Source organism: Lissotriton helveticus, chromosome 3_2 (genome assembly GCF_964261635.1).
Source record: "Lissotriton helveticus chromosome 3_2, aLisHel1.1, whole genome shotgun sequence".
NCBI lineage: Eukaryota > Metazoa > Chordata > Amphibia > Caudata > Salamandridae > Lissotriton > Lissotriton helveticus.
In genome coordinates this window covers 83,558,653-83,702,831 of record NC_136062.1, presented here as the reverse complement: position 1 = coordinate 83,702,831, position 144,179 = coordinate 83,558,653, and positions in this window count along the sequence as shown.

Sequence of the window (144,179 nt, the reverse complement as noted above, 5' to 3'; positions counted from 1 at the left end):
CTAAGCTTTACCGACTTTGGTCTCACAGTCCTCGTGAATGGTTTTGTTTTTGGGGTTCATGATCTTCATTGTGCGTTCCTCAAACCAAGTATTGGTCACCCCATTAGACAATCATATCTCTGCCCCAACCAATAAGGTGTGTTTAGGTTCACTGGAATATTGAGATGGTTCAAAACAGCCAATGAGTTTTAGCCAATAAGGTTAACTTGGGGAAATGATTTGGTATCCTCTCTTCTTAGTCCTTTCTTTTGACTTCGAGATTCTACCATGTGACACAAGAGAGGGTAAACACACATTACAACGCATTTTTTACAACGCACTGCCATTACAACGGAACTTTTACAACGCAAATACCATTACAACGCATTTATTTACAACGCATGTTTTTACAACGCAGGTACTTTTACAACGCATACCATTTCAACGTAAGTATTGGTAAGTATATAATTATATTTAAAATGTTATATGTTAGGTTTTTTTTAAAGGGGTATTTTTAGGGTTCAGGGTCAGTTTTAGGTTTTTGGGTAAAGGGGTATTTTTAGGGTTCAGGGTCAGTTTTGGGTTTTTGGGTAATGGGGTATTTTTAGGGTTCAGGGTCAGTTTTGGGTTTTTGGGTAAAGGGGTATTTTTAGGGTTCAGGGTCAGTTTTCAGTTTTTGGGTAAAGGGGTATTTTTAGGTTCAGGGTCAGTTTTCAGTTTTTGGGTAAAGGGGTATTTTTAGGGTTCAGGGTCAGTTTTCAGTTTTTTGGTAAAGGGTTATTTTTAGGGTTCAGGGTCAGTTTTCAGTTTTTTGGGTAAAGGGGTATTTTAGGGTTCAGGGTCAGTTTTAAGTTTTTGGGTAAAGGGGTATTTTTAGGGTTCAGGGTCAGTTTTCAGTTTTTGGGTAAAGGGGTATTTTTAGGGTTTAGGGTCAGTTTTCAGTTTTTGGGTAAAGGGGTATTTTTAGGGTTTAGGGTCAGTTTGGGTTTTTGAGTAAAGGGGTATTTTTAGGGTTCAGGGTCAGTTTTCAGTTTTTGGGTAAAGGGGTATTTTTAGGGTTCAGGGTCAGTTTTCAGTTTTGGGTAAAGGGGTATTTTTAGGGTTCAGGGTCAGTTTTCAGTTTTGGGTAAAGGGGTATTTTTAGGGTTTAGGGTCAGTTTTCAGTTTTTGGGTAAAGGGGTATTTTTAGGGTTTAGGGTCAGTTTTGGGTTTTTGGGTAAAGGGGTATTTTTAGGGTTCAGGGTCAGTTTTGGGTTTTTGGGTAAAGGGGTATTTTTAGGGTTCAGGGTCAGTTTTGGGTTTTTGGGTAAAGGGATACAGGGTAAAAATAAAATAAATTAAATTTAAATTAAATTAATTAAATGAAATTAAATTAAATTAAATTAAATTAAATACAATTACATTACATTATATTAATTTTAAATAATATACAATAAAAAAAATATATATATACTTACCAATACTTACGTTTGTAATGGTATGCGTTGTAAAGGTACCTGCGTTGTAAAAAATGCGTTGTAAATACATGCGTGGTAATAGTATTGGCGTTGTAAAAGTCCCGTTGTAACGGTATGCGTTGTAAAAACATGCGTTTTAACGTCATATATCCCAAGAGAGAACTTGTATAGAGAGGCGATTCACAGTATAACAGTTCAGCAAAAACGAATGCTATATTATTCACATTAAGTAATCCAAGGAGGGAACTACCCGGAATATTAAGCCAGTCTAGGAGATTTGGGGAGCTAGAATAAAGATAAATAAAAGAGTTAATGAGCATGATGCTGAGTTCTGGGACTTGGACCCAGGTGAAGATGAGAACCTGGTGGTATAAGAATCCAGATACCAACATATTTATGAGTGCATCCTATAATGTCAATGTCAATTTTGCAAAAAGATTAAATTAGACACAAAGAAATTCAGGATGATAAATGTGAGGTAAACACAGGGAAATGATGAACAGAGCGCAGATCTGGGTTGAATCCATTATTGTTCTTTAGCTCACTTTGCCATTCCAGTTCACCCCCAGTCACAGATCTGAGTTGAATCCAACATCATTCCTATGACCTTGGGTGGCGAAGTGAGCTCAAGAACGGAAATGGATTCAACCCAGATCTGTGACTGGGGGTGAATGTCTGAAAAGTTTCAGCGCTCCGTTAATCATCTCCTTGTGTTTTCTTTGTTCGCCCTAAGTTGGCAGGGTATGCCCAGACGTGGGTCCCTTGCTCACTTTGCCACTGGGTTCAAGCTAGCCTGGCTTATGAGAAGTGTTACCCGTAAACTGGTCACAGGATCCTTGTTTCCGGTGCAGGGATGACCTGGCTTGGAAGTTCGGGCTGGACTGTTCCCATGAGCCACAGGGTCAAGACTGATTTGTATATAGCTAGGTCTGAGCTGGGGTGGCGAAGTGAGCTAAAGAACGATGATGGATTAAACCCAGATCTTTGACTGGGGATGAGTGACCAAAAAGTTTCAGAACTCCCTCCATCATCTCCTTGTTTTTGATAAAGTGAGGTAGCAGGAGTCAATGGTAACCAAAGGGGTATTCTATGTGAGGCGACTAGACCGGATGAACTAGAGAGGTTAAGCGAAGAACTGGAAAAAATGTCATTAAAGACCTTGTAAGAAAACCTGTGGTGAAACAATACATAACATACGTATTAGGTTAGTTACTGCCACCTTGCATATACCAAAGATGCTTCTGCATCATTCCTTTAATACAATGAGCCATTCCAGAAAAGTGCTCTAATACCTTGAAACATACTCCATCCTCATTCAGGATTAACTCTTACTTCAAAATGGGGAGGTAACAAAGGGATCATTATACAACACTTCCTCAAAAATAGATAGATTTACTGACACTTGCCTGATTAAGTAAGGCTCATTTTGGGAATGGATAGCTGGGACCATTTCTCAACTGCTGTCTGATGGCAGGCTGATGTCAGTTTCAAATATATTTACGTAAGCTATAGAGCTGCTCTTGCTGTAGTGTGATAATGCGTCCAAAACATGATCCATATGTGCTTCATGTAAGGGATTCTTACAAATTGTCTTGAACAAGTGAATTTATTTTGCGGAATCTTACCTATGACTGTTAATCTCAAATGGTGGAATTAAAAATCATTGTCATTAAGAGCAGGGTCCTTACTTCAGAGGTTTCATACACTGTTTTCTGTGTAAAGTTGTACCTATCCTGCAGGAAATCTTTACCTTAGCTCTTAGAGACGCTACTGCTTTCATTGTATAGTTGCAAAAAGCACAGTTGATGGACAGAATGTAGAACAATGTCATACATTCATCCCAGTACAAGGATCTGGGCCTAAGTCCATCGTTTTTTTGCACTCCACACCACCCTGGGTTAGACACTGGCTATATGCAAATCAGCTCTGACCCTGTACCTCATGGGAACAGTCCAGTCCGAACTACCAAGCCATGTCTTTCCCAGACCGGAATCAAGCATCCAAGGACCGGTTTCTGGCTATCAGCCTTCATCAGCCTGGATAGCTTGACTCCAGTGGTGTGGAGAGCCTGGGACTCACGTCTGAGCATACCCAGCCCACTCGGGGTGAAAATTGCAAAAAACACAGTTGATGGACAGAATGTAGAACAATGTCATACATTTATCCCAGTACACGGATCTGGGCCTAAATCCATCGTTTTTTCACACTCCACACCACCCTGGGTTAGACACTGGCTATATGCAAATCAGCTCTGACCCTGTGCCTCATGGGAACAGTCCAGTCCGAACTACCAAGCCATGTCTTTCCCAGACCAGAATCAAGCATCCAAGGACCGGTTTCTGGCTATCAGCCTTCATCAGCCTGGATAGCTTGCCTCCAGTGGTGTGGTGAGCCTGGGACTCACGTCTGAGCATACCCAGTCCACTCGGGGTGAAAATTGCAAAAAACACAGTTGATGGACAGAATGTAGAACAATGTCATACATTCATCCCAGTACAAGGATCTGGGCCTAAATCCACCGTTTTTTTGCACTCCACACCACCCTGGGTTAGACACTGGCTATATGCAAATCAGCTCTGACCCTGTGCCTCATGGGAACAGTCCAGTCCGAACTACCAAGCCATGTCTTTCCCAGACCAGAATCAAGCATCCAAGTACCGGTTTCTGGCTATCAGCCTTCATCAGCCTGGATAGCTTGACTCCAGTGGTGTGGAGAGCCTGGGACTCACGTCTGAGCATACCCAGCCCACTCGGGGTGAAAATTGCAAAAAACACAGTTGATGGACAGAATGTAGAACAATGTCAAACATTCATCCCAGTACAAGGATCTGGGCCTAAATCCATTCATTTTTTTCATTGTATAGTTGTCAGTGCGGTGTTTTGACAAAATATCAAGTTATAAATGTCAAGATGCAGAAATACTGTGATACAAAAATATTGCGATGCAAAAATATCGCTGTCAAGAATATACATTTTTCAGGTAAGTAATGGCGTTTTTTAAGAATATCTTTATTGTTAATATCGTTTTCAAAAATATAGTTGTAAAAACTATTGTTTTTTAATTATCTTTATGTGTGTTAGTTCATATATTATTTTAAGTTGTATTATTGTTTGTTTAATTGTTAATATTTTCAAATATAGTTTGTAATTTTATGGGGTTCTAATTTTTTATTTAATTGTTAATAGTAATTTGTATTGTCATAGTGGATTACTAGGTTTGTCGGGATGTATATTAGGTATGGGCTGATGGGTTTGTAGGGGAATATGGTGGGAAGTTAGTTATGGTTACTTAATTAACAATCAATTATTTATTTATTATTAATTATTTAATTGATATGTTAATTTTTTAATACTTATAGTTTTTAAGTTGTATATAAAACAAACACTTAACAATGTAATTGTAATTATTTAATTGGTTATTAATTGTGTAACGTGTGTAATACTTGTCATTTTTAAGTTGTATATTATGTAAGGGCTGATGGGTTTGTAGGGGAATTTAATTAACTAATTATTAATTAACAATGAATTAACAATTTATTATTAATTATTTGATGATTAATTATGTACATTGAGTAATAATTACATTTTTAAAATTATATGTTAGGTGCGGGCTGCTGGAACTGTAAGGGTAAAGGGTGGGAGATTAATTAATAATTAATTATTGCATTAATAAATAATATTTAATTGAATAATAATTATATTAATTGTGTCACATTTATTTATTTTTGTTATATTTCAAGTGTATGCTGCTAGTTTCGTAGGGGTATAGTGTTGCAAATTAATCAAATAATAAATAAACAAGACTGGAGTCGGAATAGTAAATCTTACCTCTACGGAGTCCAATGCTTTCCCTACTGTTGTGTAGACTGGAGTGGGAATAGTAATTTAAGCCCTCTGGAGTCCAACACTTTCCCTGCTGTTGCACAGGCTGGAGTGGGAATAGTAATAAATGTAACCCCTCCGAAGTCCAACCCTTTCCCCCCTGTTGGACACTCTGGAGTGGGAATAATAAATGTAATCCTCCAAAGTCCAACACTTTCTTTACTGTTGCATTAACTGGAGTGGGAATAATAAAGTTTACCCATCTGAAGCCAAACGCTTTCCTTACTGTTGCATAGACTGGATTAGGAATAGTAAATCTTACCCCTCTGAAGTCCAACGCTACTGTTGAACAGATTGGAATGTGACTAGTATATCTATTACTCCCAGACTTTAATACTTTTTAAATTATTGTTTAACAATATATAATGTTAATATTTGTTTAATTTTATATTATTTGTTTATATATAAATAATTTTTGTATATTTTTTTAAATGTTGTCCGTAAATGTCTTTTTTTTGGTTTTTTATATTTCATCAATATGGTCATTTATTTAATGTTTTGCATTTGGTTTGTTAATATTTTTTATGTTTTACATATTTATATACAGAGTACATTTATATGTTTATATATATATATATATATATATATGGGTTTTATAGTAGTACAGTAAGAGAACACGACAATGTAATAAAATGCTAAATATATATTTTTTAATAATAGTTTTATATCATATATGTATAGATAAACATAGAAACATATCTATACTGATGTATGTATGTTTCTATAAGTATATATTTCTATATATGTTTAGTTAATTAACATTATATTAATGTTATATATTAAAATATTCCAAATTTACTATTTCAAACGGACCAATATATATATATATATATTTTTTAATGATATTAGTGTGAGAAGATATTTTTTCTTCAATATTTTTGGACTTACCATTATAATTGTAGGGAAACAATATTTTTGTAAATCAATATTTTTGTACATGACTTTGCTGTATCATGATACTGTGGTCCATATTATGTATGTGATCAGGTCAGTGCTGTTTTCCAACAAGCAAAATCAATTTTTGGTTGGGAAGACTCAAAGGTGATTTGGCACGTGCTGAATGGGCCAGTTATTTCTGCCCTCATGACTCTTACCATGCATTCAATTGTAATGGCCCCAGGTCCATTGTTAACAAAGATTGTCGGTGTGGCGCGGGCGCCTCTCTATTTGGAGCTTTAGGGGGTACTTTTGGACGGCCAAGAAATATAGAAACAACTTTCTTTTCTAAAAAAAGTAAAACTGACAGTTTAACGTTTGGACTTCCAGGGATTATGGAATGATCGGCCCAGCACAAGAATACAGTGTTATCCAGTGAAACACCTTATCCCCCAAGGTATTATTAGCAAATCACAAATTCGGTTGCAAGTGCACTACTACATTTATCAGTACATGTATTTACTATATGATTGAATGCTAACTTTTGTCATCATTAAATTTTAATTTCATTATTAATCAGCTAACACGTTGTGAATACCACTAAATCAACAAAGAAAAACCAACCAACAAATCAGTATTATGCACGCCTTATATTTCAGGAAGACTTGTATTTATTTAGCTGTATCTAAACTAGTATTATAATGTGGAAACGAAAAGTATATTTCATTTCATCATGTGCATATCTTTCTAATTAATGATCCCTAATATGCTGAAAATATCCCCTTTTGCTTTGGAATATTGCTAATTAAATTATTAATCCATGAGAACAAATAAAATTGCACAGTAAGACATTTCGAGCCACTGGCAATGAAGGTCACAAATGTGGTATAATAGATCTAGATCTAAAGTTAATGATTCACTGTGCGATTTCAATGTATCTAAAAAAATATCAACTACTCATTGTTTAAATGCGTGTAAAACAACATAAAAATATGATTGTTGAATATTCTTTCCTTTTTAATCTCTTAGTACATGGTTCTTTTGGAGACATATTTTTTTGTTTCTTTGAGCTCGTGATATGCCTTCTGTGGAAACAAATAAACAAGAGAATAATAAAATGAGGGGCCTATTTATGAGTGGGGTTGTGTTGTGCTTGCAATGTGATGCATTATTTGACGCAAGCCCAAACTGCAATTTATGAAGCCACCCAAGGCCACCTTGTAATGCAGTGCAAATTGCAGTGTTGCGTTACTCTGCGCCAGTGAGGCGTTCCATGGGTGTTGGGTGGATGACCCCACGCAACCTCCATGGATTTCGACGCATGCCTAGATTCACCAGAAGTGGTGGACCTGGAAAGCGGCCAAAATGCTACGCCTTCCCGGGCGAGGCGCAACGAGGAGAAATAAGTTTATATCTCCTCGTTACCTCCTCTTTCTATGTGTGCAGGACACACAGAAAGAGAAAAATGCTTCAGGGGATTATTTGTGTGCAGGAAATAACCCCTTCCTGTACAAAAACAATCCTCCTTACTACCTATGAGTTGACGCTAGGCAGGCAAAACGGTGCCAGCGCAGGGACTAAGGCAGGAATGCACCTTACTCCTTTAAATACTGTGTATTCCTGCACTTACCTTGTCACGCAGTGCAGCGAAGCAAGCTGATTTGCTGCCTTGCACTGCAAGACTTTGCTATAAATATGGCCCTGAGTCTCTTTAAGAATAATCCAAGTTAGGCATTTGTGAACATGAAATGCACATTTTTTTTTTATTATTTAAAGATCCAGCAGGGAATGCGGGAGAGGCCGCAAGGAGGAAAGCGATCCAGACGGAGGAGGTAGGAGACTAGGGGGCCCCAAATGTCACAAGGTCGGCCAGCCGCCAGTGTCAATTCCCTCAACTTGGACAGGAGCGTTTGGCAACGCACAGCATCATCAAGCCAAGCGCTAACCTTAGGCGGGGGTCTACGACCCAAATGCATGGAGACTTTGTGGCACATGAGGATGAGTAGCATGGCAATAAGGCGGCGAGAGGCGTCTGGGCAATGCTTCATGAAGCCCAAGAGGCAGACCATCGGATCCAGGGGTACAGAAGAGGAGGTAATCTCGGTGATGGTGGTGCACACCTCGTGCCAGTACACGGAGACTCCCGGGCACAGCCATGCTAGTTGAGAAAAGTCTGCCGCAGGAGCCGAGCAGCGTAAGCATCTGTCACTGGGACCGAGTCCCATTCTGTAAAGCTGGGCAGGGGAGCGATATAGTCTGAGTAAATATTCAAAACGAATAAGGAGCAGACAATAATAAGAAGACAAACGTTTGGTCTGCTTGCAGCAGTATAGCCAGTCCTCTGAGGAAAGATCAGTGCACAGATCCGTGCTCCAGGCAAGGCTGGCTCGATCAGCCGATACGGGGGACGCCGCCAGCGTGGTTACATAAAGTCTGGAGACCAGTCTGCGAGGGGATGTTGAAGTATAGACCAGGATGAAATGCACAGTTAATGTCTACTTAGAACCTTCTGTGACTGAGCTTGGTGACTCTATATCAGCCTTTTATCTTTTTGGGCATTTTAATGATGGCAGAAGTCTTCAGCCACATTATACCAGGGGTTTGAGGGGTTGGTATGAATGTGGGGAGTGTACTATGTTAACCTTTTGGTCCTCACACATTTAACAGTTTTGAGACAGACAGTGTACCACCAAGAAACCCAGAGGAACCCAGATATACGATTCTGGTAGGACAAAAGCAGAGCCAGTCAGCAACTAGACACTGACTCCACAAGAATTGCCTTGGTTTCCTGTTCTCTCCCCTTTCAAGTGCGCCCAAAGTGTTAAATGTGAACCTACCAGCCCTGTCAAGCAGGAGTTGTCATTCAACTAGGAATTGGAAACGCAGTGTCAAGAAGGAGGCCCACGGCCCCCTTCATATTCAAGGAGTCATCTCTACCCATTTAGATCAACCATTGTTTGCTCCAGAGAGACATTTCATACCTATTCAGATCTAATTAGTTTCACTTTGTTGGTTGGAAATGAATCAAGTTACTGGCTAGAAGAAGCTAGAGAGATAATGCAAATTAGCCTCGATCAACATCAGGAAGGGAAATGGTAATTTTCTAAACGTTACTTTTCCTCAATATGTATTACAATCTTAATTCACCTTTGAATCAATTTTAAATATCTAATACAAATATATTTTCAAGCTGGTCCCATTCCCAAGGTACAGTATTAGCAATCCGTACTCTGATTTAGAACATATGCTAGCTAGGCCTGACACAGTGAAAATAGCTTTTGGGTGCTAGTCACTATAAGTATATGTTACCATTACATATCTACATGTCCTATTTTTTCATACGATGCGCCCTGCCTTTTGGGCTATGAGGCCTGCATGGGAGTGACTCATTATTATTTAAAAGGTAGGTTTTGACATGTCAATAGGTTTTCTTTTGGAATGTCAAATTGCAGCTTTTACACTGCCGTACACAATCTACAGTGGTAGGCCTGAAGACATGTTCGCATTTCCATTGCAGTTGATGGCACAATAGGTGCTGTAGACACTAATCGCATTTAACCTCCAGGCATGGGGTACATTTTGCACTGTACACTGGGGACTTCTAGGAAAGTTATATTAATTAGGATTATGGCATGACAATGTTAAAAGGAGGAGCACAGGCCCTTCACTACTGGTAATCAGGGGTTAAACACACAGAGTTCTAAAGCCACTAACGTCCAGTCTGAGTGCCAGCATATAAACATTATGGTGATTGCATATATTGTGTGGTGCCTACATAGGACACATATGTAATCAATTATGGGGCCCTGTACTTTGTGGAGAGAGGAACACCATTGTAATGTGTGATAAGGATGATTTCTACTTGTGTTACATGTATATATATATATATATATTTGCAGGGTTCAAGTTCATTGTAGCTACAATGATTTCTCAAATCACATCATGCTATATGTGCATAGTTATGTATAGGCTGTACACTATGATCCATGTCTTTATACTGTTATACACATTTGAGAATGATGTTAGCAATCTGCACAGTCCCGAAGATCACTCGGCCTACATCAGACTTAATAAACAGTTGTCTATGAAGTATCTATACCTCACAGACCCCTTCAGAGTGCCACACAACCGTATGCTAACAAAAAGGGATGGGCAGAATATTCACATTTATGTACTGAATTGGTGGAAATGTGAGGTTCATGTGGGATCAGTAGGCTCTGTTTGCGGAGAGCAAGGCCTGACAATGGGCTGTGGGCAGTCTGGGCCATGGCCCAGCCTGGGTCAGAGTTACCTTGGCAGGAGAACTGATGCACAAGGTAATGTCCTTGTAGACCTGCTGATCCATGGATGTTCCCAGAAAGAGTTATCCGTACCACTAATAGCCCTGATAGCTGTTACATGGATAATATAAGGAATGGCTTATTTCTTATATTATCTCGTTGATACTTCTTTCCATGACCCACAGTGTCAATGTGTTCTGTCACTAATGACAGTCCCCTTACTCACATCGGTCTGTTGACACATTCCAATAGTGTTGCTTCCACTGTACAGGCCTATTGCACATCTGGGACATAAACATTGTTGATAGTGGGGTACTTCATAATTAGATTTTGAAAGTGGAACATCTGCTTTGTTACAATATTTCTTATCACACAACACATACAATGGTATGTTGAATGTCATCCCAGTTACAGTGCCACATATGACAAAAGACCCCACCCACCCCACCTGACATCACAGACCCCACCCACAACGCCTCTAACCTAGCACAGCTCCAGTTCGACACACATAGCGACAAATCCCACCCTCTGTCCCCCCCCACTCTCAGCCCCCACTCCCACACGCTAACTAACCATGCAGAGTTCTCCACATCTACTATCTTAACTCCCCCTCTCCACGACAGGACCATCTCTAACTCCAACCCCATCTCCCTCCCCACTCTCAGCCTTCACTACCCTTCAGGCTCCCCCATCACCACCATCATACACTCCACTTCCACCCCGCTCTCTCCGCCTGCCACGAATTCCCTCCTCCACGCCACCAACTTCCTCCGTTCTTCATTTACTCCCATCGCCCCCTTACCCTCTCTCCTCCCTAAAACCAACCCAAGCGACGACATCACGGAGCCCCGCATGAACACCAACCCTCCCCCCCACTCGCATGATAGGCCACAGGTCAGTCACTCACCCATAACCTCCACCCCCAGCACTAACACTTATCCCACGCTGGAAAACATTATGTCCTCCCTCCTACAACTCAAAGAAGAAATTCACACCATCAAAGAAGACATGCACACCATCAAAGAGCGACTCACAGCACCCCCTAGACTCACCTCACTTACCACCACTCCACCTCTCAACCTACTCTTCTCACGTCCTGACATCGCTCCTAAGCCACGTCCCTCACACAGGACTACGATCCAGACCCACAATCGCAACAACCGCACCAGCCACACTCACTGGACCGCGATCCCTTCCCACAATCGCAACAACCGCCCCCGTCGCACATGCAACCTTCTTTCGGATCTCGACTCTCTCTCCCTCCTCCGCTCCTACGACCCAGCTCCGATAAACCCCACAACCGCCTCGCACCTCCCCATTCCCACGATACACTCAAATCCCCGCAGACCCCCAAATCCAAACAACAGAATCTCCGTCCCGAATAACCTTAGAAAAGTCCCCCTCTCCCTAATACCCTCTTCCTCCCCGGACACACCACGTCTCAAATGCACCCTCCTAAACTGCAGATCGGCTTCTAGACACTCCTCCGCCATCGCCGACCTCATACTAACATTGGACCTTGACCTAATTATCCTGACTGAAACTTGGCTAACCGAATCTTCTACACCTATTATGGACATTCTGGTTCCCCCCAACTACCTCATCAGTAGGCTTGATAGGTCTGGCAAGATAGGGGGCGGAATCGCATGCATATACAGGAATAGCCTCTCTGTTCTGAAAGTCTCCGAGCCTTCCCTACCCTCTCCAACATCCTACGAATACATTTGCCTCGATATCATCAGTGATGGCAAACCAATATGTTCTCTTCATGGCATATACCACCCACCCAGAGACAACCTCATCTTCGTCCAACAAATCATGGACATGATTTCAATCAACGCTGGACGACAGCTCACCCAAATATACCTTGGTGACTTCAACCTCCATTGGAACGATCCCAATGATGCGGTGGTAAATAGTCTTAAAAGCTTCCTCAGCGCCCTGGACCTCACACAATTATGCAACAGCCCGACTCACGAGAAAGGTTCTATCCTCGACCTTATCATCGCCAAAGAGGACGCTACTCAACTTGAGTCTATCCAACCCTGTGACTGGTCAGACCATCATATTGTCACATTCCACATCAATGAAAAAGTCAAACTCAACTCGGCTCAAACCTCCAGACCTAAAGTCTGGAAAAGATACCTGAAAAAACTCAACCCATTCTCCATACCCCCGAACAGCCGAGACCTCCTACTCCCGCCTATGGGCGCAACAGATGTCCAATCCCTGACTGACCACTATCTCAACACCATGACCTCAATAATTAATGAGGCTGCTCCCATGCAGTTAAAAAGAGTCTCCGCTAAAATCTCCAATCCATGGTACGACGGGAGTCTCAATGAAGATAGACGAGCCATGCGAATGGCAGAGCGCACCTGGAGATCAGCTCCCTCTGCACTGCACCTGAAAACTCTGAAGAAAAAGAGAAACGCCTACTTCAGGAAAATAAAGCGCTCAAAAGCAAACTTCTTCAGCCTCCAGCTTGACCAAGCAAAAAACCGCCCAAGAAAACTGTTTGAATTAATCAGAACACAATCCAAGGAACAACCCCAACCGCTCAGTACCTTGCACGAAGCACCCGCCTGTGAAGACTTCGCCGCTTTCTTTACCCAAAAAACTGACAACATAAAGAATGATCTCCGCACTGACGCAAGACTCCACACCACACTCAACTGCATAACACCCACCGAACCTAAAAACAATGCAACATGGTCGACCTTTGAAACCTACTCAGAAGAAGAAATAGGCAAACTGCTCAGCACCTTGAAACCCTCCAATCACCTCACGGATCCCCTCCCTGCTAACGCTGTCAAAGATTTCACCACAGCGCCTTGAGACCCTCTGGGTGAGTAGTGCGCTTTATAAATACCTGAACTTGAACTTGAACCCCAATGCTCCTTCCACTCTGGACTAAAATTATCAACAGCTCGCTCCAAGAAGGAACCATCCCCGACTCCCTCAAAGTTGGACAAGTCACACCTTTGCTAAAGAAACCTACTGCCGACCCATCCGACCTAAACAACTACCGTCCCATTACCAATATTCCCACTCTCGCCAAATTATTGGAAAAATGCGCACAACTACAACTGACTAAACACATTGATCGGTTTGATCTCCTCAACCCCCATCAATCAGGCTTCCGAGCAGGACACAGCACTGAAACGGCTATGACTCACATAATTGACGACGCCTTGCAAATCCTAGATCAGGGTGATACCTGCCTCCTCATCCTTCTTGATCTCTCTTCAGCATTCGACACTGTTAAACATGAAAAGTTACTCGATCTTTTGAACACAAGAATGGGTCTTTCTGGGACTGTTCTCAAGTGGTTCACTTCCTTTTTACACAACAGGTCGCAGAAATTCAAGAGTAACAACCTGTTGTCCTCTCCAATACCTGTTTCGTTAGGCGTCCCCCAAGGATCCTCCCTATCACCAACTCTGTTCAACCTAGTTATGGAACCTCTCACCACCTTGCTACAAGCATCCAATGTACTTTTTCACATGTACGCAGATGACACTCAACTATATCTTAAAATACAATCCCCCAATGACATCTTACTCCTGAACTCAACGATCAGAAGCACCCAATCCTGGCTTGCTGACAATCACCTCAAACTCAATGCTCTGAAAACAGAATTCCTGCTGATCTCGCCTCCCGCGAAGATCTCTACCACTCAAACCTGGCTTAAACAGCTAACTGCACTCAATGTCCAACCCACCATAGTGGATTCAGCGAAATCCCTAGGTATAACTCTCGACTCCAATCTCAACATGCAGCATCATATCAGCAAGGCTACTAAGGGAGCGAACTTCCAAATCAATACCCTGAGGAAACTTAAACCCTTCCTACCAGCCAAAGACTTCCAAACTGCAGTACAAGCACTAGTAATCCCGCGAATTGAATACGGCAGCACCGCTCTTTGCGGTCTCCCGTTAACCACTACTGCACCCCTAAGAGCCTCTCTAAACGCTGCAGCGAGACTCATCACTGGATCAAAAAAATACTCGCATATCTCCCCTGACTTGAAATCACTGGACTGGTTGCCTTTTGAAGCCAGAATACATCTGAAAGTCGCCTGCATGACACACAAGGCTCTACACCTGGGCTCTCCCCGATACCTCACTCAGAAACTGTCAATTTCTGGCGGCTCTAGAAACACTAGAGGCACAAACAATCTTTTGTTAAAACCTCGAAGATTCCGGAAGGAAAAAACCTATAAACGCTCTTTTTCAGGAATGGCACCCAGGATTTGGAACTCACTCCCTCCTGAAACCAGGCTCATCTCCTCCACCGCACTTTTTAAGAAAGAAGTAAAAGCTATCTTTATGGCCAAATACACTTGACCTATTAGCGTGAATCTGTAAAGACTCTTCACCGATCTGTGTTATTCTGCTCGAACTCTATGACTATGTATTCCACCTGTATTATTGATGTTACTGACTATCTATGCACACATTTATCTGTAATATGTATATTATTGATGTACCTGTATTAATTTGCTCCCTCACGTACCTACCCTTCCCACTTATTATGTTTATTTTCACTCTCCTGTTGGTATTCACGGCTTTGTAAAGCGCTCTGATATCTGCAAAGATCTTGTTCGCGCTATATAAAACTTTCAAAATAAAAAATAAATAAATAAATGTGTCCTGTGATGGCAGTACGTTACCACACAAATATATTCTGATGTAGTATAATATCCCAATAAGTAGTCCACGTGTGCACACAACCCCCAGAGAGGTAACTCCCAGTGACACACATACCAGCCCTTCCTTTGTGACCGCAGTCTTAGGACATTGTGTATACTATGGTACTCGCCTTTATGGACAATATGCATCAGTGTAAGGGTGTCTGGACAGTCATTCACAGGTAGGTGTCTCTCCAAAAGTTCCAAATGGAGTGCTGTGTGTCATAATACCTCACATCACATTCCATGTAGGATGGCCCTGGCCTACATAATGCTAGTGGGCTGCCTCAGTCAGTTTAGGTCATGACCAGGGTTGAGGTTAGTCATCAAATGACAACAAACGTGTGTATCCATGCTTTAGTTGTGCTTAGCATTGACAAGGGGCACCTTTTGCCTACGCTTCTCTGCCCCTGTTAGACTGTTGCTGGGGTGGTACTCGGTCGCCCAGCATTCACTACTTCCTGAGGGACAAGCCCTCCGACAGCTACAAAGGCACTGCCAGTCTCCCGCTGCAAGGGACACCTTTTGTCTACACTTCTCTGCCTCTCACCTGTTGGGCTGTTGCTGGGATAGGACTCAGTCCCCCAGCATTCACCGCTTCCTGAGGTAGGAGCCCTACTGCAGCTACAAAGGCGGTGCCAGTCTCTTGCTGCGCGGGATGCCTTTTGTCTCTGCTTCTCTACCTCTCACCTGTTGGGCTGGTGCTGGGGTGGGACTTGGTCCCCCAGCATTCACTGCTTTCTGAGGGAGGCAGGAGTAGCCCTGCTTCAGCTACCAAGGTGCTGCCAGTCTCCCGCTGTGCAGGCCCGGGCCAAGGGCGGGTCCGTCCTCTGCCTGTCAATGCCAGGCAAAGGCGGGCGGTGCCACCCACCTTGGCCGTGGAGCCCGAACCAGAACCCGAACCCACCTTGCAAAATAGTGAACTACCGGTTTTCTCAGAAGAAGTGCATGTAGCCCAAGTAGAATGCCACAACAGATATGAGGTTCTTGCAGAGGAGGAAAATATAGAGAGATGGTGGAGGTCTTGCCGGTCCTGGTGATAATAGTAAAGATTATGTTTCCTTGTTACAGAGCCTAAAAGCCACTATTGAATCTCTGAGAGATGAGGTAGTCTCCTTGAGAAAGGTGGTTGCTGACTTAATGGGGAGGGTGGATAGTGATATGTCTACGCCACTAGGGACCCACCTAGAACTTCCAGCCAGTGTCCACAAAGCTACTACAATCAAATGCCCTGTGTCAGCTAGGAGGTATGATAATGGATTAGCTAATGCCAGCTCTTTCTCGACCACTTGTGCACCCACCCATTGTTCATTCCCAACTGTTCGAGAGGTTGTTATGAAAAGCATGCATATACTGACAAGCCAGTAGCTATCCGAGGTTTTGAACGCCCAAAATATAGAATCCAAAATATAGACAGGCCAGCATATCGACTCCAAAATATAGATAGGACAGAATATCGAATCACCAAAATATAGTCAGTCAGAACATCGAAATTGGGGTAAGAAAAATCTATTTCCATACTATCGAATTTAAAATATCGATTTCCATAATATAAATTTTTTTTGTGTTATGTATGGTAGTATATGTGTTAAAATTATGTATTATTTTTGTAATGTATGTTTAATTTTATTTAAAGTAATGAATGTTATGTAATTTAATTTTAGTATAATTTAAATCCGTAGCGGGTTGTGGTTTTATAGGGGAATAGGGTGGGAAGTAATTTAATTATAGTAAATTAAATATGAATTTGTATTTATATGTATTTATTTTATTTATTTATTTTATTTATTTTTGGCAATTTTTAAAGCGCTGCAATTACCCGTAGGTGTCTCGGCGCTAGCAGCTAAAAGATAACTAACCAGACAATAAACAGTGAAACAGTGAATAAAGTGATTGGTAATTAATTCATTGATAATTAATAATTAATTGGTAATTAATTTGTATTAACTGGTCATTAATTTTTAATAATTGAATAATTGATAATTATGTTAATTGTATTATTTATTATTTGGAGCGGGTTATGGCTTTATAGGATATAGGGTGGGAAGTAATTTAATTGTAATAAAGTATATATTTATTTTTATTTATATGTATTGATAATTAATTGCTTGTTAATTAATTATTAATTGGTAAAAAAATGTTAAGAATTGGTCATGCATTTTTATTAATTGGTAATTAATGTTTATTAATTGATTTATTGATAATTATGGTAATTGTATTTTTTATTATTTGGAGCGGGTTGTGGGTTTATATGAGAATATGGTGGAAAGTAATTTAATTGTAATAAAGTAAATATGTATTTTTATTTAAATGTATTGATAATTGATAATTAATTATTAATTGGTAATTAATTGGTATTAATTGGTAATTAATTGTTTTTAATTAGTAATTATTTTTTATTAATTTGTTATTGCTATTGATAGTTAATTTAATCTTATTTTAATAATAAATCATTACTTTCCTTACTGTTGCACTCTCCGGAGTGGGAATAGTAATTTTTACCCCTATGCTATCCAACGCCTTCCCTACTGTTGCACTCACTGGAGTGGGAAAAGTAATTTTTACCCCTACGCTATCCAACGCTTTCCCTACTGTTGCACTCACTGGAGTGGGAATAGTAATTGTTACCCTCCCGCTATCCAACGCTTTTCCTACTGTTGCTCCCACTAGAGTGGGAATAGTAATTTTTACCCCGACGCCATCCAACGCTTTCCCTACTGTTGCACTCACTGGAGTGGGAATCGTAATTTTTTCCCTCCCGCTATCCAACGCTTTCCCTACTGTTGCACTCTTTGGAGTGGGAATAGTAATTTTTGCCCCTACGCTATCCAACGTTTTCCCTACTGTTGCACTCACTGGAGTGGGAATAGTAAATTTTACCCCTACGCTATCCAAAGCTTTCCCTACTGTTACACTCACTGGAGTGGGAATAGTAATTTTTACCCTCTCACTATCCAACAAAATCTCGACTTTTTTTTACATTACATTTATTATTTTTACATTTTAAGCTTTTTAAAATTATTTTAAGTATGTTTTATTTTATTGTTTTTAATATTTAATTACTTTTATATTATTTTTAATATATTTAAAAAATTCGATATTTTAGTTAACTATATTTTGACAATCTATATTTTGGATTCGATATTTTAGTACTTACCTGTTTGTAGATAGGGATTCTATATTCTGTACTTCGATATTTTGGAGTCGATATATTGGGCATTCTATATTATGTCCCTCGATATTTAGTCACTGAACCATCCGAGGTATGACCCAAGGTCGGGGGGAGGACGGGGTGGCTGATAGATGTGAGGTTACATTAAATGAGAGGCGTCCCTTTATGCCTAGCTTTGGGCGATTAGTTGGAAAGGGGATGGTGAAGGATTGTGTCTATGCTCGAAATTACGATCAGGATAGAAAAGGGGCAATATACCTAGTAGAGGTTCCTAAACTTCCAAGGAGTAGATATGAGGATCCTGACTCACTCAACAAAAAGGTTATTTATTGGCTCAGGGAAATTCGGCATTGTTATTCCATCATAAGAGAGGACATTATGAATGCCGAAAGACTATCATGCCCAGGGATGCAAAAGATGTAGTCAAAGTTAGCTTCTTCTGCATGGCTGAAGTAGATGGACTAATGTCAATTGATTATCAAACTATCTCTATTGCCAATACAACCATTGCCAGCAAAATTACACCTCCTGTGGGGGCAGATATTGGGTTCAACGGGTTTTCCCTACAAAGGGGGGCTTTAAAAAACATTGGTGCAGTTGGAAATCAAGAATGACTACAGGTTAGATGTTTGCTGCCCCAGGAGGAAAATGTAATGTCCAATAGGTGAACTTTGATATAGCCTCAGTTGAGAGACTCCCCCCAGTCTGGGTTGGTCGCCAACACTGAGGTTGATTGGGAGTCACCTGTCGTGAACTTAAGGGGGAAGGGGTCTATAACCCCTCCCAAATTGAGCAACGGGGTGAAACTGCTGAGTAAGGGCCAGAATACACCCATATCGTAGCATCCTATTGACACCTAAGGGTCCTAATTTGGAACTTCGCAGGGATCGCTAATTTGCTAGCAGACCCTGATTGGGGTACTTTTGTGGATTCCCATGAAGTGATCCTATTCCAGGAAACTTGGAGTCTGAATTCTCCCCCTAGTTGTGGGTATTCTGTATATGGTTTAAATGCTACAAGGAAAAAGATGGGGAGACCCTCGGGTGGCCTAGTAATCCAGGTTAATACCGCTCTCTGGTCAAATGCCAAGTTGGACCCTGACGACTCCTATGATATCTTAACTATATCTGGCACTAGGATCTTTAATGTTTACAACAGAGTTGTACGGAGTTCTGAGGAAACCAAAACAATCCGTATCTTAGACCAGGCATCACCAGAATGCATTGGTAGTGTCCCTGTACTGGTTGCTGGAGATTTAAATTGCACATTCAAACCTTTAGCCCTCACCCCTACAGACTTAACTGAGGAGTGAGACAGCGCTTTGAAAATATCACAGTTAGATCTCCCTCCTGTCAGATCGCCTAAGAAAGGAGACCAGGTGTTAACCCTCACACTGCAGCACGATCTGAATGCCACAAGTGGTAGGACAAAGTCTGACCTAAATGGTGAACTAACATTCAATAGTCCTGGCTACAGCAGTAGAATTGACTATTGTCTGGCTGATCTTAGACTCTTGCCTTTAGTTTATGATATGTCGGTGGCTAAAAGACTAGATAGCGACCACAATGCCCTGATACTCTCCCTAATAAACCAGGGTGATAGTGAACCTGATAATAGGGGCATGGCTGACCTGGGTAAGCTGTCCGTCGTGGACAACTTGAGATCAATTTAATGGGACTGGGTGGAGGAAAATCCAGGGGTCCTGGAAGAAGCCAAAAACATAGTCTGTGCGGAGTCTAATCTCTCAAAAACAGATATAACTAAGAAACTGGGTATTCAGCATTACATACTTTATAATGAGATTAGAGATGTGTTTGTCCAACCGAGAAAAGAGCAGAAACCCACCCAAGAAAAAACCCAGAAAAGGTGAGATCCCGGGCCAGATTTCTACAACCAGGATTTCTAGGAAAGAAAAGGTCAAGCTTCTACAGGGATACAATCCAAAGTTCACTCTGACATGGTGGTATGTGGAGCTAGATATAGGCAAGCACTAGAGTCAGCCAAGAAGAGTTGGAATAGCTCTCCATAGGGCACTGTCCGTCAAAGACAATAAGACCTTTTGGAAAAAGCGGCCCACTGGTTGAATGGTCGAAAGATGACCCTAGAGGTTACAGTCCAGCCTGAAGAGTGGGTAACCCACATTGGATGCATCTATGTGCCAGGTATTATGGATGAAGAGGGGTTACTGAAATGAGAGGGGAAGCTATGTCTGGAATTACTGAAGACCTGGCGATTTCCCTTGAAGAAACCCAAGTAGCCATCCGTTCCTGTATTCCAGCAAGGGCACCTGGTCCAGATTGAATTCCTAATAGCCTGTATCAAGAGGATCCAAATGTCTGGGCTCCCTGTATTAATATGCTAACTAATGCCATCTTGTTCGGTATGCTTCTGTGTTGTTTCAGCTCCCTGGTCACCGCAGCCTTTTTGGATGATTGTTGTGGAGGGTGCCTTAAACACTGCTACCAGAGTCCTCACTTCCGGTTTGCTTCTTTGGCTGCCATAGTGCGTGGGGGGGCCTAGTCTTTTGTGGCATCATCATCTTCCAGTATTTAACCGTGACATGGCGCAGGAGTGCAGGAGACGCGCCGGCGGCGCGCCAAAGGCAAGCCCATCTGCGCCCGTCCATTCCTGGACATCGCCTCTCTCCAGGAATGCTGGCAGTGGTCCCTTAGCCCTTAGGATTGTGCAGTTATTCTAGGGCAGAACTATTGGCCCTCAATCCGATGGTCAAGGCTTGCAGTGCACCCCCACTGGGCCCTTTGGAAGGGCCCTTTGGCTGCCTTTGTTGCAGGTATGTTTCTCCTATGCCGTTGCTTTTGTTGTCTCTCCCTTCTCAGCCCAGGGCTCTGATGAGCATTCTCCATCTGAATGTCTGCTCACTAGCCAAGCATTATTTAGAAGTACATGACCAGGTCAGGGAGGAATCTCCTGATCTGCTTTTTTTAACTGAGACCTGGCTTAACGAAGACATGGTGGCTGAACTTATCTTGGCGCTGCCTCCAGGGTATTCCATTCTTACCGTTAATAGAGAATCCTGGGGGGGGCGGCATTGCAGCCATTTTTAAATCCTGCTACTCTTGTCTACTTGTTAAAGAAGAAATGGAGGGCTGTGAATGTGCACGCTTTAGTATCACCTTTAGCGCCCATCTGACTATCTCAGGGCTGTTAGTATATCACCCTCCGGGGCCCGCTAAGAAATTTAAGTCGGCCCTCATGGAAGCCACCTGCATGCTTGCTATGGGCACTGCTAATTTCAGCATCCTGGGTGACCTTAATCTACATTTTGATCTTATGCAAGATATGGAAATCTGTAGTCTGCTTGCTGATCTGGCAGCCTGCCAATTAAATCAATCGGTCCCCCGGCCCACCCATTTAACTGGCCATTTGCTGGACCCTAACTTTTCTAATATTCCTTTTGCGACGGTGGAGACACCTAAACCTGTAGCCTGGTCTGATCATTCCTTGGTATCCATGTCTTTTCCTGCCTTTGAGCCCCCTGATAAGGCTGCTCAGCTGCCCGTTTTTAGGCATCCTTGGCGTAAATTGAAACTGGAGGACTTTCATGTGCTCCTCGTTGCTAATTCACTGGAACCATACAATGATGCTGACGTGGGCTCTAGATCTTTTTTGTAATTGGATTGTCCAAGCATTGGACTCCCTCATTCTAGTCAGATGGTCTAAAGGCCATATTTCGGACTCTAGTCCTTGGTTTAACGACTCCTTGACTGCGCAGTGTAAAACTTGTAAGAAGCTGGGCGCTCTTGAAGAAAGGATTATGATCCTGTGGCTAAAAAGTGCTACTTGGCTGCCATTAAAAACTATCACAGATCCATCTGCACTGTTCGAGCGGCCTACTATGCTAATGAAATCAAGCTCAGCCCTAATCTGGCCAAATCTATTTTTAAGATTCTCAAGGACCTCAGAGTAAGGAAAAATTCCACCCCTTCTGTGATCACAACTGAACAACAGTGTGAGGACCTGGCAACTTTTTTGGTCAATAAAGTGGATACCATCTATCGGTCCTTCTTACAAGGGTTTTCCCCTTCTGTTGATCTTTGCAGATCTCCTTTACTGCACGCACTGACAGCTATTCATAGTATTACGCAGGAAGAGTTTACTGTACTGAGCAGGAGAGCAAAATCTGGATCCCCGGCCGATCCTTTAAACCCTGCCCAGTTTAGGGACTCACTCTCTCTCTTCCTAGCCCCTTTGTGCCAGGTTGTTAACACCTCTTTCTCTACTGATGTGGTCAATGTGCTGTGGAAATAAGCTAAGGTATCTCCAATACTTAAAGAAATGTATCTTGACCCGGCTAAATTGGAAACTTTTCGGCCTATTTCCCTCCTTCATTGGGTGGCTAAGATTGCGGAGGCTCACGTTAATAACATACTAACGAGGTTCTTGAACACCAATAACATCCTAGAAACTCTCCCAGAATGGTTTTCGCTCCGGCCACAGCACGGAGACTGCCCTCCTGGCTGTAACAGAACATCTGCAGAACATCCTTGACTCCGGTCATGTGGCGGCACTGATCTTGCTGGATTTGAGTGCCGCTTTTGACACGGTCTCTCATGAGATTCTGTTGCGGCGTTTGGAGGCAGCGGGTGTTGTGGGCCTAGCGCTGGAATGGTTCAGATCGTTCTTGACAGAGAGATCATTCCGAGTGTCGGCTCCCACATTTCTTTCCCAGGCCCATGCCATCGGTCAGGGTGTGCCTCAGGGTTCCGCGTTGAGCCCCGTTTTGTTTAACCTGTATGTTCAACCTCTCGCGAAGGGGGCCAGGAATATGGGCCTCCCCATGGTTTTGTATGCAGATGCTACGCAATTGGTGGTGGCTCTATCTGATGATTCCACGCAGGATGTAGCTAGGTTTAGGAGCGGCCTGGCTGCTGTTGCAGAATGGATGACTACAAATTGCCTCCAGCTGAATGCCAATAAAACGGAGGTAATGTTGGTAGGGAAGGACAGAATTCTTTGGAGTGAGCAATGGTGGCCAACTGCTCTGGGTAGTGCTCCCACCCCTAAGTTGGTGGTCAAGAACCTGGGGGTATGGATGGATTCTTCCCTCAGTTTCCAAGAGCATACAATAAAAGTTTCTGGCACCTGTTTTGGGCTCCTTTGGGGATTCAGGCCGTTACTGAGGTTCTTTGACCCTACCACGCGCCAGCTGATTGTTCAATCTGCTATTCTATCTCGACTAGACTATGCTTGTTCGCTCCTTCTGGGGGCAAATCATGCTGAGGTCATGCGATTGCAGCGTGTTCAAAACGCAGCCGCTAGAGTCCTGTTGGGGCTCCCGCGTAAGTGCTCCTCTAAGGATGCCATCCAGAGACTGCATTAGCTACCCATGGCCAAACTGATCCAATTTAAGGCTCTCTGCTTGTCTTTTAAGATCTTGAAGCTTGCTTCGCCTGGCCTCTTGGCCAACTTGTTAGCCCCGTATGTTCCAATTCGCCAGCTGCGCTCCTTGGGACAGCACCTGGTCCCACGAGTAAAGCGTCTTCGGGTCGGTGGTTGCTCTTTCCACTACTTGGCAGCTAAGCTATGGAACTCCTTGCCTCCCCAGATTTGCACCTTCGACCGCCTGCTGGACTTCAGGAAAGCAATCAAAACTTTTCTCTTTCCTTCTGTTTAGTTTTCATTGCTTTGCTGTATGTTGTATGTGATTCTGATTTGGTCCCTTAGCCTTTTGGTTCTTTCTGACACTGGCAGCGCCGGGACGCCTCTTTGCTGAGGCAGCTGTGTGCTATATAAAATCAGTTAACATAATATAACATAACATAACATGACATAACATAACATAACATAAGATAACATATATCTCTCTCTCGTGGAACATTGCTGAAATCATTCCTAATTACAAGAAAGGTGGCAGAGCAATCCCGGCCAGCTACAGACCTATTAGTGTCATTGACTCCTTGCATAAATTCTTCTGCAAGCAGATACTGGCTAGGATTCAGGATTGGATCTCAGAGTTCAACATCTTGTCCGATCTTCAAGCAGGCTTTTGTGCCAATATAAGTACCTTAGATCAGGTATTTTGTTTCCAGTGTATTCACTGGAGGGAGGTTGCCATTAAAGGGGGAAAGTTATATGTCACCTTTGTGGACCTGCGTACAGCCTTTGATTCCTTACCTTGTGCTAAATGGGCAGAGATGGGCCTTCCTCACAACCTTTTAGATATCTTAATTTGATTGCACTCAGCAAATAAAGCCCAAGTCAGGTGAGGGGAGGACAACCAACTTACAGAGCCCTTTCCGATACACTGGGGAGTGAGTCAGGGATGTGTTTTAGCACTAACCCTATTCTCACTCCATATTAAAGGGGTAGTAGATTTCCTTAATAGGGATGGGTGTGATGCTCCTAAAGTAGGAGAGAGAAGAGTGCCTGCACTCCTCTTTACTTACAATTCCCTTTTAATTTCAAAATCCCCACAAGGGCTCCAAGAATTCTTAAATGATTTCATACTTTTCTGCAATGAATGGGCCAGGTATTAAACGAGACTAAAACAAAATACATGATCTTTACTAAAGGGATTACTAAACCATCGAAAAGACTTATATATGCAGGGGAAAGTATTTTAGAGTAAGTATCTGTTATTGATTATTTGGGTATCCGCTAAACCTCTAACCTAAGTTGGGCACCCCACTTCGAGAAAGCACAGTTGTCACTTATTCAACAAAAATCCATCAAAACATGGGGTCCAGGAAGGTGGCCCCAGATCTAGAAATGTATAATATCAAAGCCCTAGGGGGTGAACTATATGGGGTTGAATTATGGGGTAGCGGGATCCCAAATTGTCTTACCATTATAGAACATGGTTTTATAAGATCGCTTTTAAATTTACCAACCAGCACCCCCGGACCCCACTGTTTTTAGGCCTGGCCCAAAGACAACTGGCTCATAAGTTGGACTACAAGTATATAATGTTTTGGCATCGCTTGTGGTCCAATGAAGAGCTTGCCCCCTACCGAGCTGTGACGATGGGCCTCCTGAAGCAATCCCAGGTAACCTCCATCCCATGGTATAGTACCTTGAGAGATCTGCTAATGAGATTAGGGATGGGGGCGTATTGGTCCAACCCAGAAAAGCTGTCCTGAATACCAAAGAGCAGGTTCAAAATTGCCTATTAGGACACAATAGTGAAGAAGGAGGTGACCAAACTAATGGGTATCCTGTTTCAGGATTTTATTAATTTTAAATCTGGTCTGTTGTATGAGGAAACTATTGACGAAATTGTTCCCCCTGTGGCTCCCAAATTATTCGTACAGTTTTGATACAAGTCACTACCCACTAAACTGTTTTGCAATATGTAGAGTATAAATGTTTCCTCTGATGACATCTTCCCAACTTGTAACGAGAAGCCTGAATCCTTAGCTCATCTGTTATTCTTCAGTCCCCACTATAAGTCTTTGAGGGGCAAGTGGATAATCCGTTTGTGTAAGCTAATTGGTCCTGGCAACTATCTTGATGTTTTGATAATTTTATCCACTGATATTCACAGAGTAATCGTTTTTGGCTTGGCCAACTATTGCCATGTACTATGGATCAAACATTCTAAATATATTGTATGAATTGTTCTTATGTACTTTTTAACTTGTATATATGGAAGAATTGTTTCCTTTTAACCATGGCTTTTATTTTTATATGTATCCAAATCTGTGTCTTCTTATATGTACTTTTTAAGATCTTTGTGATCGAAATAAAGATATGATGATGATCGTATCCATGCATCAGTTGTGCTTAGCATTGACAGGACACCATCATTATGTTGAATCCTTGTGCTAGATGTCAACCAAATGTGTGTCAACCCTACAGTTCTCATCAAACGTCCAGTTACAATCTATTCCTACATTTATTGCATCCATACAGGTCAACACCCATTTGAAGAAGGCCATTTGGTGAGCCATCACCCTTAGGGTGTGTCCACTGCAAAAAGAGGTGGGAGGACATGCAGCGCTGGACCCAGAAGATTGTGGAGGTCCAGCTGGGGAAGCCCCACCAATGTGGAAGTGGTACGCACCAAATCCTGCCCCCCCCCCCCGATGTCCCGCATAATAGTGGTGGCCTACCAAGATCTTGATGGCCAGTTAAGGGCCCAACAGCAGCTACATGGGGGTGAGTCCTGTTCAGAGTCATACATGTTATATTGCTAACTTTGAGTGTTACAGACAGGCATTTCACCAACCATATTGGTGGTGGCCCATGTACCACACAAGATGAGTCATTGTTAGTGTAGGTCTGGTAGTAGGTGCATGCTGCTGTGCCTATTGTCTTTCTGATATGGAACACAACAGAGTGCTGGCCACAACCAATATTCTCCTGTTGAGTAGACACCTGGCTGTATGAATTGAGTTCTCATCTTATGTTCTAAGTAAATCTGGGTGACTATTATACCACACAGGAAACTTGTCTTCCTTGTCAGAGGAGTGATGTTACATCACTACTGTCTCTCATGTGGTGGTGGCCCTATTACGTGACATGACGTAGAGTGCTCAGTAGTACATGCAGTGACTGTACAACAGTTCCCATTGGTAAGTACTGGTTATACAGTGAAATGATAGTGCAAACATCACTGGTGCCATCAGCATTAGTGCCTACTTGTTGGCCAGTGTGCATTTACCAGTTGATGGTTCGTCTGCAATAGTGTTGCAAAACCCTCATTCACTTACTGGTAACATGCATGAGGGAGTGAGATGTAGAACTGATGGGATCATATGTGAGTGTCTACACTGATCCGTACAAGGCAATTTGAATATGCAATGCCACAGGGTGGTGTGATAAGCCTGACCACTGGGACTCTAGTAATCCCACATCTTCATGTCATAGGTAATCAGGGACACCCACAACCTTCAACGGTCTATTGGATTGTGGATATCCAATCTATGACTGGTATTATCACCTGTACCAAGCAGGATTGGGGATGTTTATATGGCTATTTGAAGTCCTGTGCTGTGTGAATTCTGAGTATCTATCTCACAAATGTTTAAACCTCAGTGTTTTCAGGAAGCATTACATGGCAAATGTGATACATAGCTAAACAACATGTGTACAGCTTTCATTAGACTTTTCAGGTAGTGGACATATTGGAATTTGAAGTGCAAAGTGTCATTGGTGTGCAATGAGCATTTGCATGTGGCATGCCTACCTACCGGTTCGAGGGTACGAGATAATTACCGACTATTGCGCTAGCTTGCCATTGCAGGGGGCACGAGTTAGGTGCTCACACTGCGCTTCTAATTTTTAATCTGTCAGTTTCATTGCAGGGGGCACGAGTTAGGTGCTCGCACTGTGGTGTCACTGTGAAACTTGCACTCAGTGCATTACTTGTTTCTGTCTACGGGCACTGCTGCTGTGAGAGAGCAGGGGGTACGATTTCAGGTGCTTGCACTGCGCTTTTTGGTTTTAATTCTCACTTTATTTTTTAATCTTCACTTCCTGTGTTCACTGTATCTGCTTCCCACTCCACGTTCCACCCCGAGCCGAGCTCGTTGTTGTGGAGGGAGTTGCTTCCTATCGCTTTGCACACTTCCGGCGGAAGGGGAGAGCGGTCTAGTCGCCACACCGCCGCCTCCCTTCATAACCGATGTGCTGGCCGACGCGCAGCGCACGCGCGCAGCCGCCGCGACGATGGCGCGTCGAAGTCGCGTCAAAGTCCAGCCTGTCTGCGCCCGTCCGCGACCTGACGCGGCCAGGGGCCAGTTCCTTTCCCTCTCAGGGTCAGCAACCATCCCATACTTACTCCAGGGAAATCCTCTTAAAACTGAGGCCTCCTCAGTGCTCGCAGAACCTACCCTTGTGCTGCCATCTAACCCCATTGACATGTTCGGCTTGTAATCTCTCCCTCACATCCCTCCCCTCCATGCTCAATACTGCATCTTCTGACTTTCTGCAGCCTCAACCAAGGCACTTACCCGCTGATTCCTCTCAAAAACTCACCTTTATCAGCCTGAACTACAGGTCACTACCGAGGCACAAGAGAAGTATCTTTGACCTACTTACTTCCTCCCAACCAGATGCCCTATTCTTGACGGAGACATGGTTAAATGACAGCTCTGGCCCTGATATAGCATCCGCCCTTCCCTACAATTACGCCTATGTCGGAAAAAATAGGGCGAGGAAAGAGGGAGGAGGGATAGCCATCATTTTTAAACGAATATACTCCTGTAAATGGGAGGATCTAGATATTCCCAACAGTGAAGTCGGCCTGTTTAAACTATTGCTATCCCCAAATTACACTCTCTCCGGAATACTCATCTATCGGCCCCCTGGCCCAGCCAGCTCGTGGGCTTCCGCCCTCCCGGAGTACATAGCCCCTATGCTGTTAAACACTACCAACTTCCTGCTCATTTGTGACCTTAACATCCCCCTTATGACACATCTTGCCCTACTAGCACCAATCTCACGCTGGATCTAGCAGCATTGAACATCACTCTGCACAATTCGGGCCCAACGCATAAGGCAGGGAACCTTCTTGATCCCATTTTCTCTAATTTGGATACTATTACAAGCTGGCCTCCCCTACCCATCCCTTGGTCAGATCACTACCTGGTAGAGTTTACGATAATAATCGATCGGTTCCCTAAGTCTCCAGTAATTCCCACAGAACCTAGATTAACCAGAAATTGGAAAAATCTTGAATCCGATAGACTCAACTCCTGTCTTGAGAACACAAAGCCCCTCACCTCCGTGACTAGCATTGAAGAGGAGGCGGCCATCCACAGCTGGCTCACCTCGGCTGTCAATGTGTGCCTCCCTCAGCGGAAGAAAAAGTACAATCTGCACCGCCCCCCCCCGCCCCTTGGTTCACCGACCTGCTAAAAGGGGAAAAAACTATCTGCAAAAACCTTGAGCGGAAGTGGCGCATTCACTATGACCCCTGCACCAAGCAACTGTACAAAACGGCTCTAGCCAAATATCATGCACTCTGTAACACAGCTAGAGCAGAATATGTCACTGTGACTATACGTAATGCACAAAACCGCCCCAAAACGCTTTTTAAAGATCTGCAAGAGCTCTCTGGTGCATCCTGTCAACCTAAAGCACCATGTCTAGACACAATGCAATGCAATACTGTGGCAGAATTCTTCATCTCCAAAATCAATAATATTTATGCCAACTTCGGAGACCCTATCCCCATCCACCCACCCTCCGAGCGGCCTACAATGTCTGTCCCCTGCGTATCCGAGCCACCGGATCATACTCCTCACTTTCCCTTACAGCAGATAACTACTTGGGACCCTCTAGATATCACCACACTGCAGGATATCATTAGCAACATTAAATCCGGCTCCCCGATGGATCCTATCCCCCCCCAAATTTTACAAACCTCCTCCCTTAATCTTATTCTTGAATTACTTAACACATCCCTTAGGGAAGCCAAGGTCCCCAGCACATGGAAACACGCCATGATAGTACCGCTATTGAAAAAAGCAAATGCAGACCCCAATAACCCATCCAATTTCCGCCCCATTTCACTCCTTCCGGTCTACTCCAAAATTTTGGAAAAACACATTAAAGCACAACTCACCAAACACGTTGAAACTTGGAACCTTCCTCACCAATCTCAGTCTGGCTTCAGGTCTGGTTTTTTGACAGAATCTGGGGCCCGATGTAGGTAGGACTCATTTACCGATTCTTATTTACCGAATTTTACCGATTCGGTAAATAAGAATCGGTAAATGAGAAGGGGGGACATGTAGGAGCATCCAGATGTTCCTTTTACCGAATCGGTAAAATTCTGTATTTACCGATTCGGTAAATACCGACCGGTAATGGCCATTCATTCCTATGGGCTTTGAAGCCCATAGGAATGAATGGGCATTACCGATTCGGTATTTACCGAATCGGTAAATACCGACTGACACAAGGGTGCAGGGGGTGTCACTTTGACACCCTCTGGCACCCCCAAAAGAGGCTCGGGTGCCATGTGGCAGGCATACCTGCCCTAAGGGCAGGTCTGCCTGTCATATGGCACAGGTGTGCATGCACACATGTGCATGCACACCGGAATCGGTATTTTACCATCAAATAGTTTTGATGGTAAAATACCGATTCTGTACGGCTTGTGGGACTCTGAAGAGTCCCACCTACATTTCAAGTTTACCGAATCGGTAAAAATACCGATTCGGTATTTTACAGAATCGGTAAATTTACCGATCGGTAAATTTACCGATTCTGTAAAATATGTGGCCCTTCATACCATTTCTTCAATACCGGTCGGTAACGGCCGAAAATACCAATTTTCGGCCGTTACCGACCGACCTACATCTGGCCCCTACTCTCTTGGGGGTCTCTGAGACCATTCGATGCCCGGTCGACAAAGGGTAAACAGTGGCACTTATTTTGCTCAACCTAAGTGCCGCTTTCGACACTGTTTCCCACACCATCCTTCTTAACACCCTTAAGTCTTCGGCATCACTGGCTCAGCCCTTGAGTGGCTTGCAAGCTTCCTCTCCAATCACACTTTCCAAGTCCTCTCTTCACATCGGCTTCCAAAGTACATAAATCTGTGTACGGTGTCCCCCAGGGCTCCATTCTGAGTCCCCTACTTTTTCATTTATATGTAGGACCTTTGGCCACCATTGCGGAGCAAGCTGGACTCACCATCTATTCTTACGCTGATGATACTCAGATCATCTACTCTCTCTCTACTGGCCATCATTCTACTACTTCTTCCCTTTGCTCAGGACTTAACAATATTGCTACCTGGATGTACGAAAATCAATTAAAACTTAACGGGGGAAAACTGAACTTCTCCTGATTGGTCACAATACCACCTTATGGGGCCCTCACCATTGGCCATCACAAATGGGCACTCTTCCTGCTCCCTCCAAAACCGCTCGCAACCTTGGCATCATTTTTGATGACCAGTTGTCTATGAAGCAACATGCGGTCAGAGTCTCTTCCACTTGCTTGACCATTCTCAAATGGCTCAGAAACATCTTCTGGATGCTTCCTCAGGACACTAAACAAACAGTAGTCCAGGCTTTAATTACATCCAGACTGGACTACGGTAACGTGCTATTCCTGGGGGCCTGCAAGGAAGTGACTCGTAAACTGCAAACAGTACAGAACATGGCTGTCCGGCTCCTTTGCAAACTTCCCAACAAGTCCTCCACTTCCACCTCCCTACGAAGCCTTCACTGGCTCCGCATTGAAAGTCGCACAAAGTTCAAGGCCCTCTGCTTTATGCACAAAATTAACGCAGGCAGTGCCCCCCCTATCTCAGAACTTTAGTCCACCAATACTGCCCTTCCCGCACCCTTCGCTCATCCAACCAGCATATGTTTCAGGTCCCTAGGATTAAAAAAGCCAGAATGGGCGGTCGCTCATTTGCTTATCTGGCTCTGTCGCTGTGGAAGTCTCTTCCTCTCCCCCTGCGTACTGAACTCAGCTATCTTAAGTTCCGCAGGGATGTAAAAACTTGGTTGTTTAACCAATAGACCTCCCCTTTTCCTGTCTAGTCTTGCCGGTACTCTGCCCTCAACCTGTTCTTAGCGCCGGGACACCTCCGGGTAGCTGTGCGCTCTACAAACTTAAATATAATAATAATAAATATAATAATAATAATGGTGTCTGCAACAGCACTAATTTATGGTACATTGATGTTGAACTTGACCCTCAGCACACCATGATGTGTTATGAGTAATAGGTAGATTTGTTTAACGCAGGGCCTTGTGTGAGCATTGTGTAAATCTCAAACATCTACTCATCCTATTTGGTTAGATCATTTTGCAATGGTATGATACAAGTTCCAAAGTATGCAAGGTGATCAACTATCCTAGTATGGACATAAGGACTTTCCTGGGGTTATAACATGAGTGGAACAAACTGTTTGCAGCATTTAGAGTGAATCACGAGGTTGGTGTGATACGTGCGATTCATCAATATTTTCTGTCGATTTGTGATGCAGTTGCAATAAACCCATTTTGCATGCCATTTCAGAAACATCCAGGGCAAGCGAAGGAGAAGTGTCAACGTTGGTTGGGACACACCTGGTCACAGCAGTTCTGAAAGAGAGGTAAGGCAGAGGGACCCAGTGACCAGGTGGGTATGGGGAGTGCTTCAGAGGACAGCAGCTCGAGCTCATCATCTTCTGAGTCATCCTTCGGTGGACACTCCTAAGTGGTGGTGGACACCACAGGATCATTACCACCTTCATTCTTGTCCAGTCCCAGTTCCATCGCCGCCCTCCCTGTTGTCCCCCAACAAGTTGGCTGGCCCCACTCCCCTAAGACGGGAGCAATCTCCTTCCCTCCAGGTACCTCAGACCCTGCCCCTGTCACACCAGCTACCCTGAGTGACGAGGCTATTGACCTCCTGAGGAGCAGGTCTGTGGGTCAGAATATAGTCTGAATGCCATCAGGGTCAAGGCAATCAGGTGACCTAGATGGTGGCCTACCTGGAAGGCATTCACACTGCAATGTCTGGCCTACACAGATCTTTTCTGCCTCTGGCCTCCTCCCTCCCCAACAGACACAGACCCCTCCACAGCCACACCCATACCCACAGATAACAAAGCTACACACACAGACCCCTCCACAGCCACACTCATACCCGCAGACAACACAGTAACACATACAAACCCCTCCACAGCCATAACCATGCCTGTAGACAACACAGCAACGAACACAAACCGCTCCAAAGCCACAACCATTCCACAAACAACACACCAACACACACAGACCACTAGCCACACCCATACCCACAGACTACACAGCAATACACACAGACTCCTCCACAGCCACAACCATACCTGCAGACACCACAGCAACACACACAGACCCACCCAACAGAACCACAGCACACACAGGCATAAAATGCAAATGCGTACAGTCACCCACATAATAGACACCAACATTACACACAGTGCAGACAGCAGACACAGCTCACACTGCCACTACCTCTTCTTCCCAAACAGAATTACATTCTGATCATCCTACCTGTTTTCCTTGTGCCGATGTTGTTGCAGGGATTCTGCACATACACTACACACAGGAAAACAGGGACTTAGTGTATAGGGGTGTAGCAACCTATTACCTTAGTACCTAAAATCCCAAACCCGACTAGCTATAGTGCCTCATTCATTCTCCTCCAAATATCATGCAGCTACATATGATTAGACATCCCAGAACAAAACACTCCCGACTCTCTGAGGAATCGCGAGAGCAAGACATACTTTTTCACTCACTCACTCGTACTTGTCCACAATAAGAATTATCAGAGTCACTGAAATAGTTCAAAATGTTTATTTTAACTATTGTGCTCTACAATACAGTATACAAGCCATTACCGGCAGCAAAATGCATAAACTTTAAACAGTTAGCATTGTTACAAGTCCATAGAGTACAAAGGGGGAAGTCAGTATATAAAGACAGTGGAAAAGGGACTAGAAGGCCTAATCACCCACTCCTTAACTAAAATAAGTTTATTTATATAAAGGGAGATCTCTGGGCTTTGACAGCAGACCCCATACCTTAAGCCTGGATGTAAGGTTTACATCATAGGAACAGCGTAGGTTTTCTCCGTGGAAAGGCGTTCTCCAAGTGTCTTAAAACAACATGCAACCCTGTAATATCAAAGCACCAGTCTGCAGTATTGAAGCTGTGTTTAGCATGTTATGTCTAGGTGCTAGGGACTGACCAGAACAGAATAACAAGGCACATTGTGTTCAGACTAAACTCCAGGAAAAGCAGAGAACTCAAAAAGCAGACTGTTCTCATGAGAAAAGCACAAACAGAGTCTTGCAAAAACAAAAGTCATGTAATAACATGCGCAAAAGCAGCAAAATGGCAGCAAAGCTCATGCTAACTTAGCAATGTTGACCATAGGGGCCATATAATAATGTCTGTTTGCGCTTGCCCTTTCCCCTGTGGAAACTGACCCCCCCAAAGTCTTACAAACCTCTCCCACACGCAAACACATCCCTTCCACTTCCCATTCCACCCCTGAGAAACAGAATCCCAACCCCCCTGAACCTAGACCAAATACAAAAAAACAATAAAAACTCCCAAAGACAAATCGAACTCTTCCATTTCCCACTCCACCCCCATTTCCCACTCCCAGAGACAAACCCATTCCTTCCACTTGGCACTCCACCCTTGAGAAGCAGTATCTTCACCCCCATGGACTCAGCACAAAACCCTCACAAACCCAAGAAGACCCCTCCTAAAATGAAACCCACACCTCCTGTAAAACCTCTGGCCCACCTCCCAAGTACCATCTTCAATGTGCCTGCTGTGCTGAATGAATGCCCCTTTTTAGGGAGGTTCTTGCCAGTGTCAGTAAGGGCAGGTTTGGTGGCACATGACATATACAATGGACTGGACATTGACCTTTGTTTCCCTTGATGAGTTTGAGTTGGAAATAAAACTTTTCAAATTTTTGAAGACATTGATCCTGCAATTAATATTCGAATTATTTGATTTTCTTGTATTGTTAGTGATGTCTGATTACAGTTGTGTTTGTTTGATCCCTGATAGCTGATCCATTTGAAGTGGTTTGTATGATATGACCTTGGGCCCAGTGCTGGACGTAAATAGGACAAGGGGTAATGTTGGATGGTTGTATATGTGGGATGAACTCCAATTAGGGCAGACATTGGGTGTTATATGATATGGTAAGTATTTCGGCTTGTCCTGCCCACTGTCTACATCATTTAGGTTTCAGCTGTCCCTATGATGTATGTTAGATATGTGTTAGGTGTGTTGAAGTTAGATATTTGTTTATCCACACATGGCTGTGTATACATATCATACCTTTGTGGAGTTCTTCAAGGACATATGTTAACTTTCTTGTGTGTACCTTACACCTACTTTATCTAGATGTGTGACTGGCTGTTAGGGTTATGTTTGGTTTTGTGAGTTGCACTTAAAAATTCCCTAAACCTGCATGGCACTTGCTTATGCTAATGGTTGTCCCTCATATACTTCAATTAATAGGTCCAGTGCTCATTGAGTTTTGTCAGTCATGTGCAAAATGTACTGGGCCCCAGGGCCCCAGCCTTTCAGGGTTCTCCCTGATAGAGGCATACCAGTCCTGCAAATAGTGTTTCCATTGTGCTATTGGAGTGCTTCTCGCACTGATTCCATGTAATCCCATTGACTGACATTGCCTTTTCATGTTGGTGATGGCTGAGAGTCCAATACAGAGTTGTAGCAGAGTAAGTGTGTTTTACTTTACTGAAACATCCATACAGATGTTTCTTTGACATCAAAACAGGACCTGGAATGTGTGCAATGTGAGAGGGTCATATTCTCTACTGCATCTTGATTTGTGTTGCAGTCACAGGTCCTCATGGTAGTTGTAGTTATTTCTATGAGGACATACTAAGACTTTACAAATGGTAACCTGCATGAAAAGTGACCATCATTAGTGACATGTCAGACAAGTGAGAAGGGGCCGATGGAATATAGCATCTTAGTTATGGGGACAGTCACAGGACCTCATGGTAGTTGTAGTGATTTCTATGTGGACTTACCAAGACTTGATAAATGGTAACTTGCATGAAAAGAGGACATCAGTTGTGACATGGCAGTCAAATGAGAAGGGGCGAAAGAAGGGTGCCAAATACATTATTGGTGTGATATTGATGAGGAGGTGCTGTTGTTGAACACAAAAAATGAACCCATCACTATCACTCTATATGATTTACAAACACATGTCCATTTGTCTACAGTGTGCCTGTGCAATATCATTGTTTTGGCCTAGGACGGCATCCTACAGATGTGTTTTTGATATAAGTATGAACAATCCTAGGCAGGGTCCCAGTGAATATGTTTTACTTAGGGACCCCAACACCCTTGCCTGGTCCATGGTGGGGCATTTATTCTGCTACGGAGCGGGTTTTGGACATGATCAAACAGGTACAGCGGCAGCAAGACATGTACGATCGGCTCCAAGGGGCCACACGTTGTAAAGAGGTGAGTAGAGGTGAGATTCGTCCTTATATCCTTCCCTTTCCGCTTTCTCAGATGTGGTGGTTGCACCGCCATGGTCACGCCAGCTGTTAAGCAACTCATAATTGGGCCAAAGGTTTTACTGGTGGTCTGAGCCTCCCACAGGCTCATTGGCCTATCCCACAACCGCCACGCTTGGATTTGAATGGCGGTGTCAGCGGGACCATGCCGGTGTTTCTTTCATGTAACCGCATGTCTCGTAATACAGTAGTTGGACCGCCGAGGTTGCGGTGGTCAGACCGCCGCAGCAGGCACGTGCGTTCCCGGACTGCTGAACTTGTAATCAGGCCTAGAGTCTGTTTATAATAATAAAAATTTCTTTGCTCTGCCTCTCACACTCATAAGTGTTGTTTTTAAGTAAAGTCATTTCCCACTTTCCTTTCTATGGCATGTGTACCAAGGTTTTAAGGTGATCCAACGTATCACAAGGAATACATTTAGAAAGAAATAGGTGAATCCAGTAGTGGAACAATCCATTTTTTATTACCTGAGACAGAAACTATTTGTAATTGGTGGTATTTTGGCATCCAATGAGTAGAAATCCTGAATATAAACTCCAGATTATCACTAGACCTTTATATTGAGGTTAAAATATTGTGGCTACAAAAATTATGATAACTAAAATACTAAAACTATTTTCTGTGTTGTATTTACTATAGCAATTACAAATATTTAAACTATTTTATAAAAAATAATTAGATTTTTTTATTTTTAAATACCTTACTATTACTGTTGTGTTCCAGTTTTGGGTTTCAATATTGAAAAACATTGAAACTATTATTAAATCATTATCTATTTCCAATAAAATTATTTATTTGTAAGATATTGGTTTTTAGTGGTTCAAAATAAATTATAGTTTATTGTTTTTATATATATTCACTGTAAGATTATTGATGCAATATGGTAATAACAATTGAAGTATTTTGTACAATTTGTAGTTTCTCTGTAAAATTTGATTTGTACTTTTATTAGTAATATTAATATGAAATGTTTGTTATTTAATGTATAAAGAAATATATTTGTCATATTTCAAGCAGGGTCCGAACCGCCCGCGATTCATTCTTATCGTAACTGGGTGAAAAAAGACCTTGACCACTTTCACACACTACTTCAGGAGAATTAACCTAACTTGGGACTAGATACCAACTTGGCGGTCCACAATCTAACTGAATGGATTACTCAGGCAGCCAACATAGCGGCTCCTCTCCTAACTTCCTCTACTAGAAGGAAAAAAACGTCTGAACCTTGGTTCTCAGACAAATTGAGGACTCCAAAACAGCTATATTGAAGGACAGAAAAACGATGGAGATTAAATTATAATATGGAATTGAAAATAAAATATGCCCAGTCTCTGGGCATATACAAAAAGCTTATTAAGGAGGAAAAATGCAGATACTATGCAGCCAAAATTGCGGCAACTAACAACTCAAGCAAAGAGCTCTTCAAGACTGTTAAAAAATTGGCCAAACTCCCTGACATAGCCACCACAGGCGACAACCCAGAATTTTGTAATACTCTGGGCCAAGCCTTTGCCAACAAGGTGCAAGCAGTCTACAATACCTTTTTAAATAACCCTAATGAGACTCCTCCGACAAAAACTGTATCCGTCCAAAATCTTCCCAGCTTTTTCTTCTCCCAACCCAGCAGGGATCAAAATATACAAACTATTAAAGAAACAAAATCAGGGGCCCCTCAGATCCATGTCCCCCTAAAATATTCCACCTCTGTCCAGAAAAGTTCAGCGCTCAATTAAATGATCTGTTCTCTGGAATCATACTCCATGGGAAGTTCCCCGTGGCTTGGAAAACAGCTTCCGTGCTTCCCTTGCTAAAAAAAAACCACTTGAACCCTGATGATCCCAATAGTTATCGACCCATCTCCAGAATTCCTTTTTTCTCTAAGGTACTTGAGAAAATACTCAATATTAAGCTTTCTATCTTCATCACCACAAACAATCTGCTAGACCACTCTCAGAATGGATTCAGAGAAGGCCACGGGATTGAATCTGCCTTAATCACTGCAAGTGAAGAGCTTAGGAAATCTCTTGACGGAGGCGGGAAGGCCGCCTTGATATTATTAGACTTATCGGTGGCATTTGATACCGTCAACAATAATATACTAATTGCGAGACTGACAGAGCGGGGTGTCCACATTTCTGCTACGACGCTACTGTCATCTTATCTCTATGAAAGATCTTTCGGAGTAGAAGTAGACGGAACAAGCTCACAAACCTTCAATCTCCATTGTGGAGTACCGCAAGGCTCTTCCTTGAGCCCCACGCTCTTCAATGTTTATGAGGCCCCTCTGGCCACTTTGATCAGACAGTTTGGGTTCTCAGTAATCAGCTATGCAGATGACACACAAATTGTAGTGTCAATCACAAACAAGGAAGACGAGGTGGCAGAACGCTTCAACATCTGTATGTCCCACGTTAACAACTGGATGCAATCCAACTGCCTAAAATTAAACGGCAGCAAAACGGAAGTCCTACTGCTGGGTGCCAATCCCTTAGGTTGGTCTCCGAAATACTGGCCCATTGAGCTGGGCGAATGCCCTCCACCAGTTTCCAAGGTCAAAAATCTAGGGGTGATTTTCGACTGTCGGCTAACCTTCGATAGCCAGGTCAACTGCCTTACGGCAAGGTTCTGGGCCATATTAAAACTGATCAGAAAGATTCGGTCCTTTATCCCCTCTGATGCCCTGAAACCGTGGTAACTGCCCTTGCAATCGCCAAGCTGGATTATGGAAATGCTCTTTACCTAGGGATCCAAACTCAACACCTGAGCAAGCTCCATCGCCTGCAGAATGCAGCAGGTAGATTGCTCTTGAACGTTCCCAGGCACAAATCAATGTCTCAGCGGCTAGCAGCTCTTCACTGGCTGCCGGTCTGGAAAATAATTATATTTAAGGCACTCTGTATTACGTTTAAGCCACTCCAAGGAAGTGGAGCCTCTTACCTGACTTCTAGAATAAAGTACTTATGGGCCAGATGTAGGTAAATACTATTTACCTATTCTTAAATACCGATTTTTACCGATTTGGTATTTAAGAATAAGTAAATAGTATGTAGGTAATTTTTCGGTAAATTTGACAGAATCTGTAAAATTCGGTATTTAACGAATCGGTATTTACCGATTCGGTAATTGCCATTCATTCCTATGGGCCTGGAGGCCCATAGGAGTGAATGTCAATTACCGAATCGGTAAATACCGATTCTGTAAAAGGGGGAAAACATTGAAGGGTGGCAGGGTGTCTCTTTGACACTCTGTTGCACCCCTCAATTGTGTATGGGTGCACATGTTGCAGACATACATGCCCTAAGACATACATGTATGTCTGCAACATGGCACTGAAGCAATTTGCATAAAATTGCATTTTTTTTTTCCTTATTTACCACCAACTTGTAGAATCCTAACATGGGATAAGCACTCATTTAAGTGCTCCCTACATTAGGAATTCGGTAATTTACCGAATCGGTATTTAAGAAATCGGTAATTTACCGATTCCTTAAATTACTGATTTGGTAAATTACCGAATCCTTATTTTCGGCCCCTACATCAGAAAAGCCTATTACCGGTCGGTAACGGCCGAAATTCGTTAATTTTGGCCTTTACCGACCGGTAATAGCCTTCCTAAATCTGGCCCAAAGTCCCGTCCAGGAACCTCAGATCTGCACAACTGAAACTACTCCAAGTACATAGGTTCAAGCAGGTACGTTGGGGAGGAAGAAGTGTTCTGCTAAGAGCGGCAAAACTCTGGAATCTCCTACCTTTCTCAATCAAAAATAGCCCGAATCTTACCTCATTCAGAAAATCACTAAAACCCTGGCTATTCCGAGCAGACCTTTAACTCGCCTGCACCTTCCTGACTAGACCTTTTAGTCCTCAGCGCCAAGACGCCTCTGGGCATTCGTTGCGCCTTATAAATTTAAAAATCAAATCATTAATAAAATTAAAATACATGTATTCGAAATCTAAACGTGATGTTTTAAAAATGTTAAATTATAGAATGTTAATTTAAAAAGTGTTACAATTTTTAAATGAATTACGGTTCTCTATGTTGTTTTGGATTTGGAAATTTCAGATTAGTTAAATATTTATAAAAATGTAATGTTTGTGGGAATCATTTTTAGTATTAACTGCGACAACCCAAAATGTTTGGAAAATATGTAATTTTTATTGACTAGAGTAGTTGTTGTAAATAAAACGATTGAAATATAATTATTTTTCATAATATTTGTATGAGTGTTATTATAAAAGCATCTCATGTCACTGCAAATGTATACACTTTCCAAGTGTATTTATGGCCTGAGGTAGAACAGTAAATATGAATCATTATCTCCCTCCCTCCTCCAATTACATGAACTTTCCCCAATGTTAGAGGGACTGCAGTTTAATAGTACATTGTCCGCCCCCTAATATACGTACTTACCCCAATGTTCGTGAGACTTTAGTTAGAATGATAAATCTCACTCTGACAAATATATTCACTTTTCCCAATCTTTGTTGAACTTCAGTTAGGACTGTAGATATGAAGCTTGTCAATTATATGCACTTTCGGTAATGTTCATAGGACTGGAGTTTTGATATTAATTAGTCCTCCTCAAATATATGCATGTTTCCCAATGTTGGCTGGACTGGAGCTAGAATATTAAATATGAAGCTGACAAATTATATGCATTTTCCCCTGTGTTAGTGCACCTACAGTTAGCATAGCAAATCTTCCACACCCGCATATAAATGCACTAAATCTGTGTCTGACAAATATATTCATTTTCCTCAATGTTTATAGGACTGGAGTTAGAAAAGTTAGATTAGTAAGTGTGCCCTCCCCTCTTCCCTCAATATATTACAGTACACTAATGTTAGTATGATTGGTGATAGAATAGAAGCGTTGGTATCCACAAACAAATGCACTTTCCCCATTGGACTACAATCCATTCCGAGTCCCAGTTCTTCGCACTTCCATGAATGAACCTCAGTACAAATAACAGTGTTAAAATGGAAATCAATGAGCTTCCCAAAGGACCCAAGTGAGTTGTGTCTTAAAGGGGCTCTGTGGGTACTTCTGTTTAATCTGATTTTAGTGACCTGGGTGAATCAATAAATCTGATGAGTGTCCACTCCCAAACTGTCTGAAATGTCTGTAAATACCTTTTTATCTGTAAATGAATCAGAGTTTTATCACAGATTCCCTGTGACCAAAATATTAATTACGTAGACTTGGAAAGTGTGTGTGCATGAACGAATTAGTTGCAAAGATTTCTAACAAACATTTATGAACTGAGCACAATTGAATGCAGTTTAAGGATGTTAGACCTTACAAATATTTGGGATAAAACGTCACTTACAATTTAAGTCAGTATATGTGAAAAGAACAATACCTCGATTAATAACTGTGCTATTAGTCCTACTCTCCCTCTTCATCATCACAGGTTCTACTAACAAAGTGGCTCCAGCCCCTTGAAATAATTCTGCTCTGGATGCTTAATGTCCTTCGAGAAAGGGTGACCACAAGAGAAGCCGAGAATATCTTCTAATCCTGAATTACCCATGTCACCACCTGACCAAGACTCCAAAAGAGGTATTGCAGGCAGGATGTAAAAAAACTGTAACAAGGAAAAAGTTGCAGAAACATAAAGAAATCATCCTCATCACCCAAATACCCAGTTCTTGACTCATTGACTTGCAACTCATAACAATGCCCAACTGTGTGGTGAAGCCTAGGTTGTTGCCATACAAATATTAGTGTGTGGAGTGATCCATATTCTCTGCAAGAAGATAAACCTGGCTAGAATGTATGCTCAAATGAAAGTCAACCTATTAGTTCTAGAAATTGGAACAGGTGATGCTTTCCTTCTCTGCCCGATTCTCCTGAAGATAATAAATATAATACTCGTAGAGGTCAGAGGAACAAGACCAATCCACATATCATAGGTGCTCGTACTATGAGACCTATGAAGGTTGTATAGCACTTTTGCTTGAAAGTCATGATCATGTTGTTGTATCAGAGATTCTGAACGGAGGAAAAGAAAAGGCTCTCTGCAGAAGAGGGCTCTTAACTTTTTCAGTTGTCTTGGTGATGTAATGGTTGCCAAAAAGGTGGTCTTGCAGATCAAAAAACTAATTTCCTGAGTTTTGAGGGACTCAAATAGATGACCCTGCAGTACTTGGAAACTAATCAGAAAGTCCAATGGGTGAAATAAATATGAAGAAGAAGTCTTACAAAGAGAAAGACTGCACAGGAGAACTACCAAGTCTTCACCTTCTGCCAACCCATCCTTGCATCACAGAAGGTCTTTTTTATTAGCCCATGGTAGTGATAAGGTCGCCACTAATAATCCTATCATGAAACAGTTTCTGAGGAATTGAATGACTAACACTCCAAAGCAGGCCACAGTCATCACTTTCCTCACATAATTACATATTTAGGAAAATGTACTTATTTCTTGAGTATGATTTTAAGGTGAAAGGTCTCAATTACTGATGGATTGCTTCAGCTAAATCTTTATGCTATTGGAATCCCACCGCCTCAACCCTTGGGCTGATTGCTGAGTTGGATAATTTCCCACACATCCTGAGATTCCCAGATGAAGAAGAGGTGAATATGATGGATATGTGACACTGATTAAACTGCTAAGCATTTCTGTGGCAGACTCAAGCTCCTACTTGGACATAACAGGTCAACCAACAAAACCTCTGTCAGAACTCTCTTGATCTTTTTATGCCAGGGTCACCGGCAGCAATGAGAGAGATTGTAAGGTTAAATTTGTCTGTGTAGCAAAAAGGGAGTTCAAAACCAGAGATGCAAGACGTGAAATTCATTGGGACATATGTTGGCTGACCTGAGATGCCCACCCCAGTTTGTAGCCCTGAGAATTATTCAGTCTTCTGATGTGGTAGGCCATTAGAATGAACAATTGGGCACCTGCTGAGTTCCTGATCTGAGGACCTTACTATGCTAGTGGATTGAAGCACATCCCAATGCAGATACATATAGGCAACAAAGACCACGTTGTACATCCTTACCAACTAGGCTTGCTACAGTATCAATGGTGAGCTAGGAATGCAGGGATCTGAAAAATTCAGCCACCTCTTTCTAATTTGAGGAATTGAGTAAGACTGGGTGGAATTCGTGGAGTGAACCCAGCGACGTGCAAAAAAAACCCTGCCGCACAACGCGGAGATCCGCAAATGGCGAAGTGCGTTAGATAAATGATGTTTGCGGTGATTTTCAGTGCCAGGTGCTTGCCCGCACTGTGCAATAATCGCGAATGGCAACATGCACAGTGCAAGCGGGCGCAGCTTCCTTTCTGTCGCTTGAGTAGATTTTTACTTGAGCGGCAGCTTTCTCAACTCGAACAGACAATTTTTCAATGCGAGTGATTGCGAGCACAGGCGACCACTCGCAATGAGAAATCTTATCACCGCGTTGAGAAATCTTGCCGGGAGGTCAATTTTCCATGCTCTCGCTCACCAGCTTGACATTGACGGATGCAAGCAAGGAAAAAAACTACTCTGTGAGCTCCCCGTAACACAGATTGCAGAAAACTCCACAAACTCTGCAAGCTAAGTACACTGCCCAGACTTAGAATGGAGACCCTGTTCCCTTGTCCACATTATCTGTATTATCTGGCATCTAGAGTGGATACTTATCTTAGAAAAATATTCTCAATATAACTGCCAACAATATAACTTGCAAAGGGCTATCCTTGCTGTAATTCTGAATGACACATCTGAGAAGAGGAAAACCAGACAACCAGTATAGGACAGTGAAGTGAACCTGCCTTAAATTCCATTGAATTAGGAGTCATTTAGAAGTCATCTGGCTCATCCTGTGATTTTTCACCATGCAATGTAATGATACCAGAAAGTCTCTACTGCCTTCACCAAGAGTGTACACACAAATCACTGTCTCATGGGTGTCCTGCAAGCAGATCTCTTTGCATGTCCTGAATATCTTCTTCAGCCCTTGTTTTAAGAAACAACTATTCCACTCTTGGGATGGCGGCTTTGTCATTTCCCTGACTTCAAGATCTTAGACCTCTTCAGGAATGGATTTCTTCTTGGTCTGGCAGTTTCTACCTCACAGAGGCAAAGAGCTACAATTTGCGTCTTTTGTGAATCTTAGCTAGATCTAACCAATCTGTTGCTGCTAGCCTGGGCCATATGAAATGTTTTGCAGCTCCCAGGTCTGCATTTCCTCATGGCTAATAAAGTTTCCCACTTTGAGTCTCTCAATGAACTTCCTGTTGTGTCAAATATGGTGGCCCAAAATGTATCGGAACTGTGAACCTTGTTGTGCAGCAACGTTACCTTCTAGTTGTCCCTGCATGGGTAATTTTATGCCCCAATCCAGCGTTCTGTTTCAAATAGGCTCTCCTTTTCATCTGGATCATGCTATTTGTGAGAAATTGGGTTGCTGATTGACTGGGTGGTGAGCCCTGGTAAAGCAACAGCCACAATCCCTTGTAGGGTGAACCACAAAAAGTCACTAAATTAACCTGTGCATTACCCTGGGTAGCTTGGCACAAAAAGCAGTCAGACTTAATCTGGAGGCAATGTGTAAAGAATTTATGAAGAACATAAACAGTAATAAAGTAAAATCACAACACAAGGAAAATCCTACACATTTAGAAAAACAAAGTAAATTTTAATAAATTATTTGAGACCAAAACAACATAAATCCAATCAGTAGAGCTGAAGTTATGACTTTTTAAAGTTTTTAGAAAAAACAAGCGCCTAAAAGAACAAATCGCTAACCGCTCACATCTAGTCATGGAAAACCAGTTCAAAGTCGAAAATTATGGGCAACTGCAATGGAGTGTCGTTCGGATACAAGAAGTGTATTGGGCCCGATCACTGCTTATCTTCTGACATAGAAGACATTTTGAGAAAAATGTCCTGACGAGGTCAAATTTAGTGGGGGAAGTCTGGAGGCAGCATTCAAGGAGGGAGCGTTGCCATCAAGTCGAAGTCACAGTGACTATTTCTGCAGTCGGCCTTAGGGCATGATTACAAGTTTGGGAGTCAACCCCCTCCGTGGCATCGGCATCGGATTTACAGCCGCCAACTAGGCAGTCCGACCGCCATAATATGATGCATGCAGTTACATAGACGCCAATATCAGCAAATGCAGATGGAGCATCGTCAGGATATGCCAATGCAGCTTTCAGAGGGCAGCCCGCCAGTGTAACTGCTGGATCTATTAAGAGGTGCCTTACAGTCAGCATGAATGTGGCAGTCCAACCACCACATCTGAGCTGGCAGAAAGGGAGGGATATAGGGCCAAAACTCACCTGTACTCACCTTAACACATCCTGTGCTGCCATGGAGCCAATGGTGCACGTCCTGCCGCTGCTATTCCTGCTAGATGACCTCCAACTGATACTGTAACAGATGCAACCGATGTTTAGTTGTACCCTTACCTGTTTCCGTAGACTTCTCAACAAATCAATGCCCCACCTTACACCTGGCAGGGTGATTTGGGTCCATCGCCCAAGCATATGTCGTGGGACCCTGTTCAGAAGTTTCTTTAAATGTATAACTTAAATACTGCTTTATGATGCCAACTTTGGTCAGGTCACTGATACTTCATAGGTACACTCTATACAAATTGACATGTGTATCCCACTCATATTCAGTGTTGGTGATGTGCACATAAAAATAGTGTTTCACAACAACACCTCCTCATCAATATCACACCTATCAATCTCTGTCACACCCGCATATTGCTCACATCTTAGGTCCTGTTGAAATAGCAAAGATACATCTGTACGGATGTGTCATGAAACTCAAACACACCTTCCCTGCTACAACCCCTTATCAGTGAATGGGATTACAAATACCCAGTGTGAGAAGGATTAAAAGGGAACAATGTAAACACTCTCTGCATAATGGGTATGCATCTACCAGGGGAAGTCAGACAGGGTGGGGCCCTAGCACACATACCATTTTGCAAATGGCCTAAAACCTCTATATGAACAAGATCTGTGGATTGAAGTCTATTAGGGACAACCAATCGCATACCCAAGTGCCATGCATGTATAGGTAATGTGTAAGGACACATCATGAAAGCAAACACAGCACTAACAGCGTTTGTCACACATCTAGATAACGTGGGTGTAAGGTACACACAGGAAAAGGGACACATCTCCATACAAATGTCCACAAAGGTAGGACAATTTAACACCCTCCATGTGTGGGTAAGCACATATCTAACTTGAACTCATCAAACCCGTATCCAACCTACATAATAGGGAGAAGTGCAACCTAAATGATTTTGACATTGGCCAGGACAAGCTGAAATACTTACCATATAATATAATACTCAAAATAATGTCAGCCCCAATTGGATCTCCTCCCACAATGACCTCCATTCAACATTTCCCCTTGTTCTAGGTAAATCCAGCACCGGGTGCAAGGTCAGATCATAACAATCACTTCAAAGGGATCAGTAATTAGGGATGAAACAAACACAACTGTACTCACACGTCACTAACTAAACATTAACATCAAATAAGTAGAAAAGTAATGGCAGGATTAATGTCTTCGAAATAATGAAACCGATTAATCAATAGATAACAAATATAATCCATACAAAGGCCAATGGCCAGTTCATTAGTGAAGTCTGTGCCACCAAACCTGCCCTTACTGGCACTGCCAGGGAGCCTCCTCAGAAAGGGGTATCCATTGGGCATAGCAGGCACCTAAAATCAATCAATCAATCAGGGGTTGGTAAAGCGCGCTACTCACCCGTGAGGGTTTCAAGGCTCTGGAGGAGGGAAAAAAACTGGGCTGCTCCGGTCCGTCGAAAAGCCAGGTCTTGAGAGCCCGTCTGAAGGTCTGCAGGTACCTTCAAGATAGGGAGGGGTGGGTTTGGTTTTGGGAGGGTTTAGAGACTTCTCAGGGGTATGGCTGAGTTTAGGGGGCGGTGGGGAGGTATTCTAGGTTAGGGTTGGGATATGGAAGGGATGGGTTGGGCTTATGGGAAGGGGTTTTCTTGATCTGCTTTGGGGTATTTCTGGGTTTACTGGCATGGGAACTAAGGGCCAGATGTAGGTCGGTCGGTAACGGCCGAAAATCGGTATTTTCGGCCGTTACCGACCGGTAAATAAGATTTGGTATGTAGGGCCCAGAATTTTACAGATTCGGTAAATTTACTGATCGGTAAATTTACCGAATCTGTAAAATACCGAATCGGTATTCATACCTATTCGGTATTTTTGCTATGTAGGTGGGACTCTTCTGAGTCCACAACCCTTACCGATTCGGTATTTTACCATCAAATATATTTGATGGTAAAATACCGATTCAGGTGTGCATGCACATGTGTGCATGCACACCTGTGCCATATGACAGGCAGACCTGCCCTTAGGGCAGGTATGCCTGCCACATGGCCCCCGAATCTTTTTTGGGGGTGCTAGAGGGTGTCAAAGGTAAATACCGACCGGTAATGCCCCATTCATTCCTATGGGCTTCAAAGCCCATAGGAATGAATGGGGCATTACCGGTCGGTATTCACCGAATCGGTAAATACAGATATTTACCGATTCGGTAAAAGGAACATCTGGATGTTCCTACATCTCCACCCCTTAGATTTACCGATTTTTAATTACCGAATCGGTATGATTCGGTAATTAAAAATCGGTAAATCTATTTTACCTACATCGGGCCCTAGGTTTCTCAGGGGTGGTCTGGAAAGTGCAAGGGTTAGAGTGGGGTTTGCAAGATTTTTTTAAACTTGGGGGCAGTTGACACATGGGAAAGGGCGAGGACAAACAAGGCATCTTCACAGAGAAAATGGGTAGGATGTTCTAGAGGGAGTTGTGATGGGGAGGTAGAGGGAGTGGAAATGATAGGTGTGTATGCTGTATGTCCTGTGTGTTTTGTAGGCTTCTGTTGTGTGGGTGACTGTGAGTGCTTGCATTTTTTAGGTTTCTGTGCTGTGGATGTTCTGGGTGTTGTGGCGGGGTCTGTGGGTGTTGGTGTGGTGTCTGCGTGTTTTATAGGTGCTGGAGAAGGGTCTGTGGCTGTTGGTGTAGTGTCAGCATGAATGATGGTATGTTGTGGAGGGAACTGTGGCTGTTGGTGTAGTGTCTGTGTGACTGGTGGGTGTTGTGGAGGGTCTGTGGCTGTTGGTGTAGGGAATGCTGGGTTTTGTGGCGAGGTCTGTGGATGTTGCTGGGTTGTCTGTGTAAATGCTGGGTGTTGTGGAGAGGTCTGTGTCTGTTGGTGTGGTGTGTGGGGATAGGTTGGGTTGGTGAGGGAGATGTCTGATGAGTGGTTTCATGCCCGCATTTTTTATGCTGTTTGTGTGTGTGTGTGTTGCTTGGGTCTGATGAAGTGTTTGTATGCCGATGTGTGCACGTACTTGGGACAGGTATGGGAATAGAGAATTTGGAAGGGAAAGGAGCAGGAGGTTGGGTGGAAGGTTCGGATGTGTAGAAGGCTGCAGTGAGAGAGGAAGCCAAAGCCTGAAAAGACCTCTGCAGGCCAGACATAGCACAGTGGCTGCCTTCCATGTGAGTCACCTTCTGTGTCAGCTGGCTACCTTGCTCTCGCATGGCATTCAGGAGTGCCGTCTGATCCACGGAGATGTTTCTCAGAAGGTCAATAGTCTCCTCACACAGGACAGCGGGGGTAGCTGGCGCTGAGGTACCTGCAGCAAAGGAGATGTTTCCCTCTTAGGGGAGTGGACCGGCCAACTGGTTGGTGGACAATAGGGAGGGTGGCGATAGAATTGGGAGTGGCGGTCAAGTATGAAGGTGAAACTAATCCTGTGAGGTTCACACTACTTGGGAGTGTCTACAGGAGGAAGGCACATATGAAGATGAACTTGAGCTCGTATCCTCCGAGGAACTCACAAAATCCTCTTGGCCACTGGGTCCCTCCGTGTCTGTGCTGTCAAGTCTGGAACCACAGTGACTACTTTTTCATCACTGACGTTTACACATCTGACTGTCACATATCAAAAGAAAATATTAATTAAGTGCACATATCACACCAGCTTCATGGTTCACCATATAGGCTTCACCTGGAGCACATTCATGTATGCTACATAACCTTCAAACAGTTGGCTCCACTTATGCCTTAACCCTAGACAGCTCCAGATGCATTGGTGGACTTGTCTATGCTCCATCCTTATGGCAATACTAGGATAGTTGATCACCTTGCACACACTGGAACTTGTGGTATACCAACGTTAAATGATATTATAAAATTGAATGGATACAATTTTTATATCTATACAATGTTCACACAAGACCTAGATTAAAAAACAAATTCATTTTCCTTAACCCACATCATGATGTCTCGAAGGCCAACGTACTATTAACATTTGCTATAGCAGACATCATGTCACATGCAAAATCTTAATGTACACTTTTGACTTGAAATGTCATCATATGTCAGTAGTGTATAGTGATACCTTCACATCAACTTCAAGCTGGTCGCAAAAGTGACAGCTCTGGCAGGAAACCCTAGTCTTAAATGTGACAGGTCTAGTCTTAAAATTTGACAAGTCTGGCAGCAAAACCCTAGTCTTAAATTTGACAGGCCTGGCAGCAACTTGATGGCCTTTAAATTTGACAAGTCTGGCCGCAAAACCCTAGTCTTAAATTTGACAGGCCTGGTTTTAAAATGGACAGGCCAGGCCTTAAACAGTCCTGGCCTTAAACTGTTGGCAGCAACAAGTGACAAGTGGCACTAGTGTTGACAAGGGTAAGCAGCTGTCCCGGAAGGGGTCGAATGAGTCACAGGGGGGCGGGTTGTTTTTGGAGACATAGGCGTGGCGGAACCGCCCTGAGGCCATGTGTCCCTGTTGTGGTGTAGAGGTATACGCCTCTTTTAGGGTTTGTGGTTTCTTAGAATACATATAAGCAGGAGCCTGGTATAGCAAGCAGCCGCTGGACTACGTGAAGGGTCGCCATGGCAGAAAAGAAGAGCTACACCCCATTTGCGAGAAAACACTGGTTTGGTGGCTCACTACCTCCCATCAGTAGCTATTACAGAACCATAAGCCCTTTGGTCATGGACGAGAATGCTCAACCAGAAGAACCTAAGGATATGGGCTGCGACGTTACTGCTTTTGGCTGTGGGTTTGCTAAGCGCTTTGGCGCCCCTGGTCTCAAGGATTGGCGGTGCCCGCTGTCCCCGATTAAGAGCGACAGCGGCTCTAGCGAGGGTTCGAGTGGCGACTTGACGCTTGAGCAAAGCATGCTCTTGGAGGCGGAGGATGCGGAAGACACCATAGTTCCGCCTAATACACCCGTCTATGAAGACGTGGGTTTTCACGAGAGTCTTTTTCCTGAGAATGTTCAAAAGCCTGATACAAGCGTGGAAGGTGAGGGAGCATCGGCTGTTATTAGCGACTCTCAAGATGTCAGAACAGCGGCTGACGGGGCCTCGCAGGATATTAACAACTCTCAAGACGGCAGAGCCGCCGCCCAGGGTGGTGAAAATGTGGTGGTGAGTCAAAATGTTATGAGCAGCCATTTACATAAGGATGTATTTTTTATTTCTACAACTAGCAAACGCTAATAATTAATTTTTTTGTTTGTGACCCTCTAGAGAGTAGCACCAGGGGGTGCACTTACTTCATAATGCACAAAGAAAATCAAAGTAGGCCCCCTCCTAATACGCACATCTATGAAACCATGGATGTTCAGAAGGCTATGAGTCCTACGAAGGTAGTTGCGCAACAGCCTGATACAATCGTTGAAGATGAGGGATCACCGATGGATATTACCAACTCTCAAGATTTCAGAGCCGCTGCAGAGGGCGGTGAAAATGTGTGGGTAAGTTAAAAAAGAAAATTTTTAAAAATGTTAGGCGTAGACCCTTTACATGAAAGTTTGTTGTCTTTCTACCGCTAACGGGGTGTCAATATTTATCTTTTGAGCCTAGGATGAAACACCGAAAAGAACTGAGGCCCAGGGGCAGACTGCAAAAGGTCGCAGCTTGAATCTGTCCTGTATATGCTGTGCAAACCAGACTGGAAGTTCCACAAAGCCGAGTTCACCTCTGCCCATGGAATGTGAAAATGGTTCTAAGAACGACGAGTTTGTAAAAGCAACGGCGTGGTTCCCCAGAGACACTATAGCTGGTGTTAAAGGTTTCGCAGCTATAGTTGTACGAGCATGTGTCAAACGGGACTATTACAACATGTGTTTCGGCCATCGTATTAGGGACCCTCAACAGGGGGCGCATGAGTGTCTAGCCGAATCATACAGAGACCGAATGATACGGCACGTATGTAGTTTGCTTGATCCGTACAAGATGTATAAGCGGCTAAGGGTGGTGCACGGCCTGAGCGATGAAAATCATTTTGTCCACCCGAACATGTTGAAGATCTTGACGGCGACAGTAAAGGAGATACGCTATGCCAATGACCCCTGCGCAAAACTAAGAGGCATGCCAAACGCCTGTGCGTGCTGTGACAGAAAAATGATAGAAAGACTTATAGAAAGGCGCATGTGTAATGTGTATCTAAAAAGCAGAAAAGTAGTGGCCCTGGCACCACAAAGGTTGTTTTATAATAGATAAGACCTGATGCATTGTTACGTGCTAGAGTGTATTTAAAGTAGTAGAATGTTACACCCTATAACCGTATATGTGTTAAACCGTACTTACTACGCATACTGTGAAAAGATATGAAACCCCTTTTGTCTGTGATTTGGTAATACTCATTATTTTTAATAAAATGTTCTTACACAAAACAAGCGTCTTTCATTTCCTGTACTGTAATGACTGCTAACATGTCGGAGGGCCTGTTAAGAAAACTTTATTATGATACAAGAGGGGTTGGCAGCTTTGGAAGCGGCGCAGCTCTATATAGAAGGGCTGTGGCTGAAAAGGAGTCGGTAAGCAGAGAAGCTGTGAAGACATGGTTATCAGGAGAGGAGGCGTATTCACTACATAAACCAGCCAGAAGACGTTTTAAGAGGCGTCCTACAATCGTTAATGCGTGTATAGATTATCAGTGGCAAGCGGACATAATCAGCCTTCAAGATATAGCAAAACATAACGACGGAGCCTGTTATATATTAACAGTCATAGATGTGTTGTCCAAGTACGCTTACGCAGAGGTGCTGCGTGATAAAAGTGGAGCTAGCGTCACGGCCGCTTTTAAAGCCATCTTCGATAAGGGGCGTATTCCTCAAAAACTACAAACAGACGCAGGAAAAGAATTCTTAAACAAGTCATTTCAGAAATTATTAAAGCAGCACAAAGTTCAACATTTTGTAACACACACGGAGGTAAAAGCAGCGGTTGTAGAAAGGTTTAACAGAACTTTAAAGTCTAAGATGTGGCGGTATTTTACGGCCAACAATACATACAGATACGTGGATGTTCTACAGGCTTTTTTAGCTGTATATAATGCCAGTTATCATAGGACCATCAAAATGGCACCTGAAGAGGTAACACCTAGTAATTCGTTAACTGTTTGGAGAAATGTGTATGGGCCTAACTTCGGGACAAAGGTGAAGAAGTCTGTTTTTAAAAATGGTGATCACGTAAGGATTTCAAAACTGAAAGGAGTCTTCACGAAGGGTTACCAACAGACCTTTAGTGATGAAATATTTATAGTGGAAAGTGTGGAGCTTAAGGAAGGGCTGTATATTTACAGGTTAAAGGACTACAATGGGGAAACGGTGTCGGGATCCTTTTACAAGGAAGAGTTACAAAAGGTGTCCAATGATCCAAACCGCGTGTATAGGGTTGAAAAGGTTCTGAAAAGGAAAGGTACAGGTACTAAGAGACAGGCATATGTCAAATGGCGCGGCTGGCCTGAGAAATTTAACAGTTGGGTGTCGGCCAGCTCCCTGAAGGGTGTGTAAGCTAAAAGCAGCTGCCACGATGGAGACTACACCCTTTTATATAACCTTACCATCCAACGCTTCTAAGGACATGTTCCCCAACAATCAGATTTCTAATTACACCGTCAAATTGGCTAAGGCTGTGGACCTGAAGGGTGACTGGGAGGTTGCCCTAACAGAAATACAATACCCTAGGACATGGAATACATTTACAGTGGCCGAAACCAAGTTTCACATCAAGAGGGAACAGGACCCCATGGGCATACACACATCCTTCCCGCCCGGCTACTAACCACACGTTTCAAGTATTATCGAAGCCATCAACAAATCCATAGCCGGTATAGAACCACATCCGAATATTCATCTGGTGCTAGATAATGTGAGAAGGAAGGTGTTTCTTAAATCCATAAATCGAAACACCCTGTTTAACTGCTCAGGTAAATTAAAAAGGATTTTAGGGACAGTACAACACGTGAAAAGCCCCGTGGAACAAGATCACACGTGCCCCGATATTAATGGGGGATTCTACACGCTCTACGTGTACAGCGATATTGTAGAGTCTCAGAGGATAGGTGATAGTTACTCGCCGTTGTTAAGGTGGGTGCATGTACAGGGTGATAATAATACCACGGTCAACATACAATTTAACAAATCTGACTACATCGCAGTTTCTAAAAACCATTTTGACACTATTTCAATTATGATCTACGATGATCAGTCTGAGCCGGTGGCCTTTAAATACGGGAAAGTTATTGTCAAGCTTCATTTAAGGCCTAGACACGACAGAGGGTATTAAGCAGCCATCATGGTGGTTATGAAAACCTACGGAGATCCGTCTATGTACAGAGACTATTACAGAAGTCAAGCCGGTTATGGAGGACCACCGTACTTTCAAGGGTCACCCGTTATGTACCGGGCTGGATTAGGAGGATTCTTTAGGAGTCTGTTTAGAAGAGCTATGCCTTTCCTGAGAAGAGGCTATGAAATTGCAAAACCTCATGTTAAGGCGGCTGCCACGAACATTGCCCAGGAGGTGGTGGGGTCTGTTACATCGGCGGTTGCAGATCGCATGAACAAGCAGCCTCAAGAAGGAGCTGGTTTGATGTATAAGCCACGCGCTAGTGTCAAAAGGAAATGGGGTGTTTCCAGACGCCGGGGTCCCCCAGCACCCTATAAAAAAAGGAGGACAGCTTCAAAACGCCCTTAGAAAAGAAGAGCTCCAAGACGGAAGAGAGCTGCGAAGAAGCGAACCGGCTCTAAAGTAAATATTTTTTAAAGCCTTGTAAACACAGCCATGGCCTTCGTTCATTGTGGATCTCGAGAGTGCGCCAAATCAGAGTTAGACTTGTTTAGTCTAAAACCCACGCAGACAAGCATCGAAAACAGCTTCTTCATGGAGGTGTCACCTTTAGCAGCATTGACACCGCTGGCACCTACAGAGTTTTATGTGTCAGGGGCCACGGATATGTATTTGGATCTCAACAACACTCTGCTGCATCTTATGTGTAAAATCATAAAAGCGGACGGGACCAACATTGAAGATGGCGCTAAAGTGGCACCGATCGCTTACCCTCCAGCTACCATGTTTAATCAAGTGGACATCACCCTGGGCGACCGACTCATCACCCAGAACGATAACATGTACGCCTACAGAGCCTACATAGAAAGCATTCTAAATTACAGTAGCGACGCCCTTGACACACAACTATCAGCCGGTCCCTTTCACAGGGATACACACGGCCAGTTTGAAATCACAGCTCTGGATGGTGATAATAAGGGCTTTATAAAAAGAGCGGGGCAGGCTGCAGCCAGCCGTACCTTTGACCTCCTGGGGCGCATACATTCGGACCTCTTCTTCCAAGATAAACTGCTCATCAACGGAATTGATCTTAAGATCAAGCTCAATCGCAACAAGGACTCATTCTGCCTCATCAACGGGGATGCTGAACAGTACAAGCTGAGCATACAGGCAGCGAGCCTGTTTGTAAAGAGAGTGAAAGTGTCCCCGAGCGTCAGGTTAGCGCACGCCGAAGCTTTGCAAATATCCAACGCCAAGTATGCTGTGGAAAGAGTAGCTCTGAAGGTATTCAGCATCCCTGCAGGTACCCGCTTAACACAACAGCAGAATTTATTTCTGGGGCAGCTACCAAAGCTCATCATCATAGGGTTTGTGGACAATACAGCTTTTAGTGGCACCTATGCCTCAAACCCCTTCAATTTTAAACACTACAACATCAACTACGCAGCACTGGTCCATGAAGGCAATGTGATTCCTGCAAAACCCTACACACCCAGTTTTGCAGCCGGGTATTACATCAGGGAATATCAGGGACTGGTTTCGATAACAGGAAAGCATCAAAGGGACTGCGGTGTAGCGGTGTCAAGAGAAGGCTATGGCCGTGGATACACGCTGTTCGCATTCGACCTGACACCGGACATGGAAGATGGCGATCACTACAACCTGGTCAAAAATGGGAATCTAAAAGCTGAAATACGTTTCGCAGCTCCACTGGCGGCTAATGTGAACATGGTCGTATTCTCTGTATTCGACAGCATCATTCAGATCAACCACGCAAGGCAGATTTTGTTTGACTATCTTTAAAAACATTTGTGAAATGGATACGGTGCAGATACGTGACTTCTTAAGCAGACATAAATACGCTAGGAAATACTTTTTGGGTGTTTTCCCTAGCGATGGGTTACCAACCGAAATAGGGGCAGAAAGACAACGCACCCTGGTCTTTAACACAGACCCGCATGACCAGGCTGGGACACATTGGGCTGCCATGTTTATAGATGTTGACAAGGTTACAGTGTTTGACAGTACAGCAGAGTTCCCTGAGCACAAACTCTATACACCACCTATATTCAAGTTTGTGAAAAAAGCTGCAGCTGTGGTGGAGTATAACAAACTACGGGTGCAGGATTCCATGGCCATCACATGCGGGGAACATTGTATTTATTTTATCAGTAAAATGTCCCAGGGTGTTTCGTTTAGACATTTCTTAAAGCTATATCCGGGGGATCTTGTTAACAATGACCGTATAGTTGCGAAATATGTAAAAGAAAACACCAGGGTGTCGGTCAGACCTGTGAAAACAGAATATGTACCTTGTCAAAACTGTAAGGGTTTATAACAGTTGTAGTACTGAAAATTCTGGACCCGTGTTATAAACATCATCGTACCATGACGATTTTGATATCAGAAGACCGAGAATGGTTAGTACACTATGCACAAGCATCTTCGTCAAATTCGAGAGACGATTTCACCTTGAAATCGTAGTTTTCGTCCTGAACCCTCAGGTTCCATTTTGTGTATGGCAGCCATTTTCTGAGTTGCCCTCACGTAGGCCAATTATTAAGGCCAAACACGATCCTGAAGGACACGTACACCTTCCCTGACTTCTCTGCGACCTAGGCAAGCTGACTTCACTGCCCAAGGCCAAACCTGTTCAGTCAGTTCCTCTCCCAGTGGCCGAACAAGATAGTATCAAGGCACAACATGCCATAAACCTTTTCATCGCACACAGACCACGCCTAATCTTGCACACACCTGTCCCTGTTTCCTACTTTATGACCTGCTTTACGAGGAGGAGGTGCCCGTTTTTATTGGGGGTCCGCCGATATCTGATGAAAATACTGGGCTTTGCCGGGTAATTTGTTGTGGGCTGGACGAACTGAAATATGGGCTTGTCATCATGACTCTGCTTTTTCTTTGTAGTGAAAATATGTGAATGGTCAACTGTAAACTTAAGAATGTTTGCCTAAAGCGTAATATTTTGTATAAAAAGAGAAGGCTGACTTTGTAAGTTTGAGCAGTCTCCTGAGAATATACACCGTGTTGTACTTCTAGGATACCTGTTACATGGTTGCAGCCAATAAATTCGATTTTTGACTTCACCTAGAAGACTCTGTGTTTCTGTAGTCTGAAACAGGAAGGACCCGAAGTCTTAGGGTGTTGTCCCTGGCACCGCTGGGTTACCGGTTCAGTACCGGTTCTGAAAAACCCAGTACTTCAGTTGGCGCCCAACGTAGGACGATATCAGCGGTACCGGTCCAAGCCAGAGGTTCGTGAGGAGCTTCGTGTGAAAATTCTGGAGGAAGGCCGCCACTTCATCGACCCCTGCATGTCGACGTGGTCCGAAAGTCTTTGCTGCGAGGTTCCCCGCTTCCCGACGGCTACGAAGGACTGCTGCCCTGACTATCGCCCTGTTTTGGACCCTTGATGCTTGGTAGAGCGAAACGATAGACGAGTCTTCTGGTGACGTCATTGATACCTCAGTTAAGAATAAGTGGCGCGTCTCCCAGTCCTTAGTTAGTCCTTAGTTTGGGTATCCCCTTGGGAACTTTGATTTGGAACTTGCAAGTACCAAAGCCGAAGGACTCGTGTATTCACGAGAATATCGTAATCGATAATCCTTTGAAGTTTGAAGCTAGACTAGTGAGCGAAGATGCCTGGTCTTAGCAGACTTGGAAATTTGTTTTGTCTTGGTTGTAATAGGGATTCCCGATTGGAGGACTCGTGTCCGGTTCCTCCGATTGGAACTCCAACATATGAACTTTATGTGAAACATGGAGTAGGCCCCATCACATATAACGAAGTGTGGATCAAATACACCAGAAAAGATGGTGTTTTAAAATGGCCCCAATATGGTAGCTTTGACACGGAGGTTTTAGATAATCTCGAGGTGAAACATTTAAAAAAGAAAGCCCGGCCGGCGATGTTTGACTCTTTCCGCCTATGGCGTAAGGAAGCCAAACAGAAAGAAATGAAATTAGCGAAGAGAAATAAGAGAGAAAGGGGTATCTCGATAATGCAAGCTGCTATGCAGTTTAAAGATAACGAAGAGGAACAGATGAGCGAGCAGTTGCATAGGCAATGTAAAATGGTAATCGATAAATGTTATCCAGTTTTGCCGCCTCTTCAGCAAGTCGCATCAAAAGACCTTGAAAAAGACCCCCTAATGTCGCATTTATTGAGTTCGCCACCCCCTTATGTGCAGAATGCTACGGCACCTCCGCAGCCTTTAGCCGCGCAACCTTTAGTTGTGCAACCCCCAATTGTTGTGCCTCAAGTTCTTCCACAGCCACCAGCTGCTCTTCAGTTGGCTCCTACTCTTCCGGTGCAGCCTCCTCAAGGGCCACCGACTTTGACATCTGCTCTGCCTTTACTTCCTACAACTTTGACCACTATATCGACTACCACTCCTGGTATTCCTCCTGACACTGCCTCTGCGTCTGCCTTGCCTCACTCTGCTCTTCCGCCTGTCTCCCTCTGTTCGCCAGAGAATGACTAGCACTGTTGCTAGTCTCCTATATCCTCTCTTTGGAGCAACAAGTGCAACCCCTGTCTCAGAACGTAAACAGTTACGTAGCCAACTGCCTGATTCTAGGAAGAAGGAAACATTGAATTATTTGGCACATAAATGGGTTACCGACCCGATAAGATATGAGCTAGAGTCTGTTATGGATGTCTTCCATCAGTGGGAAGCACCAAAACAGAGATAAGTTTTTGAGAAAATGTGTACTTTCCTGAGTGAGGATTTAGAGGAGAATGATTTGGAACCCAATCCACCTGAGTTATGTCATATACGGTTCGAGTTTGGAAAAGGCGCAATTGTGGGTTCAGATGTTAAGAAAGCAGTTGCGACATTGTTATCATTCAGGAGTGAAGGAGTTTCTCGGTCATTGTTTAGGCCTGATTCCTCTGTCAAGAAGAAGGTAAGACAGTATCCAATGAGAGAAGTTCCTCCGGTATGGAAGGAAGCAGTGCAGGCTGATGCGGGTCGTAATATTGACGCTGTTCCAGCACACTTTCAGCGTGTGTGGGTACATGTCCCATGGAAGCGAGCTGAAGTCTTGGCCCTTAAACAGACATTGCCTGATCCCCGTAAAAATCCTGCAGGGTATTACAAGGAATTGTCACAGACTGCAGGCTCTTGCATTATGAATTTAGCGGATATAGACATGTTGTTTGGAAATGTTGTTCCACAGCCTTTATGGGGAAAGATTCGTCATGCAGATCATGATCAAGAGTTAGGTGACTCATGGGCTAATATTAGGGCTGCAAATGACCGACAGGTTGGTGGTGCTAAACCAGAGCCTTTAGTAGCAGATTTCCCTGGTAGGATCATTAATTGTCTGCGTGTAAGCAGAAGAAAGATGAGACAGTGTCTGATTTCTTCACTAAGTTTGAAGAAACGTTTATCGACCACAGTGGTCAAGATATGAGTACAGAAGGTGGTCAACGGTTGTTCGTTGACAAGTTCGTGCACAATTTGCTTCCCGAATTGTGTAAGAAACTGAAAGATTCATTGAGTTCTTGGGCAGTTTCCTCTTCAGCACAGATATTGGCTACTTCACAGTACTATGAAAATTGAGATAAAGATGAGAAAGATAGAGCAGACAAGAAAACTAAAGAGTTAAAAACAAAGGTTCTTTTACAGCAGGCGTACCCGCCTCGTGGTGGTCAGAGTAACTATCAGCAGCCTCAGCAGTTTCAGAGAGACACGCAAAGGACCGAATATCCTCAACAACGTTTTCCTGTAGGCCCTAATCAGTGTGCATATTGTAAAGAAGAGGGCCATTTTAAAAGTAGTTGTCCTGCTTTATTACAGCGCATGAATGGTGTTTCCAGCGCAAGAGGTCGAGGTATTTCACAAGCACCTAGAGGTAGAGGACGTGGAACTTTCCCCCAGAACGCACGTTCCTTTCCACCTCAAAATTCAATGAATAGGTTTGATCAGCAGAATAATGCATCTGGTAGGACAGCTCAGAACTATGCTGAAGACAACTATGCAGAAGATGAGAATATGGAGGGTAATGATTGCTAGGACAGCCGTAGACAAAGAGAGGGAGTTGTTTCAGTTCCAGTAGATCAGAGTGGACCTTACGTTGAGGTGATTACATCAGGTGTGTCAGAGCCTTTTCTGTTGGATACTGGGGCTACAAAGAGTTTTATTATGCACTCTAAACTCCCTGGCGCACCTTTGTCTGGCGAAACGAATGTTTCAGTAGGATTTTCTGGCGCCCCGGTTAGGAACCCAGTTTCTAGTCCTATGTCCCTTTCTGTTGGACCTTGCGAATTCGAAGCACCCCTTATTCTGACGACAGGTTGTGGTGAAAACTTGTTGGGATTGGATCTGTTAAAAAGATTATATGTAACCTTGTAGTGTTCTCCTTCGGGAGTACAACTCACACTGGGTAATAAGAAAGTGGTTTCTCCAATGTATTTGTCGAAGGATAAACTTCCGACAGAATTGTCGTCTCTTCCTGATGTTTTTTGGGATACTGGTCCTAATGATATGGGTCTTTTGGAAATACCGCCATATGTTGTGACATTGAAATCCAATGTTAAAATGCCACGCATTCCCCAATACAAGATTTCTAGTGAAGGTGAAAAAGCATTGCTAGCGATCATTTATGATTTGATTGAAAAAGATGTAATTGAAGAGACAAGAGGCAACGTTTGCAATAGTCCTGTTCTGCCTGTTTTGAAACGCACTGATCCTTCTCAGCCACCTGTTTTACAGATTTGTGATTGATCTCAGAGAGGTGAACAAAATAGTTGTGCCACAATTTCCAGTTGTCCCTGATATCACTGCCCCATTGACTATGATTCCAGCTTCCGCGACTTGGTTCTCGGTGATTGACTTGAAGAATGCTTTCTTCAGCATCCCGATTGCCGAGGAGAGTAGGGATATTTTCGGCTTCAGTTTAGGAGGTCGAAGCTTCCGCTTCAAATGCGCTCCCCAGGGCTACTGTGAAAGTCCATCGATATATAGTCAAGCTTTAAAAGCACAGCTTGATACGATTGTTTTACCTGATGGCGCTACCCTTATTCAGTACGTTGATGATTTGCTTGTTGCTGCAGATACTGAGGAAATCTGTAAAGAAGCCACGTTGTCGTTGTTGCGTCATTTGTCTGAGTTACACCACAAAGTGTCTCTTTCAAAGTTGCAATATTGTCGACAAGAAGTGACCTACCTAGGTCATCTTTTATCGAAGGAGGGAAGGAAACTGACCCCAGAAAGAATTTAGGCAATAGCGAAATTGAGTGTGCCAAGGACACAGAGAGAAGTGCGTGCTTTCCTAGGCATTACATCCTATTGCAAGCAATGGATACGGAATTTTTCTTTGCTGGCCAAACCTTTGGTGGCGATAACTTGCAAAGATACACCGAATCCCCTTCCATGGTCTGAAGATTGTCATAAAAGTTTTTCCGAATTGCGCAATGCATTATGTTCGGCTCCTGTGTTGGGTACCCCCGACTACAGTAAGCCTTTTACATTGTATGTCCATGAGAAAGAAGGTTGTGCATTATCAGTGTTGACACAGTTGTTCGGAAACAGGCAGCGTCCATGCGCGTATTTTTCGTTGACTTTAGACCCAGTAGCTAAAGCATTGCCGAGTTGCTTAAGAGCCACAGCGGCAGCAGCTGTTTCTATTCGACAGTCTGCTGGTTTAGTGATGAATAATACATTGGTTGTGATGGTTCCACACAGTGCTTAATTTGTGCCGGTGCTTTCCGGTGCTTAGCACCGGCACTTATTTTACCGGGCCGGGTCTTTACAATTTTTCTCGGAGTCCTGGCCCGGTAATTATCAAAAGTAAATGCCTGCTCTCCTTACGTGTCTGCCTGCCTATGTCCTCGGAAGTCCCACCCTGGTCCAGGCATATCGACGAAGGAGCGTCTGCATCACGTTAGTGATGTCACGTTGCGCCTATTTTCACAGATATTTCCGGCCGTTGGAGAGTGGCTGAGGGCGAGCTGTTGGCTGAGCTGGGGGCGGCAAGGCAGGCTGGAAGTGTGCAGGGCTGCCAGTAAACGTTTTACTTGATTCCAGCAGAAGTGAATATGTACGAGCGAGCGCCGGCTGTCAATACACAGGTATTTTAGATTTTACTTGCTCCAATAAATGACAAGCACTACTTCAAAAAGAAATAACGGGCACGGGCAAGGTACGTTTACTCTCCTGCCTCCCATGCGTGAGGGCCTGCGATTCAGATTTACGGCCTTGTAAAATCCAGACAATGGTTGCCAGAGGCTGCTTTCTGCTTTGTTCGAGTTTTCTTATAGTTTGCAGGATTCCATGAAAGACTAATGGCTATTAATGATTAGACACTTCGTGGTACTACTTGTTGTACCTTTCTGTTATATTTCTTGTTTCCAAACATAAGAGGAGCATGGAAATATGATAATTGGGATTGAAAGATGAATCGTCACATAAATAAACTAAGTGATTTTGAATTAAAATTTCATAAAAAATCACAGCAGTATCGAACCCTTTGCATACTTTTCTGTCCCTCATCTAGATTGTCATTGTGCTACCTCTGTTTCTGTGTATTATCTCATTTGATGGAAATCTTAGTGTCCTTGGATTGCATTTTGAAATTGATTCTACTTTCGGAAACCATTACAGCACATAAGGGCCCTCCTTGAGACAGATGAAAAGCAAACCTTAACTTTCAATAATAAATGTCCACTTGGAGCGACATGAATGAATAAGGTTCTGTAAACCCTGCATTCGTGCTGTTTGTTAAGAAAGTGCCCTCTGATTACCGGTACACCCTCTCCAGGCACCCCTCTCCAGGCACCCCTCTGGCCTCATGCTAGAGGCTGCTTTCTTTGAGTTTTGTTATAGTTTGGATTTGCTGGCATTTCATAAAAAAGAAATCCTTTGTAGATTTATTTTGCTGCTCTGCCTTTCTGTAAATTAAAAAAGAGCACCTAGCATGCAATTCTATCAGATTTAGCACTGATCTAGAGCTCACTGTAATGGTGCATTCAAAGTGCTCATGGCTCACCACTAACTATGGCGTGCACTTGCTGCTCTGCATTCCTTAGTCCAAGTCAGTTTTTGTTGGTTGGTGCCTTAAATGTTTTTTTGGTGGCTTACAAACATTGAAAGCGTATTTCTTCTATGCCTTTAGGTTATGTTTATCCAAACAACGATGATTGAATGCACACCATTCTAATTTCTTTATTCTATGTTGCTTGAAACTAATTTGACTCTTGCGTGCAGCCTGGACTTGCGTGCTCTGTGCCTGTAATACTCATGTATTATATCAACAAAACTGGAATGTTTGTATACTGTAATTATAGCTGCCCCGTCAATAGTTTGCACCCAGGAAAGTTTAAGCAGAATAAACAACATAAAGTTGCATGTAAAGTGATTTGGTAACACTTCCACAAATGGTAATTCACGTTTAGAGTTATGGACTAACAGACTTTCATTGCAGATCATCATTACCTGTATAAAAATGCTTTTTCATCAACACATGATCAGTGCTATCTAGAACATCTAAATTGAATTTTTTTAATGTTGTATAACAAAAACTTTGGAAATCGTAGCTATTAGAAAGTTGTTGGAAGGGTGGGCCATAGGATTTGATGGGGCTGGCATTTTTGAACACACAGGGCCCGATTCACAGAATGAACTTAAGACAAAATCCTAAACTTACTACAATTTGGTATTCACAGAATGCACTTACTACTTTTGGAATTCACAGAATGCACTTACTACTTTTGGGATTCACAGAATAAACTTACTACTTCCGGTATTCACAGATTGGATTTAAGACAACTAACTTTACGTCCGCCGCCGGGGAGTAATTTACGGCTCAAAATCTTAATTTACGGCACTGTGCCGTAATTTACGATTACGGGGCGTATATTACGATTACGGGGCGTATTTTACGATTACGGGGCGTAAATTACGCTTTTGGGACGTTGGGCATGTTAGCTAAGGGGAAACACCTGGCCAAGGTCCACCCATCCCCCAACATGGATCAGCTGACACACAGCAGCCAATACCAGCCAACAGCTCCATTTTGCCATGGTGTATGCTGCCACTGCCTACCATCCCCCACCACACTCCAGCTAAAGCCAATTAACACTAATTGGCCAGTACCACAACACACATAAAAGCAGCACACAGTGAAGGAACAGGTTTGGCCATAGAGAGACTGTTACGACAACGCTTCCAGTGCCAGAGACCATGGAGATGCGCAGAAAGAGAAATTTCTCATCAGAGGAGACCACCATGCTCGTGGAATACATAGTAAGGCACCACAAGCGCCTATATGGGCTACCACAATATTGCACCAGTGGTGCACAGAAGCAACAACTATGGCAGCAGATAGCCACTGCTGTCTCAGCCCTGGGGGTGGAGAGGCGAAGTGTACAGGACATTAAATAAAAGTGGCAGGACGAAAAGCAGAGAGTAAAGGAAAAGTACTCCAGGATAGAACTGAGGAGAGTCCTCCCTGCTGCATGCCCTGGACCCCGCATCCAGCTCACCCCACTGGAGGAGGATATCCTAACAACTATACACCCCCACTTGGTCCATGGGCTGCCTGTTAGTGACGTCCGCTACGTGGTACCAGGTAAGTGGAATGAAAAGCAAAAGTGCATGAAGAGATTGTCTGTGTTACACTGTCATAGTGATCATGGAAATTGTCCAAAATGCATAAATATATATGGTTAGTCAGAGACTCATGTGTCACCCACTACGTAGCACCACAAGTCCCAGAAACCTTTGCTTCCGAAAAGGCTAATACCCACCACCCTATTAAAAACAAGTGCACAGTACTGATGCCATACATACACAACCCAGCTAATTCAATAACTGTACATAATGACAGAAAATGTGCAATGACAAATGGAAATTTTAAATTACGTTAAATAAATAAATTAGCTAAAGACAAACATTAGCAGGGAAGCGCCAGTACCAATGTGACATGCAATTCAAGCCTTGCGCAAACACGGATGTGTCGTGTACATATGGTGGTGCACTGTGGTGCAGGGATAAACAGATGTGTGTTGAATCTGATGGTGTCTAGGGGGGCTTTGCTGAAGTTGTGTCGCAACAGCGTTGCTACTCCAACAATGTCCATGCACTGCCCATACCTAACGTGCTGTGCCACTCCTTACGTCTGCTTCAAGCAGGCGTAAGGTTGCGTCGCAGCGGCCTCTGATAAGTGATACTGTGAAATCACGTAGATTACACTGACTCACTTGGACGCGGCATATCCCAAAGGAGTGCACACCCTGCCTACCTCCAGGCTGACGTTGCGCAGGGCCTCACAACATGACGTTTCACCCTAGTAGCGTCACGTTGCAAATAATCCTAAATGTGTTGTCTGTTGTAAACCACTGTCGTGTCACAGAAGTGATGCAACAACAGTGTAAATCATTTTTCTAGGGGGTCGTAAACCTGCCACAAAATCTCCAAAAAGTACTTCACCCTGTGCCAGCCTAAATCACAAAGTAGATGGTGAGAGTATCCTCTGATGTAAATATGTCCAACACATATCCTGTTGTCCAATTCCCACTCTGCCACGCCATTCCATCCCCAACACACCACTGTTCCTACCTGCCCTGTCTGCGGCAGTTCCGCACAGTACTGTTATCACACAGAAGATATGGGCAAATCCCCAAAACGTTACACAAGCACTTTTCCCATTTGTCAACTTTTCTCTCTTCTCACCCATTGACACATCCAGCCAGATCACAGACAACTGCAGTAGCAGAGGTCACCGCATCGCATAGGAGGAATGGGCAACGTACCGAGGAAGGCATGTCAACCACACAAACTGGTAAGTCAAAGTGGACAGGAGATGGTCAAAATGTAGATATCGTCAGAAGACGACAGAGGGACAAATAGTGGCCAGCTATGTAAGTCAACCATTTATGCTGCATTTGCTGCATTACAATTGGAGTTGTCAATGGACATTCACCTTTAACATATGACATTTGTGAACAGCAAAAGACAAATCATAAAATGTCTTGGCTCATCATACCTTTGTAATTGTGGTACCCAACATGTATTACACCAACAAACCCAGAACGGGGAAAGCAATCCTGTAATCGAGGGCCACAACAAGTCAAAAGGGTGTACACACCATATTGTAATAGTGTATGTAGACCTTATCAAGAAATAGCATTTGCACCGATACGGAAATGAAGACCAAACAGTGAGATACCAGTCTCTGTAGTATTGACAATGCATACACTGTCCAACTGCTAATCTGTCATACATACTTCATTCAGCACAGTCCACACATCTGATCATGTACTGTGTACATTGGATGGATAATTTCCGGACATCAACAAAACACGATAGTGGACTTAACCTATGGATTCGTAGGCATGTCATTGTGACGTAGGTAGCATCAAGGTAGTGGGCCCAATCTAAGTTATATGTGGGATCACTCGTTACATATTGTATGACACACTTCTGCAACGGTGGTGACCATGACTGCTTGTGCCCGTCCTGTGCCAGAAATTGAATGCATCACATGTGGCAGAAGGAATGTAAAGTTGCTAAACAAACTTATCATTGTAGGTACAATGTTGTCCTCCCAGAACCCCAGACGCCCACTGACTTCTGCTACTAGGTTAGACTTGACATCTGTCCAGGGACCACCTACTGCTCCGGTTCAGGGCCACGGTAAGTCAAGCTTGCTGAATGCTTATTAATTGTGCCTTTCACCTCCACCGTATGTGTTGTACAACATTGTTATCCTGCATCACAATATGCTCACATAGGGCATTTGAACACATGGCTGATCAGACCCTGGTGGCAAATGAGATGCTGACACAAAATGTATGCCAAGTATGTGTACAATGGAGATACAATAGCACAATGTGTCATAAGAAACGTCCACAACACAACAGGCTTGCAATTCAATGATATGCTAAATCCCTAGCAACATTAACATGGTCAAATCAACATGAAATTGGTATGGCTGAGGCACACACTGGTGCCAGTTGTGTACCTGTGAGATGGGTGTAGGGGCTGCTAAGGAGAATCTTCATGCAGTTACACCTGCTAAATGTTTTTGCTGACGGGCAACAGGATAATCCTGTGCAGGTGGGAAGATTCAAAGCTACTCACCTCATCTGCAATGTGTGATCTAAACCAAATGTTGTCTTCAGCTTGCCTCCCTTCTACCATATTCAAATGTATAGGTGAGTGTATGAAATATGAGGTTTGGATGTCTGCTGCACAAGACACCATCTGTTGTCATGTTATTTTCAAATCACTAACCGGGCCTTGTCCCGCGTTTGTGAAATCTCTGATTATACCCTATTGCCCGAAATGGCGAACCCTATGCACACACTTGACAAGTAAAGAGTGGATACAATGTCCTCATGAAAAAATTCAAACCGCAGAGAAACAACAGTAATATGTAACTTAATATATAAAGAATTCGATGTCAATCCAAAATTCTTGGTCTCCTTGTTTATTCCAACACAGCATGTGAACAACCAGCCGACACGTGTTTCATCGCATCTTGCGAATCTTCAGGGCTCCATTGGTTGTGAATTAGACCAAAAGGTCGCTCTTCCGGTGATATTTCCGACCCGGAAGGGCCCAAGACCATCCAAACGCGGTTGCAGAATGTAGTATAGTTACTCATAAGCGAAGTGCGCTCGTTCTGTGTTGCCCGGGAAAAGATGTGTTAACTCACTCGATTTGGGTCTGGAAAGACGGGGTGTCTTGGTTATTGCTTTTGAAGCCTGTTCCGGACTTGGTGTCTGTAAGCGTCTTGCCGCTTCTCTCTTCTCTCCCGGGTCTCCTTGTTCGCACTTCGACCAAAGTAATATCCTGTTGTGTACCATGTCCCTTCTGACAATGTAGGCATGTGTGTGTGTGTGTGTGTGTGTGTGTGTGACAGGTACAAGTGTAACACATCATAGCAACACGTTGTCATGTGCATAGAATGTGACTTACTAAATATGTGTCTATATAAACATTCAAAATGAAGTCAAACTAGTCAGACAAAGTCTAATTATGCAAGTTATTTATGTAGGAACACAAACAAACCGTCCGTTTGGAAGGGAGAAAGCAAAACAAATGATGATCTTAATGCAGAAGGAGAATGGAACTTGGATTTGGGTGGGGCAAAACAAATATAATACGTCAGGTAGCGTCATGGGAACCAGTCTATTCACAAGGGGAAAAAGAAATCTCCGTCCAACACAATGTCTCAGTCCAACAGTCAAGTGTCTTTCTGGTCATCCTCCAGGACCACAATGTCTAGATCCTCTGGGTCGGACACATCCACACGGCTGGCTGATGCAGGAACAGGCACCACACGGGAACGCGACACACGAGGAGTATGGGGGGAAACAGTGTGGGGCAACGGATTGACGGTGGTATGGGAAGGCACTTGGGAGATGAAAGAGGTTATGGCTGTGTTCAGGGACTGGACTTGGGTGCCGAGGTTGTCCATAGATCTTACTATGTCCGTGTTCATGGACTGGACATGGGTGGTGAGGTTGTCCAATGATCGGACTATGTGCGCTTGCATCGAGCGTATCTCCAGACACACCTGTAGCAAGATGCGAGCGGACATGTCCAATTCACCCTCGACCTTCCAACTCAAGTCCCCTGGCACAGCCACGGGAGGAACAGCACCGGGGCTGGGGGGGGGGGACCCCGAAGGGATGTGGTGCCTCAGGTCCGGAGCGAATGGGTACGGCTTGGCGGCTACGAGGAGGAGGACAGGTATCAGGGGATTGAGCTGGAGCCCCCGATGGCATGGGAGACGCTAGAGGTAGGGAGGGGCTGATGGCAGGCCCAGGTTGAACATTGCCCTGCCCCGGGGACACCTCTTCCTGACCCACTGGTGAGGTATGTGTGGCTGAGTGGCCATCCCCCACATCATGGTCGGAGGTGTCTGGTTCTTCAACCCCCCTTCAATGTCCACAGCCTCCACCCGGGACATAGTACCAGTGTCATGTTCTTCTTCATCCCGGGTGGGTGAAACCCCCTGGCCTGCAGATGTTGAGGGCCCCTCCTCCTCCTCTTCCTCCTCCTCTTCATCGCTGGTGGAAAGAGGGTTTAGCCGCCGCCGAACTGATGGTCTCCTTCTCCGGACTTGTTCCTGCGGATCTCCTGTCTCACCAGCCGTGCCTGCAGAAGTGTAAGCAAAATCCTGATGTGGTGGTTGTTCCATGCATGACGCTACACATACATTGAATAGCCTAGGTCCGAATTTGTTTGCCTCTGATCAGACTGTATAGTTATCAGGGGCCGATTTACAACTACTGGCGCATCTCGCAGAGGTGTGTCTGATGAGTTGCAACGCATCAGCCCACCCGTGCGTCACCCCTGATGGCCCGCATGTACAAAGCGGCACAGCGTGGCGCTTGGGTGGCAGATGTGCGATGCATCCCCGGTGGAATAGCCGGGCTCCGCTGGAGTGCTGACATGCTGCGGCAATCCTTACACCTGCTTCAAGCGGGTGCGTAGATTTCAATCTGTTTGGCCATAATAGTAACTGAGTGAAATCTTGTAGTTACAATCAGCCACTTTTAGGATGCACTCCTGCACCGTATGCGTCACGTTGTAATAATCCTGCTGCATGGTGCTTTGTGTGCTCCGCCGCTGCGTCACTAAAGTGACCCTATGGCGGTGCACAGGGGCGCAGGTGCCTTGTTGATCCACCCATCAGTCCTTATGGACTCAATGGTGGTTGGGAGCACACTGCCTCACAGTCCCAGCACAGTTTGCCCCCTTTGCATCCGGGAAAATGCTGTTTACAGTACTAACTTACTCCTGAATCATCTGTGTTTGCAGGGAATGCTGCCACGTTCCTCTCAGATCACAGTAACACTCACAGGCACACAGCAAACCCAGATGATTTACTTTGCTCTCTGAAACTGCTGCTCTCTACTGATGAAGCGCTCATTCCAGGAACATGTGTCTAGAGACATACAGCAAAGTCAGCTGCAAAATTGGTGTATGGCTCCAGATTATTCCTAAGTAAGTTTGAACTGTGTACAGCATTTACCAGGATGCATAGGGACAAACCGTGCTGGGACTGTGAGGCAGTGTGCTCCCAACCCCCATTCTGTCCATGCACTTACATTACATGTATGCACACTGTCATATACTGATTTGAGTTTCACATGGACATTTCATGTGTATTATTGTGGCTTGCGCAACTGCATTATCCAAACCTCAACCTTTGCATTGTTGTGATCTGTGTGTCGTGTCACTGCTGCATGTGCCAGTTCAACTACAAGTCCACCATAGGAGAACATGAAGAGTCCAGATATGATAGGTATTGGCCATTGATATGGATTAGCAGCTATTGAAAGTCTGGACAAGTGTCATCTGCTTTGTAGCATTGTATGGGACAAGACAAATGTGGGTCACACATCCACGTGGGGTCTGGAGTACTCCTCTAGCTGCATTGTGTGTCTGGCCTTTTGATGTCCCCACACATCTTTGAACAATCCAGTGCCACATAGTGCCTTACTTGACTTACAAGGTAGTGCAGTACACCGCTGAACAGTGGTGGGTGGTTGTGACAGCTACCTGTACATGTGAAATGTCATATAGGCCACTGAGGGTGAGACGTCTGTCAGTGGACACACCTTGCCAAACTATGTAAACTTGTGAGTGATGCAAGGATCTCAAAATCTGTCATGACTCCAAAGCACATGATGATCTGTCTCAATTGGAACACAACGCTACAGGTGCAATGCTAATCACAACATCCAATCCCCTATGGCCTGCCATGTGCAGACTGGACAGTCTCTGTACCATCGCTCATCCAATGCACACATCTGTTATGATTGACTTGGTTCAATTGTAGTGGTGCTGGCAGAGCAGAATTCAATATGGATGCATGAGTGTGGCTCATTTACCCAGTTGTCATGAGAAAACTACAACTCCCAAAATGCACCCTGGCCTGTATAGTACATATGCCACAGTGTGCCTCTTGAAACCTGGTGACTGCTGCTTGGACATGCAATTGGCTAATGGAGGCATGGAGCACACAATGGTACAGCACTGTTTCACTCACATCATACTCCCAGACTCATATTGCATATGATGCACTTACTAGGTCCATGCTGCTCGTGCTCCTCCAGCTGAGCATGGAGGGTCGGCCAAGCTGCTCTCAGGACCCTCCTGTACAGTGGTGACAGGCGAGGACGATGTACATGGTGCTGGGAGGACAGGCCAGCCAGCTCGGTAGCCTTGGTACGGGCCCACCGCTTCAGGTCCTCCCAGCGCTTGCGGCACGCCCTAGGCCTCCTGCTGGCCACTCCCACTGCACTGCAGCGCTCGGCGATGTTGGCCCATAGCCTGCCCCGGGCTGCAGTGCTCAGCTGCTGCTCAGGGTCCCCATATAGCTGAGGGAATTTCTCCAGCACCCCCTCCACCAAGATGTCCAATTCCCTGTCTGTGAAAGGAGGGGCTCTCTCCTCATATTCCTCAGCCATTATATGGAATTAGGTGAGATGAGAGCAGCAGGATGCCTGAGGATCTGATCAGTGATAGAGGATGACTCAGAATGACCACAAAATGGCTGCCAACTACTTCCTGTGATGTATTTCCTGTCTCCCACTTCATGTATTTGCTTGCCTGTATGAAAATATGTGTTCTAGTTTATTTTCGTAATTTACGGCACAAAATCGTAGTTTCCGGTTCTGGATCGTAGTTCACGCGCACGTGCATTACGACGCGGCACCGGAAACTACGAATTTGCGCCGTAAATTACGATAATGACCCGGAACACATTATATCATACAGGAAATGTTATACAGGTAGTGGGAGACAGGAAATACATCACAGGAAGTATTTTGCAGCCATTTTGTATTAATCCTGGGCCATCCACATTCTGTAAACAAATCCACTGCCATCCTGTTGATCTGATGTGGGGGAAGGTGAAATGACAATGCAGGTGTGTATCATGAATATGTATGAAAAGGGGGAACAGGTAATTTCAAGTCATTTATGCAGTGAAGGGGGTAGGGGGCTGACAACATCCATCCCACTTTCCTAATCTCATACTTTGCATTATGGGACATGTAGTTCATATTGAGTACTCAGTATCAGAGTTGAATGAAGTGTTATGTAACATTGGTGTGGATATGTCAGATACATATGGGGGCAGCTATACGAGCCGTGTATGCAACTATTGCGCCACAGTAGCGTAACTTTGGTGGCGCAGCAGCGCTACGCCACCTCCATGCTGTGGGGTATCTTCAACATGACGCATCTGTGAAATGTGTCATATTGTAAGGCCCTGCACCGCAGTTGTGCATTCCTACACAGGGGGGGCCTTCCAGCACACAAACACCTCCGAACAGTGGCAGTGTGAAATTTACCAATTTACACTCAGTCATTTTCATGGCCATGCTGCGTCACAACCCTGCGCCTGCTTGTAGGAGGCCTAAGAATTGATGCAGCATGTTAGGCATCGGATCGCCGCTTGCCTTGCTGGAGCTGCATTGCACTTGCGACCCAACTCCAGTGGTGCTTCACCTTTATGACAGCATATGCTTCACGCTTCTGTCTATAATTGGCCCACAGCGCACAGCTTTGTAAATGCGGCACATCCATGATGGTGCAAGGGATGTCTGCTGCGAGGCACAATTACTGGGGCATCCCTGCTGATATGCAGAGATTCAACTGTTATTGTGAACCTGACCCATGGTGCATGAATCTCCCATGACATCATCACTCACATTCTGTGCCCATCATCTGTGGGGGAGTCAAATCTGTAGTGGGCATAGGCCTGAGTATGCAACCTTTTGTGATTTGGTGACCCATCCTTATGAGGTCCAGGTATGTCTCTCAGGACATGTATTGTTTGTGATCAGCGTGAATAGTTTGTTTTAGGGCTGTCCACTACGCTGCTTGCTGACATGGGCACATGACCTGAGGCACAATCCACCTTTTGACTTCTGTCAGCAGCTGTGACTTGCATGCAGTTAGTGTGGTTTGCAAAGTCGTCTCAGGGTGGCATTTATGGACACTGTTGTGTCTGTCCACATTTCATCATTGACAACAGACAGCAAACCACATGTTGGCCGTGACACTACAGGTTGCTCATGCAAAATACGTGGCAACGAGTTGATCATGGACTTGCATGCCCTGACGTCGGTCATGTGCAATAGCCCGGTCTCCCACATTCAGAGCTAGTCGAGGTTCGAGAGGCATGTTTAAGCCATGCATTAGAGCAATGTTGTGCAAAACACAACAGGCTAGTATGATCTTGCACACGACTACTGGGGAGTACAGAAGCACACCCCCTGTACGGTCGAGACATCTGAATCGCGACTTCAACAGTCCAAAAGTGCGCTCGATGATGGCTCGAGTACGTATGTGTGCCCTATTGTACCTACGCTGAGGTACAGTGTTAGCACGCCTGTAAGGGGTGAGGAGATGTGGAGAGAGTGCATACCCAGCGTCACCTGAGGAGGGAAGAAAGGGCAGTTGTTAACATTTCACTCTTTGACTTTCACAGGACGTGATCTATACGTTCATACATGCAGTGTCTGTTGGGCCATGTTTCTTATTGTACAATCATTACTATTGGGGGGCATTCAGACATTTCAATGACGCATATCACTCATTTTCAGTGCTTGGTACTTACCCAGTAGCCACATGTTACCAAATTCTCCAGCAGCCATACGCCGAGCAAGGGGTGACATGCGGAATATGAAGCTGTCATGTGTACTGCCTGGGAACACTGCATGCACAGTGATGAACCTTCCACTGGCATCACAGACAGCTTGTACATTGATGGAATACCATCTGTGTCTGTTGCAGAAGATGTGTGCAATGTGGCGGGGTGGCTGAAGGGCCACATGGGTGCAATCGATTGCACCTAGCACACGTGGGAATTGTGCACGGAGATAAAAATCTCTTGCTGTCCTTTGCCTCATGGCCAAAGTATATGGCATTTTGATGTAGTTGGGGGCTCTATTAGTGATGCATCTCAGTACCTGATGCAGGCACCGCGACTGGCTCGCCTGGGAAATGCCCACATGGTCACTGGTGACCCTTTGGAAGGACCCAGTAGCAAAGAAGTGGAGGGCAGAAAGGATTTTGAGGTATGCTGGTATTGCATGTGAGCAGCAGGTCACAGAGTCAAGTTCCTGCTCCCACTCACATATCAATTCCAAGATGACTTCAGGTGGGAAACGGTACCTGGCCCTTACATCGTGGCTGGACATTCCAAATATGTTGACCCTCTGCCTGTAGATCCTCTCTGCTCTTCTCCTCCTCCGCAAGTCGTTTTGCCGCCTGGCAAGGGGTAGTGCTACAAACACGTTCAGTGACATCCTGAAAAGGGATTGTTTGTGTCTGCTCTGCTTTCATACATGCTGCAGGGCTGGTATTGGCTGCTGTGTGTCAGCTGATCCATGTTGGGGGATGGGTGGACCTTGGCCAGGTGTTTCCCCTTAGCTAACATGCCCAACGGGCCAAAAGCGTAATTTACGCCCCGTAATCGTAAAATACGCCCCGTAATCGTAATATACGCCTCGTAATCGTACATTACGGCACAGTGCCGTAAATTACGATTTTGAGCCGTAAATTACTCCCCGGCGGCGGACGTAAAGTTAGTTGTCTTAAATCCAATCTGTGAATACCGAAAGTAGTAAGTTTATTCTGTGAATCCCGAAAGTAGTAAGTGCATTCTGTGAATTCCAAAAGTAGTAAGTGCATTCTGTGAATAACAAATTGTAGTAAGTTTAGGATTTTGTCTTAAGTTCATTCTGTGAATCGGGCCCACAGGTCCTTGAATGTGTAGTTAGAAGCCAGGGGTTAATTTGTAGGTGTAGGTAACAGAGGGATAGGATGTAGTGATATATGGGACTTGTATATTTCTTGAGAGCACGTGGAATGGGCAGGAAGAAGCATTTGGCTAATCAGCAGGGTAATAGTACAATGTGGTCATGCTGTGTGAGCTACAAAGGGGAGGATCACATGATAGATGCAAATTGAGCACTTTCACGCAGAAGATGTGGAAAGCTGTTGGAGTTGATGCACTGTGAAATGGAGAATGCAGGTACACAAGAAAGCTCAGTTCGTTTTGGTTGTGGCTATGTCTGTTATTACTATAGAGTCAGTTTTTAATAAGTTGATTGTGAACACAATCGATGTGATCGCACTGCCCAAGTACTGAGTCAGGATGCATGCGAACATGGATGTGGAAGATAGAAGGAGGGCACTCTTTGGGAGAGTTTCTAAATGTTTTTACGGGCACATTTTGGATGACTATAAGCACGTTCTTGAGAGGGACAATGAAAGGGTGTCTTGGACAGCGCAGCTGTGCATTGATGAGCCAGGCCAAGAATGATACAGCCTTGTCACCCCTCAACTATAGATATTTAATTATTATAAATTTAATAAAGCAGCGATGCTTTTCTTGCTCTTCCCCGGTATCTTCCTCCCATTTACACCTTACCTTCTCTTCATTCTTCATTCACTTTCTGCCCTATGTACACGTTTCCTCTTAATCGCCATCTCCCCTCATTAACTGCTTTTCATTTTTCACCTTCTCATCTTTCTCTTCCACTTTCTTTTCACAGAGTCCCTGCTGTCTGCTCTTCTTCCCTTTTTCCTCTTTCCTTTTTTCATTCTCATCCTGTTCCACTCCAGTCTTGCACTCCCTATCTCTGCTTTCCTCACTTCTCTACACATTCATTGTCTACCGTATCTATCTTTGCCTTCAGACCTCTCCTCCTTCCTCATTCTCCCTTTTATGTTTCTCCTTCTTGCTCATTGCTTTATATCCACTCCAGGAATCTGTGTTTGTTCTCAGGGTCAAGAATTTAAATCTTGGTGCAGCAACACAGTCTTTCATATATCTGAGGTCGATAAAATGTGTGCCAGTGAGTTGGATAACAACATTTTTAAATTCAGTGTTAAGGACCCTTTTTGTGAATATGTGCTTTACAAACATACATGGTATGTTAAGGACACACATGTATTTCAATCTTTTGTTTTCAATTTCTATGCAATGTTACACTGTCATTATCCTCTCTCCTTGACCCAGTACCTTTCATACTCCTATTCATTTCCCTGACCTCCTTTCTTTCCTTCGTCTCATCTGTTTCTTCCTCAGCACCTCCAGCCATGCCTCCTATACCCTCTTGCTTCTTGCTTCCTTACACCCTCATTCCATTCTTGCTTCCTTACACCCTATTCCATTCTTGCTTTCTTACACCCTCATTCATTCCCCATACTTCCTTCCTGGGTGCATTTAATCCTTCTTCCTCCATTCTTTCCTTACTCTTTTTCCTGCTCCTTCCGTCACCTCTTCTTTAACTTCTTACTTTCTCAACCATTCCTTTTGCTTATCTTGCGCCTTTCCTTTCTTTCTTTTCATCCATCACGCATAAGTCACTTCCTTTCTCTCTCTATTCTTTCATTTCCTCATTTCACATTCTTTTCTTATTCCCTCCTTCTTTCATCCATTGCTCATATATCATCACTCCAGTACTCCACATCCTGCCTGCATTTGTTGCTGCCTTCTTTAATGTATTCCTTCCTGCACCGTTCCTTTCTTTTAAACAGCACATTAGAAGCACATTCTCTTTAATTTGCAAAGGTACCTCTAAGCCCTCTAATGACCGTTCATGAAGCTGCATTTTGAGATTTACACATATTCTCCAATTTGAGTTCACTTTTAAGTTGTTGTCATGGACTTTCCAGATGTTACATTATGTTAAGTTATATTTGATTTGTAGAAAAACTAATCACCCAAGAGGGTATCCTGGCACTTGGGCAGGTGTGAGGTCCCCGAGGCGCTTATGTGAAGAGCCAGGTCTTCAGCTTCTTGCGGATCTCAAGATGTGAGGAGGGGGCTATGGTGTGTTGAGGCTTGTGGTTGTGGGTGGAACCGATAAAGGTTGTAAGTGCAGCCTCTGGCAGAAGTCTCTGGCGGAAGTGGGTGGAGCAGGTAAAGTGGGTGTGTCCTCCTAAAAAATATTTGAGCACCTGCACTTCATATTTTACAAATTAAGCACTGGTTCCACGTGCAGTCGACACGTTGGTAAACAGAACCAAGACACAGCACTTAACTAGTGCTCGGTTGTCAGGTTATGAGTTGACACTGTTAGCGAGTCATGTTCACATAAAAAGATGCAACACGCTTAACCCAGCTACGTTGTTGCCGATTGAAACAGAGTTAGATACTTCTGAACAGCATGATTGTTTTCTCAGAACAGAAGAAGAAACGAAAGAGAGAATAGATCTTAGTGACACTCCTCTTTCAAAGTGTGATGGTACCTTATGGGTGGATGGTTCATGCTTCAAGCTTCCGAATGGTGATACGACTGCGGCATATGCTGTTACGACTTTGCATACGATTGTTGAAGCTGCACTTATCCCACATAATTCAGCTCTAGCAGCAGAATTGATTGCACTTACACGAGCGTGTGTGTTGTCGAAAGGAATGAAAGTGACCATATATACCGACAGCCAGTATGCATTTGGTGTGGCTCATAGTTTTGGATGATTGTGGAAAGAACGTGGATTCCTGACTTTGCATGGAGCTAAGATTCAGCATGGTCAATTGGTGAATGAGCTCCTCGAGTCACTTACTTTGCCATTGCAAGTTGCGATTGTGAAATGCAGTGCACACAAGAAGGTGACTGATGATGTTGGTCGTGAAAATGCATTTGCTGACGAAGTCGCAAAAGAAACAGCGAGGGATGTGATGAGTCGAATGTATGTTGCAGGCCCTGCAAGATGGATTGGTGATGTTGGAATGTGTGAAGACACGATAGAGAGTGTGAAATCTATTCAAGCTGAAGCTACAGAGAAAGAATTAAGTGTGTGGAGAGAAAGTATGGGTAAATTGGATTCAAATGGTTGTTGGGTTGAATTGTCAGAGCATCAGAGATGGTTGTTACCCGATGCGTATGTGCTTGCAGTGGTTACGATGGCCCATGGAATGGCTCATATCAGTGTGAAAGGGATTTGTAAGTTGTTGGCTCCAGTATGGCAAAATGCTGGAATCCCCAAGTGTGCAGAGAATGTGGTCAATAATTGCATGGTGTGTCTGAAATACAATCCTGGTAGGGGAACCCCAACTCCAGCTGGTCATTTTGCGCCTCCAACGTATACGTTCGAGGTTTTGCAGCTAGATTTCATCCACATGGAAAGGTGCAACAATTTGAAATACGTACTCGTTGTTGTTTGTGCCTTTTCAAGATGGGTAGAAGCGTATCCCTTAAAGGACAACACTGCCTTATCCACAGCTAAAGCCCTTGTCAAAGAATTCTTCCCTAGATTTGGAATGCCGAGAATGGTCTGGAGTGACAATGGGAGTGAATTTGTGGGTCGAGTGATGAAGAAAGGATGTGAAGGGCTAGGCATCCAACAGAAATTCCACGCTGCAAATCACCCCCAATCAGCTGGACTAGTAGAGTGCTACAATGGCACATTAAAACTAAAGTTGGCCAAGATTCAAGCAACCTCTGGTCTTAAATGGCCTGACGCTCTGCCTTTGGCACTCCTATCAACGAGAATGACTGTGCATTCGCGAGTGGGACTTAGTCCGTATAAGATTGTGTTCGGCCGCCCGGCCAACATATGGGGAGTGCCAAGGCCGAAAATATTCAGTGAGATCAAACACCCTGTACTGCTTGACTATTTGTACGAATTGACGGCTAAATTGCGTGTTTTACACCAACAGGTTCACGATACTCTGCCTCAGGTCTCTGAAGCTCCAGGACATCTGATCGATCCTGGATCCTGGGTGCTGGTCAAGAATTTCCAGCGAACAAAGAATGACCAGCCCCGGTGGACCGGCCCTCATCTAGTTCTTCTCTCAACAAGATCAGACTTTCGAGTGAAAGGGAAGAAGCACTGGATCCACGGCGTACACTGCAAGAGGGTGCCTTTGCCTCTACCGTACGACCGGTGGGTCCAGTAGGGTGTAGCTGACTCAGAGACTGAAACCGTGCCTCGATTTCTGCCTTTCAGTGATGCACGTATAAAAGGAACAACTTCTGAAAATAAAGTGACAATCTCTTGCAGGAAGCTGTGCCACCACCAATTCGATTGGACACTACAGAGCCTGAACTCCTGTTTCAAGACCAGACAGTATCTGGGAAACAACGCTATAATCTGAGGCCGAGAACTATGGACAAATAAAAAAATATTCCTTTTCTTTGCTATTTTTTAAAGTACAGCTCTCTCATCTGAGAAACTTTTTTATTTTTGTTTGTCGAACCACCATCCGGGTTCCGCTGTAGGGTCGCGGTTGCCCAAGTCTTTGGGGTGCAGCTGAAGACGTTAGGTCGACAGGTCTGGTTGGTCTAAGGGAGTTGCCCTGGACTGACAGAAGCATTCCTTAGCATAGAACACCCTACCATCGCGAGCAGCATTTTAGAGAGGATGGAGTTTTTCGAGATGGAGAGACCTGACAAACAAATGAACTTTAAGACTACAATTTGCAGAATGATGACCAAGAAACGTTTTTTGATATTATGTATTTTCATGTTGATCAGCGTAATGATGTTTTTTATATGATATGCTTTATTCTCTTTTCGAGTGACATTTGCACCCACTACATCGCCCATACCTCCTCCTACTGTTTCCTCGCATTCTTTCCACCCTTTTTCTGAACATGAATCCGCTATGAGATTAGAGTTTATTAATAACTCTTTCGTTCAGCTTTTACACCAACACCAATTAGTAGTGAACACGACTAACTGTTGGGTGTGTGGTCTTATGCCTCACACAACGCATAAAGGTATCCCTTATCTGGTCCTGCCTTTCAGCCACAATGGTTCTGTGTGGGCATACAGAACAATGTTCATTTACGCACATGAGACCTACCCCCTACGTTCTGTGACAGATACTCCTAAGAATAGCGCTCTAGTTAAGGGTATAGTAGACATGATTAAGGAAGATATTTCCTATGAGACTATCCCGAGAGAAGAGACACTAGTATATACAGGATGGAACGTGACCGGATATGGAGTTACTCTGAGTGAGAAACAGCAAGCTAAGAGATCTTCCCCGATTTGGATTGTACCCCATCAGGGTCACTTATGTCTGCAAGGTACTGGCAAGAATCCCAGAGCTCAGTTAGGGAAGAGCGTCTGCACTGAGACATATGTTTTTGCGTCCCAGACTTCCCCTTCGTTCTTAGCAGCTAAGGGTACCTATTTCATCTGCCATGATAGAGCCTATACATGGTTGCCCCCTGACTTTTCGGGCACATGCTTTGTTTCGTTCCTGTTGCCTCCCACCTACACAGCAGCGGCAGATTACCATAAGACAAGGATAGTTAGATGTGTCTTCAGTGAAGAGGATACTGCAGAACAAGAATTTGGAGACTTCGTGAGGGGTTTTCTGCCGTTCTGGGGACCCATGGTTAACAGCAGGAACATAAGGCAATTGACAAGGGTGGTTGAATCCACCGTGATTGAAACTGCCGGTGCCCTTAGTAACTTGACTGCTGAGCTCCAGTCGGATCGTCTTATGACCCTTCAGAACAGGGTCGCGTTAGACGTCATACTTGCAGACCGAGGTGGGGTATGTAGAGTGATCCAATCGAGTTGCTGTGTTTTCATTCCAGATAACGCTCCAACAGTGTACCAGGCCATCTCCAAACTACATAAGATTTCCGAATCTATTCATGTAGACAAAGGAGATTGGTCGTTAATGGGATGGTTCTGGGAACTGGTATCCGGCTGGGGATGGAAAATTCTGATGGTCATTGGGATGGTCTTAGCCATCCTTTTCCTGTTCTATCTGTGCGTACAGTGTGCTCCTGCAATATGTGGCCTTTGTGCTACATCGTGTGTAAGGAAACCTGTATCGAGGGACGAGCTAAGTAATAGGATGATGCTACAGCAACATCTCAATGACTTTAGGAATACAGACCTGGACTCAGATTAGCATGAGTATAGGTTATTGCCTATGTAAGGGCAAAAGGAGGGTCTGTAGTACTGAAAATTCTGGACCCGTGTTATAAACATCATCGTACCATGACGATTTTGATATCAGAAGACCGAGAATGGTTAGTACACTATGCACAAGCATCTTCGTCATATTCGAGTGACGATTTCACCTTGAAATCGTAGTTTTCGTCCTGAACCCTCAGGTTCCATTTTGTGTATGGCAGCCATTTTTTGAGTTGCCCTCACATAGGCCAATGATTAAGGCCAAACACGATCCTGAAGGACATGTACACCTTCCCTGACTTCTCTGCGACCTAGGCAAGCTGACTCCACTGCCCAAGGCCAAACCTGTTCGGTCAGTTCCTCTCCAAGTGGCCGAACAAGATAGTATCAAGGCACAACATGCCATAAACCTTTTCATCACACACAGACCACGCCTAATCTTGCACACACCTGTTCCTGTTTCCTACTTTATGACCTGCTTTACGAGGAGGAGGTGCCCGTTTTTATTGGGGGTCCGCCGATATCTGATGAAAATACTGGGCCTTGCCGGGTAATTTGTTGTGGGCTGGACAAACTGAAATATGGGCTTGTCATCATGACTCTGCTTTTTCTTTGTAGTGAAAATATGTGAATGGTCAACTGTAAACTTAAGAATGTTTGCCTAAAGCGTAATATTTTGTATAAAAAGAGAAGGCTGACTTTGTAAGTTTGAGCAGTCTCCTGAGAATATACTCCGTGTTGTACTTCTAGGATACCTGTTACTTGGTTGCAGCCAATAAATTCGGTCTTTGACTTCAGCTAGAAGACTCTGTGTTTCTGTAGTCTGAAACAGGAAGGACCCGAAGTCTTAGGGTGTTGTCCCTGGCACCGCTGGGTTACGGTTCAGTACCGGTTCTGAAAAACCCAGTACTTCACAGTTGTATGCTTAATGTTGAACGTATCAAATAAAGACATTATATTTTTTTAAAACATGCATTCAGACTCGTTATTTCAATATACATGCACCATAAAATGTTTTTTTGAAAGACGACTGAGACGGTTTGTAAAGTTATAACAAGGTGTTTATTACAAACATGTAGTTGACAAAACTTTATTGCAGAAACCTAGGAATAAAAAAATCACACACACAATTATTCAAAAATCCATGCGAAGGGTGGTTGAGGCAATGTCTTTTTTTTTCGGGATGTCGACGGCTGTTTAGGGGTAGACCATTTAGGGGATAGCCTTCGGACTTCAGAACCTGTAGGCGATGGCAGTAGGGGGCTCTTCAAATTGTCTAGCAGGAGTCGGTGTTCGTTATTACCAACAAGCGTGGAGGGTATATTGAGTTCAGCAGCGGGCTGCAGAAACTGCTCCCAGCCTCTCGGGGCATTTTGAGGCGTTAGGATTTTGGGGTGTGTGAGACCTTTGACTAGATCGTACATATGCGACCCTGCAACCGGTTGGCCCTTGTAGAGGAACTCGCCGCGGTCATTCCAGGAGGCTAGGTCTTTAGAAGCGGCGAGTTTACTCATTAGCATCTGCGCAGCCCCTCTGTGCCTTTGACCTATATTTTTTAGGAGGTCTCCAACAAAGGTATCTGAAGCTGTCGCACCATCGGGAGGCGGTAGTAGGGGCTGCGGGTCGGGGGCCTGAGCAGCTGGTTGTTCAGAGTCTGGGGTATATAGAGTCAGCTTGTTTTTCTCGGTATTCCACTGGCCGTAGTAATTTAAGAATTTTTTGAGAGTGCTGGTGTATAGGTTAGCCTTGTCGTAGGGGTTTAGATCAGTCCTGCTCAAAATGCCTTTAATTTCAGTATCCAGGCGTACAGTCTAATTTCTACGGATATCCCAAGCGTTTTCCGAGGTGGACCCCAGCTGCTCCATTTGCTGCCTAGGAACCAGATACATTTTTGTGGCATGATCCATCACTGACCCGCGAGGAGGCTTGTAATTACAGGTATAGCTATCCCCTGCAAGTTACCTATAAAGCCCCCAGACTGTTTCACCAGTTTCTTCTTGGTGATGAGTGTGGCCTTTTTATTACTGAGCTTCTTGATAAGCCCCTTCTTCTTCTTCAGAACCTGTAACTGCCGCTTTGATATAGGGACGTTGCCTTTTAGGGTGTTTAGGGCTATTTCTGAAATGGCAGCCACTAAATCATCAGAAGCGGTGCCCAGGATGGCCTTTCGATGTTGGGGACTGGATTTAACAAGCATTTTCAGGAGGGCTAAATTGCGGCGTAGGTGTGCAGACATGGTCACCACTGAGCGTTATAAGGGTGGGGCTGTAAATGGTTCTAAAAGACATCAGCTCTGCTTTTTATAGTTCCTGGTCTTGGGCTTTGGGGTGTAAACTACAGGTAGCTCTGGGGGAAAAATATCAGCCCTTAGTCTATAGTCTTCTAGAGTTTCATTTTTTAAGTCTACCAACAGGTACCCGTGGGTTTTGCTGTAGCATCGTTAAAGGCCTCCATGAAGAAGTGTGCGTTTCCTGGGTACATCTGTTTAGCTATGACGGATATTTGTTGTTTCTCACAAGAGTTTTTAAATAAAACAAGGTATGAAGCGTGGAGAGCTATAGACCTACTGTTCTTGCCTTTGTAAAACAAGTTCTGCACAATGTAGCAGATGCTTAGATTACGATGATGGGAATATTGGGTAAAAGCTCTCTCTAACTCGGGATGATCACCACCTTCACGCATCAGATCATCAACAATTATCATATTTACAAGGGTTGGGGGTAGTAGCTCATCATCGTTGAGGTTATCCGGTATACCCTCTATAAATTTCATATGTGGGAACCGGCGGCCCAAGTCTGTATAAAGAGGCTGCCAGCATGAATAAAGCCACACAATGTTGTTAGGGGTTTGTGATAAAGCAGAGCCGGCATTTTCTAAGAGCTTTTTTATAAAGTAGCTTTTGCCGCAGTTTGAGGGTCCTGCTAGCACGCAGGAGAACGGATGCTGTAACCTAGTGTCCATGCTGTGGCGGCTGTCTCTCTAATGAGTCTAATAACCATAAGGCAGTGTTTTATAGTCGGTGGTCAGGACCCTTTTATCAAAAACAACTCACAATGTTTTATATAGAGACTGGGTTGTGATTTCCCACTTCTTTTTGGATCTGACTATGCAGGGCTGGTTCACGACTATGGTTTTAGCATTCTCAGAATCGTCTGCTGTAGCGTATTCATGCACCAGATTCTTCAAACTATCAAAATTGATTTTTAGGGTGTTGCTGACATTTAATGTTATCCCTTTGACCTTCATACACACCTTGTTCTTGTTGGTACGGTAACTGTATGTTTTAGGCCCTGAGGAAGTGAATTCTTTTATAAACTAATCCTTATCTAGCTCACTGGTTAGATTACCCAGGTAATCTCCCAGAGGAGGGTCTTTATCCCCCGGCTTGCTCAGAAAAATCACAGAATCTGTATCGTGATACAAGCAGCGATCCTGGAGCTTATCCATAACCCCGTAAAGCTCTAGACGAGCGTGGGCTGTCGTGAAGCAGGCTATGAAAATGTTTATGTTGTTACTCGATGTGGGGTACTCTTGGGTGTATTTCCAACACAAAGCCGCGGTATTATCATCGATAAAGTCGCAGCGGGACACCTTGTAGCATGGGGCAAACAGGTACTTGAACAGTTCATCAGGATCTGATATTAAGGTAGTATTTGAAAGGTTTGTGCGCTGTGCAAATTTTCCCCATAACGAGTTGAGACAGAGTTTTGCTAATTGGGGGTGTGCAGGATTGACCTCTATCAGATGGGGGCGTAAACGGATACCCTCGTGAGCATAGTAGTCGTCGATGTATTTCTGTTTTGCATCCTGACTAGTACACCATTCAGGATACCCTGAGGCCTCCTGTTTGTCTCTGAGAAACAAATTAATGTAGGGGGCAAAGAGTTGTGTTGTAGTGCTCTTAAAATGCCACACTTCGTGTACTCTACCTAGCCTGTACCCTTTCTCTAAGGCAGCTTGTACCTCGATGCTACACCAGGTCCCTGTGAGCATCCTTTGTTCATCGGTGTGTCTGCAGCCGTCAATTTCTTTAAGCATCGCACATGTTCGACAGAGGGGGAACATCAGCTTGCCATCGACTCTGCATGGTAACACCGGGAAGTAAAGCTGCTTAGGAGGATAGATTTCACATTTAATAAGCCCAAAGTATTCGGATAGGGGCTTAAAATCTCTATAGATGATGGTGGGGTGACCCAGCGGGAACAACTTCATCTTGTTCACAAAAGGGTACAGACTGGTGAAATCATAGTAGTGTATTTTCTCACCCTCACCAACGGCCTTGTACAGTTGTATGGCATTTGTACGCCCCCCAAATAAGGCGTCGCGGGGTTCCAGAGGTGTGGGTAAATGACGAGTCTTAAGAAAAGAGCAGAGATCTGTGTCGGTTTTTAACATGTCTAACCACTCGTGCTCCCAAAGAACTCCCATAGCAAAGCCCTGGTTTTCAACATACTGGGCCTTTATCAGAGTACGTCTGTATAAGTGTTCAAATCTGGCACCCAGCATTTTGTTATACTCGTGGGGTTTGTAACACTTGGGGCAGCCGTGGTAAAAATAACCGTTGAATTCAAAGGCCGTCGGCACACCCTTATTACAGAGAACCCGTCCAGGTAATAGGGGCCCAGGCGGTATTCACCACCTTGTAAGGCATGCTGAATTTGTATGTCTTCCTTCTCAGAGACGTGCATGAGCCATTGGATAGAGGGGGTTGAATAACGTTTCTGTTTACCGTTATAGAGATCTGGCGGTACTAGAGCTATAGTTTCGGGCATTAAAAACATGTGTTTGTAGATGGATGTACACATGGATGCCAGAGTGACGTTTTGAAATGGGTCTATGTATTTGACCGCTTGCAGCATTTCATGGGTTTTAGATTTCAATACCGTGACTTCTTTAGTCATAGACACCACAGCATCTCTGAAGAGGTTACAAGCTTGCCGCAGGATCATTACATCAGCCTGACAATAAGCTTTCAACTCTGTTTGAAAGTGAAACTCCTTTTCACGGTTTTCAGAGTACCATTGTAGAAAGCTCACTTTATCGTCAGGCATCATGTATTCAACCCCGTAGCAGTCAGGAGGAGGCATGGGCCCCACATAATTCTGGTTAGCCCAGGTGTTAAAAAAGTGTGGAAAATAACCTTTACACCCAGGGAACCCAAAGGCCTTTGGCAGCTTGCTCAATTTCATGGGTAGGAAATTCAGGGTGTCCATGAACCGTATTTTAAAAGGGCATACCGTCATCAGCATCAGATTAGACCCCCGGGTAATGAGTTCCACCTGTATCTTTTCACGAATCATGTTTCGCAGAATAAAGAAGGAGTCATAGGCTTTCGAGTTGTGGGCGAGCATGGTATACCCTTGGAATTTGGTTTGAATGAAAGTTTTTAGGAAATCACCAACGCACGTTCGTCCCTCAAACTCCCAGCTGTCGTCGGAAGTTAGATGGTATGCGTAAATATAGTTAGGCTGGTGTACCCCCGTCTCTTGTGTGCACTCTATATCAAACACTATATAGTCTTCGGTCTTGGTCTGAGGTAGACCTTTAACCATATAACACTGGTGGTTGGTGTCGGCCTTGTAAGACACATGACAACGGGGACATATCATACCTTTGCACTTGTGATCCGTTGCCACATACCGCCCACACTCGCTGCAGTCCTTTTTAGGGACGCAGTTGAAAGATTTCTCATGTATGCTCAAACCGTTTTGCGAGCGACAAAACATCCTACACGTGCCGCACCTCACCTTCAGGGTAGCGTCTTCGATACACCCGTCCCTCTGACACATCTTACAATGCATTTCATACTGGTGGTATGTTTTATTGCTGTATATGTGGTCACAGTGGGCGCACACATACCTGACCCCCAGAAAACCTTTAATGTTCAAGATGTCGTAAAAATGATTTTCGCGTGGAGGACATATACGGTCTTGTTTCTCACAGGTTCCCCGGTTGTAAAGTACTTCCAGGAACCGTTGTGATAAAGAACTTTCACCGTCACGGCGAAATAGTTCTCAAAAAGACCTATATCGCCAAAGCCGACCATTCGGTCAGGAGGTATTTCAAGAACCTCATGGGCTTCAGCAGCTCTAGACATGATGACAGCGTCAGGGGTCTTGCGATCCATCAGCAGCCCCACGATGCTGGCCGCCAGACATGTATTGGCATGGGCGTTGTTAAAGTTGAGCAGCCACCGCTGTTTCTTACCAATTATTTGACTGTAGAGTATGCTCTTTAAAGGTCTGGAAACACCCCCTTCACGCCCCCGTACAATGAGGGCTATGACTCTAAAAGTGCCATAGGCGACTAGTTCAGCCTTACTCTGTAAAAGCCTTGAGAGCTTTTCTAAAAATTGCACAGTGTCAAAAACATCTCGGGTCTTCCGCCTGGTGAACAGCGTAGTGTCAAATCCCTGCCCCTGGAAGCGGAGTTGGAAAAAGTCATTAGGCCCCACATTGTGTAACAACCTTTCTATGAGCTCCTGCACAGCCTGATGTATAGCTAGAACACCCTGATCGGATGATGGTCTTTGGTGCAGGTTAATAAATCTAAACTCCTCATAGTGTTCTACGGCCCTAAACCTCTATACATTGCGAGTGTAACTTCTAACACTCTCTAAAAACAAGGGCTCTGGGCCCTCATCAGAAGGAGTGTGATTTGCGGAGGTGTTCTCTGCTGTGTCATTTTGGGCGGTCAGGGTGGGACATGTCTCATGGGTCCTTGTAAACCTGCGGGTAGCGCATATTCTCGCCTTCTTCAGCTTATGTATTAAAAGCCGGCGTTGATTTGTACTATTAAGCCACTTTTTTTTTTTTTACGGGCCCAGGCTTTTCGAGATACCATGCCCCAGCCTATCTGAACAGGGGGTTTGTTGTCATTGTACGCCTTGTTCATGGAGGCCGCCACTACAGTTCCACCCCTAGGTCCTTCTGAATGTTGCTGTGCTTGGTGTTTTAAAGCCAGCCCCCCTACCCCCTTCAAATGGCCGACCCTCGGTATGTTAGACCCTGCACCTATGTATTGTCGGTGGTGAAGTGCTGGTTTATATGTTTCAGGCGTTGGTCTTGAAGCTACGGGACCTTGTTTGAAGGGATCTAGGGAAACAGATGTGTCTTGTTTGAAGGGGTCTAGGGAAAGAGTGTTGTCTTGTCTGCGGCGTTCTGGGGTAGCAGATGGGCGCTGCTTGAGCAGTTGTAAAAAGAGTACAGACTTTGTCACTAAACTCTGGACCTTACGGGTATATTTTGGGGGCCTCTTATGAGCACCAGTGGCAGTGGGGGTCTTTAGGGGTTGGTGCTGCCATAGTCACGCCTGTATAGCGTATATGTCTGCCACAGCCGCCTGACACGCCTGGATGATCACTTTTTTACACATCCCAACCCTTTGCACGATCTTCTGATGGGCCTCCCTCGTGTACATGGTCTTGGTAATCCCCACCCCCCATTTTATGTTTGCGGCGAGCCCCTGGCCTTTTAGTTTTCGAACCACCATCTGCATCTCTTTTACATGAGCCGCAAATACCTCATATGTGTTTACAGACTCGTCTTGCGCCTGCTTAGAGGGCCCCACCTTGCGAGGCCTTATAAATGGATGCAACGCCTCAGGACCCTCTATACTGCTAACAGCCATAGCACCATTCTGTAAAGCCTGTTCCGCTAGTGTTCTAGAAATAGGGACCCCCTGCGAACGCCCTGGTGTGGACAGGAGCGAACATTGCAAACTTTGTATGGAAAAAGCAGATGTACCCCCTGGGCTCCCATGGTATTGTTATCCACACTTGTTGCTGAGGGTGGGTTGGGGCTTACGACAGCCGCTGGGCTGGACACGGGACTGTACAAGGGGTTGGCAGCTGGGCTGGACACGGGGTTGGCAGCTGGGCTGGACAAGGGACTGTACACGGGGCTGGCAGCTGGGCTGGTGGGGTCGTATGCCCCCAGAGGGGTACTAGGGGACAAAGGGTATGAGGATTGTGAGGAGCTGTCATTGTAATCATGGGTCCTAGCTGAAATGCCTGTGTCAGGGTGTGGTGACCGGCTACCTGGGTTCTCTAAACCCTCTGTGCTCAAAGACCCCTGGTACACCGCTTTTGGGGTTCTACCTATGCTGTCTACCATCCCCCTCATCACCTCAAGAGCGTGGCTATTCACGCTAGAAGGACCTTCTAGGGGTTGCGTATTATCACCTGTTGAGACCCTAGGCTGGGCGTGAACACTTACAATTGGCTTTGGGGGCTGCTCAGGGGCGTGCACCTCTACATGAGCAGTTATTTTATTTGGCACTGTCTGGGGTTTCAGGACGCGGGGTGGATCCATCGTTGCATTAGAGTTGCTGAGGGACGCTGCTAACTGTAGCTTAGGGACCCCCGGTTTCAGCTTCAGATGTTTTCTTGAGAGGCGCGATGTTTTAGGGGGTTGTGGCGGCGCCATCTCTTCTACACCCACAGGTACAACTACCGCCTCCTTGGGGCTCATGGGTGTATAGGCCTCATTCAAGGGCTTAGCATCCCTTTTTACAGATAAGTCTAAGGGGTTAGCTTGGGGCTCAGGGGTCCTAGGTTTCTTCTTCTTCTCAGGGCTTAAGGGCTTTGCCTGGACCTCTGGGAGCACCGGCGCCGTCTTCTTTAGGTTTAAGGGTTCTGTTTGGGGTTCTGTGAATACCTTGGAGGACTTCACATGTTTTAAAGGGTTGGGAAGGTTTTCTGAGTCCCTATGTTTCTTCTTAAGGGATGCAGTGTTTGAGACACCTTTCCCTTTTGATACCCTGAGAGGGCTCAGACCCTCTGCATCTGTTTTACACAGACCCTGCCCTGTGTTATCTGTGCTTGTAAACATGCCTCCGGTGCTGACCCCACCCCTGTGCAGAATAGATTGTTGTAGAGGATTGTTCATCATGTTTGGTGTGTAGTACGTAGAGAGGTTCTCCTGGCGTACACGCCTACTCACGCCTTTTGCAGCGCTTCTGTTGTTCTGGACAGTCGTTGTTATGTCCCTTAAGGGCTGCGCCGACCTCTCTTCAGCAGCATGTTTCTGAGCTGCTTCTAAATATAAACAGAAAAAATATATATATATATATTAGAGAAAGCATAAAAAGAACACATACAAACAGCACAATCCTAAGTTCTACACAGCCACCTTTTTTTATATTGGCGTTGCTACAAGTCGTTGTACCCTTCTGCTTGAGAGTCTGTAACACCGCTAGTACTTTTCACACCCTTTGTAACAAACACACCTGATAGAGGTCTTTTTGCAACTCCTTTCCTTGACAGGGGTCCCACTTTAGAAGGTAAAGCTTTCCTCTTCATAGGGCTTTCTTTTGAACATCGCGCCGCCTCTTGTACCTCAACGCCGTTCGGGCATAACGTGGGGGTGTCTGTAAAGAAAAAATAATACCCAGCCTTAGTCATCTTCCTGAGGAGTCCCACTATACACCCTCAGGGTCAGGACTGTGGCCTACCCCGCCAACTCCCCAGCGTCTTAGACAGTGTAAAATAAAAGGGACCTTTTTAATTACATGTAGGAACTGAAGTGTTTTGCACACTGTTCAGAGCTCCTTGAGCCTCGAGGAACACCATAAGATCTTCAAAAACTTGCTGTAGGTCGGGATCATAAGCTGTAAAAGTATACATACATGAGACCCACATTAGAAAAAAGAGAACTTCTGAGAGATTGTTGAACAAAACTACGTAGAACTACACAACTTAAAATATATATACCTGGCTGTGGTGTTGTCAAGTCTACGGCGTTGCTAGTTATTACAGGGGTGTCCAGCGCCGGGGGTACATTGGTAACGGCTGCTTTTGCAGAGTCTTGCATCTGTATTAAAACAACAAAAAAAAGCAGCGGTTTTAAAAGCGCCTTTTTTAAACACAAGTATCACAACTTCAAACAATTCAGGTATACATTTACAAGGGTGGGTGCAACAACACACATTTTTTAAAAAACTCTATCTGTGACACGCTAGGCGACCATTTTAAAAAAAGGGTGACTGTACAGTTCCAAAAGCATGTATTGTAATAGTTATGCACCCTTGGGGATAGCGTTAGCCGACATTTTAAAATAAATAGAAACACCCTACACCATATCCTATGCTTCTGGGTAAATGACTTAATGTCCCACCAACATCCTACCTTGCAACCATTGCGCATATGTGTTTGGCACTCTTTTGTAACATGTACACGCCACTTTTCTCTTGTAACACATTATTTAATACCTCTCACATTTTGCAGGCTTTTGATACTTGCGCCAGTTCCACAATTGCCTACATAGCGCTTATTCTTAAGCTTGAGTGTCTGCCTCATATTGCGGTATTATACCTCTAACTGCCCTTTGTTTTCTCTTGTACCCTGCACACATGTCACTTTTCTCTTGTAACACCTTGTCTGCTACCTCATGTATTTTGTTTGCTCGCAAATGTCACTTTTTTTGCAGCCGGTAATGCCCGCTTGCTACCTCATGTATTTTGTTTTGCTCACAAATGTCACTTTTACCCCGTGTAACTTATCGTCTGCTTTTGTAATTTGTTCACTTGTAATTTTCTATTCCTATTGTGAAGCGCTCTGACACAGCCGGGTAAAGTTTGCGCTATATAAAAATAAACCACACACGCCGAGGCAGAAGGCCAAGCCACGCCCCTTCAGTGTCGAGTGCTGACATCACTGCAGGGGCGGGCCTTGCACCGCAGCCCCGGAGAAGAAGCCTACCAGCCGCCCTGCTGCCTCTGCTCCATGGACCCACGTGGCCCCGTGGGAACCTGGGGACAGAAGCAGCATTCGGGGCCCGGAGCCCCACCGGACACCCAGCCCACGCCCCAGCACCCTCACCCAGAGCAGCACCATGGAGAAGCGGGCTCGGGGGTATTTGATTATAAAAGAAGCAGCACAAGGGCCCCATTAGCCCCCGTGGACACCGGAGCCCCCACACCCCGGCCAACTCCAACTACAAGAGGGCTCTTTGGGCTATTTTTAAAATGAAGCACTCAAGGACCCAGAGCCCCCATTGACCCTGGACCCCTCCAACTCTAACCTACCCCCTACAGGCACTCCTGCAAGGATGCAGACCCATACTTCTGACACGCAAATAACAACGGCTTGGTGAGTACAAAAAAAAGGCCTTATTTATTTTATATGTCCCTTGTTTATTCCATGTTTGAGCTCTGCCACACTTAAAGCATTAGTGAACTATAGATACAATATTTCTATGTGTTGCAAAGTACGCTGCTTCCTGTATCTGGACCCTATTAAGACCCCTGCATTTTGTACCTTAAACATACACCCCTCAAACTCTGCGCCAGCCCCCCACAACACCACCCCTATTAACATTATATACATACATACATAGCTTTAAACTCAAGCCTTCAACACAGCCTTTATTCATTTTAAATACATTTACATTACATTTCACGTCTTGTAAAAAACTTCATTGGCACCATTATTCACATTAAACACAACACATCGCCTTAAACATTAACAGTTTACAAAGTACTATTTAGCATTTTCAAAACTACAGTTTTGTATACTTTAAATACCACATAAACATACATCCTTGCACCATGCTTTGTTTACCTTCCTCAAACTGTCACAGGCGGCTTCAATCTTGGAGAAGTTGCTCAGGTCCATTCTTGCCTTAAGTTCCAAGGGTTGTCTTTGGTGCAGAAATCCACAAGGTACAGCAAAAGCAGTCCAGGCACTCCCAAAGGTTTTTTGACTTAGTTGTTGATGCAGAAATCCTCAAGGTACAGCAAAAGCAATCCACGCCAGTCACTCCCCCCAAAGGTTTTTTGAATGGTTGTTTGGCAGTGTTCCTTAAGGGGGCTTTTTATACCTGTCCCAGCATGCTAATTAGAAGCCCCCACACCCTTTATGACTTGAGGGGGGTTTAGAACAATGTCTTGGGGTCTTTGGATGGGAACTTTTTTTCTATCCATGTACAGTTTATGCTGTATACATCTGTTAGTTAAACTCATGGCCTATCTTGGGAAGAGTAGGGTGCTTGGGGTCATCGAAAACATATCTAAATCTTCTGGACACTTTTATAATGGGCCTCATATGTGAAAGCTGTTTGGTCCTTCTCCTGGGAAGTAGGGACCCCCGGGAACCGGCTCTTGTCCCAGCACTAAACCCATCACCCGTCATCTTTCCAGCCAGGGATATCAAGTTTGGGACTAGCTTGTCAAAATTCCTGCCAGCATGTCAAGTTTGGGACTAGGCTGTCATCTTTCCTGCCAGAGCTGTCAAGTTTGGGACCAGGGGCTTTGGGGTGTGTGAATTACATCCTAACAGTTGGCATCCTGTTTCAGGTTCTCATGGGAAGCCTTGCCTCTACACGACATCTGTCTTTTTCAACATCTCAAAGCTCAGGGGTTGCTGTGGTTTATTATTTTATAACAGGCCCAAGCCTTCCTGGGAAAGTGAACATGGCTTGTGCTTTTTTAAAACACACTATGGGTTTCCCAACAGCTACATTTTAAAAGCTCCCCTTTTTTTAAACATAATAAAACACCTCCCACACACTGGGATGGGGACTCAGGCCTGCTCAGCAGCTGTTCAGCCTGCAGCTGTCTGCAACCCCCCAGTTTTAAACATGCACAGACATTTCCAGCCTACATGCACACACTTTCCTATGCACTTTTAAACATGTGCACAATTACCTCATGTTTTGCAGCCATACCTGTTACTTCTTGGGAATATCCCTACATGTCACCCCCTTTTAAAACCAGGCCTGTTTAAGGCCAGGCCTGGGTTTGCAGCCAGAGCTGTCAAATTTCCAGACAGGAGTTTAAGACTAGGGTTTCGCTGCCAGACTTGTCAAATTTTTAGGACTAACCTGTCAAATTTAAGACTAGGATTTTCCTGCCAGAGCTGTCACTTTTGCGACCTGCTTGAAGTTGATGTGAAGGTATCACTATACACTACCTATGTCCACTACTTAAAAGGTCTAATGAAAGATGTCTTGAAGTAGTTTACCTAGTTATCACATGTAGCATAGAAACATAGCCTGGATACATTAAAGGGAAAATATTTTGGGAGATAGATACTCCAAATGCACACAGCATAATACTTCTCACATCCAAATTAACCTCCCAAATCCTTCTAGGTACATGTGATGACACCATTCACAGATGTCATTCCTGCAGGCCAATACACCTAAAAATGTTGGTATGTGTCTGTGAATATCTATGATTTGAAGACTTGGGAGAACTATTGTCCTAATGGGATAGCACATCACAGCACAATTTGGGATAGTAAACACAAACATTCTTGTAAGACTGAGTGTAGACACTCACATAAGACCTCTACATTTCTACATGTCACTCCATGATGCATGTTACCAGTCAGTGAATGAATCTTCAAACACCATTGCTGATGAAGTAACGACAGAGAAATGTACACTGGGCAACATGTAGATACTAATGCTGATGGCACAGTGAAGTTTGCACGCTCATGTTACTGTAGAATCCCAACTTACCGATGGGAAGTGTTGTACAGTCACTGCATAAAGAGTGCACTTAATGCCATGTCACATGTAATAGGACCATGATCGTACGAGAGATAGTAGCACTCCTTACATAAAGAAGACAAGGTGTTTTTACTTCACTCAGCTATGTGTCTGCTCAAAACTGGAAATTGCTAGTGGATTGGACTCAGCAGTATTACTGGTCGTAAAGACAATAGACATATCATATCAGCATGAACCTACTACCAGACCAACACAAACAGTAACTCCTCTTGTGTGGCGCACATGGCCACCCCCAATAATGATGAGGTAAATGCCTACCTATAGCACACAAAGGTGGCAATATTAAATGTATTACTCTGTCCAGGTGTCACTGCCTTGTCACTGCTGTTGGGCCCTCAACTGCCCATTAAGCTCCTGGTAGGCCACCACCAGTTTGCAGGCCATTAGGGGGGTCAGGGTCCAGCGAGAACCTTGTCCAAGCTGACTGGACAGGCCCAGCTGGAACTCCACAAACTTCCTGGTTCAGTGCCTCAGGTCCTCTTATGACAATGTACGCTGCGCCAACAGAATACCCCCAAGATCCCCACCATTTAAGCAATGGCTTTCCAAATGGACAGCTTCTGATGGGTGTTGACCTGGATCAATATATTATATGAATAAACAGATTATAACTGCAAGTCTCAGGATATCTGTTCATTCGGAACACATTTTGTATACACCTTGCATAAGCATTAACCAATAGTTAACACTCTATGGGGCATATTTACAACAGAATGAAGAAGTGTGGTGTTAAGCAAAAATTGCTTATGCCTTGCTTCACCATTCTGAAAATGCAGGGATGCTCTGTATTCACAAGAATGCGGCACACCCCTATGTTTCTGCTGGCGCTTAATTAAGCTGCCTAGTGCCAATGCAGCCACCCCTGCACCATTGTGCAAGGGTGTCTGCGTGGGGGGTAATGATAGTTTATGTGCAGGAAGGTGTCCCTTCCTGCACATAAACAATCCAGAATGCCGATTTGAAATTTCTATGTGTGCACCATTAGGCAGTATGCATAGAAGTTGCAGATCGCCATTTGTTTAATGATTGTTTATGTGCAGAAAGGGACAAAACCTTTGCCTGTTTCCACACTGCTGGGACAAGGAGAAATTAATAAGCATATTGACTTCCGAATTTACAGTTTCTGCTAAAAGCCTAGCCGCCCAGGGATCAGCCGGAGAGCCTGATCTCATGGCCTTGAGAATTTTAAGTGAATAGGTGAGAAAGCTGTCAGCAAAGACGAGAGCGGAGGTGAGGTGAGAGGAGGCGCCATTCCTTCAGTGGGCTGGCTCTGACCTGCAAACGTTGCCTGTAAAGAGGGAATCTTCTTAATAAAAAAAGTTGGAGAGTTTCTCGCACCAGGTATTGGAGACAGGGAGCTCTATCGCCTCTGCCTTAGGAGGGATAAAGCTATGAACAATAGAGAAAATGTCCTTAGAGTTATTACTAGCTGACTCTATATGGTCTGCATAGTAAAGGCCTTTAGCTTGACCTATGGCAGTGTAATACATTTTCTGGGTCTCCCTAAGCTTCGTCTTTGCTAATGGGCAGTAGTCTTTCCGCCAGCAGCGTACCAGTTTTTTACATTAGTGCTTAAGTGCCTTTAGTTCAGAAGAAAACCATGGTTTAGAGGACGACTCCCTGGCCCATCTGTGATGCAAGGGTAGCGAAAGACTGTCCACCACCTGCGTAATACAGCCTGTGGGAAAGGAAATGATGGAGTTAAACAGAGTAAAAAATGTATGTGAGTTAGTTACCTGCTCCTCTGGTGAGCCATAGGGCTGAAAAAACTCAAAGAAACTACCTGTCTACAAACAGTGAGACAAAGGTTGGCAGAAAAGCTATAGTGTCTGGGTCAAAGAGAATACATATTCACAAAGTGAAAAGGAATCCCATCAGCCCACCATGGTGGCAGAACATCATCATCTGGGATTTGCTGTAGGTTGCACGACTAGTGCAGCCAACAAAGATTGATGAAAAACTGTACTTAATTATTAACCCAGTGATTGATACAGCCACAACTTAATTGCAGTCAGTGGTGCTGATGATTTGCAGTGCAAAAAGGTGAAAGAATGTGCAGAAGGTAAAATTGACTACTAAGATACTACAGTAACTTTAATAGACGCTATCCTAGTGTCAAATCTAAAAACAATGTGCTGACAGTTTGAAAGAATAACTATCATAAGCGATGAATTGGCAGGTCTACATGTTTCAGCCGCATGGATATCAATAATCCAGGCTTTCGTCAGGACCAATATGTTACAACACTACTGCAACTGTTACGTAAAAACTGTGCAAAAACAAATATAACAACTCAACAATTGGCGCGATACACTCTTCCGTTCCCTTTGAGTCCCAATTGGTGGTCGAATATCACAGGAAACTGGAGTTAATACCTAGGAAAACTATTTAAAATAGTGAATAGTTTAAAAAGACCCATAACACACAGCATCACTGTTGCCCAATGTCTAATCTTCTAACAATGGAAACATCATCCAATTTATCACTCTATTGCAGCATAAGTGATTACAATAAGGACATTTGTACTCACCCATCTTTGTGTGGGAGTACTCCTCACCTCACCTGGCATCTGCTCAGGGAATGAGGCCCCGCTCTGTATTGTGGGTAAACACAAACGTCACAAACAGAGTGAGTATCTCTGTGTGGCTGTTTCCCATCTTCATCATAAAAACCTTGTTGCTTGAAAAACAAACTGACCATTGCCCCTTAATGAAGTCTCTCTGAACTAGATTAACGTAAAACCTCACATGTGTCTCTTATGGACTAGATCATATGTCTTGTCAAGCCTTCTTATCATTCTGTGTGATGCAATGTCGATGTCTATGTCTAATGACTAGCACACCCTGTCATTATTGTACAACATTATTTTCCTTTATGCCGAGGCTTCCAATCTACAAACAGCATACTGTCTTACACTGGCCCACATCGTCTATGTAATATTTACTAAAGGGGCCTCTAGACAAAAACCAAAAGCACACCTGTACATTACTTGGTTCCCTTTATATAAGCGTTAACATTGCCATTCGGAGCTAGGCACAGACAAAGTCTATGGTAGGAACCACCTGTCTCCTCACCTGTCCGTCATTACCCCGGGCTTTCCTGAGCTGAAGGGGAGGTAAGAGAATGGACAGGGGTCATCCATTTAAAAAGTACTTACTGGAAACAATCATTGGACAAACGTGCAATGAAGCTAGGGCATTCAGAAGTGGCAGTAGCGGCTTGTTGATACAACATAGCCGCGTCTCTCAACCACTTCCTGGCTTAGTCCGCGCATGCGTCGGAGGCACGACGTATTCGCTGGTCACACTGCCCTTAGATTCTTGGTAACCCTGGGCACAGTTCGTGTAGTAGCGCTACGCAAAGCTACGCGAAGTGCACTTCGCACTACGTGAACTTCACGTAGCACTACGCGAACTGCGTAGTAGCATGTTCGCACTGTGCAAGATGCATTTTCAATGATTGCACAGTGCGAACAAGCATCCGGCACTGTGCAATCAATGAAAACGGCATCTTGCACAGTGCGAGCTGTAGTTTTCTGCTGCTCGAGTAGATTTTTACTCGAGCGGCAGCTTTCTCAACGCGAACTGGTAGTTTCTCATCACGAGCGGTCGCGAGCATGAATGACCACTCGCAATGAGAAACCTGACCTCCCCGCATTGAGAGTCTCGCCAGGATGTCATTTTGGTTGCTCACGGTCGCGAACATGACGTTGAGGACCGCGAACAAGCAAAAAATGGACGCTGCACTATGCTACGCTGCGCTACGCGTGTTCGCACTGTGCTATGTGCAGCTCGCGTAGTGCGAAAATGCGCAAACTTCGCGAACTACGCGAGCGTAGCGTAGTGCTTCGCCCAGGGTTAATTCTTGGGATACCTAGTTCGTAGCATTAAGTTGTCACATTGAGGACCAAAAATGGTGCGATCCAATCACTATTGTGACTACTAAGACCGTGGAAGTGACACCAAACATTTGATGAAATCATAACCAAATAACCGTTTGTAAAAACGTAAATTTGCAAAATGTTTGATATTAAACCCCTAGAATATTCAAAACTCTGCATCATGTATTAGGGGTTTAAATAGGTATATAGAATACTCGAACACAGAAATGTTGTAAATTCCGGCTGTATCGTGGATATAGACGGTCAATTGAATTTGAACACAGACCTAGTGGTCATATGATCGAATGATGTAAATTACTCACAGAAAATGGCCATATTTAATAGTAGTAACTCAGTAATTTTCTTATAGATATCCCATATGTTTAAGAAACAGAAAACGGCCATGTTTAATAGTAGTAGCTCAGTAATTTTCTTATAAATATCCCATATGTCTGGGTGATGAGATAAATCATAACAAATTCAGTATGTAGGAAAATGGGGCTTGTGACTGAAACTACTCCAGTTGGTGATGAAAAATGAGTAGTTCTAAACAGTGGGCAACATACGTGGAAGAGGATTCACAATGCCACCCACTGAATCTCATCATTCATCCCCTGCTCCAGGGCCGGGTCGCTCCCCTGCCGCCTCAGCAACACCGGTGAGCGCTCTCCCCCGCTGCTGCCGTCCTGGCTGGGGTTTGAGCCTGTGCCCAGATCAGCCGTGGTTTGTCTCTCGTTTTTGCATACTTTTTTTTGTTTGCTGACTGATGCATTTCCGTTGTTTTTCCCTTACTCCGTTCCTAGCTGTACCCCTCGGCCCCCACCCAACCACCCACTGTTGCCTTCTGTGCCCAGCTGTTCCCGCCGTTCCTATAAGGCCACGCCCCCTCGCCACCCGCTCCCGCCTCCCAGCTGCTCCTCCCTCCCTCCTCGCCTCTTATGGCGACCACCGCCCGGACGCGCAGCGGGCGCGCCAATTGTGCACCGAAGGCGCGCCAAAGGCAAGCACGTCTGCGCCCGTCCACACCAGGACCGCGCCCAGTGCCAGAACCCCTGGACCCCGGAGCCGCCAAAACACCGGTCTGCACTACGACGCCAGCACCCTCCACGCACTCAACCCAGGACGTAATCACTCCTGCTCCCAGGCCACCCTGAAGCGCACCCAAGGACCCTTCACCTTCTGGAATTGCAGCTTCACCAGCATTCGGCCCGCCAAGCCATCATCCAGAGATCTCAATCACCTCTGATGCATCCTCCTCAACAGCCGCTCCGCTCGCAAGCACGCCATCGAACTCTGGGATCTCCTCGACTCAACCGTCCCCGATGTCGCCTTCCTGACAGAGACCTGGCTGAACACCACCTCGGCAACAGACATCGGCATAGCCATCCCAGAAGGCTACAAGATCTCCCGCAGAGACCGCACTAACAGAGTGGGAGGGGGAATCGCCATCATCCACAAGAACACCCTCAGAGTCTCGACCAACACCGACGGCACCCTCACTACCGCCGAGCACATGCACGTCCAGATCCACACCGACCCCAACACCACCCTCAGAGGAACACTCATCTCCAGACCACCCGGACCCCGACCACAGTTCAGCTACACCATCGCCGACCTCGTCAGCACCCACGCCCTCACCTCCATGGACTACATACTCCTGGGGGACCTGAATTTCTACCTCGAGAACAACAACGACGCCAACTCCACCGCCCTGATCGACAACCTCTCCAACCTCAGACTCAAACAGCTCGTGACGACTCCCACCCACGCCGCCGGACACACACTGGACCCCATCTTCTCCTCAAGCCCCCACGTCTCCTTCAACCACACCACTGAACCCCACTGGACCGACCACAGATGCGTCCACTTCACCTTTTGGAAACCCACCACACCCAACAGATGCCACGCCGCTGCTGGGGCAAGGCCACCGTGCACCAACCGACCACCACCCTCGCCTTGGGACCACCGCCGACCCCACCGACGCCAACACCGCCGCCATCAACCTCAAGCAGTGGATCAATGACTGCACCGACACCCTTGCCCCACTCAGGACACCCACCGCCAACCACACCAACAAGAAAGCCACATGATTCACCGAAGACCTCCGGACCTCCAAGCGCGCCTGCTTGAAGCTGGAGAAGAGCTGGCTCCGCCGCCGAACTCTAGAGAGCTACAAAGCCCACAAGAGCGCGACCCGTAGACACCACCAACTCGTCAGGACCGTCAAGAGGACTACCTTCAAGGACCGCCTAGACAGCAACACACATAACAGCAAAGAGCTCTTCAGCATCGTGAAAGAACTCTCCAACCCCAGCTCCTACACCAACGACATTTCTCCATCGCAAGATCTGTGCGACTCAATTGCCACCTTCTTTCACCGCAAAATCACCGACATCCATGACCGCTTCAACACTGCCACCCCAGCCTCCGCCCCTGAGACCAACATCTCTGCAACCACCACCCGCACCAGCCGCCTGACCACCTGGGCCAACGTCAGCGACGAAGACACCATCAAGACCATGAACTCCATCCACTCCGGATCCCCATCTGATCCATGCCCACACCAAGTCTTCAACAATGCCAGCACAGCCATTGCACCCCACCTCCGGAAAACAATCAACATCTCCTTCGAGGCAGCAACCTTCCCGGAGAGCTAGAAGCACGCAGAGATTAACACCCTACTGAAGAAACCCAAGGCGGACCCCAAGGACCTCAAGAACCTCCGGCCCATCTCCCTGCTCCCTTTCCCGGCAAAAGTCACGGAGAAGATAGTCAACAGCCAGCTGACCCGCTACCTCGAAGACAACAACATCCTGGACCCTTCCCAATCCGGATTTCCCAGCAACCACAGCACCGATACCGCCCTCATCGCCGCCACTGACGACATCAGGATCCTCATGGACAAAGGAGAAACAGCCGCCTTCGACACAGTCTGCCACCGCACCCTAACAGCACGACTCCACAATGCCGGAATCCAAGAGAAGGCCCTGGCCTGGACCACATCCTTCCTCTCCGGCAGATCCCAGAGCGTCCGCCTACCCCCCTTCCGCTCCAACACCACCAAGATCATCTGCGGCGTTCCACAGGGATCATCCCTCAGCCCGACACTGTTTAACATCTACATGGCACCACTCGCCCACGTCGCCCGACAGCACAGCCTCAACATCATCTCCTATGCCGACGACACACAGCTGATCATCTCCCTCACCGAAGACCCCCGCACCGCCAAAACCAACCTCCACAGAGGAATGAAGGCCATCGCCGAATGGATGAAGGAGAGGAGACTGAAGCTGAATTCAGACAAGACGGAGGTCCTCATCCTCGGCTCCACCCCCTCAGCCTGGGACGACTCCTGGTGGCCAACATCGCTAGGAACACCCCCAGAACCCACCGACCACGCACGCAATCTGGGGGTCATCCTCAACTCTGCCCTCTCCATGACCAAGCAGGTCAATGTCGTCTCCGCTTCCTGCTTCAACACCCTCCGAATGCTCCGCAGGATCTTCAAGTGGATCCCCTCTGACACAAGAAAAACCGTCACGCAGGCCCTCGTCACCAGCAGACTGGACTACGGGAACGCCCTCTACGCAGGAACAACAACCAAGCTACTGAGATCGCTCTAACGCATACAGAATGTCTCGGAAATACTGGTCCTCGACATCCCCTGATGCAACCACATCACACCCCACCTGAGAGACCTGCATTGGGAGGATCATCTACAAACTCCTAATCCACGCACACAAAGCCCTACACAACGCCGGACCAGCATACCTTAACGGTCGACTCAGCTTCTACTCCCCCACCCGCAACCTCCGCTCAGCCAACCTCGCCCTCGCCACAGTTCCACGCATCCGGAAATCCATCGCCGGCGGCAGATCCTTCTCCTACCTCACTGTCAAGACCTGGAACACTCTCCCTACTGGCCTACGTCAGACCCAGGACCTGCTGGCCTTCAGATGACTTCTCAAGACCTGGCTCTTCGAATAGCAGCAGTACCCCCAGTGCCTTGAGACCCTCACGGGTACGTAGCTCGCTCTACAAATGATTGATTGATTGACATTTGAGTCTAAAAATCCATTTCTGTTCCTTAACAAAAAGGAACTTAGCAACATCACTGACGTGGGGTGGAATGAATGGTTGCTCAAGTATTATCCACTTCATGTCCTCTGCCTTGTGTTTAAGACTCAAGAAGTCATTGGTCAGGCATGTAGACTGTTTATTACACCTGATCGTGCTCTTGTGCTCACTGATCCTCTGTTTTATCTTTCGAGTCGTCATACCAATATATCTTAACAAGCTTGTACAAGCGATCATATAGATCACTCTTTCAGTATTGCAGTTTGTGTGTTTACTTTAAAATCCACAGTACCAATATCAACAGTTACTGTTCGTTGAGTTTGAGGGCATGCAGTGCAAGACCCACAAGGGTAATGGCCTTGGACCGCAGGCTTGTGCCTCTCTTAAACGAAAAGAGAGGGGCCGGAATGGTCTCATTAGCCACATTTAAGATCTTCCAATGTCTCCGCATCGACCTTTGGACTTGATTAGATAATACACTAAGGGCCATATGTAGGTAATCTCTATTTACCGATTCTTAAATACCGAATTTTACAGATTCGGTATTTAAGAATCAGTAAATAGTATGTAGGTAAAAATCCGGTAAATTTGACCGAATCGGTAATATTCAGTATTTAAGAATTGGTATTTACCGATTTGGTAATTCCCATTCATTCCTATGGCCCTAGAGGCCCATAGGAATGAATGGGAAGCCATTCACCATTACCGATTTGGTAAATACGAATCAGTAATAGGGGGAACATATTGAAGGGTGGCAGGGTGTCACATTGACACCCTGTTGCACCCCTGAATCGTGCATGTCTGCCACATGGCACTTTTAAAAAAGCACATAATTGCTTTTTTAAAGGTTTTCGATATTTACCACCAACTTGTAGTTGGTGGTAAATAACGAATCCTTAAATCAAAAATGCACTCACTTGAGTGCTCCCTACATAGGATTTTAGGATTCGGTAATTTACCGATTCGGTATTTTAAGGAATCGGTAATTTACCGAATCCTAAAATCAAGCCACCTACATTAGAAAAAGCTAAATACCGGTCGGTAACGGCAAATTTACAGATTTTCGGCCGTTACCCACCGGTGTTAAGCTACCTACATATGGCCCTAAATCTTTTATTGGCACCTACTCTCTTAGCATATGCTTCTTCAAATGTCCTAGTGCGTATCATTTTATTGTACCATTCCAAATAGATGGGTATTTTGGGGGACCTCCAATTCTGAAGTATCAAAGACCGCGCCACAATGGAGGAAATTGCTATAAATACCTCCTCCCCTCTCGACATTGCAAGGTTTTGTTTCTGACTAGCAAAACCAAAAAGTTCAAGATCTGCTTCAGGATCCAGTTTTTTCTGTACACCTCGGCTTAGAGCTGAAAAGATCCTTTGGCAAAAATGACCTAACTTGGGCAGGTAAAAAGTATATGGAGCCAGCCTTCCTCACCTAGCATCTGGCAACGGAAACATCTATCCTCTAATTTCAGGTGTATGTTATGGAGAGCTTTGGGGGTATAATACGCCATCCAACATGACAAGAAAGACATTCTTTTTATATTAGCCACTCTTAAGGCCTTACTGCCTAGCTATGAAATGGCTTGCCAGTCGCGATTTGAAAACATACATTGTGTCTCCTGGGTCACTGTTTCTAAGAATTTGTTAACCATCATTTGCGCCTCTTAGGACCGTATAAAACGATACCAATTACCCACCCCGCTTAGCTTTGATCTAAATAGAGCAGACACAAATGGAGTTGGGCCAGAACTAGATAGGGGACTGCACTTATTTAATTGATGTGAAATATGGATATATTCAAAGAAAAGAGGCTTACTCCGGTCTCCACACCTCGCTTGGACCTCACCAAGTAATGCCTCTGCCACCCAATAAAAAATGCCCCAACTCTTTAAGTCCCCAAGTGTTCCAATCAATCAAGCAATCAATCATAGCATTTGTAGAGTGCACTACATACCCTTGAGGGTCTCAAGGCGCTAGGGGGGAGAATGCTGCTATTGTTCGAAGAGCCAGGTCTTGAGGAGTCTCCTGAATGTTAGGAGGGTATTCCATGTATTGGCGGTGGGGTGGGAGAATGATCTGCCGCAAACGGCCACTCTTCGGATGCGGGGGACGGTGGTGATGGCGTGGTCTGTGGAGCGGAGCTGGCGGGCGGGGTGTAGCGGCCGAGTCATCTGTTGAGGTACGCTGGACCGGTGTCGTGGAATGCCTTGCGTTCGTGGGTGAGGAGCTTGAAGGTTATCCTTTTGTTGATGGGGAGCCAGTGCAGGTCTTTCAGGTGCGGTGTGATGTGGCTGCAGCAGGGAATGTCGAGGATCAGGCGTGCGGAGGCATTCTGGATGCGTTGGAGTCGTTTCAGGAGTTTGGCCGGGGCTCCTGAGTAGAGTGCATTGCCTTAGTCTAGTCTACTGCTGACGAGGGCCTGGGTGACCATCTTTCTAGTTTTGGTGGCCATCTACTTGAAGATCCTGCGAAGCATGCGGAGGGTGTTGAAGCAGGAGGAGGAGACGGCGTTGACCTGCTTTGCCATGGAGAGTGTGGAGTTGAGGATGACCCTAGGCTCCATGCATGGTTGGTGGGTGTAGGGGGTGCTCCTAGTGCCGTTGGCCACCAGGAGTCGTCCCAGACTGAGGGGGTGAAGCGGAGGATGAGGACCTCAGTCTTGTCCGACTTCAGCTTCAGTCGGCTGTTCCTCATCCAGTCGGCGACGGCCTTCACTCCTTCGTGGAGGTTGGTTTTGGCAGTGTGGGGGTCCTTGGTGAGCGAGAGGATCATCTGGGTGTCGTCAGTGTAGGAGATGATGTTTAGGTCGTGCTGTCCGGTGACGTGGGCGAGTGGTGCCATGTAAACGTTGAACAGTGTTGAGCTGAGGGATGAGCTTTGGGTACGCCGCAGATGATCTCGGTGGCTTCGGGGCGGAAGGGGGCAGGCGGACGCTCTGGGCTCTCCCATAGAGGAAGGAGGTGGTCCACTCCAGGGCCTTTTTCTTGGATTCCGGCGTCATGGAGGCGTGCTCTTAGTGTGCAGTGGCAGACTGTGTCGAAAGCGGCTGACTGGTCCTGGAGGACGAGGGCTCCGGTTTCTCTGTTGTCGAGCATGAGCCTAATGTCATCGGTGGCTGCGATGAGGGTGGTTTCGGTGCTGTGGTTGCTGCGGAAGCCGGACTGGGATGGGTCCAGGATATTGTTCTCTTCGAGGAAGCTGGTCAGTTGTTTGTTTACTGCCTTTTTGATGACCTTTGCCAGGAACGGGAGCAGGGAGATGGGCCGGAAGTTCTTGAGGTCCTTCTTTAGTAGGGCGTTGGTCTCTGCGTGCTTCCAGCTCTCTGGGAAGGTCACGGTCTTGAAGGAGATGTTGATGGTTTTCCGGAGGTGGGTGCGATGGTGCTGCTGGCTTTGTTGAAGATGTGATGTGGGCAGGGGTCTTCGGGGGATCTGGAGTTGACGTTGTAGAAGGTGGCTAGTGCGTCGCACAGGTCTTGTGATGGTGGGATGTCATTGGTGTTGGAGCTGGAGTTGGAGAGTTCCTTCACGATGCTGAAGAGCTCTTTGTTGTTGTGTGCGTTGTTGTCTAGGTGGTCTCTGAAGGCTGTCCTTTTGGCGGAACTGATTAGCTGGTGGTGTCGGCAGGTTGCATTCTTGTAGGCTGTGTAGCTTTCCGGTGTTCTTTTGCGGGTCCAGTTGTTTTCTAGTGTTCGGCAGGTACGCTTGGAGTCCTGGTGGTCTTCGGTGAACTAGCTGACTCTTTTGCTGGTGTGGGTGTGGTGGGCTTCATGAGCGTGGGCGATGGTGTTGGCACAGTCGGTGATCCATTGTCTGAGGCTGCAGGCTGCGATGTCGGGGTTGGTTGGGTCTGCGGGTGGGCTCTGGGCAAGCGCGGCGGTTAGCTGGTCCTCGGTGATCTTGCCCCAGCTGCGACGTGGCATCTGCTGGGTGCGGTGGTGTGTGGTTGGTTTCTGGAAGCTGAAGTGGCTGCAGCGGTGGTCGGTCCAGTGGAGTTCGGTGATGCGGTCGAAGAAGACGTGGTTGCTTGCTGTAAAGAGGGGGTCATGCATGTGTGGCCGGGCAGAGTGTTTGGGTGCTGTAACGAGTTGTCTGAGTCCGAGGTTGCCGATCAGAGTGGAGTAGTTGGGGTTGTTGTTGTTCTCGAGGTAGAAGTTCAAGTCCCCGAGGAGGATGTAGTCCGTGGAGGCGAGGGCGTGTGTGCTGCGAGGTCGGTGATGGAGTCGCTGAATTGCAGACAGGGTCCGGGGGGTCTGTAGATGATTGTGCCTCTGAGGGTGGTGTTGGGGTCGGTGTGGATCTGGAAGTGCAGGTTTTCGGCAGTGTGTCGAGATGTTGAGAGTGTTTCTGTGGATGATGGCAATCCCTCCTCCTATTCCGTTGGTGCGGTCCTTGCGGGTGATCTTGTAGCCTTCCGGGATGGCTATGGCGATGTCAGGTGCAGAGGAGGTGGTCAGCCAGGTCTCCATCAGGAAGGCAACGTCTGGGGCGTTGGTGTCGAGTAGGTCCCAGACTTCGACGGCGTGTTTGCGGGCAGAGCGGGTGTTGAGCAGGATACATCTGAGGAAGCTGGTTTCCATGTTGGGCGGGTTGGCGGGACGGATGCTGGTGAAGCTGCAGTTCCGGCAGGTGAAGCGTCCTTGGATGCGTTTCGGGGCGGCCTGGCAGCAGGTGCGAGGTTGTCAGGCATTGAGTGCGTGGAGAGAGCTGGAGTCCAGGACGTTAGATGGTTATTCTGAATTTGAAGGCCCAAGCTTTTACATTCAGCTAGTTTCAAGTAATAGAGCCCTGTGAATCAAGCCTGCTTTAAATAAAAAATCTTGAGTCTGCAAGTGTATATACCTCATTCTTTTGGGGAATTTGGCTGTTTTCAGAACTACCGGAATCTACAAACCAGCTTCCTGCATCATTTATAAACCTTCTTAAAATCGTTTCTGACTCTTTAAAGTAGGTCATATTAATTTTTATAGGGACATTGGTAAACAGAAAGACAAGTAAAGGTAAAATAGACCTTTTTATAAGAGCCACATGGCCTATCAATGTGAGTGGTAGTAATGACCACTCCTGTAGCAGCTTTTTAATTTGTTTCTGCATTGCTCCATAGTTCAATTTGTAAATTTCAGTATATGGACTAGTAACGTAAAACCCTAAATATAGGATTGGACTAGAAGTTAGGGCTTGTCGTTTCAAATTGTCGGGAGGAAAATAATTTGAGGTAATAATTGTTAAAATCGCAGTCCTATTGTAATTAATGTTATACCCTCCAATTAATTCAAATTGTGCAATTTTGGCTAATGTTAGAGCCCATCTGGAAGAACTAGAATATACCTGCTACTCCAGTCAGCTTCTCGCATTGATTTTTTAAAAATATCTCGCTCTTTGAAATATTCTGGCTCGGAAATGGGGCCAAATGAATTTTCAGACCATTCTCTGGTCAAGCAAGAAATAGAAATAGAGGAGGGTAGGAATATAAGGTCCAGGTTGCAGATGGGTATCTGATATAAGAAAATGGATATTAGATTTTTTTAAGGTTAATAAGGGTACAGCCGAACTCTTTTGAGTGTGGTGGAGGCTTTCAAGGCCTCAGTCCGTGACCAGTTGGTGGCCTACATGGCTGCACAGTCTAAAAATCGGCAAACTCACATAGTTGAACTCTCTAATGTAATCAAGCACAGGTATGCTTTTTGATTATCCCTAGTTATAAAATCACCACTCCCCCACTTGCTATTGGCACCTCTTTTATTACATTACCATCACCAATCTCCTAATCACTCTTCGATTACCATCGGTCTCTGGCAAACCTGATGGTTTTTCAGGCCTATAACATCAAGGCGTGCAAAAATTATCTCAGACATCACACCAAGTTATTCAGAATCCTTGTTGACAACTGCAGAAAAGTAACACATTTGTGTTCAATGTCTTACAGCTTTACTTGGAATGATGCTGCTTCATATTTGGGTGCATATTTAGTAAAAGATTGTATGTCGGAACAACGATTTCCCCAACCACGACTTCCCTAACAACGAGTTTGCAACCACGACCTCGTCTAAACCACGATTTATTTTAGCACGCATTCTTTTACCACGATTTTTCGTGGTAAAGGAATGCGTGTTAAAAGAAAATGCTTTCCAACTAGTACCCCGATCCCCCCACCCCTTAAAAACGAATTTCCAACACCCTTAAAGCAAACACGATCCCCCACACACCCTATAAACTAACCCCAACCCCTACAAACGAATACCGAAGCCTCCCAACCCCTGTATATTAACTCCAAACACCCTCCACTCTAAAAACGAATTCCGCCACTTTAAAAATAAACATGATTACCCTCAAACCTTATTAACTAAACCCAACCCCTAAAATCTGACCCAAATCCCCCACCACCTGTAAATCAATCTCTCTTACCTGTTTCTCTGCTACGCTCCTCCGAACTCGCGATGTGAGGAAAGATCATTATTTAAAATTGTGCAGCGGCTGTCGGTTTCTGCTTTGTAGAGTTTTTGGACCAGCCATTATTTTCAGATGTTGTAGGCTGATCTGTTTGGCACAGTGGGGCTCAAAGGCGGGCACATCAGGACGCTTCACATCAGGCATTGTAGTGGGGGCAATGCAGATGAAGTGCATGTCTGTTAAAACCTGGGTCGGGTACAATCGATATTTGCCCGGCGGTATTGCCTCTGTGACCCACGAATTATTAATCAATGAAGAGGCAGGCGCTGGAGACTGGAAAGCAGGAAACAAGATTTTATTCTCTCCGGAGGAGAACACAGCAAAACAGACAGCAGGTATCGTTCTGGGGTGCTCTAACTTATGTCTGAGGCCTGGCCCCTTATATACAGGGTTTTGCGGTTTTTATTACAGTTTACATACTCATGACAAAGCTTTGATGTACGGAAAGACATTCCCGGGATCCCCCCTCCGGGCCCGTTCCCACACACATTTACAGTAGAGGTCCCCACCCTGGTCACAACAGGTGATGAGTATCGCGCAGCTGGATATTCCGCCAATTCATGGAATGCGGGGTTCGATCGGATCTCATGGGGTGGGGGCTTTGATCAACCCGGGGGTCCTTTGATGGGGGAAGCTTTCTATTGTACGGGGAGGGGCAAGGAATAGTATCGGCAGAGCTGGGTGTCGGCCTGGGAACGAGGAAGACAAACGGGCACACGGGGAAAAGGGGGTTTGCATCAGAGGGCCGGGGATCATGAAAGGGAAGAAGGGAGGTGTTGCGCTGGGAACAGGATGAGGGCCCGAGGCAGAGCAGCGCTGAAGAGGGGTTTATGATTCAAGGCAGGTGCAAGCAGGGGGTCGGTCAGCGTGCAGGCTTGGTGAGGGCGAAGGGCTATGTCAGGGGCCAGGGGCATGCAAAAGGGTTTGTTCTGATCAGGGCATCTTAAAAATGGCGGGTGCGCATGACAAAAGTGTGGCATCAGGGGAAGAGGCAAGATGGCGCAGATAATGTTCACCAAACCGTACTAATTTTCAACAGTCCTCCCTTTAACATATTCAAGACATCTTGCTGGTTCATTTTCTACTCGGTTCTATTATGGTGGGCATAAGAAAAAGCAGTAGGAACCCTAGATGAAAGAGTTGTAAACATTACATTTTAAGATCTCTAGTTTTAGGAGGCGGACTTATTGATAAACTTTGATAAACTTGTTTAGCAGGAAAGTCATAGTAATGCAATGCAAAAGTGATTCGAAGTGAGAGCAGTGCGTACATTTCATAATGTGAACTGATGGATTGTTACATAATCAATACAATGTTGGCTGGGAGAGAAACGAGACGTGGCAGAGATGATAGTGAAGGAATGTTCGAGGTTTAGTAAGCTTTCAGCAATTCTTCGCCTTCTGTTGGCACTGTGGAGCACCGGCGGTGGAGCTACGAGTCCAGCTCTATTCTAAGTTCCGTGTTGCAGGTCACGACCTTTTCCTCGCGTTTCTGGTCAAAAAGGTCTTTTTCGCCCGGTGTCCTTTGGGATCAATAGTCAAAAGTTCAGGTGGAAGAAGAGTGTACAAAATAGTCCATAGGGTAGGTCGGAGAAAAAGGGGGATGGAGCAAGGCCAGATCGGGAACAAACTAGGGGAACGAGAGATTTCAGATAGGCGGGCTCATGACCGGGTCTAGAGAGCGGGGACTTTTCGGCACACATTCGAACATGGAGCAGGGGCATCAGGTTAGCCCTTTCTTCTCATTCTGTTGGAGATAGTGCCTCGTCCTGTAGCTCTGTTCTGTCGCGGTCTCGCCTTGGCCCATGTCGCAGACGTTCCATAGTCCGTAGTCAGGCCACGTGCTCCCACATCCGGTCCTTCTTTCCTCCGGCAGCCGTACCCTTGAAGGAGTTTGAAAAGACAGTTTTTAGAGAATTGGTAGAGGAAAAGTAACCGCATAAGTCTATTTCTCTTCCAGCTCCAGGTATAGATGATCGATGGTGGACATGCTGGATTTACTATGACCTTCCTTCACAACTGTTTAATAAAGTCACGACAGTTCATCTGATGGGGTCCCACCTCTGTAATGCAAGCCTGATAATGCTAAACCGTTCTCTAGGGGTGTATGTTTACAAAGAGGTGGTGTGTGCTATCAACATGGTACTAAAAAGGCCTCTTGCTGAGGGACGAACATAGGCTAAACATTTTTCATATTATCAATGCATCCTGCCCTTTAACTAAACATTTTCACTTTCGGCAAGGTTCATTGCAATGGTTTTCTTTGCTCCGGTCTACTCTTTAACTTTGTAAAACATCATTCTGGTCCCTATGCAGCCTCTCGCGGCCTGGTTACTAAATTAGAAAGGACAGGGATTTCATCGGAAGACCACTAGGGACATAGAGAACTGTGATGGGGGGGGCATCATCTCATTTTGGGCTATAGGGGTACAGTCGGCAGAAGGCCACAGTTCAGTTGGTGAGCATTCAGTGGCATTTCTCGAATTTCAAACTCTGAAATTTGCCTATAAAAATCATTTCTAGGAGCCACAGCTGGCCTGCGTGAGTCGCGAGTCGACCCACCTTTTACAATCGGGGGGATGAAGGATAGTTAAAAAACTCTTATCGGAGGGGGGGGCAATTTGAGCGCAATACGGGGTGCGTCTTGAGGCATTTTATCTCATAATAGGGGCCGCTGACATGTAGTTCCCTCATTTCGGGTCAGATTAGGGAACCACAGTCAGCTTACCTGTCCTTTCCCTTATGGCCAATTCTTGGTTTCATCAAAAAATTTTCCGGAAAGGAGAGGTGGTGACACAGCATTAGGGTGATTTTATTAAAGACAAGTTTTGAGCAAATACCGGCGGTATTTGAAGCCAATTGGGTGGTGTGCTAGGGGTGGCAGTCTGCCAATTTCGGGGCTAATCGCTCGGAAGAGTGGGAGCGTGAAGGAGAGAGAGAGAGAGAGAGAGAGAGAGAGAGAGAGAGAGAGAGTGCAACGGCAGGCTAAATAGTACACGTGCGGCAGGGAGAGTGGCAGTGTATTTAAGAAAGGCTATTTAGTGCATTACACAGTAAAGGACATTCACGGGTCTGCGTTAGAATCCTGAAATCATGCAGTTTGAGCATTAGACAGGGTAGAGGGGACATGCTTTGAGAAAAAGGAAAAAGAAAGGAGGTACCATTTTGTCGCACCTTCTTGCATTCTCGGTCTTTCGACCAGTTGGGTCGACGCCTCAGTCACACACACACATTCTCTCATAGTTTCGCATCATACGTGACATGGGTTCATTCGTGCGGTCTGGTTTAAGGGTGATCACTTTTTATCAGGTCATACTAATTTTACGGCCACCTTGCAGCGCTAGTCTGCTTCGTGTATTAGATATGGCAAGGCTTCAGATCTTCGCCACACCTCGGCTGTAATCTCCGATGTAACCTGCAGAGGGAGGAAAAAAGGGGGGAAGGGAGGGGAACAGCATTCGCGCATATTCAAATACATGGATTCGAGAGTCCTTTACTTACCTCTTACTCGTCCTTCCTCCTCGGGGCAAAGTCCCCGGGGATATGGTTTCTGGAGTCGGGGGCGGGGGGCAGTGTGTCCATATAGGTCGTGCGCGGGGAAACGTAAAAAGGAAACCAGAGGTGCCTAGTGCGAGGTATCTAGTCGAAAGATGTATCTCACTATCGGGATCCTTAAATCTCCTTCAACGCTGTGACGTTCTAAGGTTCTTCGGTTCTTGGGTCAGCTCTGTTCCCTAATACCTTTGAACGTCGTACTTTATAACATTTACATCGTTTTATTTTACCCTTCTTTTACATTCCCTCATTTATACCGTTCGTTTTACCCATCCTTGGAAGTCGAGGTCTTCCTCCATGCGAGAGTTCATGAGTCAGTCGCGTACTTTGAAGGCAGAGTGTCGTGTTGTCGATCCGATCCGTCCTCCCGGGCTGGGCAGCCATCTTCTTAATAACCTTAAAGAGAGAGCATAGTACGGTGCACAGAAAAGAACTTTCCCGCCCATCCCATATTTCAAATAAAGCATGCAATACCCGTTCATCATTTCGAAAAAGAACCTTTATTTTTGCGAAATCATAGTATGTGGATTCATAAGGGTGCAGTCGTATTTGGCCGGGCACGGCAATGGCTAAAGTGCGTACAGTGGGGGTGTCGTTTTGCAGCAATAAAAACGTTAGAAAGTTTTAGCAATTCATTTGTAGCAAACCAGAACGTCTATCAGTTGGCCGGGGGCTCGGGGGCGTTTATTTCATAATTTAGAAGCATAGTCATACTAGTTGCAATCAGATTTCCTATATACATACCGTGTGCGTGCGTCATAAGCGAGGATATACATCGGCTATAAAAATATAATACATCGTACATTTATAATCATCATTTTTAACGCGATCCTTTTACATGTTCCTCGAGTGAGCTCTCCTTTCTTCTTGTCAAGTGTACAAAGGGTCATATATGTCTCAGAACATTAAGTTTGTATAGTAAAAAGGGACACCACGAGGTGTTCGTAAGTTCCTATTGATACCGGCGCCATTTTGGGCGGGGCAGGGTTAGTCCGGAAGTAGCATCAGGGAAAAATGTTTCCTACAACCGGCAGTTGGACCAGAGTCCTTTTCGGCAGTTCTAGAATTCATGCTAACAGAAGGAGTGGCAATGTCATGTTTATTTCGTTGGCGATCAAGGCAGTTGTCCCTTACCGGAGGCCTGCAGTGGCCGAGGGCTCCTCCGGGGACCTTTGTAAAATCTTCAAGGCTGTGGAGATGTTGTCGGGGGTGGGGGCTCGCGCTCCGGTGGGCGAGCGACCGAGTTACATTGCTGTTCAAAGTTACTCTAGCGACCGAGACCCGCCTTCCGGCAGACTCAGACGCCATTTTTGAGGCCCTGCAGCAGTCCCCTCTCATCAAGTCTGCAAGAGTGGAAGAGACCTTTTGGGGACAAAAAAATAGAGAGTGGAACTCTGTGTTGTGGAAGCGGGACATTCGGCTGGGGTGCGGCTGTGATGCCCCCACCTGGGGGGCGAGGGAGACTCGTTCGCGCCGTCTCCTTCTCCCGGTGCACTCCATGCTGCTCTTTTTCATCAGCCCGCACGAAGGTCTCTCCACATCCGGTGTTCCCCAAGTCTTGTGCTCAGTGCTGTGGGAGTATGGCCATCTGTGGCGCACACTCGGTGCCGCACAAGTATCGGTGCAGTCATTGCATATTCGGTGCTCCGAAAATATGGGCACCATTGCACGTTCGGTGCTGCGCAAGTATTGGGGCACCATCGCCTGGCTGGGGGTGTTCGGTGTTGGGCCGGGGGCTGGGAGACCTCCTATCCAGGGAGGTGGGAGAGGCTCGTCCGCGTCGCCTCTCCCTCCCAGCCCGACCTGGACGCATTCCTGCAGAGGTATGGACAGGGCATCCCGCCGCCCAGAGCTGCTGCGGCTTGTCACGGAAGGGAAAAGGAAAAGGTGTCTCGTTCTTCTCTGGACATGTGGCGGGACTACCTAAGACTGTCCAGGCCCGTTGCGGTTGGGCCGAGGAGACATGTGGCGGGACTACCTGTAACTGCCCAGGCCGCTGGCCCCTGCCTCTCCTCCGGCTCCCCCATACGTTAAGATTTCCTGACCAAGTGTTGGCGGCAGGGCCCGCCTTATATGGGTTGCCGCCGGTTGGGCGTAGCCGTAACCCTGCCCTACTTTGGAAGGTTCCAGAAGGTGGGGGGGCGAATGTTCTGTTGATTTTCAAGTTCTACAGTTTACCGTTCTTGTTTTTCTAGTGTTATTGTGTTTTCCTTTGCCTGTTATGTTAAAATAAAAGTTCGCGTTTATCAGTGGCTTACTGATTTCGTTTCCCATTTCTTTCTTTCCAGGTTGTTTCATGCTAAAATTTCTATTAACATAGTTTATGTAACATGGAAGCACGTGCAGGGGGATGACGCAGATTCATATATTACGTACACACAAACTCAGACGGGGGGTAGTAGAAAAGTATGACACACAAGATCCAAAGACAAACATAAAACAGTGATTATTTGGCCAAAATTATCTTTTTCCGTCTGTTAATTTAGAGCTAGGCTGGGTTCCCGTTTTTATATTGTCCGACCTAGGAAAACTCGAACATGTCGCTGAAATCGTTCTGGCGGAACCTGTGCCATCGGGCATAATCAAACGTGGTGGTTCTATCTGGTCTGTCCGTGCGAGTCGGATTTTTCTTTGTCTCGCGCTTTTTCTCATTCTGCCGGCCTGTCATTCCTGTCGGCCCTTTGCCCTTACTCACGCTCAGTAGAGTCGGGCATTGGGCTTTCCAGTGTCCGACATATCTACAAAAAGCGCATTGGTCTTGCCCTAAGTCTGGCCGTCTTTTTCGTAGTGTCGGGGGATAACTTTTGGGCCGTGGTGCCCTGGGGTTGTCCTGTCGGTATATTTCTCTACCTGGTTTGTCCTCGTCTTTTCTCTGTCGTTGCATAGCCTCTCTGCGCCACATACCGAGACTGTCGAGCATAATAGGCGTTGTCTTATTATTGCAAAGGGCTATTTCCAACGTTTCTATTTTATCAAGGTCAAAGGATCCTACCAGTGGCCACTGTTTGTCTTGACTTTCTTTGGTATACCTGTGCCACAATTTATTATAGGCTATGGTAACTAATAGTTTATGAACATGTCCTTATTAGGGGTGCCTTCTAGTGGAGCTATATGGTCCACCTCTAATACACGGTCCGGGCTGAACCAATTATCAATCAGTGGGGAGAAGACAGACATGACGGCTCGTAACGAGGGACAAAAGTCAGCACTGCCTATCTTATCACTGGGCGCAAAGACTAGACAGAATATTCCTATTCTACGTTGTTTGCAGGCAGTGAATACCTCATGAACAAAAATAAAAAGTAACTAATAACGAGGAACAATCAATAATAAATAAGATAGAGTAGGATCAATGGGGAGAGTAAGTAGGGTGCAAAAGTCTGCGTCCTCTACCCTTTCACTATCCGCAAAGAGGAATCTGTTATTTCTGGTTTGCAGACAGAGAATCTCCAGAAGACAATCTGCGAACAGTAGTTCGGGGTCAAAGAACCCAGTTAATCAGTGAGGGAGAGGGAATCTCCCAAAAACCGTTAAGAAATAATAGAGTCAGTGGGGGAGAAAAACAGGCGCGACGGTTGCGTTACCTATCCTTCACTGTTTGCAAAAGGGAAAGAGCCTACTGTTTCTCCGCGTGCAGACAGTGAATCTCCAAATAAGTTAACAAAGAGTAATACTAGTATTTTTGAAACAATCAAGCAATCAATTATTTCGCAATCCGTCGTGTTTACACGACCTTACCCGGACCGTATGGACAGTTTCTTGTCTTCCGAATCCAGCGCCCGTTCGTCCTCTTTTTCTCGTATTTCTCACGGCACTCCTAATGGTCCCCAGTCAGGACCGTAGATCACTCGAGAGAGGTCTGTTCGGAACTAGTGAAGTTCGGATGATCGGCTGCCAGACGAGGGTCTATTGGGCAAGAGCTCTCCCGATCGTTGCAGTCGTTCACTCTGTCGTCGGGACCTCTCCCACTGGATCCACGAGTCGCTGATGGGCCCCACGCTTGGGACGCCAATTGTTAAAACCTGGGTCGGGTACAATCGATATTTGCCCGGCGGTATTGCCTCTGTGACCCACGAATTATTAATCAATGAAGAGGCAGGCGCTGGAGACTGGAAAGCAGGAAACAAGATTTTATTCTCTCCGGAGGAGAACACAGCAAAACAGACAGCAGGTATCGTTCTGGGGTGCTCTAACTTATGTCTGAGGCCTGGCCCCTTATATACAGGGTTTTGCGGTTTTTATTACAGTTTACATACTCATGACAAAGCTTTGATGTACGGAAAGACATTCCCGGGATCCCCCCTCCGGGCCCGTTCCCACACACATTTACAGTAGAGGTCCCCACCCTGGTCACAACATGTGATGAGTATCGCGCAGCTGGATATTCCGCCAATTCATGGAATGCGGGGTTCGATCGGATCTCATGGGGTGGGGGCTTTGATCAACCCGGGGGTCCTTTGATGGGGGAAGCTTTCTATTGTACGGGGAGGGGCAAGGAATAGTATCGGCAGAGCTGGGTGTCGGCCTGGGAACGAGGAAGACAAACGGGCACACGGGGAAAAGGGGGTTTGCATCAGAGGGCCGGGGATCATGAAAGGGAAGAAGGGAGGTGTTGCGCTGGGAACAGGATGAGGGCCCGAGGCAGAGCAGCGCTGAAGAGGGGTTTATGATTCAAGGCAGGTGCAAGCAGGGGGTTGGTCAGCGTGCAGGCTTGGTGAGGGCGAAGGGCTATGTCAGGGGCCAGGGGCATGCAAAAGGGTTTGTTCTGATCAGGGCATCTTAAAAATGGCGGGTGCGCATGACAAAAGTGTGGCATCAGGGGAAGAGGCAAGATGGCGCAGATAATGTTCACCAAACCGTACTAATTTTCAACATGTCCAGACGTGCAGACCAGACGTGCTTGTAAGTAATTCTACACGTAAATAGAGCATGCATGTTCATACGAGACGGTGCAGTTCTCATACAGTGCAAGAGTGTTTTGTGATTCAAATGGAGTCAGTTCGGGAAGTTTACAAAAAATGGGGAAGTTCACCAGAGACGGCTGAAACAAGATCAGTGCTGAGAGGTACACACGGAAATGCTTTATCCTGAACTATGACGCAAGCGAAACTCTGCCCTGCCCGAACACTAGACCGAACCAGCCTTCGTGGTTTAGGCTGAGTCGTTGTTCGGGCAAGTCGTTATTACGCTTTCGTGACTCCGGAACTCGTTGTTCCAGAGTCGTTGTTCAGGATGTTTCCCTTAGTAAAATGTATCATGATGTAGTGCAGCAACTAAAGTTGATGCACTGTGTTGCATGAGAGGGAGAGAGCAGGAAAGTGCTATATCTACAGATATTTAGCACTGTCCTGCTCTCCCCAGGTCTGGCTCACAATCAGACTGCCAGTGCCTTTTAAGGGTTTCCTACTTTATAAGTACAGAACACATGCAAAGCTGGAAAATATTGGAGAAATAAAAGCATTTCTACTTGATATACCGTTGTCAAAACAATGTAAGTTTTTTGATCTAAGGCCAAAACCCTGACCACGTTTTTCAGGTTTAGCTTAGCGCTGCTCTAGGAGAGGACCTTCTGAAATCGGGCTTCACTTTTCAAACACCTTTGCTTGTGGCGGCATCCACCTTGTGGGAGCTAGCAGTGCCGTGCAGGGGCCATCTGTTTCCAATTAGCCTGGCCATGCATGCTTGTTGACATTTCTCTACTCTCGCTCCCCTGCCTGTCTCACCCTCGCCCTCCCTTGTCAACCATATTTCTTCTTTGATTCCATTCCCCAACCGCCTGGCACCCGGCCATGAACATTACAACCGAATACTTTTTTAAATCACTTTGTCGTCATGGGGTTCTAATTATTTAGGATCAATACATTTGTAAAGGGCCTTAGACAGGGCATAGATAAAGGAATTGTTTAAGAGGTGCCTTTTGCGCCACAAAAAACGATTGTAAATGAATATGATGAAAATGAATCGGTTTCAACTTTATTTCTGGGGTGCCAAAAGAGTGGAATGCTTCGCTCATTTCCAGATGCTATTTTTCCCAAGTTTAAAAGGAAAAAAATGCCCCCAATGTAATGGGGTGCCGGGCTATTTTGCAGTCGTCTAATCTAGTGCCAATAATGAACATGAAATTGGTCCGTAACACGACAGACCAACAAAACCATGTTCTTCCTTGTTGCACGGCAACCAGCAGGCACAAGTAAACAGAGACAAAAAGAAGATCAAACAAATATTTTTTAGCTTCGGCTCTTACAAATGACAACATAAGGCAGCAACGTGCTTGTCCCTGTGGATGTGTGCTGCAGACATGTGCCTGCATGTCAGGCGGTGAATCCGTGATTGGAAAGAGACGTGTTATGTAGGGGCATCAAACCATGCATTCCATTCCATCACATGCCACGGGAGATAAATAACGAATGGGCCCAGGGAGAGCAGATTTTTTCACCTTATGATGGAATGGCTTGCAGGCATGCAACACTCCATCATTGCAGCGAGCTGGCAGGTTGATAGGCTGAAGGCGCTGCACTGATTGCATGCGCCTGCTTACTAATGGCACATGCGCTGCCATTCTTCACCCACCCAGTGCCTGCAAGGAGAGCAATGCACCACCGCCAGGTGGGCCCTGGTCAAGTTGCAGTCATGCACAGCTTGCAAAGTTTACCCACAACAAACACAAGAAACTCAGGGACACCGCGCTTTTTGTTTTTTTAACTTTAACACTGAGCGCGTCATACATATCCATTTGTCCATCGCTGAGGCTGCGTTCACAGGCTGCCATACTTTGAAGTCCCATGTGTGCGGTGTTTTCAAACAGTAAATGTCACTTGTAGATTTGTGCAAAATCCGATTCCCAAAACGTGCGCTCACCTTTACTGCTCTGCTGAGTGACATTTTGATTATCGTCACCTAGAGACACGCAGAGTGTCGGTATTTCTCAAACTAGCATTAAAGTATCAAGTTGATCAAGTCCCTGTGCATCACAAGCGTGAGAAAATATTTTAAAAATAACGTCAAATAATAATCAATCATTGTACTGAATGCAGGGCCTTGCAGGTGCACATTGCTATGTTAGCATAAGCTTGGTAGAAGTTTAAACGCCATTTTGCCTTTTTGCTGCTTTTGCACACAACACTATATGTAACTGTTTTTCAAAGTTAGGCTGCTTGAATTGCTTCACATGAGAATGGCTTGTTTTCAACGTTCCTAGACTTACATCTCAACCTTAGTCTGCACAGTAAGTGCTGAAGCCTCCAAAGTTATCATAAGAATGTTAGGTGTTGTTCAGGCTGATCGGCTCCTGCTCTAGACATAACATGCACGCAGCTGCAGCTAGCTGAAATTCTGGCCTCTTTAATATCACACTGCTTGCATGATTTTAGACACTTGGAGAACACCCGTTTCCAGAGAGACAGAGAGCTGTTGCAGATCCTGATGTGATTCATCTCTATTGATCTTGGAGGTATGGGGTTTCCCATTCAAGCCTAAGAGACGTCTATAATTTATAAAACATAGTTCCTAGCTAAGGAAGGTGGCATACAAGGCGCTATAGAACCTGTTCCCACCATCATTATATTATGATTTCTCCTTTTGTGTTTTATGGAATTGTAACAATGCTGATCGTATTATTTTTAATCATGTGTCTGCTTATGTTCGCAAAAATTCCGCATCTTAGAGCACGTCGTTAAAATAAACATTTTAAACTCTATTTTGTCTCTTTTTACCCATGTTGTGGACTGGTATGAGAATATAACGAAAGAGTGTTCTTGAATCCCACCATTCCTGAGAGTAACCTGAGTCGCATGCTCTGGGTTGTCTAATCATTGGTACCTTTGCTATAGGACGAAGAGCTAATGTGACACTGATGCTAGTCGGTTAGGAGTTCAAGGTACTGACGTGAGTTTTTTGGTCCACCACAATTCACTGATGTCCTGGGTCTCTGTGCACAGTTCTGTGTATGAGCAGAATCCCTGCAACATCATGGTTTGCATGGAACCAAAACACTGCACAGGAATGTAAAAGAAAAGTAGCCTTGTTTGATAACTGCTCGTTATTTACCGGTTTTGAAACTTATATTTTTCTTTGACACCAGATGGAACTGTTATATACTCTCCGAACTGCACTAATTCAAATCTTAAAATAAATACAAAAACTGATCAAATACAATGCATGTGTAAAGAAAATGCCCTTAGTGACATCAGCTAATGGCACTGATGCGCTTAACATGGGTGCATCGGACAGACCCTCCAGCTTTTCTCGATTTCGCGATTCATGAAAAAATCACGAAATCAGGGGACTTGTGCGATGGCCGCGATATTTACATTTGTGGCCGTGATATTAACAAAAAAAAGTAAAAGTTTCTACCGGGAGACAGCAAAACAAATAAATCCCCATTTACTGGCTGTGCGCGCACGCCGCACACGTCATTCCGTGCCGCCGTCCAATATCTGCTTCCTCCTGGCCAAGCTGTGAAAGGCAATCAAGCAGAACAATACGTGTACAGCTTTCACAGTCACTTTTTTTCTCAGAACAAGTCTGCAGAAAATCGGAGCCTTGATCAGCAGCAATTGAGAAAAAGAACCACCCGTTAGGTTCCCAGATATTTTCTTCAGGCGTCCACAGCCTCTTGGATGTATTTGAAGTTGCAGCAGTTTGTATTCTAAGCTGCCCTACAAAAGCATCTAGCTACACAGGGTTTTGAATCATTTGGTGGTTATACCTGCCCTTGTTGTAACGGCACGTGCTGTTTTGCCAACATATCTTCCACAAAGATATTTCGAGGAATGAGCTGCTGCACGACTGTTGTGTTTAGAGAGGTATTTTATTTTGAAAGCTTCAATGCTGTCTATTAAATTAGAATTAATTTTACTTAAGATCTGATGATGAACAGGGGCGAATCTGTGAATATGCTAATGGTTTTCATTAAAATCGGATTTCATTTATTAATTTTGTAAGCGAGTGCACTACATGAAAATCTTAAACTTCTGCAGTTCACTAATTGAGTGCTTATAAATGCTGTCATTTGTATCCTGGAAATATATTGAATAGACACAGGCATGAATGCACACACAGATGAATTCACAAAAAATGCCCTTGAAATTTCATGCAAGCCAACAAACATACAGTAACTTTTAAATATGCACACACATACAGACAAAAATAGATCGATTTGAAAAAGAAAGAAACATTTCGGCTGCCACGTTCCCAAGCTTATCCAGGCACCGATTGGATATAATAGAACATGCAGTGGAGACTGCATCCCTTATACCATAGTGTGGAACTGGGGTGAACCCCCACATGACTAAGCAATAAATAGATCCCATCCATGAAGAGTACTGTAGGAACCCACACACTTCAGTGCCCCCCATCACAAATATAAGACGCCAGAAAAACCCTGGTATGCACTGCAGCTGGTTGACTCCGCGCATGGTAGACTGAGGCACCCAGCCTTGAAAACCGACCTGGAGTTGTGTACGCTTTTATTATAGATACATACTTGTAAAACCTTTGGCCTTTAGCAACAATGTTTGGAAAATTGTGCTGTAAAACAAATTGTCTGGCTATATTTAACAATGGTTGAGGACACCCATTCCTCTACTGCATCCCAGAATGAGGTTGAGCTGTCTAGTGTCACTCGCCTGTGCTGTGGGGCCTGGTATCTAAACATTTTCACGAGTTGCTCCTCAGCCCTGTGAAGAGGAGACTGAGCTCACCTGAGTTGTGGCTATCACTCACTCTGGCTCTGAGGCAAGGGGAAGTCTTGTCTTGGGGGCCCGAAGGAACCCTTTCCCTTCTCCAGAGGACTGCTCTCAGAGGGCGCATTCACAGTGCGCCACCTTTTAGAGGGCGCTGAGAGCTACTTTGTCTCTGCGCCTGCGTCGGTAATACGGCATGGGCGCAGAGGCAAAGGATTCCCTCATTACATAGGGCATGCCCCATAAAAACGAGGGTACACCCCCAGAAGGTAGCTCTGGCACTTCAAGAGCGCTAACAATATTAATGAACGGGACATACAACCGTCTGCATGCCCTTCTTTAATACCATAATGCCCCGGGGGCCCGCAAAGCAGGGCAAACGCCTGTTGCGCCCCCAGGGTACTTACTGTAATACAGCCCCTGATATCCAAATAGCCTGGCTTAGAACCTATTCATCAAAAAAAAGATTATTCCCCAAATATCCTCTCAAAACCTCCCAACATAAACAAGACATTGTAAGGCAATCTCCTAAAGTTGATGCTTGAGTACTTTTCTTTCTTTTAAGTTCACATACAAGTAAACTTTCATTATGAGTTAAGTGGAGTGGTATCCCCGTGTATGATACAGTTCTGGGCAACTACAAGGTTTTAGTTTCCTCAAGGCATCGAAATACAAGGTCCTTGAACACCTGTCCAGTACTGGTTGCGTGCCTGGATACCCGGACCTGGAGACTTCTGAGGAGCTACTGGGGCTGCAGGGAGCCACTGCACCAAGCTTGCCTTCCCTCATACTTCAGAATGGGGAAAGCAGAACAAGCTTCCCTCAAAAAGCTCCTATTACATTTAACACCTGCTTTAAACTGTGAGTGGTAAATCTTTGCCGCTTTGGGTATTTATTTCCACTCAAAGCATGGGAAACTTTACCCAGCAATACTGGGTCTGCATGTTATTCCCCAATGGAGGCGGACACTTGAACTGAAGAGATTTGTGCGGGTATAACAGGGATCTTTTAATGAGGTTCAAAGTAAAGCTTTCATCCAGGTTACAAATAGGTGGCAAAATATATTTGTTGAACTTTGGGAAAAGCCAATAAGTAAACATTTACGCTTTATCTTCTTCTATTCAAAACCTTTCATTTTGATTACTAATCACTCAACGCTATTGTCAAATTGGCATCCAAATGTATTCATTTGATATACTTTCAATGAAAATGGTGTGTTCTGAGTACAACCTTGTTTTAAACAAAGAAACCCACACACTGAGTGACATATACATTTTGAAAATGTATCACAGGAACTAAGTTTAAAAGTTTACAGTAGGTGCGCTTATTAAGCCATTCACCTTTCGATGACCGCTTCAGACAGGTGACATCATCAGCACAGTGCAATGGACCTAACAAAGGAGCCCTTGCGGCTTCCCTGGAACTAGTTATCAACCACCGCACATTTATCTTTGGATAACCGTGCAGGAAACACTTGGCATTGAGATTTTTTCCAGCGACATGGTGATGCAGTGACACGTTTCTTAGTCTGCCTACGGAAAACAACATTTCCTCCGATTGAACATTCAGTGGTAATAGGAACTCAACACAACCAAGCCTTGAAATAGAACTTCCCACACCTGGATCTCAGCATGAACTATTAAGATGAGCGAATTAATCAAGGTGCAATGAGATGAACAACCTGCGATGCAATCTATGCAAAACAATGTCAAAGAGATCCCATAATTTAACTCTTTCCCAGCATGTGCTCCGTGTTCGTTAAGGAAGCACCCTGATATCCTTTGCTATCGGTATAGGCTAAATGTTAATAATTAACTTATATAAACAGTGTACCAGGGAAAACCAATAGGTCTGTAACCTTGATGGGTCTTGGAGCATCCAATGTCAGTGCTCCTTTCTTCTTTATACTTCGGCGCAGTCTTGTTGGCAGCAGATGAGGGAGGCCTCCTTTTCTCAGGTCCCCCATGACAAACAGAAAAATGGCAGCCAGCTGACATGCAGAGTCAGACCAGTGCATCTCCAATGTAAAGTCGTTGGCCCTATGCCCACATACTTTGAAAATAAGGACACAGATACAGTGTATATGGTAAGTGGAACTAACCACGAGCATGTGCACTCGGGCCCTTTTATTGGCAGGGTCACCTGACCGGTAACACCTGGATTGGATGGGAGTAGGGTGTGTGTAAAGGATAAACCCTTGAAGGAGAGGATGGCAAATTAGTCCATGCTGGTACGTTGGAACATGTCCAGCAGGACACTACATTCCTCCCAAACTTTATTAAAAAAAAAAACACAAATCCGAACTGTGGGAGTGAACAACAATAAAATGAACACCATGGGGTCCATCAGCATCTAGAACCGATCAGCGGTACAGCAGTGGACATGTGGGCTGATGACACAACTACATCGGGACATCTCAACTTGCATTCATAATTTAACCTGAGTGGTACAGGACATGAATGCTGGCTTAGATATGTCAGCAGCACTCTGGCAGCAGACCATCTTTGGTCTGAAGCAGCTCATGTCCACTGATACTGAGGACGACTTGTGGTAGGTCTCAATAGTTCAGAAATAACATAGCACAACACATGTATTTGTAAAGCGCACGTTTCACCCAAGGGTATCAAGGCTCCGAATATGTTTCTAGAGTGCATCAAGTGCACTGTCAGAGCTCATTACAAATACACTGATCACAGTTGTGGCATGCTGTGACCTGTTCGAGGCTCCGTCGCATGATTCTGCTACCTCCTGGAACCCATTGGTGAGGCGTTATCAAGTCCATCTTCAGCGCTTTGGGAGGCTCCTTAGTTTGGTTGCCACAGGCCATGTAGGGACTGCGTGTGTGTCTACAGTCGAGGCAGCTGCAAGACTGCCTAGGAGCCGCTGCCTAGTTGCTCACACAACCTCAGTGCTAGATGAGCCCTGGTCAAAAAGTTCTCTTGCTAGCAGGAACCGGATGTAAACCAGGTGAGCAAGTAGTCAATGGTTCTTCAGATCATCACTGGTGCTTATTAAAAGCTGGTACGGCAATGGTGTAGGACACCAGGCAAGGTGGTAGTGTTGACGCACTTGACATTGGCAGGCATGATGGGGTTGCCAGCTACGTGTTGAGCCTGAACGACAGGTGGTGATGACTTGCTCGGATGGCTAGAGGTGTTCTTTCTTGAGTCGTTGACTGCAGGGAGTGATGGTGGCCAGGGGTTTCAATTTCCTTTGTGAAGTTTGTTGAGCCATTGGTGACTATGTTTGGGTGGACACGCTGAGAAACACAAGGCAGATACTCTGTTCATGCATGCTTGTGGCTTACTCTCGGGTCTCCAGCCGTGAAGTCACTAGGTCGTTCTTGGGTCGTATTACCTTATTAGCTTTCTGCTTGTGTGTCTGGATGCGCTCCATCAGCAACTCGAGTCTTCTTGCGCATGCCTTTCAGGCCCAACCTCTCAAGGCCTTTCCTACTGAACTTGGTCGGTAGCCAGCTTCCTAGGGTAGACCAGCCGGTCACACTTACCTCTCTTCTAGGTGTGGAGACATGCACCATCTTCCAAAAAGGCCAACAGGGTCTCTCAGTATTCAATGGCCCCTGGACCATGCAGGCCAGACTTTCAGGTGCTCTTCTCTATTCTTCCGGGTGAGGCGGCATGCACCTTCTCCAGGGTTGGCCAACAGAGCCACGAGGTGGTCAACTGTTTGTGTAATCTGACCACCGGCCTAGGATGTTGGGCTCCAGCTTAGCGATGATCAGCGGCAGTCACTGATTTGTTTTCCTTTTCCTCTTCTATGCTGCGTGGCGTCCACCCACTTATCTCAGGGTCCCTCTTTAGGTACATTCTTGAAGCTCCTACTCTGGGGGCTTCCTCTTCAGGGAATGCTTCTCAGGGCAATAAGGAGCTGTGGTGGTGGCAGCTTGCCATTTAGTGTGCAATTCTCCTCTTGCCTGTACTGGGCCACTGGTGACTCTACCTTGAGGCAGTGTAGAGAGGACTCTCCCTGAACAGTGTCTGGCCTGCTGCGGGGCAGTGCTAGTGCAGTTAGGGTGTAGATGCTGTCCTTCCTACATTCAGGCCGCACTAGGGCTTTGCTCCCTTCTAGTCTCTGTGGAGAGCTAGTGTTGTTGGCATGTGTGGTGGTGTAGATGGCTGGCAGCTCCTTATTTGTCATGTTGTGGGAGCAGTGACAGTCTTCCTCCTCATGGCATCAGCAGCAGCATCTCTTCCCAGAACCTGGCAGGCAACGAGGCCCTTTCTATAAGTAACTTGGGGCCAGATGTAGGTGGCCAATACCAGTCGGTAACGGCCGAAATTACCACATTTTGGCTGTTACCGACCGGTATTGGGCATTTGGGATGTAGGTGGCTACATTTCAGATTCGGTAATTTACAGAATCGATAATTTAAGGAATCGGTAAATTACAGATTCCTTAAAATACCGAATCGGTAAATTACCGAATCTGAAATGTAGGGAGCACTCAAACGAGTGCATTGCACAGTTAAGGATTCGGTATTTACCACCAAATAAAGGTTGGTGGTAAATATCGAAAACCTTAATAAAAAGCAATTTTGTGCTTTTTGTACTGTGCCATGTGGCAGACATACATGCCCTTAGGGCATGTATGTGTGCCACATGTGCACCCATGCACTATTCAGGGGTGCAACAGGGTGTCAATGTGACACCCTGCCACCCTTGAACAAGGTCCCCCTGTTACCGATTCGGTAAATACTGTATCGGTAATTCCCAATCATTCCTTTGGGCATTCAGGCCCATAGGAATGAATGGGAATTACTGATTCGGTAAATACAGAATCTGTATTTACCGATTCGGTAAATACAGAATCGCTAATTCCCAATCAGTCCTATGGGCCTCCAGCCCCATAGGGTAAACATCACTTACAACGCAACTTTTACCACGCAGTGCCTTTACGACGCAACTTTTACAACGCAAACCATTACAACGCATTGCGCTGGGGGGCGCTCTAGGATAGGGAATAGGTTTAATGTACTATCCAACACCTTCCCTACTATCCACGGGGACTGGAGTTGGAATAGTAAATTAAACTATTCACTATCCAGCGCCCAAAAGCATTATGCGTTGTAAAGGTATTCGTTGTAAATACCGCGTTGTGAAGGCATGCGATGTAAAAGCATGCGTTGTAATGTCATACATCCGCCCCATAGGAATGAATGGGAATTACTGATTCGGTAAATACAGAATCGGTAATACCGAATTCTATCGATTCGGTAAAATTTACCGAATAATAGCTACATCCCATTTACCGATTTTGAAACAGCGAATCGGTAAAATTCGGTATTTTAGAATCGGTAAAATAGGATTACCTACATCTGGCCCTTAGTCTCTGAGGGTGCCTTCAGCTGGCTCCCAGTACACCTGCATCATCTTTCCTTCACTAGAGGGCATAGTCCTGCGCCTCGAGATTACACCATTGCGGCACTGGGTCTTGCCTTAGTGTAGGCATGCTTGGTACAGTCGGTCACTTCATGTGACTTGTGCTGTGACGGGCCAATGGTGCCCCTTCGGTGCTGGGGGGGCTGTCAGGCATAGCTTCTTGCATGCAGCCATACATTGTCTTTATGCCCTCTTTGCATTGTCTCTGCTATGGCAGCGAGTGAGTCTAGAGGACCGTTTCTTTGTGGGTGCCCCCTGTTGGCACCTTATGTGCCTGTTCTTCTCTCTTGCTGTGATGTGCAACTGAGGCTAGTCAGCAGCCTCTTACCAGGCCGCCACAGCATCTTCCTGCACCACACAGTCTTTAGGTAACTGGGGGCATTACAGACATTGTGCACATGCCGGGTGACAGGGTGGCATGTTCCCTCCAAAAGTCTCAGCCTGATTGGGGCAGCTTCATGGATCCATTGCTGTGTGTGGGGAATCACAGCAACTGCTAAGTATTGCTGATGCTTGAGGCTGTGCCGCCCGAAGTTGGAGCCCCAGCTGTGGGGCCATGCAATGCTGGTGCGAGCTATCTCCAGTGCTGGGGACGGTAGGGCTTCACCTGTGGAGACCGTGGCAGTCTCCCTTGCACCACGGGCCATGTCGGTCTTGTTCCCTGGTGTGGTCTCACCCATCGCTTTGGCCTATCCTCAAGATGATTACAGCCTCATGGCTCTGGAGGCTGCAGAAGTGTGCGTCGCCATTCCGGGCTGGGAGCAGCCTCATTTATTCAGGCTTTCAGCCTGCTGAGCTGCTGAGCTGCTGATGGAAGCCTCCTCTCTTCCCCGCGCCATTTTCTCCCTCCGGGTGATGCAGGGCTCTAGATGCAGGTATAGGGACCACACAATCAGTGCACAGCAGGGTAGCAGAGTAGCTCATCTTGCTGCAGGATTAACCATGGTCGGAGCCACTTGCACTGTCTTCAGGACCTCAGGACCGAGTGTGACGACCAGCCGCTAGGGGCGCTGCAGTCATTTTGAGGGGCTGCGGCAATTTTCATGAGTCTGCGGCCCTCATGGTGCATTGTGGTTGCATGTCCAGTATTTTCACTTTAAGGGTGCTTCCACATATAGCAGTCTTCACTGGCATAAGGCCGGCAGACTGGGACAGTATGCAGCTGCTGCAACAGGTATCGGCCAAATGTTTTGAGAGCTCTAATATGTAGGAGCTGCCGCGATATGCTGGGTGCAGTCCTCCCTTCTTTTTTCCCACCGGGGCAATCAATGTGCACCACATTAGGTAGAGGTCATGGCATTGTGGAGGTCCCATCATACCTTGATGGGTCTTGGAGCATCCAATGTCAGTGCTCCTTTCTTCTTTATACGTGGGCGCAGTCTTGTTGGCAGCAGATGAGGGGGGCCTCCTTTTCTCAGGCCCCCATTACAAAAAGCAAAATGGCAGCCAGCTGACATGCAGAGTCAGACCAGTGCATCTACAATTTAAAGTCGTTGGCCCTATGTCCACATACTTTGGAAATAAGGACACAGTGTGTATGGTAACCGGAACTGGCCACAAGCACGTGCACTTAAGCACTTTTATTAACAGGGTCACCTGACCGATGACGCCTGTTTTGGATGGGTATGGGTTGTGTATAGATGTCTAGGAAAAATTATCTCCTAACTGGAAACAGTATACTTCGTCTAATTGATAAGTTGTGTGTTGACACATCAAACTTTTTCCATATGCGTCTGTCTTCTGAGGATTAATTTGAACTGTTTTTAAGCTATGTTTCACGGTGCACAAATATGATTTAACAGTGACTAATGTTCTACATTTCTCAAAACATAAATAGAGAAAGAGGAGAAATTAGTTTATCTGACCCTGCTATATCTTCTCTTTCCTATCTCACTCATCTATAAGCATCAAGTGCATGCCTCTTTTATAAAGCGGTTCTTACACAAGGGGCAGAAAGGATAAATTCACAATGGTCTATTAATCCTCACTTTATTATTATTTGGTATGCAAAACTACCCACCTCAAGGAATTATCACAACCCTTGTCAGGGTGAACCCTCAAAGTCACTAAATTAGCCAGAGCTAAGCCATCTGGTATCTATGGCACAGAGCAGACAGCTTAATTTAAAGCAATGTGCAATAGCAAAACAGTATTAAAGTCAAAATTCAAAACAATAAAAATACCAAAATCAATTAGGAGAATAGAGTAAATTGTAACAAATAAAGTGACACAAAAATTAAATAAAGGTAACCGGAAAGCACAAAGTGTAAATGATTGTCTATGATCACGGCAGACTGAGGCCTAGGTATAATTTCAGGCTGACCCCATGGAGATTGGGCCAAATACACCAATGGACCCCCTCCCCTAAACGGAAGGTCGTCCCATCTCATTTAGAATTGGGCAGACTTTCAGTATGCAAACGGCAGAGAGATCCCATCTCCGCTGATGACATATCCCTTCCATGGCTCAATAGTGTAAGAGCCATCAAGGTTTTGCCATTTGTCTGCCCACTAGTGACTCCCAAGCATGCCCTAACTGGTGGAGTAAAAGTTCACAAATCCAATCCTAGCCCCTTTTTTAGTAGTTCCTATTTGCCTCACTGCATAGAGGCTCAAAAGGCAATATGTTAAGGCGATGGCGAAAGTCTTCTGCCACAATAAACCTGGGTTCTGAGGGTTGGGGATTTGTGTGGGGAGTGTTCTATGATAATCCTAGTGTCATCCGACATCTACCACTAAAATCCAGTTTGAGGCAGGTACTGTACCCACAACAAACCTAGACAGAAATCGGATAGGACAAAAGCAGGGTTATTCAGCAATCAGACAGGGTATCCACAAGAATTGTCTTGGCATCTTGTTAGCTCTCTTTCAAATGTGCCACAAGTGTTACATGTGGCTCAACAGGCCTGTCAAGGTGAACTTGCCTCTTCAGTGTCAAATACACATGCCACCACACCCTTCTTTGCATATTATGTAGAGCTCAGAGGCAACATCTCTGCCCATTAAAGTCAGCCTATTGTTTGCTCCTGTGAGACATTTCACAGCTATTTCAAATCTATTTAGAGCTGAGCACAGGCTGAGAGCTGGCAGAGGCATATTACAATTATACTTCTGGCAGTTCTGACAGGTAAAGGGTAACTTCTAAAAGTTACATTTCCATAATATTTATTAAAATACGACATCACTATGGAATTGCATTTTTAAAATCTATTATAAATAGAAGCTTCATTATTTTTCTAGCTGGTCCCATTCTTGAGATAGCAATATAAGTATTTTAATCTGTACCCTGGTTAATTACATAGGACAGCTAGGCCTGCCACAGTGAAAATAGCTTTTAGGACTTTGTCACTGTAGGGCCACGGTAATAGCAATTATCTACATATCCCACTTTCAAATGCCATGCACCCTATCTTGTGAGCTACAATGCTCAAATAATGGTGACCAACTAATAGTTAAAATTGAGATTTTTACCTGTCAAAAGAGTTATTTTAACAAATCACACTGCTTGAGTCAGGCTACACTGGGTAGGCCTACTAAAGCTATATTTGTCCTACAACTATATTGGATCGCACAATCAGTGCAGTCCCTGGGTGCACTTTTTACACCATATACCAGGGACTTCAAGGTAAGTAAAATATGCCAATAAGGAATAACAATTCAACCATGGTTAAAACGGGGAGCACAGGCACTTTACTACTGGTTAGCTGGCGAAATGTGCATATATCGAGTGCAGCATAAAATGAAAAATCCTGTGTGAGCGCGCAGTAAATGTAGTTTTCATAAACTCATTAAACAAATACTGGTTGTTAAATCTGTAATTTAATATAAGAACTTTCCCAAGTGCTCAATAATATTTCTAAATGAATGAATGAATAAATGAAACGGTTCTTGTCTTGCGCAAACTTAGCCCAATGGGCGCCAAGGCGCCTAAATCAAATATTGAAGCTAAAACCCACCTCTCTGCAACAATCTCTCATTGGTAGGCCCTCTTAAAGAAGTAAGTTTGAAGAGCCTTTTTAAATGACTCTAACGAAGGAAGAGTTTTCATTTCAAAAGGGATAGAGTTCCAAAGCTGAGGAGCACATACGGAGAAAGCTTTGGCTCCCCATCTAGCAAGTTTGAAACGGGGCACAACAAGTTGATGAAGTCCCGCAGAGCGAAGGCCTCTTATAGGAACATAGCGCGTAATAAGAGAACCAATAGCACTCGAGGAACCTTCTGTCAGCGCTCTGTAAGCCAGACACAGAATTTTAAAAGAGATTCTGTGCTGGACAGGAAGCCAGTGGAGGTCTTTCCTCGCCGCAGTGGCAGAAGAGGTTTTCGGAAGAGCCAGCACAAAACGTGCTGCAGCATTCTGAACAGTCTGCAGTCGGTGTAAAAGGCTCTTGTTGACTTCCATGTAAAGAGAGTTGCAGTAGTCTAGCCTCGAGCCCACCAGGGCGACTGCAACCTGTTTGCGCGCCTGGGGGGAGAGATACCCGCGGATTCTGTTCAGTATCCTAATCACACCCCAGCAGGTGGCCACGGTCCTGTTGACTTGAAGGGATAGGGAGAGCGCGGTGTCAAATATAACACCAAGATTTCTGGCAGATTGGGAAGGAGTGGGGCAGATACCAAGAGAAGGTGGCCACCACTCACTCGACCAAACATCTTGGTCTTTCCCAAAAATCAACACCTCCGTCTTTTCGCCGTTCAGTTTGAGGGAATTTATAGTCATCCAGTCTGTGCTGTGAAGTTTTCTTTCAATTGTTTTGTACATCGTTTCATTCCCCTAATGTAATCTGGGAATTTGTGTTCAAAATCTACATTGTAATTTAACTAGAAGTAATAATGAATCAGTTTAAACTTGACTTTTAAATATTCCTTTTCAATCTCTAATCTTAATATAGCATCTGGAGTATGCCCTAAAACATCTCTTGTGGTTCATGAAAATCTAATCTGAATATGTTGTAAGGTAATACTGTTCTCTATGGCCAATATATTTTTGTCCTACGCACCTGACTGGAATTTTACCTCCCGGGTTTGATTTTGTGCACAGGAATATATTACTCACAAATGGTTTACTTCCTCATTCCATTGAAAAGTAAAATCTCAATAAACATTCATTCACTGCCTCGACATTCTGTGCCCTCTGTCTAAATCCCCTTGCAAATAGAGAATATGTGTTGTGAGAAATGTCATTTTACTTGTTAATTTTAAAAATGCATGCACGTTTCAAATGCCTGAAGTCTCTCCTGAATTAGGAGAGCAATGTAGTTTCAGTTTCAAATAGGAGTTAAAACTATCTAGATGCTTAGCTTCAGAAAAGATAGACATATACTTGGATGACAGCTCATCAAAATCACCTATGGAGAGAGTAAATAGGATGGAGGTCTAAATATAGCCTGGCTAACTCGTTGACTAGTTTGAGGAGTTACATATTTGTTTTTGCAGCCCGTGATTTTTTTCCCTGATTTTGCTAGAATTAGAACTCTATGAACTGTACCTCTGCTAAACAGTTGAAAAGCATCTGGGTTTCCACCTAAAACAGGTACTGTACATGAAAATTCCCTATTTAGGGCCCGAATTTGATTTTGGACGGACCAGAGTCCATCCAACATTGATTCGGTACTGGGACCGACCAACCTCCTTTCGCCAGTCCCAACGCAGCAATTAGGATGCGACCGAACACTGTCCGGTCGCAGTCCTATTCTTTACAATGGAAGCATTTATTCCTACTGGAATGCATGCTCTCATTGTGCAAGAGATGCAGTTCATCCCTGCACCCTGTGGAAAGCACCTCAAGGTGCCTGCCACATGGTGCAGGGATCAATAGAGGGGCACTATAGGTGCCCCCACAGCCTCCAACTGGAGGCTGTGCACCCATGGGCAGCCTGATGGGAGCCCGCAAAGTCGACTTCCGACCGCCTTTCTGTATTGTAAGACCAGCACAAAAAGGCTGTCAGAATCCAACACTGTAATCCCTCGGGTGGAAAGTGCTGCTCTTGGGATTACTGGAGGCTTTTCAAATGGCATACAGGCTCGCCGAGCTCGTCGGAAGCCATTCGGAAAACCAGTTTGGATTCCTTTTCGACCGACACCATCCAAATGGGTCGGTCGGAAATGAAACAGAGCAGCTGATTACGATGCTGTAGGAATGGCTCTGACCAAGGTTCGGAGCCGATTACTACGGCATCGTAATCGGCCCCTTTAGGGCAAGCACGTCCGCGCTCCGACGGCGCTCAGCGCCAGCCACGCTGCCCGATTGGATCAAGCTCAGGACAGGATAGAGTACTCGAGAGAGAGGCTGCTCAGCATTGGTAAGAGGGAAACACATAGCCAGCATGAAGGGGTATAGAAAAAATCTAAACTGTGGGCTGATGAACTGTAGATCCCTGGTTAAACACCATTTGGAGGTCTCCAATTTGATAGAGGATCTGAATTTAGATGTTTTATTCCTTACTGAGACATGGACACGTACGGACTCCTCTGTGGAACTGGGCCTTGCATGCCCAGAAGGTTATAAAATCTTTCATATACAAAGGGTGGCAGGGAGAGGAGGAGGAGGAGGGGTGTTATATGAGGAAAAATAGTTTTTTGCTCCCCTTGAGATAGAGGCAGTTGCTGGAATAGAACTACTAGCTGTTTCACTACAGGAGGCAAAAGGGAGGATAATTACAGGTATGGTATGCTACATGTCCCCAGGTTCAGACACCCAGTATCAAGCACGGCTCGACACCATCACCGACCTGACACTAACCCACTCGATGATGATCCTAGTAGGGGATTTTAATCTATGGGATAATGGGACTCAAGGCACCCACTTGAGAGATCTAACACAAACGTGCGATAATCTCAACTTACTCCAGTTGGTACAAAAATCCACGCACCTAGGAGGGCACATTTTAGATCTCATATTTGCCAATCAGGCAGAGACTAAGATAGTGGATATATTGCCTCAAAGTTGGCCAGAACACTCTTTAGTCCATTTCCACATAGCCACTACACGGCCGGAAGACAACAACAGTCGTGAGACTACTTACCAAAAGGGTAGAGAATGGACTAAGTTAGCAAAAAATAAGATCGTTTTGACCCCCCCGAAACATAGTCTCTTTGTCCCCGCAAACTCTGTAGATGAAAACTACCAAGGATACTGTGACTATCTAATTAGATCATTGGATAACAAAATCCCGATAAAGAAAATCAAAAATAGGAAAAAAGCGTCTGCCTCGTGGTATAGTGGAGAGCTGAAATCACTACGAACGGCTTGTAAGAAGGCAGAGAGAAAATGGAGGAGGGCTTACCTGGAAAGGGATAGAAATGAGCTGAAATTAGCCCAAACCAAATATAAGGAGGCCATAGTTAGAGCAAAGGCAGACTTCTATGCCAATTCCATCCTGCTTGCCCCTAATAGCACAAAGGCACTCTTTAATATCGTCAGGGATCTCTCCCACCCTACCTGCACTAGCAGCAAAGTGGTTGCGTCGCTGAAACTCTGCGATGCAATTGCCACACATTTTGAAGATAAAATCACTAAAATTGTTGGCAATTCTTGTCCTAGCAACATTTACAATCCGAGTTACCTGTCTGAGTGGCCAGGGGAAGAACCTTGGAAAGACATCTGCCTGGAGCACTTCCAAGCTCCCGCCGAGGATCCCTTCAGTGATCTAGCCCATAGTATTACCTCAGGATCTCTGCGGGAACCCCTCCCACATAGAATCTGGAAAACTTCTGGGCAGGATTGTCTTCCGTGGCTCCAACTAATATGTAGCCAGTCTCTGGAAGAAGGAGTGGTTCCGGAGGCTTGGAAACAAGCGTTAGTTACCCCTCTGCTCAAGAAACCATCCCTAGATCCTATGATTCCGGCCAATTTCAGACCCATCTCTATATTACCATATCCAATTAAAATCCTTGAGAAGCTAGTCAGCAAGACCCTGTCATTCTACCTAGAAGACAATCACTTACTAAACAGAGATCAATTTGGCTTTCTCCCGGGCCACAGTACGGTAGCGGCTCTGGTCACCGTAATGGATAATCTACGGATGCGTGCCGACAAAGTATTACTAGACATGTCGGCCACATTTTATACGGTGAGCCATACAATACTGGTGGAAAGACTGAGAGGCCTGGGCCCTACAGTGGTTGCAGTCTTACTTATCAGGGAGGCAACAGTCACCATTTGAGTCCGGCAAATCCCCCGTACATCACGGGGTTCCGCAGGGGTCTGCGATAAGCCCCATTCTTTTTAACACCTACCTGCGTCCCCTTCTCTCCCTAATTAAATCTTATGGAGTCAACTTGGTTAACTACGCGGATGACACCAAGTTGGTGTTCTCCCTGGAGGTGATGCAAGCGGTGTCCATGGATACCTTTCAGGAATGCATGCGCCAGACAGTATGCTGGCTCAGGCAAAATTACTTACAATTTAATGGGAGAAAAACAGAGGTGATATTCTGTCCACCCACCAGCCTGCAGCTACAACCTAAAATGGAGTTCAGGCTTACTCCGGAGGACTACCCCCTGGCTCCTGCCAAAACAGTGCGTAATCTGGGGCTACTAGTGGTCGGGAGTCTCCAAATGGAGTCTCAAGCAAATAAAACTGCTAATATCTGCTTTTCTTTGATGCGGATGCTGCGATAGATTCTCCCGCTTCTGCCTAAGGATACCCGCCCGCTGGTGGTAAGGAGTGTAATTCTTAGCAGACTGGACTACTGCAATGCTCTGTATCTGGGAGCCCTGCAGTACATCCTTCAGAGCTTGCAGAGAGTCCAGTCTATGGTTACAAAACTGGCATTAAATAGGCAACGTAGGTCATCCACGACTCTAGCCCTAAGAGACCTGCACTGGCTACCCATCAGAGAGAAAGTCTGCTTTAAATCTATGTGCATGGTGTACAAGGCAGCACATAAGGTGGGTCATATTCCATTACAGGAGAGATTTACATGGTATAAACCGAATAGGCAGCTTCGCTCCTCAAAAGCTAACATGATTAAGATCACCAGATTTAAGAAAACCAGAATGGGGGGCAGAGCTTTTAGTGTGGCAGCCACACGACTATGGAATGATCTGCCCCAGACTATCAGACAGGCCAATTCGTTGACCTGCTTCAGAAAGGAGCTAAAAACTTGGCTGTTTCCCAGGAAGGAAGTCTAGTCCTCCCACCATCAACGCCAGGCTGTTAAACGTGCTGTATACCATCAAGTCTAAGCGCCAGGATACCCGTAGGGTGACAGTTTTGCGCTATATAAATACACAATACAATAAAATACAATATCCATTGTAAATCATGCAAAAATACACCTATGAAATAGAAAATTACATGGGATGTAGTGTGACCTTATAACACACATATAAGTGGCCCGAATTGACATAGCTGCCAGGCGCAGAACTCTGATTCTCCAGTTGGGCTCCAATGTAGCATATGGCAGAGAAAACTGCATTTGCCAAATAGAAATACCTATTTTTATATATCCATACACAACTTTGCAAACCCACATGGCTGGATGCTAATATATAAAAACAAGGCACACTACATATTGAGCTTAGTATGCCTACAAAGTTAAATAAAACTCAAAGCTAGTTTCACTGTTTAGGTTGTGCAAGACTTTTCCATGACCAGGTATAGGTGTGATTAAAATATTTATCATTCATTTTCATTTGGGAAAACACTAGACAACTACATCAAAATTGTTTTTTCTTAATATTTAAAATGTTATTAATTAGTGAAATCAGATTCTTGATTACTTTAATAGAAAAGTAACTTTGTTGAAATGTACTTTTGTTTTCCTGAGCCAGAACTTCACACTTCCAGACATGGAATAGACGGATGTATGACGTTACACCGCAGGCTATTATTACGCCTGCCTTTACAACGCGGTTTTTACATCGCATACCATTACAATGCATAGCGCTTTTGGGTGTTGGATAGTGAATAGTTTAATTTACTATTCCAACTCCAGTCCCCGTGGACACTAGGGAAGGTTATTGGATAGTAAATTAACCTATTCCCTATCCTATAGCGCCCCCCAGAGCAATGCGTTGTAATAGTTTGCGTTGTAATGACCGCGTTGTAATGGTAGTGCGTTGTAAAAGTTTCGTTGTAAGTGATGTTTACCGGAATAGACATTCTTGGCTGAGAAAGTTAATGACCCTGGATAACAAGATGATAGTCTGCCTCTAAGCCCAGGAAGGACAGAGTGGTGTTATCAGCGATTAGATATCAGAGATCAGACTGAAGCAAAGGACAAGCTTGTCATTGCATCTATATCCAGTGTCTTCATCCCAGTAATTACTTTTGAGAGAATTACCTCTCTATAGACCTTGAAAAATTAAACAAAAAAGGCTGATTAAGATAAGCCCTACCTATTCCCCAGGGAGGGCTATCAATTGCTTGCTTAGCTTACCCAGTGTCCTCCTATTTTGTCTTCTTTGCTAGGCAAGTTTACAAAAAGTGGTTCCTTCTTAGGCTACACTGTTATTATGTAGATTTCCACTTATATGAAAACGGAACAAGCTTATACTTTTTTTGTTAAGGGCTTGAGCCGTCTTCCTTTAATATATGCTGTTTTTTCAAGGTTTGTTTAAATAGTCAGACTCACAGCTCCAGGTGTGATGGTAAGAGTGGTTTATATTGATCCTTTCTTAACTAAACTAAATTCAGATTTGAGCACAGTCTTGAGAAGAGGGAAACACAATATCAATCAATTAATCTTCTACTTCTCCTTCCACTTCGAGTGTTTGCAGCATCTACCTCCAAGGACTTTGGGGAAAAGGAAAAAGGTAAGTGTAAATAAAATAATAAAAAATATCTGTATATACTGAGGGTTGACTTTCCTTATTTTCTATCCCACATTCTTTTTTTGTATCTATTTCTGTATTTATCAGTTCTCCTGACTCTGGGTCCTCTGCACCCCACCTGTCTCCTGCTTTATCTTGCTTTCTATTTTTTGGGTTTCTTTGGTTTCTCTTAAACTGTTCAGTCTTTCTCGTTATAGTGGCACTTTTACTGAACTGTTTTTTACTCAACTTTAAGTAGCAGCACCTTAGGAAACAAACTTAAAGAACAAATATAATATTATTCTTGTGTGGTCACTGACACAGGCAATTATAGCTCTGTCCATACCTCCCCTTCCCCTTTTAGGAAGGTTTGGTTTCCCCTTTTAGTTTGCTCACCCAGGGCCACACAATACCGCCCCTTGTTCGTCATAGTTCATCAAGTCTTGAAGTGGAGTGGCAACTCCACTCTCACCTTCCGCCACGCTTTGGTTCCAGCACATTGTCTTGTGCCACCTCCGTTCTCCATCGTGCGGACCAGGGTCTTGTTCCTTTCATCCCTTTTACTATTGTGTTGGCATCCTGACTCTGGGTTTCGATCTTGCCTTCCTCTTCCTGGTTTCATGTTTGTCAGCCTCTTCAATGACTGTCCAGAAGGGTAGTGTCATGAAGTATATTTTAGTCCTTCATTGCACTACCCTTTTTAGACTACCCTTTTTAGACATTTTTCTTGTATAATCTTTCCTCTCCTATTATTTTACCATTTTGTAATCTTCTTTCCTTTCTTCTTCTAGTAATAGTTTTTTCTCTCTTTATGACCTGTGTTCTGTTTCTTTTGTTATAGGCGATGATCAGGAGTCAGTTCCATTCTGACTAGGAAGGACATGGCTCCCCGTGTTGAAATTCATGACAATTACTTCACCGTGGATGCTTCTTCAGCATATTTACCCATAAGGGAAAAGTTACTTCAACGTCCGGTCCATCTACGTTTTTCAGTCTTCAACCTGAAAGGAAAAGGTTGTGAATGAACGAAATCTCATCTCACTTAGTGGAAGCAATGCAGTGTTCAATGAGACATCAAACTCGGAAAGGGTTTTCCAAACATTGGGGACATTTTCAGAAATGGAGTGAAGAACATTATTTGTCAGCACTTGAATGTCAACTTACAAGAGTATTGCAATTGTTATGGAAAGGCCATTCTACAAATGTGCTTATTTAAACTTTAAGATTGCAATTTATGGCATTAAAACATTTAGTAAGCCATGCAAATATTTAGGAGTCTACTTAAAAGTCTGATTTCTCAATTATTTAACAGTTTTTCAAATTGCAGTTTGTGAATCAGGCCCTGCGAATTTACTTGCAAAAGCACTGTAGGGCATATTAACAAGGAACAGGGAAAATTAACGCTAAAGGTGCTCAGCGTAAATTTTTTTAACACCCGCTATCGCTGGATAATATCGCCTGGTTATCTCGTTATTAACAACTCTAACCGCCTAGGCGATAAAAAATCCAGCGATAGCGGCATTTTGGGAGGTTATCGCTGGTAATGTAGCGGTAGAAATTCAAGGATAGGGATATCCTTGTTGATAGGCCATGGTGGATTTAGCCATGTAATCCACCACCCATTGGATTACATGGTTAAGTCTGAAAATTAGCAGACGTAAAAAAGCAGCGTTAACCGTGGTTAGCGCTGCTTTTTTTGTCTCTAACAGGGTTAGCGTGAAGCTTGATAATAGGAGAAATGTCGCTTAGCAACATTTCTCCTATTATTTCGCTCTGGAATGCCCAATTTGAATCTCTTTAGAGATGCAAAGGGAAGCGTAGTGAAAAAGGGTGCTACGTGCGATTTTGTATGTTAGGACCCTGTTGTTGATAGGGCGATATTTTTATCTCCCTTCTTTGGCTTTTAAAGCCAAAAAAGCAGGAATAAAGCCTTTTTTAATATGCCCCTCTATTTTTTACAATGAAGAGCATGATGGGAACTCTGGAGGAAGGAGGAATATATGTCATAACTGTCAAGAGGTCTATTAATTTCTTCCTTTTCCCTTGATTTCCTGTTGATGTTTAGAGGATCAAGGAGAAACAACAGGAGGAGATTGTGATCAGTTGGTAATGTGGTCTTCTCTTGCCATGTTTTTGTTTGCCTACCGAGAGATTCTACAAGCGGGGTAGAGTTAATTTCCTTTGAGGTCCTGTAGGGACACCCGGTGCAGGGTCCCTTCACCTTGGACAGGGAAAAATGTGAAGGAATCTCAGTTTCCGCAGTAGGATGTGGTGGACTATGTGATTGCCCTCAGGACGCTGATGGCGCAATGTATGAGCCAGGCAAAGGAAAATCTTTAGGCCACCCAAGCACTGATGAAGGAGTGGTATAACAAGACAGCTATACTAACTGGGTATCAGGAATGACAGGAGGTGTTGGTGCTAAAGCTCTTTTGTCCCAGAGCTATGGATGACAAATGGTGTGGACCATACAACGTTGTTCAGAAGATTTATGCTAACTACTTGGTGAACATGGGTGCCACAAGGGAACCCAAGAAGGTGTTCTTTGTGACCAGGCTGAAGCCTTACCTCCGTAAGAGATTACATAGGGAATATCATGACAATGGGTGAGGAAGTAGACAAAGACAATGAGCCTATTTCGGACTGGCTGCATAGTGACATGAGGGATGACACTGTGGAAGGGGTTCAGCTAGCCCCCGACTTAACGGCTGAGCAGCAGAGAGATTTGGGGATAGTTTGCCATCCTCTCCTCGCTGCCTCCAGGGTTAACACTTGTCTGTGTACATGACATAGACACGGGTGACAGTCTGTCAGTGAAACAGAAGAATGTACAGAATGTCTGACCAGGTTTAGGGAAGCATTAAAGCACAAGTTGCTAATAGGTTGGACCTGGAGGTCATTGAGGAATCTCGTAGTTCATGATCTAGTTCTGTGGTTCTAGTACCAAAGCAAGGGACTACTGACATGAGATTTTATGTGGACTACTGAGCTCTCAATAAGGTAACTAAGACCGATGCCCATCTAATCTCAACAGCGGATACGTTTGTGGATTGATTAGGTGCTGCAAAGTATTTAAGCTCCTTGGAACTGACCAGTGGGCAGATTGCTTTGACACCAAATGCCAATGAGAAAACTACATTCTGTACACCAGGGGTACTATGCCAATTCAACGTGATGCCCTTGGCTTGAGGAATGCTCCTGCCGGTTTTCAGCACCTGGTGAACCATGTTCTCGCAGGGCTGGAAGAGTTCTGTGCTGCCTACTTGTTAGACATTGCAGTGTTAAGAAATTCATGGCAGGCTCACCTGAGATACCTTGGAAAGGTGCTGACAAGGATACAGGTGGCAAAACTGACCATCAAGGCGATGAAATGTCAGGTGAGGCAGTTCTCTGTCTATCTTGGGCAATGGGTGGGAAAATAGAAGATTTGCCTTTTGGATGCCAAGATTCAGTCTGTGATGGAATGGAAAGTCCCTACCCAGACTGAAGTGAAGGTCTTTTTAGGGCTCACCAGGTATTAAATCAACTTTGTGGTGAACAATGGACCTATAGTTGCTCATTAACTGCTTTTCCTTCCAAGAAGAAGCCCAGTAAGTAATATAGACTGTGGAGTGCCAGAACGCATTTGAGTTACCGAAGAAGGTGCTGTGCACTGCCCCTGTACTGAAAGTATTTGACTATAGACAGCCTTTCATTGTACAGACAGATGCCTCTGACAAAAGAGATGGAGGAGTGTAAGCTCAATTGAATGACAAAGGTAGAGAGTATTCGGTAATTGTCAGACCCTATTTGGAGCACCACTGGGCACGAAGAAGCTAGTGGACCCAGCTGGGAAGGTTGAGGCCGTTCACTCCTGATGGCCGGGGCCTGGTCTACTATGAATCCTTAGCAAGTGTGCAAAGTACACTTTCAGCACATGACAATCAGTGGTAGCACGGGTCAAGCAGGAGGGAGGTACACATAGGGGGTGAACACAGGATCACAACTGAAAATATGTTCAGCAGGGGCAATACATGATTGGCTAATTCCTGCTTTTTAATATACAAACTCAAAGTAAAATACAACATGCACAAACAATACATACAGTTCCCCCAAGGTCAGGGCTCTAGTATTTTGTAGGGTGGTCCCTGAATCCCACTTCCCTCTTCTAGCTGTAATAGGTTTTCCTCATTCACTATAGTTGACATTCTGGTTAAGCTCCACTAGTAGTCCGAGTCTCGGGAGTCCCACTTTGACTCTTTAGTAAAGTGTTTAATTCCTCTTCTGAGCACCAGTTAAGGCCTAATCAACATATAAACAATTTTCCCTGTGGTCCTTTCTGGCGGATGTATGATGGTACATCGCTGTACATAACACCGCAGTACCATCACAACGCAGCTTTTACAACGCAAGTCGTGTAGGGTTCTGGACTTAGGAATAGTATGATTTACTATTCCAACTCCAGCCTACGTACAGTCGGGAAGGTGTTGGAATAGTAAATCATACTATTCCTTAGTCTAGAGCGCCCTCCAGCGCAAGTCGTGGTAACGACTTGCGTTCTAAAATCTGCGTTGTAATGGTACTGCGGTGTTATGACTGCGTCGTAATGGTTGTTTACCTTTCTGGCATACGGGGTCGCTGACTTGGTCCCATACAGGGCTAGGGCCCAATCGGCACAGCAGCAATATATACAGTAGCCCCACATAGCACACCGGGTCACTGACTTGGCAACTGCACACAGGCAACAACCTAATCAGGGTAGCAACGGTCACGGCTCACTTCACGGGGACCCTTCTCGGCCATGCAGGAGTTGCTGACTTTCCCCTGCACAGGAAAATGACCCAATCAGTGCGGCAGCTGTGTCCTAATACCTCACTATGGTAATCCAATCACCAGGATCCCCTACTGGACCTCGCCCCCTCCAATGCTCTCCTCTCTCACAGGGCACACTGGTCTTGGCAACCAGGCAGGTGCTCTAGGCTCCAAGAGGAGGTCTTGATTCCCTGGGTGATGTCCCCTCACGATGCTGGGAGACTAGCAGGCCTTAGTCCTCAGTCCTCATCACAGGCAGAAGTCTCATAGAGCTTCTCGTGCTTGCACAGCCCGACTGGCTGATTAACAATTGAGAGTTTTGGGGAGTTCTAACTCCCCTTCATATAGTACATTTCCTGACACCAAATGTGATTTAGAGTCTGAGTCTTTGATGTTTATGTTGCGATCTGCCTCCTTTTGACGCACCTTCTCCTCTGCCCTGTCTCCAGAAAGCAGTCTATCACAGCAGGAGTGACTTCAAATCTGATAGCCTCACAACAAAGGCCATGGCAGTGTCTAGGAGTTCACATGCGGATGCCAGTCACAGTGATATCTATAGAAATATTATCTTAGAGCCTCAACCCTACACTTTATGATTCTCTTATCAAACCCAGCTCCTTTCTGAGATATGCCCACCACCTTCCCAGTGACCTTTCTCAGAATCAAAGAGCACCCTTTAAAATGTACTGAAGAGCCTTACTCTCCCTACTCCACCCAGCTTAGAGAATGCAGCAATAAACAAATCTGTTTGGGTTGATTCCTCTACCTTCTCTCCTCATGTTCCTCCAGTCAGCCCTGGGTCTCCCAAAATGGAACCCAGAGTCTGCCATCTATTGTGACCTTCACAGGCACACATACACCCAGCACATACATAGAGCATACACACACTGCACAGCAATACATTCTTCATGTATTGTAGCATTCATAGGCACACAGACACCTAGCACTTGCATATGATATACACACATTTAATATGCACACATCGCACAGACAGCACTGCAGTATCCCTGTATTGTACTACTCACAGGCACACATACACCCAGCACATATGTACTTCACATGCACTGTGCAGCACTCCACCCTAAAACCAATGTAGGCCAAAGGTGAGTTAAGCACACAGCAGCAGAACTTTAAGTGAGTGAGCCTGTAGGTCTCACTCCAGTCACACAGGCGAAAAAGGACCTGTTCACTACTGAACACTACATAATACATTGCCACCATCATGCCCATGCTTCTCAACTCCTGGTCAGTAGTCTTTCACCAACATGAG